At 45.0% G+C, this 102,903-nt stretch overlaps 3 protein-coding genes across 7 annotated transcripts; 2 read left to right on the top strand and 1 right to left on the bottom strand.

Annotated features, from left to right (window-relative positions):
• The first annotated feature begins 20,558 nt into the window (after positions 1-20,558).
• Positions 20,559-49,204, top strand: FAM20B (FAM20B glycosaminoglycan xylosylkinase). Of its 2 annotated transcripts, none has more exons than XM_053985310.1 (8): positions 20,559-20,598; positions 27,009-27,539; positions 30,593-30,679; positions 32,963-33,072; positions 35,246-35,417; positions 39,093-39,284; positions 41,653-41,712; positions 48,705-49,204. In XM_053985310.1, exons 2-8 carry the CDS (start codon positions 27,163-27,165, stop codon positions 48,718-48,720), a joined length of 1,014 nt encoding a protein of 337 aa, XP_053841285.1. In that variant the 5' UTR covers positions 20,559-20,598; positions 27,009-27,162; the 3' UTR covers positions 48,721-49,204. The 2 variants fall into 2 exon arrangements, with proteins under 2 accessions (XP_053841285.1, XP_053841284.1); XM_053985309.1 differs by lacking the exon at positions 48,705-49,204 and adding an exon at positions 43,800-47,285.
• Positions 49,205-49,816: 612 nt separating this feature from the next.
• TOR3A (torsin family 3 member A) lies at positions 49,817-57,226 on the top strand. 2 transcript variants are annotated; one of them, XM_053984648.1, is made up of 6 exons: positions 49,817-50,547; positions 50,908-51,021; positions 51,660-51,925; positions 52,493-52,668; positions 54,578-54,702; positions 55,823-57,226. In XM_053984648.1, the coding sequence occupies exons 1-6, from the start codon at positions 50,238-50,240 to the stop codon at positions 55,849-55,851; spliced, it is 1,020 nt and encodes a 339-aa protein (XP_053840623.1). In that variant the 5' UTR covers positions 49,817-50,237; the 3' UTR covers positions 55,852-57,226. The 2 variants fall into 2 exon arrangements, with proteins under 2 accessions (XP_053840623.1, XP_053840622.1); XM_053984647.1 differs by having other exon boundaries at positions 49,822-50,547; positions 55,138-57,226.
• Positions 57,227-57,349: 123 nt separating this feature from the next.
• ABL2 (ABL proto-oncogene 2, non-receptor tyrosine kinase) lies at positions 57,350-99,672 on the bottom strand. 3 transcript variants are annotated; one of them, XM_053984644.1, is made up of 12 exons: positions 99,332-99,672; positions 72,148-72,318; positions 71,163-71,458; positions 70,326-70,598; positions 69,508-69,592; positions 67,713-67,890; positions 66,951-67,135; positions 66,508-66,660; positions 65,605-65,694; positions 64,225-64,398; positions 63,796-63,912; positions 57,350-63,703 (listed from the first exon to the last, which is right to left on the bottom strand). In XM_053984644.1, exons 1-12 carry the CDS (start codon positions 99,507-99,509, stop codon positions 62,013-62,015), a joined length of 3,591 nt encoding a protein of 1,196 aa, XP_053840619.1. In that variant the 5' UTR covers positions 99,510-99,672; the 3' UTR covers positions 57,350-62,012. The 3 variants fall into 3 exon arrangements, with proteins under 3 accessions (XP_053840619.1, XP_053840621.1, XP_053840620.1); XM_053984646.1 differs by lacking the exon at positions 63,796-63,912 and having other exon boundaries at positions 57,350-63,154; positions 63,470-63,703; XM_053984645.1 differs by lacking the exon at positions 63,796-63,912.
• Positions 99,673-102,903: the final 3,231 nt, after the last annotated feature.

Here is a 102,903-nt window from a genome sequence, read left to right as displayed (position 1 = left end):
GCCTGTCACTTCTAGTTAGATAATGACTTTGAATGCTCTGATAATATCAACCCAGCATTTGTTCCTTCAATGTCAAGGATATGCAATGAAAATGTAATAGGCAGTAAGCTTAAAGTAAAAATATGCTGCTGGCAAGGAAATAACAAATTGGATTAAGTCAATGCTGTTTCAAATGTTGGTAATTAGATGAATTTTAATTTCTCATGGTTCTTTAAAAGAGCAATTTAGGCAAACACTTCATATTTTAAGGTTATGTTAGTGTTTTAAATCTACTTCCTAATTCACTTTAGTAATTAAAAAATGTATTATTCCCACATTGTGAAACTCAAAGCTGCTCTTTACGCATATCCTGGAATGCAAGAAATGGAAAAGAAACATCTAAAATGAGAGAATACTGTCACATGAGCAAATCTGGCTGTAGGTAAAAGATAGGTTTCACACCAGCAAGGAGGGCAAGTTTCTGTTACAGCTCCTCAAAGGAATAGTGGAGAGCAAACCCATAAGTGTGGGGGGTTTTGTGGAGCTTAATCAGGTCATGAGAGAAATGCCACTCTTAGTTAAGTGTCTGGAGTGCCATAAGGCACAGCTTGGCAATGTGAGAAGGCTTGTCTGGGCTCTGGTCTCTTATGAACAGACTCAGACTGTTAAATATCAAAGCAAAACCAATCTTCTAAAGGTTCTTTTTAAAATAATGTATTAGTACAAAATACTGAGTCCAATTCTGCAGGGCGAAATGGTGCAACTTTGAAACCTGCCACTTACTGGGAGTAGCCCAGAATTTCCTTTAGTCACAACTTCTATCAAAATCTGAGTTTGCAAGATGAGAATTCACATTATGATATCTGAACACCAAAGAATCGGAGGTTTGGAATACCTCTGAGCCTTTGTTTATCCTAATTTAAACCATGGTGATCTCAGCTGTGCTGAAAACAAACTTTAACTCATACAGTTTCTCCAAAGCTGGACTATGGTTCCTTTGTTGGTATTAAGATTAATCAGAACAGATTATTAAAGATTATATTAAAGATTAATGGAAAACAGATATTTTGTTTATATTAAAACAATAAATTAGGCCAAACTATTAACTTTGTATAATAAGTTACAAGCTACAGAAAAATGCTCTTTTAATTTTCCCTAAAAGATCAGGCTGAAGATTTGAAGTCGTAACACATTTCTTGTGGTAACTCAAATTGAAGTCATGTGAATCGAGAACTGTAAGGGTTCCACTAGCACACATGGAAAGTGGGATTGGATCTGTAAAAGTATTGACAGTATGTCCTGTTCCTGTATTATTTTTTAAAATAAAAATTAAACAAAGCTTTCAAGTGGTTTACAGTTAGTTGACAGTGCCAACACACTTTAATTTCCATTAAACTGGAGCTGCTATGCTCTTAATTTTAAATGGAAATAGTATTCTGCTAGTGTGACTAGTGAGCTTTTTTTCCCTTCTGCCACTAAAATATGTTTGTATTAGAGTGATTTTTGAAAGGAAATCCCAGTGAATATGTTTGTCCTGGTAATTTGCTGCTGCTTTAGATGAAAATTGCTGTAGCAGTCAACTTGTGGGAAGATAAAACTTCTTTATTTCTGTCAACTTAAATCCAATGTATGCTGCTAGATATTGGAATAAATGTGGTTAGTTTCTGCTTGGAAGCCTGGTTTAGGAAGAGGTGTCTCATCCCAATGCACAAAGGCTATTTCTCATTTTATTGTGTTTTTTTAAAGCAATGTCTATCTTTTCTGCTGAAATGTGTCCAATAATAGATGTGCATAAGCAAGTTTGGGAAATCTTCACTAGTACCTCAGACTTGTGTTTCTCTCTTTCCTTCCCCAGCCCTCAAGGAAGTGAGGGCTTCCTTCAGGGCTGCTTTTGGGCATCCTTCTTGTCGTTGTCTTCCAACCTGCTTCAAAACCTGCCCCTTCCATCTGCTCCATAGCAGCTTTTTAGGCAGAACCTGTCCAGGTACCCAGGGAACAGAATAAAGTCTATTTTTCTGTTGCCACAAGAGTTAACAGCTTCATCAGCCTGCAGCAGTCCTCAGCAGGACCATTGATATCTGTGTTTTCCAACATTGTAAGAAATGTTAGTGATCCTAAATGGAAAAAAAAAAATCAAGTTTAGCACTTAGTTGGTCTTAACGCTCTCACCTCCTGAGATCCTGATACTTGAGTACATAATGATTTTTTTTTTCCCTTGATACAGCTTTCATCCAAGAGATTGCCAAATGCTTTCTGGATCATACAGAAAAAGAGAAATTGTTTCTGGCACCTACTGGATCAGTCAACAAAAAGCAACCTGTTTACCCAACTCATAAAATGTAGAACCTTATTTTCTTAGGACAACATTAAACAAAAAAACCCTATCCAGTTCAACCTGCTGCTTACCAAGTTTGCTTCTCTTCTTACAAAAATGGCCAGTGGGTTTTTAGTTCTTTCAGTGGGCATGACTTAATCATTTGTGTTTCTAATGGAAGGTGGTGGTGGCTTTGTGCATGTATTTCCACACTGACTCTGTGTCAGTGATTTAGGAGGCACCTCACTAGCAAAGTGTTTGGAGAAGCAGGACATCTGTGAGAAAATCTTCCCTCACCCTGGAAAGGCTGGAAAGAACAAACTCCAGAAATGTATTTTCATAAAAGCCACTTGGAGTGTGTGTCTGAATTGGTGTAGGATTAAAACTCACACACGCTTTTTCTAGAGCTGTGCTTCTGTGGCAGATGGGAAAATTACCTCCTTTCTTTTTAATTTGAACCTAGGAAAAAGCAGTGACATACTTCCAAGTGGGGCCGGTGCCAGTGAGGCACAGCTTCTCTGGGAACTGCTAGCTCTTCTCCAGGGAAGGTTTTTTCTTTGCCTTCTGTTTGAGCACCATTTCTGTCCCACTGGGAGTTCCTGGTGGCCGAGCACAGTTTGCCACGTTTGGGGGGTGCAGCTGGGGCAGGGCAGTTGCACTGTGATAGTGAAGACTCTGAAAGTCCAAGCCAAACACACTTCTGTTTTGTTATCTTTTCCTAGCTTTCTTCCTGCTCTTTTCCTTCTTGTCTTTTTTTCTTTTTTTTTGAGGTGGTTTAATGTTGCAATCATTTCAGATTGACACAATTAAGCAAAATTCCACTTCAGATTGCTGGTGATCCCCCCTCTGTTTTATATTAACACCGAGAATTTGTCTGGTTGAGAGATTTTTTTTTTTCCCCTTCCCCTGCCTGAGATTGTTCAAGAAATGCTGAACAGAGTGCTTAATGATTTCCAGGGCTTTCTCTTGACGTTTTAGTTTTGGAGAATGAGCGATGCCTCCACTGGGGACTTCCCTGGCAGATCCATGTCTGAACAGCCAGGGCTGGCTTCCAAGAACATTAAATTCCAGCTGTTTTTCCATCCAAGGCAAGGTTAGTTTAGTATCCCCCTTCCTCCTGTGTCTTTACAGCAGGAGATATTCTAGCCAACGTATTCGTCATGTTTCTGAGCCTCCCTGCTGTTTGATTTATGCAGAGAGGGCTGGGGAGAGAGATTTCAGAGCTGTGGGCTGAGTGTGGAGTCCCTGCAGGTGTGTGGTGGGGTGGGATGGCCGGCTGGGCTGCTCCATCCCACACAGACACAGAGCTGGGCTTCTGCCCTGCACACTCAGATACACCAAACACAGCCCTGACAGTGCCATCCCACTTTGGAGCGAATGTTGTGGAATGCTGGAAGCCTCGCTGGTGGCAGCAGCCTGGAGAGGCTGAGGTGGGGTGAGAGATGCTGAGACAGGGTTGGGTCTCCCATCTGAGGTCACTCTCCTCATTTATGAACAGCAGTATAGGCAGATACTGAGTTACAGGTAGAAAACAGGATGTAAAGCTTCAAGACAATCCACATTTTTAGTTCTATAATGGATTGCTTAAGTCTCTCTTGTCAACTGGGAGTTTGAGTATGTGGCACGTTTGGAATTTCAGCCCATGCTGACCTAACAACTGACAAAGCTGAAATCCAGACTGATCAGTTGCTGTTTACACCTGAGATTTGTGCTTGCCTGTGTCTCACCTGAGCAGGGTAAGGTGTACCTCGTGTGATCTCTCAGAGCTGATTTTACACATGCGGCTGCCCAATAAAAGGCACCGCAGTGGTTCTGGAAACCCCAAATGCAGCCAGTCTCCAGCTGGTAAAATTGTCATCATCCACAGCCTAATTGAGCTGGAAATTTACCCAAGTGGAGGATCAGGTCCAGTGTACACAGCTGGGAACCAAGCTGAGCTCAATAACTATCTGTGCTCAGTCCTCAGCCCAAGCCAGCTGGGCTGCACACAGATACTTCTCCTAGGCAGCAGCACATAGATCAATGTCCTCCTGTTTGCTTGTATCCTTGTTGTCCTCTGTTCTCCTTACCCTTCTAACTCAGCAATCCTCACACCAAAAGGAAAAGGCATTGTAGGTGAAAGCTGATCACCTTTTCCTGATGATTCAGAGGAAAACTGCCATTACACATTAACTTCTACAACAGTGGTCATCATTTGCTGCAGACCTTTTCACAGAATCCCAGAACGGTTTGTGTTGGAGTGGACCTTAGACCTCATCTCTTTCCAACCCCCTGCTATGGGCAGACACCTTCCACTATCCCAGATTGCTCCAAGCCCCATCCAACACTTCCAGGGATGGGGAATCCACAGCTTCTCTGGGCAGCCTGCGCCAGGGCCTCCCTACCCTCACAGGGAAGAATTTCTTCCCAATATCCTATCTGTCCTTGCCCTCTGTCAGTGTGAAGCCATTCCCCTTGTCCTGTCACTCCATGCTTTTGTAAACAGTCCCTCTTTTCCTTGTTTCAGAAAGAAGTATGAGTTAAGCTTGATGTGAGCTGGGGACAGAACAACAACAGTAGATATTTATGGGTGGTTATTCCTCATTGCTTCATAGACAGCACCATTACAGGCCAGAAAACTTAGAGAAGGTTTTGCTTAGCTCTATTTTTTCTCTGTGACTCTGTGGTCGTAATTTTTCCCCACACTTCTCCGCAGATCTGTACTAGGACCCAGACCACTAAAATGCTTTCATTTTGGTCCTTTTCTGCCCCTGTGTATTCAGCTAGTATGGTAAAATGTTTTGTTTTTCTTTTTTTTTTTTTTCACAGAGTCTATGAGATCATTCAGGTATGGAGACTTGGCAGCTTCTCCATATGTACAAAGACGGCTTTTTGAATGTCTGAGTGTCTTTCTGGCTAAGGATAAATTATTTGATGTGTTAAATTAGGATTTGTTTCTTTATCTGGCATGAATAAGGTTCGTTTATTATCAGTGTTCCATCATGATTTACGCTGGACTGCACCTTCGGAGTTTTGCTTTTTCACATTTTATTACATAAAAACATAGGTATTTCTTTTAAACAATTTGCTCATAGAAAGGACTGCAGGAGCAAGTTAATGTGGTTGTAAGGCCAAGAAAAGGCATTGCAAGACAGCAAATAAACAAGAGTAAATGCAAAAGTAATGGTGGGGTTGGAAAAACAAGGTGGATGTTTACCCAGGCTTAACTGGTCATTTATATAGTGGTCTGTGTAGAATTTAATGGTCACTATAAACAGTGTAATCCATAGAAAAGATGTATAGGCAGTTTCATAAACATAAAGAATTCTTGGTGAAGGTACAATTTACAAAGAGAAGAAAAAAAGAAGAAAAATTGTTACTACTTTAAAGATTCCATTCTGGTTCCCAAAATGCCTTGTAACTCTCTGTTGAGAGAAAAAAAAAATGTATTTGGTTCTAAAAAGATGTACCTTAGTGGTCCAGTATTTGTGGCTGTTGCCAGCTTAGAAATTGGGTGCATTTTACATCCACCAGTGACTCTTGGTCTGGAAGTCTCAGTCTTGGCTGCAGGAGCCATTTGCAGAGAATCACTGCTGGAACTGTGTTCCCTTGCCAGAGTCAAGTATGCCATGTGCAGTCCTTGCTCAGGGTGGGTGCTCTGCCCTGCTGAACTCCTTGGAATGCTGAAGGGATGGAATAAATGCTTTTTTTGAAAATATATTTAGTGAGCATTACAGCATTTACACCATCTGGGTTTAACTTGAAATAGTGTTACAAAAAGTAAAACATCTGTATGTACAAGCTAGAAAAGATTAATAGAGCTTTATTTGCTTCTAAATCCTCCAGTATAGATTAGTAGCATAGATCACCTCTCTCTCCCCATTTTTGTTTAAGTTAAACAGGCAGCCAGTACATCTCTACTGATGCTGTAGCACATAACTGCCCTGGCCTGGGCCTCTTTATTTTCATACAAGGCAAACAAGTGTCAGTCAATATTCACTTACATTTTTTAATCTTTTGTCTCCCACAGTGATTGTACAAGTGTCAATCACAGGCAAGTCTGAACTTCTGTTCTGGGCAGTATTTGAAAACTGCTAAAAGCAGAAGGATATGGTAAATATACACAGTTTCCAACACTGTTTGGTCTTCGTGTCAGAAGAATCAAGAAACCCAGACATTACTGTTAATCACAAGGTGGGGCATGTCATTAAAGCCCTGTGCTTACCAAAGGAAAATCATCCATGTTCATCCTTTGGCCATGTTTCAAACCAGAAAATAGGAACGTCAAAATCTGTGCAAAAAAGCTTTCTGCCTTTACTGGTGACTCATTTAAAAGAACTCAAGAACTCAATTTCTGTTTGCACAACCAGTGTTGTGATAAAGTGCTGGAGTAGCATCCTGGACTCTGTGTGTGTGTAATTTATCCTGGCCTCTGTATGTGTCGGGTACTTGACCTGCTACCTTTTTTCTTTTCTATTTTTCCTTTTTAGCAGCTGAACTTCTTTAGTGTTTGTGCAGATTAATTTCCAACATGAAATTGAGCTAATATTGGTAACTGGAAGATGAAAGATAAGCGAGTGGGAGTGGGAAAGAAAAATAGAGCAATAGCCTAGAGGGTTGCCAATAAGAGCTGAAGGAGTAACACCAAACAGTTGGCAAAGTAGCCTGTGGCTTCTTTGATAGTCCCTCATCACAAGTAGTAAAACACCTTTGGAGTTGTTCTTTACCTACTGGTTGTAAATCCTAGTGTAAAGCTGCCTGTGTTTCCCGGAGTCCTGGGGACCTCACAAAAGCTTCTGCTCTCCCGCAGTCCAGCCTGCCCTGTATATGGGAAAACAGAAATATCAAGGTGGTAATCACTGAATTTCTCACTCTCTCCTTCAGGTTTTGGTGTTGTAGAGATCTCTCTGAATGTGAAGCCCATATTTTAAAACAAAACACTAGCACATTCAACCTTCCTTACTTTTGCTGCGAGTCACTGCAGCTGTGGTATGTATGAAGCTCGTACTGTCGTATCCTTTTTAATGTGTTTTAAAATGTGCCTGGAGGCTTGGGGAATTTCTCATTTCTTTTATTTGTATTTTTTTAATTCCGGCTGAAATGCTGCGCTGTTTATGTTTAAGCAAAACCTCCAGCAGGAATGAATAAAATCAAAGAGAATCATGATGTTGAAAGGCAGGTCAGAGGCTGACAGGTCTGGCTGAAGGGGCCTTTTCACGAGGGATGGGGCAGGCAGTGGCTTGGGAACAAGGCAGCCCCTTTCCCCTCCTATCTCTCTCCGTGCTCTTTTTCCCTGTCATCTCTCCTGCCCCACATCTATCTCCTCTGCCTGAAGCTCATGTCAAAGCCAGGGTTTCAGCAACAGTAGCAAGTTTCAGCAGCATCCAGAGAAGCGAGTCTTGTTCAGCCGGGCGGGCCTGCTCATCCCCTTGGCTCTCTTGCTGCCTCTGGCGCTCTAAGAGCAGCAGCGCTGCCTCGTGCCTGGAGAAGCTGCTCCTTCAGTTTTCCAGTGGAACATCTGATGAGATTTCAGTTTCCACACCACAATGCCCTTTGCAGTTTTTAGCAGCCTGTTTTCAGCCAAGAGCACGAGTAAACTCTGAGGGCTTTTTCCCTTTGTTAAGTTCCCTGTGTCAAGTGACCTGGTGTCATATCCTTGGCTAGGGGAACCTTCTGGCCACAAACAGTGGGGTTTGCTAGGAACTCCTGCCTTTATCCAGGAAAGAATCCAACAAAGCAAGGCTCACTTTTCACTATGCCTTCTCTGTGCCACTCTCTTCCAAAAAAATGCAAAGCCAAGCTGAGCAGCAGTGCTGCAGCAGGCCAGTCTCACAACACATCTGTGATGAAAGCATGACGGGAAGTTTCTTTGTAAGGAAAAGCAGCTGGCAAAGGGGAAATAATTATTTTGTGTTTCGTTTTGCTTTCCATGTTGTGCATCAAATACCCATGAGAATTCTGCGGAGAGTAGAATAAAGGAAAATATAAGGACTTTTTTATGGTGTAAGATGCCAGGCTTCCTTGCCTTTTTAATCCTGGAAAACTAGACCCTTAGCTATCCAAAGGAATTTTGGAAAACCTTCCAGCCAATGTTACACCAGGTTAGGGGTGGTACCAGCAGCAGCAGGGAGTCAGTGCTTAGATGGGACCATCAGTTTCTGGCATGTATTTACCATCTTGACAAGTAGTTTTAACTGATTGTAAAAAAACCTCCTGGGAGCTGCTGGGGCCTTGTTTAAGGTCATCTGCTGGTGCTGTCCACCAAGTGATTTTTTCAATAGGTATTTTTTCAAATTAGGTCTGGTAAATGAGGGTGATTTAATAACCTAATATATAATTCAGGGACTGGAAAGATGCCCCTTCACTTTTTCAATCTGCAAAGAAAAAAGAAAAAAGAAAAAAAAAAAAAAAAAAAAAAAAAAAAAAAAAAAAAAAAAAAAAAGAGAGCCTTGCAAGGGCAGTGGAGGAAAGAAGGTGCCATGGGTTTGGATAGGGAGATGGGAAAATAGAACATGAGAAAAGGTTAACACTCACCCACCATACACACTGTTTCTACCATCAGCCTGCCTGTGGTCTCTGCTCCTGTCCCTGGTCAAGCTAAAAGTTATCCATCTAAAATCCTTCCTGGTGGAGATTTTCATACATGCCTCTTTTGGCCCAGGATCAAGCTGTTTCCCAAAAGCCTCTGTTCCAGGCATGGGTTAGTGCTGGCTTTCAGTCAGGTGTACAGACAGCAGACACTGCTGATTTATACCATCATTGTGGCATGCCCACAAAACAGTATTTAGTTGCATTTTGAACATCTTTTGCTGCCAGGAGATGAACCACATTTGGAGTTGGTGTTTTGGGTCTTCTCTGTGGTCTTTAGATCTGGTAATTTCAACTGATGTAGTGCTACTTATAAACTGCTGAGGATCTGTACAGAAATACTTCCCACCTGCAGAGCTGCCTCCAGCCCTGGGGTCCCAGCACAGGAAGGATAAGGACCTGTTGGAGTATCCAGAGGAGGCACCAGGGTGGTCAGGGGGATGGGGCAGCTCTGCTATGAGGAAAGGCTGAGGGAATTGGGATTGTTCAGCCTGGAGAAGAGAAGGCTTTGGGGTGACCTCATGGTGGCCTTTCAGTACCTGAAGGGAAGCTGCAGGAAAGATGGGGAGAGACTATTTAAAAAGGTGTGGAGTGACAGGATAAGGGGGAATGGTTTCAAACTAACAGAGACTAGATTTAAACTGGATATTAGGAAGAAATTCTTCCCTGTGAGGGTGCTGAGGCCCTGGCACAGGTTGCCCAGAGAAGCTGTGGATGACCCATCCCTGGAAGTGTCCAAGGCCAGGCTGGACAAGGCTTGGAGCAACCTGGGATAGTGGAAGGTGTCCACTAGGATTGGGATGGCTTAGATTAGATCTTTAGGGTCCTCTCCAACCCAAATCATTCCACGATTCTATGTCAGAATGCCTTTTCTCTCAGTGCTCTTTGCTCTCCATATTTCTGGCCATTAGATTAAGCAAGATGTGTCTGTTATACTTCTAGCATTTTCATTGATTTTGAAGGTTAAGTATTTATATGAACAGCTGGTTTTATTGGCCTGGAGTTCTAAGCCACTGAGGAGCTTTTCTACTGATTTTAACTCTTGCAAGCATTAGTTATTTATGGTTGGGCTTCTGTGCTTGGCTTCTTTCAGATAAGGAAAAAAAAAAAAAAAAAAAGGAAAAAACCTCCAAAACTGTGGACCTGCCACATTCCTTCTTGCTCAAGCAGCAGAACGAAGTGGGAATGTCTGGGTTATTTCTGAACTCCACTGATGTGGCCCTCCTTCATGAAAGCAGCGGGATGATGTCACATTCAGCAGTTCAGGAGAGGATCAGTGCATGCTGCATCCAGCTCAGCACACCCCAGAGGTAACACTGCAGGCTGATGCCCCAGAATAAGGCAGAGAACTACCTGATGTTTGCTTTTTTTTTTGTATTTAAAAATGTATGTATGCATTTGAAGAACTGCTTTTACAGGCTCTGAGAAGAAGAGAATTTTTGAAAGTTTTGGTTCCTTGGGAAGTCCTTTTTTAATCTTTAATGAATTTTTCCTTCATGTTTGCTGCAGAAGGTGAGGCTTTGGCCACAGGCTTGTTCGGAAGCTTCATACTTTGCTTTACTTGGTATTTCTACTGTTTACTAATATTTGACCTTTAAAATCTGGTAATGTCTTTTTTTGTTGTTGTTTTTCCTTCCCTCTTACCCTTTTCATGGTGAAGAAATAGTGTAAAATGTTCAACATTTGTTTCCAGGTGATCTGTTCTTTTTCATCCTTCTCCTTCTCTCCCTGGAGATGGAGGCCCCTGCCATCCTTTGAGATGTCAGGAGTTTTAGGAGATGATTTATGCAGCAGCATAAAATGGCATTGGACCATGTAGTGAGGGTCAGACATATGGTAGCAATGATCATATACAATATATACATGCCCAATAAAACAGCTTCCCTGCCTGTATTTGAACACGTTATGATATCTTTTCCTGGGCAGCAATATGCTTAAAATTTCATTGTGCATTCTGATCTTATTCAGGTTCGTACCAAGCAAAACAGGAACGGGAACAAACAAATAACTATTTTATTTGACCAAAATAAATTATGTACATTTTGGTGTGGAAATGAGATTACAGACCTCATTTTCTTTTTGACTTGACTGAAGTTGTTAAAAATTGCAGCCCCTCAGGTCTCTGGTAATGTAGTCTTCAGCTCAAATAGGGATTTAAAAATATTTAAGCATGTCTCTCATGAGGCTTCTTGTTTCCTATTTGTTTTGTGTTGCTAAGCAATGCATTTAAACTCCCAAAGTTAAAATTTACAACTCTCAAATTGTCCCTCAGCCTTATTCTCCAAACCTCACATCTGTAATGGGTTTTCCATCTGACAATTTTCCCAGGTTGCCCCATCCATCCTCAAGTCTGCAGAGGAAAAATCCTTGTGGTTGAGAGATGGGGGAGGGGGGGTTCCCCTTTTTTTTAGCCTCCATCTGTAATTAATTTCTTGCAAATCCACATCTGTCCATTTGGGGTAGGGGAAGGGGAGGTAAAGAGTGAAGTCACTCTCTCCCAGTAAAATGCAGGATTTGGCATGTGTGGTTGTAGTTCCTCGGGGCATTTTAGCCTCTCCCTTCCACCCTGCAGCCCTGCCACCCCAGCTCCAGTGCATGCCTTGCAGAGGGCAAAGTGCTGGAAGTTCTCCTGCTTGTGTGGAGCTTGTGGGTTTGGTTGTGCTGCTGCCCACATCTGACACCACAGTGTTTCGACTGCTGGGGTTCCTGCAAAAGCTGGCATCCTTTGGAAAACTTCCTTCTGTCAATATTTGAATTTTCAAAAGCCATACTAAATAGCTGCCATAATGTTTCATTTTTAAAGACTTAAGAAATAGCCGCAGCGGTCCCAGTCAATATTCCTTCTCTGCCATCATCCAGTGCAGCTGTTCCAAAATATTTTTATGTTCTTCAGACCACCAGGTAGCTTTGAGCAGGAGCTGGGCTTGCTGTGAGGCTGGTCCCCTGCCTGGTGCCCTGCTCTCTGTGGTGGGGGAAAGCAGAAAGAACCAGCTGTCTTAGAGTCATGGAATTGCTAAGGTTGGAAAAGACCTCTAAGATCATCAAGTCCAACTGTTCCCCCAACACCCCACAGTGTTCACCTCTGGACTGTGTCCTCAAGTGCCACATACACGGTTTTTGAACAGTTTCAGGGATGATGGTTCTACCACTCTCCTGGGCAGTGTGGTCCATGGCTTGACAACCCTTTCCATGAAGAAATGTTTCCTAATACCCGATGGAAACCTCCCTTGGTGCAACTTGAGGCCATTTCCTCTTGTCCCATCACTTATTAACCTGGGAGAAGAGCCTGACCCCCACGTGGTTATAACTGCCTGTCAGGTGGTTGTAGAGAGTAATAGGGTGTCCCCTGAAGCTCCTTTTCTCCAGACTTAACAGCCCCAGCTCCCTCCTCCTCCTGGAGGTCCTGGAGTGCTCCAGCTCCTTCCCCAGCTCTGTTTTCCTCCTCTGGACATGTTCCTGTTTGTTGCCCTTCTTTGCTTATGTAGGACATAAACACAAAAAATGTTAGAACAAGAAAATCCTGAAATCTGGGAAGAAATTCTCCCCTATAAGGGTGGGGAGGCACTAGCACAGGTTGCCCAGACAAGCTGTGGCTGCCCCATCCCTGAAAGTGTTCAAGGCCAGGCTGGATGGGGCTTGGAGCAACATGGGATAATGGAAGGTATCTCTGCCCATATCAGGAGGATGGAATGAGAGGATCTTTAAGGTCACTTCCAACCCAAACCATTCTGTGGTGTATGGAAAGTTGAATTTTTAGGCATTTTTGGAGATCTGGGGTTTCATCTCTTTGTTACTTTAAGGCAAGTCAGAGTCCAGGAGTATAAATTGAACTGCACTGATTTAAATGTCCAGCGCCTCCTTCCCACCTGGTGCTCCTCCCACACTTGGTCCGGGTGGCACAACTACTGGGCAGCTGGGGAATTGGATGGAAACATTAATCTGAGTTAAATATATACTGATTTTGGTGCCAGATTATTTTTCATTTAGGTCAGTTCTGCAACTCAACTTATTGCCCAGCCTCACAGGCTATGGTATTGGCACATCTGAAAGGCTGGTAGAGGGGTGGGAGGATAAATTGCAGAGTATGGCAGGGGCAGCTTAAATGGATGGTCCTGTTGAAAAACACCCCTGTTTGTCAAACTGCTGCCTGATATCTGAGGCAGAACATGTTCTGTGCAGAGCTAACACAATGTGCTGCCTGTTTGCTGCCTGTTACAGGCATGTTTCTGAGCGTTGCTTTCAGGAGAAGTTCTTTGGGATGATGTCCCTAACACTGATAAGAAATGGCAAATTTTAGAATAATATGATAAAGAACTGAAATGCTGAATACTAGGTAGTTGTAAAAGCTTCCTGACTCAGGATTCATCCCTGTTGGACATCCAACAGTGCTTCCAGTAACTCTCATAATTCCAGGTTAGAAGGGGAGCTGTTATAGGAGTGTTGTAGAAGGCTGGACCACTGGAAGATGAAGAAAGCTGCTGGGAAGAGAAGTATTGGATCAGAAACAAGGATCAACGAGATGCCAGGACATCCCAGCAGAGCCCTGCAGAGGCACTAGAGCTGCCTCGTGCGGTCACTCAGGGCACTGACGTGTCGGTGGGGATATTGTGTGTCACAGACACATCTGCCACAGCTGCCAGAGCACAGTGGGACCTTGTTCCAGCACAGCCATGGTAGTAACGTGTCTGGAAAATAATTTTTGGCAAGGGTCAACTTAAACAGCTTTGTTCTGCCTCAGAGTCAGCTCTCGAACAGCTCTCAATTGCTGAATGGGTCGTGGCAGACTCTTGAAGTGCCAGGGATGCTTGTGAGGGTCGTGTCAGGGAAAGGACATGGAGCCCTGGGCTGGTGCCTGTGGAATGGCTCTGGATCACCTGCTGGAAGATCATTGCCCAGCAGCAACTGGGAATCCCACCAGCAAACTGGGAGCAGATTTACAGTGGTGATCCCATTGCAGATCCTTCTGAAATATCCCGTTGTCTCCAGACCACGGTGAATATGTGTTTCCATCTCCTCATTTTAAGATGTTTTGTTTTAATTAAATGAATTTAATTTAAATAGAATGAAAAATATGGGCAAAATTCTGTGGTGGCAGCTGCTCTCTGAGGAACAGACTCATAAAAATAATGTGGTGAGAAATTAGTCTTTTTCCAGCATAAAATGACCCAAATTTGAAATAACACTGACACCCTGTGGAGATGTTTGGAGGGACCTTCTCCAGGTCTTGCTGATCCTTGTTTCTGATACTATAGGCCAGTGATTAGATCAGTTCATGCCATCTTTTAGAGAAACTTTTTCTTTTTCCAATGAAGGTGTTGTTGTCTTCAAAGTCAGATTAAAAAGTAAAAATCCTTTGTATCTTTTCTATTATAAATATTTCCTTAATCCTTTGGCTAAACCACAAAAGCTCATTTACCAAAAAGAGGATGATGAGGCAAGATCTGAAGAATGCACCTGCAGTGGGTTGAGTTTCCTGAAGGACTTTCTTCTGCACAGCTGGAAGCATTGGAGGGAGCTGCTTCATGGCAAGGTGAAGACAGGATGGTAATAATTTCCTTTCCAGTCTGGACTCTTATTTAAAGATGTAAGAGCTGCAAAGTTTAATGGTAAATGTACACTGTGAATATGCAGAGCAGCAGCTTTGTGTTTGTTCATGCTGCAGGTCACTCAGAGGATGGTCTGGCTCTTAGGAACATGTCCTGGATGTCTTCCTGTGCTTGTGTTCTGGACTGACTCTGGGCAGAGAGCATCCTAGTTAATAAGGGATCAGTTTCCCTTCTCACTCCAGGCTGAGCACAGGATCCCCTTCCCGTGCAGGATTAAAGATCAAAAAGAGGAGGGGGGTGTTTGAGGAGGCTCCTGGTGATGTGCGTGCAGGGGAAGGCATGGCAGCCTGAGAGCTGTCCCATTCCTCATGTGCTGGCTGGAACACCTGAGTGCTGCAAGTGCACTCTTCACCTTGAGAGTTGCCTGGTCTAATTGATTTCCTCCAAGGGTGATAGGATGTTTAATCCCCAGATGTTTACATTGTCTGCAGAAGGGGAAACTGAGATAAACTGGGCTGAGCAGACCCAGAATGTGCAGTAGAAATGAGCTGCCATATACTCAGTTTGCTAGAGCTGGAGTTGTTGATCTTTGTGGGTGAGCAAGGTTGGATATCATTAGTCTAACACTTCAGGAACCATTTTCCCACTGAAGGAATGGTGCTGGTTGATCAGCCTCAGTTCTAGACCCTCACTCCACCCTAGAGGAAGTTTGAGCTCCAGTATATCAGTGACTATAAAGATACCATCTCCCATCTCAAAATCACAGCAATTTCAGACTGTGGTATGGTTTTCCTTCACCTTCAGCTAAGTCACCCCTCCCTGAGCTCTGTGCTTTCATCCTGCTGAGATCAGTGAGCAGAGCTGCAGCCCTGGGAGCAGTGATCTGGTCAAGCAGTCCCCTCATTTTCAGGAGAGATTCCATCCCAGTGAACAAGGAAGGGATTTCTGCACAGACCCAGTATGTCCATTCAGAAAAACCTTTGAGATTAAAAGTATTTATAGACACTGAAAAAATTCTTACAGATAGATCCAGCTTCCAAGACAGGAGGTGTTCATGGAAATAGAATTAGACTTGACATGTGAATAGCTTAGCTCCAGAAAGACTGGGCTTGCTCCCTCCTTATCTATACCCCACTGAAAGCTGTCCTGATTGTGCTCCAGATGCAATATCCACAGCAATATCCACAGCTTTGCATGGGGGTCACATGGGCTGCCCCTCTGCCAAACCACCTTTGGTCCTGAGGGTTGCTGTTCACAAAGGGGCATTTCCTTTCAGTTGTCTCTGGAATTTGCTGCCACTCAACAACACCACAACTGTCTGAGCAAAAGGGGAATTCACCCTGCATTCTGCAGCAGTTGCCTACAGCCCTGAAGGGAAACCATCAAGGTGGTTATCTGTAAGGAAGTGTCAGCTAGTAGCCATGGAGGACTCTCAGCATCAATTACTCCTTTAGTAAGGTTGGGTAAATTTCAGTGATGTCTTGAATCACCAGGAGAGGAATTAGAAGCCTTTTTCATGAAAGCAGTTCTCGTTCTGTAGCTGTTGTATTAGCAGCCAAGTTGGGGTCAAGGTTAAATGACTTAGAAGTTCTCCAGGTCAGTTCTTAATGCTGTGTTCAGGATCCTTGCTGTGACCCCTCTCTTTCACAAGGCTCACATGAAGAAGGAAGGACTTTCATACCAGGAATCTGATAAAGGTCACACATTAAAAATAAATCTCCATGTTCTGGTCACAGCCTGAGAAAGTGACAGGAAGAACCATAAGAGTCTCTGCACAGCTTACTTGGCTTGCTCTGAAGTCAGCTAGTTGTGATTTAAATATCTTGAGTTATTTTGGACTAATACCCAGGTACAAGATAAGATGCACAACAGCCTGGGTAGCATGTTGTCACAGCACAGTGACTTCAGCTGAACAGAGCTTGATTTGTTGTGAGAAGCTTGAGAATTGCTTTAATCAAGTATCTCAAATACTTCTATTGTTTCTAGAGTGAAAGAAAGGTAAAATCTTGGTACTATGGTTACTGCCTCTTTTCTTTCGCACCATCTGTCTCTGTGGAGTTTGCTTTCCAAGGAAGGCAGTCTCTCTTCTCCCTTTCTTTTTCCCAGCATGTGCTGAACCCTAATATTTTACAGAAGGCTCAGAACAATGCCCACTGCTTTTATTCATAGAATCACAGAATGGTTTCAGTTGGAACAGGACCTAAAGGATCCTCTAGTTCCAGCCCCTTGCCATGGGCATGGATTCTACTTTCCAAAAGTTGATTTTGGGCACTGATGCTTCATGAAATTGCCAAACTAGTCTTGCACTTTAACTTAAAATTACTCTGAATTTTAAAAAGATATTTTTAAAATTTATTTATTATTTTATCCAGTTTCAGTGAATTTGAAATGGCCACTCCAGTGCCCTTGTCAGGTTTCCAGTACATGCAGCTCTGATGAGATGTTAAGGATCCCCAAGTTCTCTGTCTTCTCCTGGCAGTCTCTGGTGAAAGGATGCAGAGGGGAGTTAGTTGTCCTCCATGGGACCCCAATAAACATCTGGGCTTTGTTTAACTGCTCTTGGTGTCCTTCTCCCAAGGGACCAGGACTCTTCCCCCTCTCCACAAGGAGACTTTGTCTGTAGTGAGCTGGTGCTGCTCCTCCAGCAGATGAAGTTGGAATGATCAGCTCTCATGCAGGAGAACAGGCAGGAGCAGGCACAGGGCCACCAAAGGTACACAGAGGTGCTGATGAGGAGGCAGGGAGAATAAAATCAGCTTTGTGCAATGCAAATGTGCATTGCTGTTCCCTTAAAGCCTTTGTGATCAGGTGGAGAGGTGAAGTCTTCTGGTGCTGCCAATTAGACAGAGAATAAACGCTGTTTAATTTGTGGTGACATTCAAAAGCAATTAAGGAAGTTTAAATGTTAAATATGTGTTTTTGTCTTTCCAGTTAAACAGTTTTGGAGGAAAAAAAATATCCCAAATATTTAATTACATGCTTACAACTGTATAAATAAGCCTGACAGTTTAAAAAAAGATTTTTAATGCCTCGCGTAACTGCTTTAACTTCATGTTCAGGGTGTGGTGCTCTGTTAAAATAATGACACATGTAGTTTCTTATTGTAACTCCTGTATCCAGCATCGTCTGGGTGCAACTGGGGTGTGCATTTCCTAATCTGCTCCAGGCAAAATCACCCAGGTGTCTCAAAGCACCTATACAAACTAACCCTGTTGATTTTTCCCTGAAACAGATTAAGGAGTCACAAGGCAGAAGTTCTCATCAGCAGACATTTGGGCCTAGTGACTTCATATGCTATCTGATGAAGTGATGGAGCTCCAGCAGCTGGAGGCTGCAGTACCTTGGGCTGGATCTGCAGAGGGAAGTCTCTTGCTGTCCATGTCTCTGGACAGGTCCAGGAGAGAGGAGCCAGCCTGACCTGGCCTGTCTTCTCCTCAGGCACGGGCAAAGCTGCTGTCAGCTGATTATGAGGTCACCTGGACTGAGTCAGCACAGCCGTGCTTGGGGGTTTATTCTTGGGGGACTCCTGAGGGTTTACACATAGTCCAAACCTGGGTTCCATCCATCCAATCCCAGTACTAAGGATCTGGACTTTTTGACAATGTGCTGAGGGACCCCTTTGCCATTCTGTAGTCCCAGTGAAAGCTTTCTTGTGGCACCTTTCCACTGAGCAGTGGCCCTTCCTTTTCCCCACAGGTCACACTGCAGGCAAGGCAGGGGAAAGTGGGCACTGAGTTGGGTTCTGAGTTGAGTGAACTTCTCACACTGGTGTGAGAAGTCTTGCTGCACATTAAGTGTTCCTCAGCTCACCTTCCCTGTCCTTCCCTGATGTCTGTCTCATGTCTCTTATGTTCTTTCACTCTTGCCACTTCACAGGATCCAAGAACTCCTCCTCCTGGGTAAGTCAAAGCAATGACCCCTGTTTGTCTCTCCACTGCCTGGCAGGGAGGAAGAGAGTTAGGGGTGGCACCTTTTCAGCTGAAGAGTTTCCATCCAAGAGTCAGTGTTTGATATCTGACCTCAGGGGCACCCTGCCTCAAGTTATTTCTGTGCCTTCAGCTTATTGACACATGGCTTTATTTTATACAGGTATCTTCTGCAAAGCCATGCTTAACATGCTTTGTGAGGTCTAAGTGCCATCCTTGACTCAGGAATCTCTTCTGTATTGTATAAATCTGATTTCAGCCTGCTGCCAGGATCACACAGCTCTTTGAATAGGAAGATCTGTGCAGTATCTGGTGAGAGTGTATGTTGATTTAAAGCTTTCTCCTTTTGAACATGGAGAGGTTTTCCTGGAGCAGATAGAATTATTTCACAGCTTCTATGGCTTCCTTCCCACAGCTTTTGAGATGGCCCTTTGACTGCTGTTCTTCCCCAGCCAGACCTTGTTTTGCAGCCTGAGACAGTCCTTATCCCAGCTCTTTCTCTTCATCTTCCTGGGCTCTGCTCTTGGCAAGGGATAACAAAGCTCTTCTGCCTGTCAGCTTTGGAAGATGATGGCCCTTCATGACCACCCTGTGTCCTGCTGGTCCCCTGGCCATCCAACACCCCCAGCCCCATGCCTTGTCTGTAACCTGATGCACTTGGCCACTGCTTAGCTCTTAATATTTCTATAGCTGTAGATGATTGCTCAGCACTTAAATATTAACATGCTAATTAATAATGAAAGCTGAGATTGTAGTTAGGTTTAAAACTTTAATTGGGTGAGGAGCTGGCAGAGGAGCAGTCCATAACAATGAAACTATATATCTATATATCCATGTGTTTAAGTATCTTTCCCTCTAGCAATAGCATTGCACAAGACAAGTAGCCTGAGTGTGGATGTCTGCAAAGATGTTTGCTTGAGGCACTTGGAACCTTGCAGCAGGAAGTCATAAAGCACTAGGTATGGTTTGTTTGTTTTTGGTTTTTTTTTGTTGTTGTTTTTTTTTTTTAAGGGGTTTTTAAAAGACCCATTAAAAGTTTTCATTCCGAGTCCTAAAAATGGAGGAGGGAAAGGGAAAATTCCTGGAAAGAAATACATTTATTTTCCACTTCAGGCCAGTCTGCAAGTGCAGTATTTGTTGCAGTGTTAAAGTAGCCCAAGATACTGCAGTCAACTACGTTGGACACAATGATCTGAGAGGTCTTTTCCAAAATGATTCTGTGAAAACGGACCAAAAAATGATGAGGAACAGCAAGTGGAGCAGAAACAATGGAGAAAACGTTCTGGACAGTGAGGGGCTGTGGAGGAAGGGGATGCACGGGCTGTAGCTGTGGTGGGTGTGTGCAGGACTGGAATATCCGTGAGCCCCGCTCGGCTCTGCCGTGGTGTTTCTGCGAGCACATTTCGGTGCTGTTGGGTGGAGGCTCCTGCTGAGACAGGCTGGCATTGCACCAGCTGCGCATTCCCTGCCAAACTTCCAGCGCTGCCTGCCAGATTGAATTGACACTGGAGCGTTATTTTATACTGGGAGTGTGTGAGCGTAGAGGGGAAATTTAAATTATTATGTTATTTGTAGTTGAACGGGGGGAAAATTTTAAATTAATATGTTGTTTGTAGTTGAACGGGGAGAGATAAAATTCTATTGATGTTATGGCTGAATAGCATCCAGTTTATTGGTGCTAGATTATAAAAGGAGGTGTATTGCCCAGGATTGCATATAGTCATAATGTGTGGTATAATATGGCTATATAGTATAATAATACTGTTTAAGAGGGCTGTAATTCTAAATTATAATTCCGTAATTCCGAAGTCCGAGGAGCCAAGTGCCTGTGACGGCGGCGCGCGTTGTTACAGGACCCGTTGCCAAAGCATCCTGCTCCCGCGGAGTGCTGCTGCGCGCAGCCACAGTATTTTCCATATGCATTTGAAAAACGTGACAAATGTGTCTTCGCTTGCTTCCACCCTAAAGCCAGGGGTCTTCCCCGCAGCCTTGCAGCGGCACCGGCGGCGGGCGGGTCGGGGTTAACCCCACCGCCGCTGCCGCCGCCCCATTGGCGGGTGCCCCCCCGCCGTTCCCATTGGAGGCGCCCGGCCGCGTCTCCCCGGCCAGGGCAATGCTGGCGGCTGATTGGCGGGCGGGCGGCGCGCGGCGGGCGGGGCGGGCACCCATTGGCTGGAGGGCGGGAGCGGGGCTCTGGGCGGCACCATGTTGTGCGGCTGGCGGGGGCCGGCGGTGGCCGGGCCATGGCGGGCGGGCGGCGGGCGCGGTGAGTGTGGCGGGGCCGGGCCGGCGGCGCCTGAGGGACGGGAGTGGGACGGGACGGGACGGGACGCGGCGCTGCCGTGGCCCGGGGCGGGTACAGCAGGGACTCCCGGGCCTGGCGGCGGAGGGGCGGCTGCGCCCCGCGGAGCGCCGGAGGGGCCCCTGCGGCCGGACCGGCCCCTGCGGCCGGACCGGCGGCGGGAGAATCACAGGATCGGGGAGTCAGTGAGGCTGGAAAAGACCTCCGAGATCGGCGAGTCTAGGTGCTGACCCAAAGCACAGTGTCAACCAGACCATGGCACCAAGTGCCACGTCCAGGTTTTCCTTACCCGCCTCCGGGGACGGTGACTCCGCCGCCTCCCTGGGCAGCCCGTTCCAATGTCTAATCACCCTTACCGTGAAAAAATTCCTCCCTGTGTCCAACCCGAACCTCCACTGGCGCAGGTTGAGGCTCCGTACTCTTGTCCTATGGCTTTTTAGCTGAGAGAAGAGCCCACCCTTACCTGGCCACAACCTCCTGTCAGGGAGTTGTGGAGAGCGAAGAGGTCCCCTCGAGCCTCCTTTTCTCCAGGCTGAGCTCCCCCAGCTCCCTCAGCACCAGATTTGTGCTCCAGACCCTTCCCCAGCTCTGTTCCCTTCTCTGGACTCGCTCCAGCACCTCCACGTCCTTCCTGACAGGTCCGGCCTGAGCCGCGGCTCCGGCCCCGGACACCCCCCGGCTTCGCCCGTGGTCGGCAGGGGCTGCACGGACGCAGCTCTGGCAGATGGGAATTTTTATCTACACTCCTGCGGTTCGTTCCTGTTCTGGATGCTCGCTTTGAGCTGGGGACGGAGCCCCGTACAGCTGTGAAGCCTCTTTGGCCATCTGTTAACCCTTGGGAACAGCTGTCTGCACCGTGGGCTCTCACCGAGTGCCAGTCGCAGCTTGGCAAAGGTCATTGTCCACTGGTGGAAAAATACACTGTGTGTCCATAGAAGTGCTGACTGTGGTTATCAAAGGCATGGGATTAACCCCTTTTAAAGGATATCTCTCTTTGGATCCTTTCTGGATACAGATGTGCATAAGCACTGCAGCTGTTTTGTTGTATCTTATGAGGCCCTACAACATCCATAGTGCTTTAGGGGCTGAGCAAACGGAGTAAACTGCAAAATGTAGATCCTAGGTTTGCAGTGGATTCACTGTGAGCCCATCTAGTATTTATTACAGAACAGGCATTCTTGTGTCTTGTTTTAATTTGAAAATGACTCCATGCACCCGTTGTGTCCTTAAGTCTGACCTACATAGTCACTACAAGATTTGCCTCCATTTGAGGTACAAAGTTTATTTTGCTTTGTGATACAAAGTTGTCAGCTTGGTTCTGACACCAGAATCCCACTGCTTCTCCTCCTCAGGAGTGGGGGAGGCTGATTAGCACCATCCTACAGCACTGCTAAAATCCAGATGCGTACATGGACCCTTATTAAATTTTTAATGTCAGTCTTATGTAGGAGATGAATAAATACGTCAAGTGGAGAAGGGAAACTGCAGAATTTTCTCACTGCCTTGGCTTCATTTCCAAGTGGAACAAGGCTCCCTAAAGCATTTCCAGCTGGCTTTATTGACCTGTAGTGGTCAGGTGGAATGTCAGTAACTGGGATGGGAACAAGGGAGAGTTGTTCTGGTTGTCTTCTGACCAGGTCCCAGCACCCTCTGTATCAGTGCCCTTGGCTCCAGCCCCTGTCCTGTACCATTCCCCATTTCAGTGCTCCCAATCCCTCCCTGCCCATGTAGCATTTCCAGCTCCCTGCCCCTACCAGCTGTGTGCTCCTGGGTTGCCCACATGGCCAAGGCAAGCAGACAACTGTTCAGCCAACACTGCAGCCCTTGCTGCAGCACCCCCAGCTCCCACCTTCCAGTAAACACATAAACCCTGTCTTCAAAACATCTACTGTCCTCTCAGATGTGTTTGGAATTAGCTGGTGGATCTAAGTGAAAAGTGTGATTATATAAACTTTGTTTCCATAGGAAATGGCACTTGGTGGAAAGTCATTCTGCAAGGAGGATTAATGCAGCCTGGTTTCCTGAGGAGTTGTTTGCCACATCCTACCCCAGCAACTCCTGCCTGGCTCCCATGGGCCTCAGTGCATGGTGGCTTCTCCTTCCTCAGGGCTGCACCCAGGAGCTGCTTGTATCCCAATCCCCCCTGTCCTTATTTGTGCAGCCAGCTGAGTCAGGTGTTCCTGTTTGCTGTTCCAGCAGCTGGGAAAGACTCAGGATATTTACCCACTTGTCCTTGGCTTCTCAAGGCTTCTGTCCTCTATCTGGCCTGTGGTTTTTATAAAGCTCATGCAAGTAGTCCTCTGACAAATTTGGCAGAAATGCCGGTGACAGATTCTAAAGTTATAACAGGCCAAGGTGGGCAGACAGATGGACAAAATGATTCTGTTTCTTTCCAAAGCTCTGTGAGAATATTTCAGGCGGTTCCTGATTGTTGCAGATGCAGGCAGAGATATTGCAGTGGTTAAAATGCTTGTGGTCTTTCATATTTATCAGTATTGTAGCTCTCAACCAGGGGTGCAGTTGTATTTGTGGAAAGTTTGAGTGTAGACTGTGACAGATTTTGCCTGTAGATAACGAGGGTTTTAAGAGGAAAGGAGATGGAGAAACAGCAGACAAGTAAATACGTGGGAAGCCTTGAGCGCTAGATGACTAAACTTGTACACAAGGCAGGCAGCACACAGAGAGTGGAAGTGACAGAATGAGTCTGAGAAATCCAAGGAGAGGTCTGTGGGAGCCTGCCTGTGGATACTGGAATAACAAGGCTCACACAGAGAAGGGAAGCATGAGCCACCAAGGAGCTGGCCAGAGAGGGGAGGATAGGAAGATTGATCTGGTGAGACTGAAGGATGTTTTGGGAAGAGGAAAATGTCACTACTGTATACGATGTTTTTTCAAGGCGTTTTCCAGGATTTACTGGAGAACTTCTAAAGGCCTTTTAATAGGTGATCCCAAAAGGTATAGTGTATATAAGAAAAACCCCATGCATTAAACAGGAATTAGACTCTACTTCCACCATATCCATTTCAGATCAGTGTCTGCTTGAGCTATGATTTCTTGTGTACTTGTGCTGCCAAATTAAACCTTTGCCTGCCCCCAGACCTGATTTGTGACTTGGAGCATAATGAAATCCTGGCAAGTTGTACACACAAGTATTTTTGACATAGCAGCTAAAAAGCTTTATGATATAAAAATAAGATTGTAATATGAGGCATGCCATTGATTTTGTGACTCCAATAAAAAATGTCATGTGGGATTTTTCTGGTAATTTTGTAGGCTGCTTATAGTAGCTGTAATTTTTGTAACAGGCAAATTGCATGCTGTTTTTTGAACTGGGAGTGAAGTGGTCTGATGTAGGTATTTAATGCCAGAAGACATGCTTTAATTTGTGTGTTTGTGTGCACAGTGACCCCACCATGATACTGAGGAGATGCTGTTATTTGTATAGTGAGTTGGAAGACTCATACTTGCTGAGAATACAGACCTGGTTGTAATAAGAGAAAGAATTGATCAGGAAATTTCCCAAAGAGGTAGTGAAAAACAAGAAGCATTTCTTATGCAAACCTTGCAGTTGACTACAGCATTAAAAAGCTGCTAGGGCTGTTTATTTCTGGCCGTTTTCTCTTTTTGGCTGGGTTTACTTTTGTCATTGTCCAAGACCCTTTTGCCGTTCATTCCACAGAGTTCTGCTCACACTCACCTTATTTTTTCCTTTTTAAAATTTTGATGGTGTATTGTTATTTCACTTTTCTCATCTCTGACCTCATTCCAGGGCCATTCCTCATTCCAGCTTGACACTTGTGGAGTTCTCATAATCTTCCTTTCCATTCCAAGACTTTGCCAAAGGCTTGTCTTTTTCAAATTACTTTCTTCCAAAATGGGATAAATATTTTCTTACATTGCCTCAACACTGTCACCCTTGCCATCTTCAATTTAAAACAGTAAACTCAAGTTCTTGCTGTCCGTGCTAAACTTGTTCATAAAAGGATTCAGTTCCCTTGGCTTGCAGAGCAGAGAGTGTAATGTTGGCACCAAGGAGCAAAGTGCAGGCTGTGCATGGAGCACTGGGAAATTGATTGCATGGCAACCTCGGGGGTGCTTTGGTGTTTGTTGAAGGAAAGCAGCAGATGACTCATGTCCTCAGATGTTGCTAAAAAGTGAGAGCCAACTCACCAGCAAATAGTTAAATATTGAATTTTATTTATTTTTGTACATTCTGTTTACCTTGTTGGAGGGTTTCAGCCAAAAGTAGTTTCAAAACCCTCACAAAAGATAAACTAAGTAAATTACCTTTAATTTAAGTGACTGTAGTTGTATTCTCCCTGAGCCTCAGGAAGAATATCCCTAGAGAAACTCAGCATTCCTGGAAATCAGTCTAGAAAAGTGAGTGCTCATCTTGAGCTCCAGAGGTGTGGAACATCCTGCCCTGAGCTTTAGTGCTTTAGTCAGCCAGCACTGAGCTGTGAGGCTTTCTTTAAATGTGTGTGTACATACACATATCCCATAGTGAGGAGTAACTGTTCTGAAATGACCTCTGTTCTTCTGCCTAGCTCCTTACAAACTCTAATGGATTTTAAAAATGAATGGAAGCAGTGCTCAAAATGATTCAGAATTAGTAGTTTTAAAGAGGTGAATTATGCAGTTAAAATGAGAGGGTGCAGGTGCAGCCAATCCGCTTTGCTTGTCTGCTTAAGTTTAAGAATAATGTGATTATTATTTAAGGATCTCTTCCTGGGTGAGTCTGTATCTGCAGGAATGAGAGCTTTTGGGTCAGGTGCAACTTCGTTGTCTGTGCTTCACATAGAATGTGAATACATAGAATGTAATGTGGGTAATGTGCAAGGTGGCAGTCCTGTCTGGAGAAGAACAGGCTGCCAAAACAAAACTAGATGAAGAAGAATAATATGCTCTAATTTCCATATAAATATGTGATTTGTTCTCTTTCAGTATGAGCACAAGCACTTATTTTCCAACAGATTAAAATCAGTATTACACAGTTAACAGGAGACCGTGGTTCTAGTTTGAAGCATCCCAGAGGCTTCTACTCTCTGCCCTTGCTGGGGTCTCTGTCCTGCTGTGAGTGCTAACAGGGATGTGGGAGAGCCGTGTGGCTGGGTGGGTCTGCTCTAGACCTCATGGAAATTTGTTCTGGGTGCTGTGGAGTCCTCTGTGGGTTTGCATGTCCTTTTATACCAACACTCTTAGACTGTGCCAGCCTGATTCTGCATTGATGGCTGTGACCTGTGTGTGCCTTGCCAGGCATGGCCTGGCTGTCCTGTGGTTGCTGTTGGTAAATCAGCCTGTGGCAGCTCATTTTTTCCAGTGCCATGATTAATTATGGCTGATTTGTACAGTTATTGTTAAATCGCATGAGAAGGCTTTTCTGTGTCAGTCCTCCCCCAGCTCAGGGTGCTGTTTGGGGTTTGCATGATCAGTGTGGCTGGTGAAGAGAAATTCCTGCTGGCTCCCAGTGCCCCTCAGAGGTGTGCCTCATGTCCCCTTTCTGTTTGGCTTTTGACTGCATTCAGCTAATACTAGGAAGGTAATTCTGTCTTTATAACTGAATACAGTTGATGGTGCGTTCTCTGGTCCTTACATGCAAATATTGCCCTGCCCAAGGCTTCTTGAGGGGCCAGATGTATTTTGCAGCCCAATATAGAAACAGATGTGGTTTTAACTGTTGTAGGTGAGGATGCTGAGAACAGGCAAGGGTTAGTGGTCTGTGATATTTTTTCTAGTTAATTTGGTTGAGATTGCAGAAAACAGTTGTTTTCTGTGGTTATGGGTTTTGCAGTTGAATGCAGAAGGAACTTAACTAACTACAAGGAAGTAAAGATGCCATCCCCCACCCCAGCTCATTTTTTTTTAAGACTGGAAAAAAAACGGAGTCAGTTAGAGTGGCAGCAAATTAAAGGCAATAAACAATTAAGTCTATTCTGTCCTTATGTCTTGTACCTTCAAGTACCTTCTTGTACCTTGTGCAGCTGTTCTCACTGTTGTAAGCTGTCTTAAAATCGACCTGGGAGCTTTTCTGAGGGATAGGTCTTTAGGACACCAGCAATCATGGGATCTCGCACTAGTGGAAAAGTGCATGTGAAATTGGAGCAATCATATTAAACTATAGTTCCCTGCAAAAGTCTTGCCCATTGTGGTTGCAGCTGCTATGATTTCAGCTGTGCAGAGATGCTATCTGGCAATTTCCCCTTCCATGCAAATCACAGAAAGGCTGCAGGAAGGCAGCAAACCCAGTGTGTTTTAAATGTTCAGCCTTTAGGATACAGGTTTCCACGAATGCAGGCTTATGTTCCAACCATAAAATTGATTTTGAGTTTGGTGGGATCTGCAGGATTGTAAGTTTGTGTTTTGTTTATTTTTAGGGGTACCAGGAGATGCTTCAGTGGTGAGACATCTTTTACAGTGCAAGTTAGGCATGAAATTCATCAGCTAACATCCCCTTCCTCACCCTGATCTCCAACAGACTTCCCGTAACGCTTGGAAGAAAGGGTCAGGGGAGAAGGGCTGAAAGGCACCATGAAGCTGAAGCAGCGAGTTGTGCTGTTGGCCATCCTCCTCGTCATCTTCATTTTCACCAAGGTTTTCCTCATCGACAACCTGGACACCTCAGCTGCCAACCGGGAGGACCAGCGCGCGTTCCAGCGGATGCTGGCGGGGCTGCGCGTGGCGCTGGACCCGCGCCTGGAGCACACGCTGCAGTCGCCCTGGGAGATCGCGGCGCAGTGGGTGGTGCCCCGCGAGGTGTACCCCGAGGACACCCCCGAGCTGGGCGCTATCATGCACGCCATGACCACCAAGAAGATCATCAAAGCTGATGTGGGGTACAAAGGGACACAGCTGAAAGCTTTGCTGATACTTGAAGGAGGACAGAAGGTTGTCTTCAAGCCCAAGAGGTAAATACTGCTTTCAGTGGCTGTATTAATAACTGCTTCATTTATATATTTTCATAAAATATTCATTTTTTTCTCCATGATGTCTCATTAATGTTATTCATTTTTTCTCCATGATGTCTCATTAATGTTTAAGTTACAAATTTTTCTGTAAGTGGAAAGACCGTCCTGTTATTTTTGAGACAGAACAGAACCTTGCTGGTGCTCTAGTAACATTAGCTGTCTCTCAGGCTGTACAGCCTTGATGCTCAATACAGCCTGTCTTTAGATTAAAAGAATAATCACTGTGTTCAGTCCTGAGGGGATGTTGGTTACACCTGGTGTTTCTGGGCCATATCTTCCTGTGTGGAAGTGCAGCTTCTGGCAGTTTGGAGACAAGCTTTGCCTCCTTGTTGTGTCAGACTGTCAGGAGGGGGTGCAGTTCAGGAGCAGGGAAGGAAGGAAACTTGGCAGTGGCCTCAAAAGTACATCTCTGTGTTTGGTATAGTTGAATGTAGGCTGTAAAATGGTTTGGGTAGGTCAGAGTGAGAGCCCCTGAGCCTCCAGTCTGCCAGCAGTGAGTACTGGAGAATGGAGGGTAGTGTTCCTTCCTTGGTATCGCCTCAGTTTGCAGTGATCCTCAGAAAAAACTGACATGATTGAATGTTTCTGAAGAGTCTTGGCTGTAAAGCTTTTTGAACTGTTTGTCTTTGGGGAAAAGGAGAAGAAAGATGTTAAAAAGTAAGGCCAGGTGTGTTGTAGGAGATTTCACTGCAAATGAGAAGTGTCATCACAGAAAAAGATTTTGGGTTAAACAGGCATTAAGGTTTCCTGTCCTGTTAATGAGTGAGTGGAGAGGCCGCAAAGATGCTCTGAGGGTTGGAGCACCTCTGCTTGGAGACAGATTGAGACAGCTAGGGCTGGAAAAGAGAAGGCTTCAGGGAGACTTTAGAGCCCCTTCCTGTGCCTAAAGGGGCTCAAGAGAGATGACTTGGGACAAGGGCCTGCAGTGACAAGTCCAAGGGGAATGGTTTCACACTGACAGAGGGCGGGGATTGATAGGATAGTGGGAAGAAATTCTTCCCTGTGAGGGTGGGGACGCCCTGGCACAGGTTGTCCAGAGAAGCTGTGGCTGTCTCATCCCTGGAAATGTTCAAAGGCCAGGTTGGACAGGGCTTGGAACAGCCTGGTCTAGTGGAAGGTGTTCCTGCCCATGGCAGCAGAATTGGAATGAAATGTTCTTCTAGCCCAAAGCAGTCTCTGATTTTATGATCAGAGAATGAGAAAAGAAATCTCTGTACAGCCAATTCCTGCTCTGGCTGGAGCTCCCCTGCAGGCCCAGGCAGCATGAGCTTTGCACACAAAGTCCTGGTGGTACCAGCGGCATCTCCAATGGAGGCACTGTGGGTTCACAGCATTCCTGTAGAGCTCTCTGTGTCATGGACTGCAGTCAAGCGTTTCGCTGAGAGTTAAACTGCGTTCTGTAATGCCCTGTCTGTGCAGGCAAACACAGCCTCTGTGCTCCAGCAAGGACATGTGCAGCTGGGAGTGTTTATAGGAGCACTAGAGAGGGTGGCCTTGGCCATCCTGCTAGTCCCATGTTTTGTTTGTGACTGCTGAATAGCCAGGCTTGTGGGCAGAGTCCTGTTCTGGCACTGCAAGAGAGTCTATTTAACCAGCTTTAGACGTGAAAGCTCTGTCAAAGTTACTGCTTAAAACAGTTCTGGCCAAACTTACCAGAATTCCTCATGACTTTTGCTCTGGAAAGGACTAGATGCCTACTGTGCATGGAAACAAAGAGTTTGGTCAGGATTTACTAATAAATTTCAGCTCTGCAGCTTTCAAAATATGACCATGTTTCCAAAAGCCACCTGTAAGTACGTACCAAAGACCTGCCTTTGAGGATATATTCAGAGGATTAGCTGTCTCGCTTCAGATTTACTTGAAATTCAGCCTAATTTACTAACATATAATACTTGCCATCATCACATCTGGTGGTATATGTGACAGAAGATCCTGCATTGGTGAAAGCTCCCATTTGGCAGGAATCCTGCACTGGTGAATTCTCTTTTGCGCTGCCTTGCAGAGAAGCTGAAGCATTTGCCCAGGTTAGGGAAGTGGAATGTCTTGTCACCCCACATCCTCCCTGAGCAAGGCTAAAAAATTGGGGTCCAGCTCGGTGCCTTCTCTTACATTGTTGTTGCTACTGCTTGAACACAAATTCTGCTGGAAGTAATCCAGTTTGCACAATTTGCTACATAGATGGAAATGAAATAATAGGTAACCTAATTTGGCCTTATTTTATTTGAAAACCTGTTGCATTTCACCCGTTTGCTCGGTATTGATTGTGGTATTTCACACTCAGCTGCAGTGTGGTGCTAAAGCAGTATCTACACTGATCCAAATGTCAGGCAGCTGAGAAATTGGTGTTTGCCTTGATTAAGTACCAAGTACTAAAAGATAAAAAAGGGAGCAAAAAGCCTTGCACTTCACCAAAATACGCCATTGTTGTTGCAATTAGTGCGTAATTTCTATTTTTTGCTGTTCATTATGTCTTTTCTCTGCCGGGATAAAGGCTCTGTTTATACCCAGTGTTGTCCTCAGGTTTACACTTGCTGAATTTCTATCTACTAAAGATTGCATTTGCCATCTCTTCCACAATATAAGATTGTATTTGAGAGCTGTTAATGTACAATTCTTTCTAACCCCAAAATCATCTGTGGAATTGCTGCTTTCCAGTATAAATATCCCCCTGTTCCATAGCAGGGTCTGTGCTCTTTGTTCTAAGATGTGACTTGGCATATGCTTGGATTAAAATTTATTAGTTGGAATGTGAACTGCTTCCCGAGCTCTGGAGACCACTGTACATCACTGACCTTTCCTCCTTTTTTACTACTTCAACAGTCTGGACACTTCAATCTTGTTGATGTTTTTCCATTCTCCCATTGGCAGTCACTTGCAGAGTGACCCAGAGACTCTTAAACTATTATTAAATTATTATTAAATTGTTACTCTGAACAACAAAATTGACAGGGATTCTACATAGACTCACTTTATTTGATTTATTTCAATTCCAGATATGCCAGGGATTATATAGTGGAAGGAGAACCCTACGCTGGCTATGACAGACACAATGCAGAAGTGGCAGCCTTTCACTTGGATAGGTATGGAATTACTGCTTTATCTGGTTTTATTGTCTTTGGAAAATACCAGAAAAAAGGGGTTCTTTGAAGAATGCACCTCAGATGGGAGCTACCTCTAACCTGCCAATATACCACATTGAAGCCAAAAGAACACTGAATTTATTCTGTGAAACTTTGTTTCTAAGATCTGTTCAAGAGTGTAACATTTTAGATACTTGTGAAAAGTTTGGAAACAAGAACCAGCCCTGAAACCACTCTGATATTGCAGGGAGAAAGACCTTAGCCAAATGCCATGGAAGAGTCTGAAATATTAAATGTATATGCTAAGTTCATATCCAGTTCACTAAAAAGTCAAGACTAACGTCTAGACTAACAATTTAGTCTACACTAAATATGAATCAGTGCATCCTAGAGGAAAACCAGCTAGTCATATACTAATTGTGCTTGGGGTACCCACGTGGTTTTGTAGACCTGTGCTGGAGGTGCAATTACAGGAAAAAATGAAAATTATAGGATGTTCAAATAATGGGACAGAAAACACCAAACACTGAATGTCAATAGTTTTGAAATGCTGTTAGGGCTGCAATTTCACATAACTTAAATGAGCACAGTCTCTGTTTCCTCATAGGAAGATTTGGAGGTGAAGACACATAAAATCTTGAGAAAAGGAATAAGGAGGGACAAATGTAACAAAGGATAGAATGGTTGAACTGAAACAGAGGTTTCTCAGTACATAGATAAAAGCCTTATCACTGTGATTAAACTTATAGGTGGTGACAGGGATGTTTGTTAGTCCTGATTCACCTGTGGAACTCAGGCAGTAGAAATCAGTAATTCTAGGAAGAATTAGAAGATCTAGGATGATAACTAGTTGAGTAACACCCATTGCTGCTACAGCCAGCTTGTGCTGGTGGGCCAAAATCAGGGTATATTAAGACAAAAAAAAGATAATGTAGCCAGATGTCAGTCCATTTGTGCTTTCAAGAAGCATACAGACTTCAGATTCCCTGAAAAAATAGTGATTGAACATTCAATCAAAGCCTCTTTCAAGTGTCCAAATCTCACATAACTCTTCTTTGCTGTCCATTTGGTCATGATTTTGTGCTTTTTTTCTCTGGCCTTTCTCTGTGGCTCTGCAGCTCTTTATTCTTCAGGAATATGTTGTCCAAGGATGCCATTGTTTCAAGGAGGATCCTGGATCATTTTGTGTGTTTACCACTGATGGGGAGGCTGTGCCTTCCAGGATGATGTCATCTCAGCTGTGGGTCTGAAAATACAGGGGCAGGTTTTCCACATCGAAGCTGTGGGTTTGTTTTGTTGGAACACCTGCTTTTGCTCAGGCTGTGCATAGCTTAGTATTGGCTCTGAGTTTTGTCCTAATGCACATGACTTGTTCAGACAGACGTTCTGTGTTCCCCTTTCTTGGAGTTATTTTATACTGATGGAAGGGGATTTACTCATTGAATATCTAAAACAAATCCTTTTCACTTTTTGGAGTGACTGTCCCAATACATCTGTGGAATGTCAATTGTCCCTTTTCCAGAAGAGCCTTTTCAGGATCTTTTTCTGAGATACAAAGACTATCCAAAGGGTGTCAAAAGTGCATTAAGAGAGTTGGGGTTGACACTCCTTTGATCTTTGTACTTCTTTAAGCACTTTTAAAATTCCATTACAAACACCGGAGTCATTTGTGGTCACAGAGCAAAGGCTGTGGCAGGCATGGGAGTGGAACCTGGATCTTGAAACTGCAAGTTTTATGGTTGTTCTTCCCACCTCTGTTTTTCCAGGCACTTCTCAGGCATTCACTTTTGTACTACCATTCTCTCTTCCCTTCTCCTTCCTTGTGCCAAACAAAACAACTCTTGGATTGGTTGCTTTAAAGTGTAATTGCATTGGGCTTAAGCATAACATTTTAATAGATAGTGGTTCCCACAAATTAGAAATGATCTTTCCAGGTGACAGCCCACGGGCCATATGGTTTTACTGTTTCAAGCCTGCTTCAGACACATGATGGATATTTCTGGTGTGAGGTCTGAATTCTGAGAGTTGGAGCGTGGTGCATCCTCTGTTGCTCTGCTGCAAATGCTTTAATAAAGGAGTGTCACTGATGGCCTATAAATTAAGTTTAACATCCAGACACATAAGAAAGATGAGTTTCCTTACTTTGCCTTGGAGAAAAGAGGAGGTTGCTGCAGGGCTTCAGCTTTACTCTTTGGACAGAGACTGTGAGGGTTTTTTTGTTTTGATTTTGAACTGCTGCCTCTGTTGCAAATTCTCAGGTCGTATTTTTTCACCCCAAATCAGAATCCTGGGTTTCCGCCGAGCCCCGCTGGTGGTTGGCAGGTTTGTGAATCTGCGCACAGAGATCAAACCAGTGGCCACGGAGCAGCTCCTGGGCACCTTCATGACTGTGGGTAAGTGCATTCCATGGACCGTGCTGCCCATGCTTAAAATGCTTAAAAATGCTTAATGGGAAAAAAGAGCCGTGGGAGCCTGACACAGCTATAGAGCAGTTAACCATGATGCAGGAAGCTCTTTCTGTGCCAGGAGAGATCTTGGATAACCCCATTTGGAGGGGGAGGAGGACTTGGTTTTCTTCAAGTAGTGTTCCCACATGCTGCTGTTACAGATGGGATTTTTATTTTTTGAGTAAGAATTTTCTCTCTGCTGTCAGAGATGATTAGAAAAGTCTGTGATTAGACCTGAAAAGAAAAGAATAAAGTTGTATTTAATGTGAAGGGAGTGGTGATTTGGGATAATTTATAGAGCTGACACACTGGTTGGTGTTAGATGTTGTTTGTGCTGCATCAGAGCCTGCAGAGCATTTACAACCAATGGCAGAACTTCCCTGTGTTGTTTACAGTAATAATGCTGTGAAGGACACATAATAGAAGCTATTAATGTGAACTCCTACCAGGTGGTCATTAAGCACCAAGAAATTACTTATGCTGCAGCCTTAACTCCCTCAGGCTTTCCTAAACCATCCAATTATTACTCTTTTGTTTGTTTATTTCATTTCCTAATCAGAAGGCTGCAGAGATGATTGTTCCTTACCGCTGGTAACGTTCCTGTCAGCAGCACTGCTAGCAGTCTCACCTGCTGCCTGACACTGCCCCTTACAAGGTGCAACTTCCAGATGAAAGTTTCAGCTCAGCTTCTCCAGCCTCTCCTGGCATTCACATGGGGTGCCTGCTTCAGGCAGGCTTTACATTTTCCAATTTCAGCCAAGATAACCAAGCTGTTTGCTAGCAGCAGTGTTGTCTTGAGAAATAAAGCTCCAGAAATTTTCATTGCTCTTCCTTAGATTCCTTGGAACTGCTGTTCTGCAAAGCAGGAACTAAAGAAATGGGTGGATCTGTGGAAGAGGTTTTGCTCTTTTGTCAGGCCAAATTTGACCAAGATCCTGAGGTTTTGAAGAAGAGAGAATTCATTCATACTCAGTGCAGGTTTACAGCTGCAGGAGTTACAGCTGCAGGAGTTACAGCTAGAATCTCAAAGAATTCTGTCTCTTGCTAGACCTGCTGCAGCCTCTGGATGGGAAGAGAGACTTGCAGGCTTTCCATACAAATAAGAGATCTGGTCTGCAAGCTCTGTGTTGGTAATGATCTGTGACATCCTCAGGTTGTCTGACAGGATACTGGGAGCACAGGGTCTGGATGGAGAGCTCCAAAGGAGTGCTGGCTGAGAGGCGGGGATTTGTGAGGATGGAAAGGGAAGAATATGGCATTTGGAGAGCTGAGCCTGCTCTGGGGAGGATATTGGATGTAGAACCAAAGGAAGAAAGGACAGAGAGTAATCACAACTAAGTGAGTCATAGTTAAAGAATATTTTGGAAGAACATCTGTGAGCATGGAACTGGATTTAACTTGCCGAGGATCAAACAAAGGTGGGTTAAGAAGGGGTAAATAGAAAATGTTAAACTAAAACTACTAATGCAGGCTGCTCCAGATTACTTGATGCTACAGGATGCATCAGTGTTAGTGGACTAAAGGCTGCAGCATTTTGTTGCTCCTCTCCTGTCAGAAGACACTGATGAAGCTTTGACAGATCTGCATTCCCAGATCCTGTGAGAATGATACTTGTTTATGTCTCCTCTGCCGAGTCGGCTCAAGTAGCTGAGAAGTGTGGCAAGTCCCAGGGCACCAAATCCCTTCGAGTTCTGATGTGTCTCTTTTCACTTACCTCTTTTTGGTCAGCTTTTTCAAGTAAGTGGGAAATCTGACACATGAAGTATGAAATGTGAACAAGCAGTGTTAACATTAAAAATTCAGGGTCCCTGGGACTAGGAAAGTATCACAAAAACTTGTTGAGAGTGTAATGTTGTATTAATTCTCAGAGTGATAAAGTTATTAGAAAATATAATTGCTCTTTCCTTTTCATATTACTCTTTAATTGCTCTGAATGAATGGATTTCTGTGTAATCTCTTTTGAGCCTCTCCCTTTCAGAGACAGGAGGAACCACAAAGACAAGTGCAGTGAAATCCTGTCATGGGGAAGCCTCTGCTGCAACAACATGCTCCTGAATTTCAATTGGATTCCTTGGATTAATACTTCTTAATTTGATACCTCTTAATTTTTATTATTAAGGCAATAACACTTGTTTCTATGGGAAGTGCTACTATTGTCGGGAAACAGAGCCAGCCTGCGCAGATGGAGACATCATGGAGGGCTCAGTGACCCTGTGGCTGCCAGACGTTTGGCCACTCCAGAAACACCGGCACCCCTGGGGCAGGACTTACCGGGAGGGCAAACTAGCCAGGTATGAGAACATGCAGTGTTATTCTTTATAGATGATAATTTGCACTAAAATGACCCTTGCAAATACAGTGGTTAATTAAACAGCTCTAAATGCTTTCAAAACCTACAGTTGTGTCAACAGCTTTCTTAGCACAACAGTAGAAGCCTAGAAGTCCAGAATAAAATTTAAAATGAGGAAGAAAAAAAAAAAATCTTCGTTCTTTTCTACAATACTAAGCACTGTCCTTTTCCTGTATTTTGGCTGGAACAGAACTCCATAATGCAGTCAATCTAAGCTCTGAAAATCTTGTCTGCAGGCAAACTAAGATTCTTCTCTTGTGCCAGTGGACCTTCTGTTAATGATGTGGCCCCTGAAATGTGGCAGCACTGTGCCATACCTAATTTCATGATCCTTGTGGTTTGTTTTCAGAGTTGTGGAACTGGTTTAACTTAAGCTAGGCCCTGTGTCATGGTTTGACACTGGCCAAACACCAGGCACTCAAGAAAGTTGTTCACTTACCCTCTTCTGTTACAGCTGGGCAGAGAAGAGGGAAGAAAATTAACAAAGGGCTCATGAGTTGAGATAGTAAGTAGGAGGAAAAAAAAAACACTCTAAGGGCAAAACAGGTCCAAATTTAAAGGTATATAGTAAAATTATTATTAACAGAGTCAGAGAAGGATAATGAGAAGTAAAATAAGCCTTTAAAACACATTTTTTTCTCCCCAGCCCCTCCTTCCTTCCCACCAACAGCACAGGATGACAGGATGTGGGAGTTTTGGTCAGTTCATCATTGGAGATCTTTTCCTGTTCACTCAGGGAGAGGAGTGTTCTCTGCTATGCCATGAGTCTCCCCTACGGGCAAACAGTTGTCCTAAAACTGTTGTGGCGTGGGTCACTTGCCCATGGGGTGCAGTCTTTTAAAGATATGCTGCTCCAGTTTGGGAGCAAGGAGAGAGTAAGCAAGCTCTCTCTTTCTCTGGAAGCAGGGGCCCTCTTTCTCTATTCAGGTCTCTCACTAGACCACAGCTTTCTCCGGCATCCACCCACTCTGCCATGAACACTTTTCCCATGGGCTGTGTGTGGATCTCTGCATTCCCCATGGACTTCAGGCATTCCAAGGGGACAGTTTGTTTTATCATAGTCCTCCCCACAGCCTGCAGAGGAATCTTGGCTGTGACGCCTGGAGCACCTCCTCCCCTTCTTTCTTTTCCACTGACCTTGGTGTCTCCATGTTGTTTTCCCTCACATGTCCTCACTTCCTCCTCTTCTCTGACTAGAAGAAAAACTGCTGCTTGTAGGTACCACTGTCAATGGTACTTCCACCAATTCAAAGATTGTTGCAAGATCCCACAGTGCCCAGAGGTAAATCCCATCTATGTTCTGTGTTGGGGAGTCACTTGTCATGCTTCCACTGCTGGCCATCAGAGATTGGCTCTGTCATACATGGTGGAAGCTTCCAGCAGTTTCTCACAGAAGCCACACCTGTGGCCTTCCTCTGTTACCAAAAAATCAGGCTGTGCCACATCAACACACCCTGGAAAGTCCTTTACTTTGAATGCCATCGGTATTTGGTGACCATGCTCAGCATGTAAAGAATGCTAAATCCCACATTTGTTCTTCTTTAAGCAGCATTCTACAATAGATGTAACACATCTGAGTTCCTGAGGTGGGGATGTTTTTGCCATGACCAGAACAAATGGGTTTGAGCTTAGTAAATTTTTCCAAATCTGTCTTGAACTTGAAAGAGATTAGAAGAGATTTTCAGTCCTTTATCTAAAGTATTCATTGATTTCCGATGATGTGATTGTTCTCAGAAAGAATCTCATCCAAAGGCTCTGTTGAATTGTTTTAGGGTATAAAATGCACAGACTGAATTTTGAGCAGCAGATGTTTTTTCTTTCCCAGCAGGTCAAAATCAGCTGTGTTCAGTACATGGTACATTGCAGTGATGAACAAGGTATTCCTCCTATTGAGACGCTCCTTCTCATCACACCCTGCCTGCTTACACAGGGGTTTACCTTGATTCCTGTGCTGATTTGATATTTGGTATATTTAAACTCACACTTGCCTCCTTCAGATGAGGTTACAAGGTTCTGATGTTTTTCACCATGTCATGCTGCACATTTGACTTTGAAAGATCAGAACTGGTTCTTGGTGTCAATGCTCTCCTTTTTTTGTGCCTGGTAATTGTGAAAAAATAACTCTGTAAGAATTTTTTCCTGCTCTAGCTTCTGTTTTGAGTTGACCTTTTGAACATAATTCACACAGGCACATTAGTGTATGTAATTTTTAATGGCGGTGTAATAGACAAAATCCCTGACCTTCCAAGGCCTGTGCTAATAAAATATAAATTATCAGAAATGAGTGTTGGATAAAAGTCTCTCTTGAAAGACTGCATGGAAACTGAGAGAGAGCATATCTGAAAAATTGTGTCAAGGAGATTAAGTACTGTTCTGAAGTAAAATGAGAGAAAAACACTTGAGGGAGAGTGGGATGCAGCATAAGAAATGTATCCAGAACAAGGAGAAGAGGTTCTGAGACTGTTGCTGTGTGGATTGTGCTGCACAATGAGTGTGAGTTGGACCTTGGTGCAAAGATCCCTCTTCTAGGGGGATTTAGGCACAGCATTTGAGGAACATGTGTCACCTGTTATTAGGAACATTGAGAAGATAAATTTTTAAGCTCTCTGATTTGGGTTCCTGGAAGAAAGCGGGATATTGGGATCTCTAGTTCCAGACCATTAAAAGATGAAGTGGGATATGTGGCAGTTGTAGTAATTAAATTCTGATCTTCCTACTTTTATGACTATCTGCAGTTTTGAGCATGTCAGCAAGTCTCTCCAGCTTGTGTTGCTTCCATCTCTGTTTCCAAATCACAGATGGTTTAAGGCATTTCCAATTTAACTGCTATTTTGTGAAGGATTGTTTCAGTCCTTACATGGAAGATGTCCTTGTTATTTAGGTTGACAGATGGAAAGGATATACACCAGAGATTTGGCTGTTTTGGTGGTGGTGTTGAATAGCTTTGAAAGCTGTAAAGAAGAAAACGAGAAAATTTAAAATCCTAGCTTTGGAGAACTGAGACTTGACATCCGTGTTATGAGATTATGTGTAGAAGGAGAAGGAAATAAGAGGGAAGCTTGAAATCATGTCAGTGGAGAAGAAGGTGAGATACTCTGAAAGGAAGTTGGGAGGAAAGAGACAACTGTGAGTGAAGGAGAGTGAACACTGTGAAGCCCTTCTCCTGGGGGCAGAATGGCTCTTCACTAACCAGATGAGGATATTTGCATTAAAAATATAAAAGGAAGAGGATAGCTGGAAACAGCTTAAGGCAATGGAAACAGACACAGTACTGAAGTGTTCCTTGGGAAGTTGGAGGCAAGGCATGGCAGTAATTTTCCCATAACATAGCCTGGCCACTGTGGAGTGATGAGGAAGCAAACACTGACTTTGTTTTCTGTAGGAAGATGATCTTTGTGTGTCTTTGAACTGAAACTACAGCTTGCTCCATAGGCTGGGATGTTAATGCAGGGTTTACTCTTCTCATGAAACACTGTTGTCCCGCTCTTCCTTCTTTGTTTGGCCTGGGCTGCTCCCCTTTCTTGGTGCACACGAAGGTGACTGAGGGCAGCTGTAGCTGCTGTTGCTGTGCAGGGGTGGTTCCCTGAAGGGCTGCTTGGTTCCTCTCTGGCTGCAGGTGGGAGTATGACGAGAGCTACTGCGACGCTGTGAAGAAAACGTCCCCGTACGACTCGGGCCCGCGCCTGCTCGACATCATCGACACGGCCATCTTTGACTACCTGATTGGCAACGCCGACCGGCACCACTACGAGAGTTTCCAGGATGATGAGGGAGCCAGCATGCTCATCCTGCTGGACAATGCCAAAAGGTGAGCCTGGGCACAGTCCTGGTGGCCTGGCAGTGGTGAGTGCAAGGGCACACATTTATTTGCTCTGTCTCTCTCTGTTTTCTCTCTCTCTCTAATTTATTCTTTAATATCTTTTTAAATAGTCTTTCCTTTTTATCAGAAATTACTCACCAAATCTTAGGGTCCTTCAACCCTTCAAAGGCTGTGGTGCTGACAGGACAAGGGGGAATGGATTCAAACTGAAAGAAAGTGGGTTTAGATGAGATAGTAGAAGCAATTCTTCCCTCTGAGGGTGGGGAGGCCCTGACACAGGTTGCTCAGAGAAGCTGTGGCTGCCCCATCCCTGGAAGTGTCCAAGGACAGGTTGGATGGGGCTTGGAGCAACCTGGTCTAGTGGGAGGTGTCCCTGCCTATGGCAGGGTGGTGGAACAAGATGAGCTTTAACCCAGCTCTTCCAACCCAAACCATTCCAGGACTCTTTAAGATTCTACCCTGTGCTCTAGATACTCTTCTGTCTTGGCAAAGTCCTACTCAAGCTACGAAACTCCCCAATTAACACAGTATTTCCAAAAGCAACTTTCAAACGTTTGCTCAAGTCTCTCCTCCTATCCCCAGAAATACCCTTTCCTTTTAGGCTTTTAATTAAGGGAAGATTGAAAACTTTGGCTTTTTTATTTATCGCCAGTCAGTATAAGTGAGTGCTTTAATAAAAACAGATCTTTCTAAAATGTGTTTCTGAATAATTTGGCATTCCCTGCCTTCTGGATATACCTACTCTGGCTTTGAAAGGTTAAAAGGTTAGAATAGAGGTAGAAATGATACCAAACACAAAAATGATGATGTTCTAAATGTGGACATTAATTCTTACCTGAACAAAAATGTTTTAAAAATGTGTTTAGAATATGAGTTCTTCTGTCCTTGCTATAGTTTTTTTGTATGTTGTCCACTATAGTTTAGGTTAAAAATCATATTGAAGACACACCCTTATTTAAATCATAACAATTTGATTAATTTTTCTTAAAACCATAAAGGTCATCTACTTGCCTTTCTCATAATTTAGTCCAGCAATTCTGGATGATATATTTTTCTGGTGGGCACTCCTATGTGCAATGGAAGTGAGTATCCCTTCTGTGAAGAACCAGCAGTTCCTATGGCAGGCTCTGCTCTGGCTTTGCACACCACTTGTACCAAGTGTACACAGCACTTGAGACCTTGGAGATCCTTGGAAGGCTTGGAGTTACCTTTCTTTTCCCACTTATCTTTTGTATAGTGGATTCCTTCCATTTTTTCATCCATCCTTCCTGTCATCAGCCTGTTCAGTAATACTCCAGTATGACAGCAGGATGCATTCCACCTTGGACTGCTTAATTACTGCTGCTTTAGGTGAATTTGGCAAAAATGCTCTTTCTGTTCCTCACTGACAATGTGCTAGGAGGAAGGAAGGTAATGGATTAGTCATTGGAAGTGAATATGGGGTTTGATGGTCAACTCCTTTTGTTATGGTACTTTCCTATGGCATTATGAAAATTTTTTTGGTGGGGCTTTGCAGGCTGACAGTAAATTGTTTTCTTGAAAATTTAAGTAATTTATTTATATTAAAATTTTAAATTACTTTCAGCTCCTTTGAAATAATGGGTAGGGGACAGTTTTTCATAGAACCATGGTAGAACTCAATTTGGAAGGGACCCATAAGGATCATTGACCCCAACTCCTTGTTTCCTACAGGGCTACCTAAAACTAAAGCATGTGAGTAAGAGCAGATACTCCTTGGTGCCATGACCACTTCCCTGGAGCTTATTTAGTTTTAAAGCTACAAATAACAGAATTATTTGGGCAGCATAATGCCAGGCCCCTACAGCAACTTATCTTTATTGAGGGGAAAGTTCTTAGTTGGAAACAGTATTGTGAGGAAGATGAAACTATGAAAAATAAATCCAGCATATGTTTAGATGAAGCTTGAAATACTATGGAAGCCTTCTGGCTTGAAATGTTTGTTGATCACCTTGTTAGTAAACTGTTGCTGCTGTTTGATTCCTTCCCTGCCCAGCTGTGTCAGATAGGCAAAGCTCCCATTCTGCATGCCCAGAATACCAGTTATTCCTTACCCCTGCATCATTTCTAAACTCCTCTGAAATGCCTTTCTAAGGTGTCTTGGTCTGATAAAGACCTGGGTATACTGTGCTGCTTCTGTTTACCTGCTTAGCTGATGCTGATGAAAGTTATATCTGTGACTGGTTATGGCCTGTTTATATTTTAATTTAAAGGATTTGATCTCTTGGAGCATGAAATTGCCTAGTACTGATTTCTCTGAATTCTTTACAAAGCTCTTTATGTTGAGAACAACCTTAGGAGTTCAGCTGGTTCACTTGGTTTTCATTTTGCTTTTCAGCTTTGGAAACCCTGCCCTGGATGAAAGAAGCATCTTAGCTCCTCTCTATCAGTGCTGCATGTAAGTGAAACACAGAGGTGCTGCTCACTTTACTTATGTAATTGCTGTCCTTAGGTTTGCAGTATCATTAACTTGGGAGCCTTCTGGCAACCTGAAAAGGTTTGCTCGGGTCCACAGTGCTGTACTTTTTTGAGATATTGTCTGTTTGACGGTTGGTCACTGCCCAAGAAGCTGAGGAATCCATTTTCATGAAGGCAGAGGTTTAGCTGCAGAAAGTGTTCTCACCTCCAGGTCGCTGGTTCAGCTCTATGCACAGAGTCAGTGTGACAGGCACTTAGCATCTGCAGCTGTCCCCATCCAGCTTCTGACAAATCAATGTTCACATCCCAGCTTGAGTTCTCCCTGACAGCAGTGAAGGATGGCAATTCAATCATTTCAAACATGGTTTCTAAAGAAAACTGCAGCCCTGCTCAGGGGGCTCCTCTCAAGTAAAATTTGTTGTTTCTTTTTAGAGTTTTGTTTCTGCTTTGGCCTTGTGAGCTGTGGTGTTATTTTCAGAGGCTGTGACTTTTTGATTTCTGTTCTGTGTCCACTCTCTTACCAGGCCATTGCTACTTCTCATTAGGAAATAGATGCTCCAAGGGCTGGAATACCTCTCCTCTGGAACAGCCTGAGAGCTGGGGTGTTCAACCTGGAGAAGAGAAGGCCCTGAGGAGACCTCAGAGCCTCTTCCAATGTCTAAAGGGGCTCCAAGAGAGCTGGAGAGGGACTTGGGACAAGGGCCTGCAGTGACAGGACAAGGGGGAATGACTTCACACTGACAGAGGACAGAGTTAGATGGGATATTGGGAAGAAATTCTTCCCTATGAGGAGGCCCTGGCACAGGTTGCCCAGAGAAGCTGTGGCTGCCCCATCTCTGGAAATGTCCAAGGCCAGGTTGGACAGGGCCTGGAACAACTTGATCTAGTGGAAGGTGTCCCTGCCCATGGCAGGGGGGAGTGGAATGAGATTTCTTTAAGGTCCCTTCCAGTCCAAGCCGTTCTGGGATTCTGTGAAAATCTCCATGACAAAAAACACTGAGATATCAATTTCCTGACTCTGATACTTCAATATGAATTCCTTCAAGCCTTCCAGATGGAGCTTGTCTGTGAAGCTTGTCCTTGAAAGGTTCTGTCTTCCAAGTTCTCTGGGACCTTTGAAACCTGGGACCTTTGCAGAAAGCCTGAGCTCTCATCTTGCTTGCACTAAGCACAGCTCCCTGCATGTTGCAGTACACCTGGCCTATATTCTGCAAATCCTTTTAAAAGTCATATGGAGAGCAGTTAAAGAACTTTTAAATTCTTTCGTTTTCCTACATTAATGTTAAACGTATGTTTAATTTTGTGCTTTATTGTGATTCTTCTGGAGTCTTTGTCATCTTGATTCCTCCAAATACAACCAGAGGAGAAGTTTATCTCTGTAAGAGACTTTGCAATTTCCTGCTTTTCAGATTTTCCTTCTTTCTGGTACCAGGCAAATGCCATATAAGAATTAATTAGCATAGTTGTTTTAACTGTAGGTTTGTTACAACACTTGCTTATTTTGCTGGTTTTATTAGAAGCCATCAAACCCAAGAGTTTAGACCAGCGGTGCTAAAGATTTGGCCCTGAAGGATTTAGGGGAGAATCCCAAGAGACTTCACAGAACACGAGAGTTGAGATGGGCTGACATGAACCAGCTCAGTGGCCAGTGAAGAGGAAAGGTCACTGCTGTGTTCTCTTTCTTTGAAGTTTGGTCAACTGCCTTTTGTCCTTTGTGATTCATTATTGGTCAGTGATGCTCTTCCTGAGGTGACCTTTGTTTGAATTTGTTCATTTCCCTTCTTTTTCTTTCCTTCCCAAACTGTGTCTGGGAGGCCTCAGGACTGAAGACCTTCTGTGATCTCAGCTGGAAGTGTTCCTGTGTAACATCAGTTATGTCACACCAGATTGATTCTTCATCACCTTTAACTTTCAAGTTTCATTAGATCCTGTCTGTGATGTAGTTCCACATGGACCCTGCTATCCCAAACCCACTTCTGCAATGAGTCTCCATTCTTGATGAGCTGGTATTCCCAGTGGGATGCAGCAGGACCCTGGTGTGGTGATGTGTGTTTGCTTCTTTTGCAGCATCCGGGTTTCTACCTGGAACAGGCTGAATTACCTGAAGAACGGAGTCCTGAAGTCTGCCTTAAAAACTGCCATGTTGCATGACCCCATCTCACCTGTGCTCTCCACCCCTCACCTGGATGCCCTGGACCAGCGGCTCCTCAGCATCCTGGCTACAGTGAAGCAGTGCACAGACCAATTTGGACCAGATGTTGTGCTGGTGGAAGACAGGATGACTCTGTCTCATTTGTAATCGTAGCAGAACACGAGATGAAACTCCTTTTCTAAAAAATAAACAAACAAAAAAGTGATAGAAAAACAGCACAATCAGTTCAGAAGGGCTGTGGCCAAGATGGACTGACATGAACAGGAAAGCTGCCGAGCCAGAGGAAGGGAAGTGACACTAGCTTTTTCCTTGGGCTGGCATCAGTGAGAGGTGGGAAGGAGGCCTGGGATGGCTCAGCCCCCGTGGTGGCATCGTGGCCACTGTAGCATGTCCATTGCCGGCAGTGGGCGTTGCGCTGGATAAAAATGGCTCTGGGTGCTTGTGCAGCGTGTGGAATACAGAACTCCTTTGTGGACTGGATCTGGAGGGGATGAACAGAGATGAACAGTACAGTCCCCTCCCCTTCTCTTCCCCTTATACTCTGGCGAGTTCATCTGATTCAGGGTTGTACACAATCAGCTCTGAGCTGGTTGGGCATTTTACTGCTTCTTTAGAGAACAATCAGGGGTGAATAAAATAACTATTGGACTGAAGAGTTGTGCCACCCCCGCCAGGGGTGGGATGTTCTTCTGATTGTCTGAGGGGTGGGAGAGGGGATTTCTGCTGCTCACTTGGCTTTTCCTTGATAAAAGGCTGGGAAAGGGGGCTGCCTTCTATGTGATAATGCTTCAGTGTTTTTGCTGAAGTTCTATCAAAGGTTTATCCACAGGGTTGGAGATCTGGGAGAGGACAGGGTGGTTATACAGCACTTGATAATTAAGGGGTTATAGTAAGTTTCCATGTGTCTTGTCATTTTTTTTTTAATTAATCTGGCAAGGTCTGAGTAGAGAAAATATCCTTGCAGTCCTGTGTCCTTTATAACCAAATGTTTATTCTCTTGTAGCTGAGGAGGACAGAATCTGTCCTTGGAAGCAGTTCTGTGTAGCGAGGTCAGGCTTTACTGCTTTACTGTGAGCCCTGAGTGCTGTGGAGCCTCTGGGCATGTGGGACTGGGGGAAGAGGTGTTTGCTGGACTTCCCCAGTCACCAGCAGTAACCTGAGGTGTGCAGACAGCCCTGAGCTGTGGTCTGTCTTTTTCGTCTCACCTGAGAGAGCTTTCTGCTGCTCCCTGTGACCAGCTCAGCACTGCTTTCTGGGAACACCAGTGTTGGGGTCCCATGTTCACCTGGTTTGGCTGTGGCTGAGCTCAGAAGCTGTGACCTCTTCCAGGAGGTTTTCTGCCTTCCCCAGTTGCTTCCTGCAACCTCCACTGCAATGTTCTGTCTGGGATGGTCATCCTGGAGTCCTCATTAATGGTTTTGCCATAGATAGAGAAAGGTTGCTTCTCAGGGCAGGCTTTGCAGCACTCATGCTAGTCCTGTTGTCATTCAGCACTGCAACCTGTGCTGCCAATGAGTTTGTGTCATAGAACTGATCACCTTGGTGCAGGTCTCACTTGTGTCTCCAGAAGAGAAACAGCTTCATCACTATTTCCAAATTGAACAGCTTTGCATCAGTGTTCAGCCAGCATGGTCCTTAACGTAAGGAAGGAGCTCCCTTCCCCAAGTGATTACAGGTTACTGAACTTGAGAGCAAGAGCACCAAAATGTCAGTTTGAGCCCTTTTCCTTGATTTTCCTGTCGGGATTTCTCTGACTGCAGTGTGGCAGGCAGGTAAAGAGCTGTTTTCTGTTCTTGCACCTTGGCCACACCTGATCCAGGAGGTGTCAGGGAGAGAGTTTATCTGAAAAATGCAGGCATTGGTTTATTTTCTTGAAGTCTTTTTCTCATTGCATGAGCAGAGTATCTTGAAAGTAGAATCTGACTGTTTACCTGAGACTGAATTCTGTGTTATTCTTGCTCTCTTCTGGACTTGGCCAGAGTCATAGATGCCATAGAGCAGTGAGATGATGGGATGGGATCTGGAGTGAGTTACTGGAGTTCTTAGTCAGGATGGTGACACACAGCCAGCTTTGAGGACACTGAAGCTCGTGCCTCTATCACCTGATAACAGAACATGATTTAGAAGCTGTGGGTGGTGCCTGTGGGGCAGGAGCAAGTGCTGGTTTAAGATGTTTCCCAGGAAATTTCAGATTACTTACCCAAAGAGGAGATAGTGAAGTACATGATTGGTGGCTTGTAGCATTTCTAAAAGCATATTCTTCTCTTTGAGCTTAAACATGAGTTCTTAATGTTTTGGGAGGGATCTACCAAAATTTAATATTTGATTTCTATATGATCACTCTTGATATTTACATTTGATTTAATGGCTCCAAAAAAGATCTTTCAGTCTTTGAAATTAAATTAGTGTTGAGGACTTACATATTGCTCTAAGCTAAAGCTTTTGCTGTCAGATGGAACCTGGGGATGTGTTTTTTCCCAGTATAAATGTTAAAGATTGAAAGCAGGGTATTGGTTTATTTTGGTTTACTTGTGGACAAAGGGCATGAAGTCCAGCATTATCAATAGAAGGAAGCAAGAAATGGTTGTTTTTTGGGATTGTTTTTTTTATTTGTGATATTGATGTTTCTGGTTGCTGTAAACACTACTGGAGGTTGGTGTTCTGCATCAGGAAAGAAAAATAAATTCCTCTCTTAAACCAAAATCAGGAAGATCTGGTTTTGGCCTTGTGACAATTTCTGCCCTTTTGGCAGTGATGGTCGTTCTGCTTGAACACAGAACCCTGAGAGATTTTAAATTGTAACCATTGCAAAGGAAATGAGCAGCATCCACGTACCAACAGGGTCTGCTTGAATCTGAAGAATAACACTGTTTGCAAGGCAGGTGCTCTGTGGAGGAGGTTTTCCAGACACCTTCTGATTCTTGTTCACTGTGCACGTGTCACCCACTGGCCCCAGATGTTACACACTGGTTGTGTCATGGTTATCAATGACATCAGAGCACTGGAAGCACACAAATCAAGAACTAATTAAAGAGCCTCATCAGCCATCTGCTATTTACCTCCTCCTTCCCAAGTCAGCCATCAGAGGGAGGAGACACTCGAGTCAGCTCTTCTTCCAGCAGCTGATGAACTGGAGTGTGTCTTGCCAAACAAACTTCAACTCAAAAGTACTAATTTATTAAGAAGGTAATTTATTTACTGCAGCAGCTGGAGCAGGATGCTGGAAACAGACCCCCCTCGAGGATGTACCAGAGGAGGCCCCTGGGAGCTACTGCACAAATGGAGTTGCTAATAAGCAAACAGAATGCAATCAGGACTTTCTACTCCTATACCCTGGGGTCAGATCCCACATAAAGCAACATTGTGTGAATAACGATTTTAATAAAGCAACATTGATGGATTGCCTAAGTCTCTCCCTCCCTCCCCTGTCTCTCTCGAGTTCCAACATGTGGTGGGCTGAATGTGTGAAGTGTTTTGCTGCTGCTGTCTCCCAGTTACTCCTCTGCTAATGGTTGTCAATGGCATTTACTCCAGTCATGTATATCTAAAAAATGCAGCTTGTTTGCCAGAACCTTGTAGGTAACGAGAGTGTCCCAAAGGGTTACAGAAATAAAACACTCCTAGATTGAGGTGGTCGTCTGCCCATGTATCCCGTGGCCCTGCATCTGCTGGGCACGTGAGCTGAGCCCTTGGCAGTGTCCCAGGAGCTGGTTCCGTGGAACTGGGTTGTGAGGGGTTGTGAGGGGTGGCTGTAGAGCTGGCAAGTGCTTGTGGCTGCCTTTGCTGAGCTTTTATTGGGATGGGCAGGTCACTGCTCTCCCTGGGAGCTGAGCTTTACTTGGGCTGCAGCAGAGTTTTTCTTAATGCCCCAACAGGGAGTGTTTCAGAGGCAGGAGGTGAAGTACTTCTGAATTCAGGGATCTTTGACCTGCTCTGTAGCATCAACTGGTGGTGTGAAATGTGTTTTTCTTTAAACTAAAGTTTCTCACTTGAAACTTCAGATTTCAGCATTGTTGAATTCTGCAAGAACTGCTTTCTGGGGGTTATTTTGAGGGTTTTGTGGGGGAGGATATTCTGGGGGTTTTTTTGTTTCCTAGCATTGTGTGCTGACAGTAACTTTTCCTTTCCTCCATCTCTATTTTTGAGGTGCCAGTTTGCTCAGGGAGCAGGACAGGATTCTTGCTTGTGTATGAACAGTTCAACAGCTACAGATGCTTTTAAGGTCTGACAGGCAGAAACTGGCAGTTGAGAGCTGTTGTTCCAAGCACTTTGTTGTGCTGCTGCTCTGTATTTTTGGAGTGGTTTGCCATAGTAACAGAGTGAGAATTTGTATAACTGGGAGATTTTAGTGTTTCTGATTATGTAATGAATGTAGTTTTACAAAAGAATTACCACAAACAACTTTGAGCCAATGGAGAACCAAAGGGGGTTGAAAGTAAGCACTTTCCCTGAAGTCCCCAAATCTTTCCCTCTATTTTTTTTTTTATCTAAAAATTAGGAAAATAAGTTCTTAGTTCATATATCCCAAGTGTGGGACTGGTGATTTGTTCTTTGTAGAATCTCAATATTTTTAAAAGACTGGGGATAGATAGGAATTTTGTGGGGGGAAAAGGAAGGAGGGGAAAGGACTCCTCTCATACCCTTTATTCTAGATCTTCCTTTTATTTAAAAACTAAAAGATGGGTGCATGGCATTTCCCTGGAGAGCCTGTAAATTAAATTCTGGATTGTGAGGTTCCCTCTGAGTGTTTGCTTCTCCCGAGCTGCATTGGGGTGTGGAATAAGCCACCACCATGTCTTGTGGTGCTGTTTTCTCTTCAGATGGCACCTGAGCTGAGCTGAGCCGAGGTGGTGGAGCCTTAATCAGGTGCTTGCTGCTCACCAGGACCGACTGCTGGGAATAACCAGCTGTGAGTGACAAGCTGAGCATCCTCCCATCAACTCTAAGGCTGTGCAGGTCCCTGCAGCTGCCTCTGCTGCCAGCCTCACCTCAAGATCAGCAAACTGCAGTTTGGGTTTCAGCAAAGGAAGGAAAAAAACCATGTGCTTCCAAGCCCTTGCCATAAGCAGGGACATCTTCCACGAGACCAGGTTGCTCCAAGGCCCAGCCTGGCCTTGGACACTTCCAGGGCTGGGGCAGACACAGCTTCTCTGGGCATCCTGTGCCTAAAGAACTGTTTTTCCTTCTGGCTTTTACTATGTGCTGCACTTGGGCAAGGCTGACATCCCCAGGAGTTATACCATGATCTGGTGCAGTGTTGGAGAGTCAATTTATCCTTCAAATTTTTGAAACACATAACCATCTATTTTTTTACAGCATTTGTCCCTTTTAATAAACCCTTTTCAACTAGAGCAGTTATCCTTGGTGGGCAAAGTTTGAATGTTTCAGCTATCCATTTTTTTATATATCTGCATAAATGCTTGAGGTGCCTCAACTAGTTTTCAGGAAGGCTGACAGCAGTTTATTTTGCTATGAATACCGCAAGTTTGAGTTTTAATTTATTTCTTTAATGCACGATTTTTAGTTCTATTTAAATTGTAGCCAGTGGTGTTCAGGTTTCAGCCTCACTGTTTTTGTAGCTGAAGGGGCCGGTTTGCTACTCCCGGTATGTGAAATGCTGCTGTGTAATATTTCCAGGCACCTGTAGATGGTGATGCACTCTGCTCCACGCCTGGGCTGCATCCACCCGGACCAGGCTGGATTAATTCTATTTATGATCCTTCTTACTTTTATTTTTTACTTTTTCTGAGCATGTGGGATAACCTTGAAATCCTTTCCATTTCCAAAGCATTTTGGCCTTGGTCTCAGTTAGGATATCAGGATAACAGGCAGCAAACGCAGCTTGAACAGCCATGCTGCTCCCCCGCTGCTCCCTTGTTTTTATTTCTTCGCCTCTTATTTTTGTGTTCCCTTTGAAAAGACACCGACGAACAGCTGCCATTTGCTCTTGCGTCCGTGGCTGCAAAACCTCGGCCGAGCCTGGGCTACTTTAAAAACCAGATTATTCGCGTCCCCAGGCGCTCGTTGTGGTGCCGCAGCTCTGCGGGGGTGTCCGGGAGCCTCCCCGGCGCTCTCCCCAGCTCCTTCCCCTCCCAGCCAGGGCCGGCCGGGCGCGGGGCGGGCTCGGAGCCTCTGCTCGGCCACGGGCTCGGCTTTTGTCACGTCCCCGTGGCTGGGACGGCGACAGGGAAGCCGCGTCTGGCTGGGGCCGGCACCGCCCGCGGCTGCTGCCCAGCGACGCCTCAGGAAGTGAGATCAGCTCGGGCCGGGCCGGGCTGCGGGTCCCAGCGGAGCCGGGCCGGGCCCGCTCCATTCCCGGGGCCCGCTCCATTCCCGGGGCCCGCATCGCTGCCATGGGCCAGGCCAGGCTCCCGGCTCCCCGCGGGCTCAGCTGCTGCGTGCTGGTGCTGCTGCTGCTCCTGGGCGGCTCGGGCAGCCCCGGGACAACGCCACCGCCCCGGGCGCCCTGGGCAGAGGAGCAGGGAGCCGTCCCGGAGGGGGGACCCTGGGGCAGGGTGAGGTACGAAACCGTGAAGAAACATCTGGGAGCTGTGAGTGCTCTCTCCAAGCAGTATTGGCAGTACCTGGCGTGCAAGGTGTGGCAGGAGGGCTGCGAGGAGGAGGAGAAACAGCAAGAAGAGCGAGAGGCCAGTCCCATCCCAGGTAAGCACCTCGCTCTGTTCTCTCCCTCTCCCGTGCCCAGGAAGGAGCAGCAGGTCCGGACACCCTGCTGTGGCCCCGGTTCCTGTGGCGCTGCCCTTCCTTCCCGAGGGTTCCTGCCCCGGGCATCTCCCTCCTTGGCATTCCCCGGGATGAGGGGAGTGCTCTTGCACTTCTTGGGCATTGGAGCCCTCTCGAACCGGCTGCTGCCGGTTCCGAGCTCATTGTCCCTCCGCACAGCCAGGGCTGCCCGCAGGGACATGGCTGAGTGCGTGCACCTGAGAGAAGATTGCTGTAATAGGACTCAGCTAAGCCCAAAACGTAAAAAAGCCTTTCCTGGCACCTTTCTGCTCTCGTTTCCAGGCTGGGGCTTTCCTCTGGTGGGCCAGGATTACCTGGAGATCCTCTCTGCCTGGTATTGCAGTTTTGGCAAGTGCTGTGAGACAGGAGACTGCAGGATAATCAACAACATCACAGGTAGGGCTGTAGTGCTTGTGTGGCTTGTTTTGGGGCTTTTTTCCTGTTAAAGTGTGTTCTACAAAGTGATGTTAGTAAAGGGCTTTTCTGGGTAGGGTGCTGAGCTGTGGGAGGGTGAAGCTGAGCTCAGTCCTGTGTCCCTTCTGAAGTTCTGAGGCCAAAGATAATTTGTTCCTTACTGCACAGCATATCTGCTCCAGCTTGCCACGAGCCCTGCCTGCATCCCAGAGCTTCCAGGCACATATAGTGGGATCCAAACTGGCCCAGAAGCCTGCCCTAGGTCGGGAGGGCACACTTACCTGTGTGTAAGCCATGAGTAGATGTCTTTGTGTTTTGCTGTCCCTGAGATTCCTGGTATGCAAACCCTGTGCTGGGAGCTTGGGAGGGCCTTTGGGCATTGGTGCTCTCTGCAGCTGCCAAGCATCTCTGCCTTTTCCTAAAGAAAAAAAGGAGTTGGTGGAAGATTTGTGTCTTTTTGGGGCCAGAGGCTGATGTAGGCAGGGCACAGGCAGCCTGTGGCTTTAATGTCACTTCACAGTCCTCTTGGCCAGGCAGCCCTGCCACGTTTTCTCCTCTTACTCCCACCTGCAGTAGCTGTCCTGGCAGGTGGAGGCTGAGCTCATGCTCTCTCTGTGCAGGGCTGGAGGCAGACTTCAGTGGGCAGCTCCATGGGCAGCACCTGGCTAAGGATGTGGTGGTGCAGGCGGTGCAGGGGTTCCTGCAGAACCCACGGCCCCGCAAGGCTCTGGTCCTGTCCTTCCATGGCTGGTCTGGCACAGGGAAGAACTTTGTGGCTCGGATGGTGGCCAGTCACCTGTACCGGGACGGGCTGAGGAGTGACTGTGTCAGGGTGTTCGTGTCCCTCCTCCACTTCCCACATCACAACTACATGGACTCCTACAAGGTGAGAGCCAACAACACAAGATGGTCCAGTGAACTGGGCTGGAGTTCATGTCCTTCCCAGCAGCCCATGTGGGGCTGTGCCTTGGGTTTGTGAGTGAAACTACATCCCACAGCACTGGCTGGTTACTGCTGAGCAGTGCTTGTGCAGCCTCAAGGCCTCCACCCCTCTCCCACTCAGCCCCTGAGGTCAGTACAAGAAGTTTGGGACACACCAAAGAGCTGAGTCCTAGTGCCAAAGGGATATTCCATGTCATTTACTGCCATGCTCAGGAGTAAAAGCTGCAAGGAGGGGGGTTTAGGGGCAGGAAGCCATTGCTCAGAGACTGGCTGGGCATCAGTCTGTTTGTGGCAGGATGGGTGGCTGCCTTTGCATCACTTGATGTCTTTCTTTCCTCTTTCCTTCACTTCCTAAACTAATCTACCTCACCTCACTCATCTTCCTGCCTTTGCTTTTCCTGTTCTCTGCCCTGTCCTGCTGGGTGGGAGGAGATGGAGCAGCTGTGATGCCTGGCTGGGTGATCCCAGAGCAGCCCGGGGGCTCCTGACTCTCCTCGCTGCCGCTGTGCAGGCCCAGCTGCAGAGGCAGATCAGCGAGACCCTGCAGCGCTGCAGGCAGGCCCTGCTCATCTTCGACGAGGCTGAGAAGCTGCACTCCAACCTCCTGGATGCCATCAAGCCCTTCATGGCTCAACACGGCAGCAAGGGCCAGGTGGATCAGCAGAGATCCATCTTCGTCTTCCTCAGGTCATTTCTGGTCCCCTGAAGGGATGGGGAGGAACCAATTAATGGTGTTTATCCCCAGAGGTGTGTAATGCAGGGGAGGACACAGATGCTTTGTTCCCTCGTGGTGGTTGCCTCCATGTTCAGTTTTACCTATGGATGCTGGGCATCCTCCCTGGGAACAAGGCATCTGCAGGAGGAGCTGAGGTCCAGCTGAGTTGGGACATCTGAGCCAGAGTCTAGATTTGGAGGCAGGGAAGCACAGTAAGTTAACAAAGTGTCACCCTGCCCAGCTGAGCAGATGTCACCCTCCAGGGAGCTGAGCTGGGGCTGAAGGTCTTGGTTGGAAGTTCCCATGCACTGTTAGGAGCTGGAGAGTTCCCAGTGCCTGGCTGTGGCTGCAGACTGAGGTGCTGTGAGGCTGATCCTGGCATCAGCACAGCCTGGTTTAGTTGGTTCCTTTCCCAGGAGTTAGGCACATGTGCACCCCAGCACTGTCTCTGTGTGGGATGCAGCTGGAGGGAGAAATGGGGCATCTCAAAACCAGGATGTGAGGCAAGCATCTGACTAAAGTGCCCCAAAAGCATCTTGGTCCCACTTCAGTTTAGGAATTGCAACCTTGAGCTTGGCTCTGGCATAAGCTGTTCCCAGTGGTTGGAGGTGAGCAGAGCATTCCTCTTCCACCTCCCACCATCCAGGCAAGTGTTCCAACCTCCAAGCTTGGTGGTTCCCTCAGAGAGGTTTCCCTGCCTGTGGAGGACCTGTCTGTGTGCCCAGTCAGTGCCCATGGAACTCGCCACACTCTGGTCCCTCCTGCGTGTAAGGAGCCGTGGTGGAAGGGGCAGGTCCTGCCCTGTTGCTCAGCACGGGGTGGACGTGCTGCCAGCTGCATGGGGCTGACCTGGTGTCCTGCTTGGCAAGCCATGAAGGTCAGGAATGGACACTGTGTCAGCAAGCAGAGGGGAGCAGGGTGCCTTGAACAGTGTGTAATCCCAGGGCTTCCATCATTCCTGGTGGCAGTGTGTGACACTGACCTGCTTTAGGAGGGATGGCTCTGCCTCAGGGCTCCTGTGACACTGGCACGGTCCTACAGATGGGGTAGGACTGGCTGCCTGTCCAGCCAAAAGGGGCTGTTTGGGTTGGGAGCAGGATCAGTACAAGCTGTTTTCTCCCTGACAAGGGGTGGGGCATGGTGGGAAACAGTGGCGGCTTTCTAATTTTCCCTGCCTTCCATTTGGGGTCCAGAGCCTCTGACATGAGGATGGGATGCAAGATCTGTGCCTCCCCCTGCCTCTCTGCCTCCCACCCACACAAGCTCTGCCTCCACTGGTTCCCAGTTTCCCAAGGCATTCAAGGCTGGGGGCAAGCCCCTCACCAGTGCCTGGGGAGGGGGGACACTTTTCCTGGACCTGCTTTCCAAGGTGTAGGGCTGTCCTGGGACCCTCAACAGCTGCTAGAATCTTGCAAACCCCACCACAGAGCTGCTCCCATAGGTGTTCAGAAGAGCCCTTAGGTGGGAGCTTTGCCAAGTCCTCAGCTGCCACTTGAATCCCTGCCCTGGACCTTTACTTCCAGTGGGATTCCTGCCATGTGCTCTGCCCTTTAACCTGGACTTTGTGGTGGTTTGTTCAACGTTTGGTGTAGAGCCAAGTGTCACCTGCGAGGTTGATGGCTTCCCAAGCCAGGACAGGGGACTGAGGGAGATGGAGGACTCTGCTGCCCCTGGGTCTGAGCTGGCAGGATGGCAGACAGCTGCATGGATACCTATGGAAAGGGCTCTTTGGGAAGAAGGCTGGCTGTCCATGTGCTGATCCTAGACAGCAAATCCTTTGTTGCCAACAGAACTGCTGGGGCCTGTCTGCAGGGAAGGTGCTGGCAGCTCTCAGCAGTTCACCTCTGGGGGAAATCTTGAGTGACTTCCTTGTGTCCACAGCAATCTTGGTGGCAACACCATCAATGAGGTGGCCCTGGACTTCTGGCGAGCCGGCCGGGCACGGGAGGAGATCTCCTTGGAGCTCCTGGAGCAGCGGCTGCGGCTGGAGCTACAGGAGGCTGCAGGTAAGAGCTGGGCTTGCTCGGGGGGGCTGTGGGCAGGCTGCCTGCAAGGCTGCCCCTCTGCAGTGTCCCATGCACCATGTGCCACACAGGGCTGTGCCTGGGGGAACAAGCCCTCGCTCCACCCCAGCCCACGGTTGTTGATAATAAGAGCCCCATCCTTGGTCTCTGAGACAAGAGGCCTTCAGGCCCCCTTCAGCCCTAAAAATGGCTGGGGGCAAGAGGTAGCTCAACCTCACAGGGCACTGCTGAGGCTTCTCTGGGGCTCCAGGCATCTCTTGGTGTGACTCTTAGAGATGCTCTGTGCTCAGAGTGCTGAGCAGCTCTGTACAAGTGGGTCCCACTGGATGAGCCCCTTGGAGCCAAGCCTGGCCTCACAGAGGGATCGTGCTCTCAGGTGAAGCTTCTGAGTTTGCCTTGTCTTGTGCTCTGCTCCAGAGAACAGTTATGCCCACAGCCAGCTCCTCAGAGAGAACCTGATTGATTTCGTGGTGCCGTTCCTGCCTCTGGAGTATCACCACGTGAAGCTCTGTGCACGGGATGCCTTCCTGGCCCGTGGGCTTCCCTACACCGAGGCAACGCTCGACCAGGTGGCCCAGATGATGGTGTTTGTCCCCAAAGAGGAGAAGCTTTTCTCTGCACAGGGCTGCAAATCCGTGCCCCAGCGCATAAATTATTTCCTTCCTTGAACACCAGGGGGACCAGACCTGTGCTGAAGTTGGTTCTGCACTCTTGGAGAACTCTAGGAGCTGCTCTCTTGACACAGGGTCAGAGGCAGATGACCCAGCCAGGCACTTGCACAGGGACTTACCAGAGACTTAAACTCCCCATTACTCCCAGAGCTGTTGCAGCGAAGGAGGTGCATCCCTTACTCCTGGAATATGGGGACAGCCTGTGCTTGGCTGCTTTTGGAGCCTGTCTGATGTTCTAAGTCCCTTATTTTAGCTGGAGGGGTGATGTGGTTCTGCTGACAGATGCTGTTCCATGTGAGTGGGGACTGGGAATGTCCAAGTTCTTGGTTTGTTGCTGTGTGGAGAAGGGAGGGCTTGGACAGGCTGGTTCTGTTGGGACAGTGTGGCCGAAGCCACATCCCCATCCCCATTTTTCTCTGTCATTTTACTAGATCACCCAGAACTCTTTTGCTGGAGTTGAGTTTTTTCCCTCTGTTGCTCTCATGCCTGTCTACGGTGTCTGCTGCTCAGGGACCCACGGGCCAGGATCGTAGTCTGTGCAGGGAGAAAAAGACTGAATAATTTCCTCTGGAGATGCCAAATCCATAGCTCTCACCTTGGAGTGTCCACTTCTTCTGTTGTATGGAAGCAGCTGCGGGGATGAGGGGAACTTCTGCTGCAGTTATTTTACTAAGCAGGTTGGTGAAGAGCCCGTTTCCTTCACTGCGAAACCAAAAAACGGAAGAGAACTCTTCTGCCCAAAGGTGAAGGGCAGGCGAGGAGGATGGTAGCTGAAGCATCAGGCTGCAGCTGAACGTGAGTTTTCATGGATGCAGTAAAAGCTTGTTTTTTTTCCTTTTTTTGTTTTTCTCTTCAGTACATTTCATGCTGTGGCTTTTTGGCTGGTATCAGCATTATTATTATTATTATTATTATTATTATTATTATTATTATTATTAGTATTATCACAAGGGGCTGTTTGCTGTCGGGTACTCGCCAGGTGATAAGTGTGTTGCAGCAGCTCCAAAAAATTTCATCAGTGTTACAGGAATCACTCTGTGACCTCTGGGTCAAAACTCCCTTCCAACGGGGCTGTGCTGGCAAGGAGTGAAACATCCCCTGTCAAGGACAGGGCTGGGCTTCCCAGCCACCCCCACGAAGGGACCTTTGATCTATTTTAAGCTCTGACCAATTTTGCGGTGCCAGTGCTGAGCAGTGTGACCTCTGGGAAAGATTGACCAGGCAGACACGTCCGAGCCCTGCAGACTTTGAGTCCCTGCTTCCCTCCAGTCATGCTGGCTCTGTTATCTCAGGAGGCTTCACAGTCCAAGGCGGAGATGAGCCAGCTGCTCTCCCACTGCTCAGCTAGTGCAGGTGGCTTAGCCCTGCTGTGTGGAATGGACCTTTGGGCTGTGCCAGGATCAGGCATTTCTGAGACTTGGTTTATGGTTAATCTCAGGTGTCAGAAACCTGGGAACCATCGGGGCGTCGCCGCCAGCTGGGGCAGGGAGGCTGCTGCCTCACAGGACACAACTGGGTGTGTGTTTGGGCACCTGGGCAGAAAGTTCAGCAAGCTGTGTGCTGAAGGTTAGTAGCCAAAAGGTTGTGTGTGCAAGCCAGGATAACCCGGGATTTTTTCTAAATGTCAAGAAGTGTTCAGCTGAGGGAGGTGGTGGAGACATTGAGGAGGGCAAGGCAAGAGCTGCACTCCGCTGGATCACGAGCATGTGTGTCACATTTGGGTCAGCTCTGACCAGGCCCACAACAGCAAGAGCTGCTCTCTTACCGTGCCAGGGCAACAGTTTGGTTCTAAATAGATACTGCATAAATAAAGATACTGATTTTCTTGCAACCTGGTGGAATTAAATTGTTTCTCTTTTTAACAATTTTTTCTACCCAAATTCAAGAGCTTCTGGTTAGGACTGAACAGCTTCAAATATTCATTAAGGGAAAAAAAAACCACCCAGCATCTACTCAAGTGGTTTTTGCCAATAAAATATTGCAACCTTTATTTAAAACAAAATGCTAATTGGCAAAACTTTGTGGAACGACAGGCAAAGAGGCCCTTCCAAGGGCCTTATTTACATCACGTTTAACACTGTTCGCAGTTCACAGTCAGACGATAGTGAGAGAATTAAATTAGAAAAACAACCAAAATATATTACAGTAACAATTAAAAAACAAAAACAGTTGACAACACTGCTAAGAGTGATGGTGATTAACGTGATTCATTTCAATCCATTCCTGCCCTCAGCGAGTTCACTACTAACACAAACAGTGCCATGTGAGCCAAGCAGGCTCCGCCTCCCGTGCACAACAGACACATGGGGAAGAACGACCTCCTTTGGTACAGACATTGCTTAGCCTGGAGCTGTGAGAAACGAGTCAGTGTCCCAGAACCTCCTGTGGCCTGCTACCAGAGAATGGGCTGAGGGCTTTGTTCCACACTCCAGGGATGTGCAGCACCACCCCAGCAACCACCGTGCTGGACAGTGCCCTGGGAGGTTTCCACATGTGCTGCAGTTACCTTTAAGTCTCCCTGCCAGCTCCTGGTGAGCAGCAGGGCTGAGCTGTGTCACAGAGAAGGCAGCAGCCTGATGGCTTTCTAACCACCATTCTGTGGAGTCACTGGTGCCTGTCAGTGCTGTGGATGCCCTGGAGGAAAAGCCTGCCTCAGGTAAGTGTAGGACATGAGGGTTGGGACTGCTCTGTGGCTGCAGTGTAACCCACCCCACACCTCTGCCTGGTGGGGAGGGGCTGCCCTGTCTCCACTGTGGGGTTTGGTTCCCTGTGCCCCACAACTCCTGCAAAAACACACTGACAGATGTCAGCCTTCGTGTTTGGCCATGGTTCACAGACACAGGGCCAGTGGCACCCAGGAGAAAATCCTGAGGAGGACAAGCAAAACCTTCCTCTCTCCCTCCCTGCTTGTTCTGCATCAGCAACGCTGCTCCCTTCAATTCCCCTTTCCCACTGCTGAAGCTGATGCAGTCCCAAGACCCCGACTCCTAGCTCAGCTTCACCCCTGCCCACACTAATGAAGAACATGACTAAATCAAGTGCACCACTTGGGTTAAGGGTGTACAGTGCAGGAAGAAGAGAGAATTGCACCTGTGAGTCAGCTAATTCCCACAATGGTAGGAAGAGAATGTGGCCCCCTGAGCTCACTCTGTGCTTTGTGCTTGGCGGTACCAGGCCCGTGGGTGCCATTCCCATGGCAAAGACAACTGCTTTAAATTCTGGCCCACAGCAGTGCAAGAGAGAGAGCCCAGCTCCAGCTGTGCCCCCACATCTGTCTGACAGTGCTGAGGGGAAGAAATAACAGGACTTCTGCCTTGTCCCCTCCCCAAACCATGGAGCATGAAGTGCTCTTCACTGAGACAAATAATGGGGTGTCAGCACCCACACATTCCTTTGCACGTCTGGTGCCAGGCTGAAAACAGAGAACTGGCCACAGTGGAGACCTTTAAGGCTGAAGAGAAAGGCAGACCTAGCTAAAGGGAGAGGGAATGGTAAAAGTTTCAGAAGCAGCAGTGGAAGGAAGGACAACTGGATGGTAATTTACAGCAGAACCAGCTTTCCCAGATTCCTCTTGCTATCCTGCCAGAGGGCAGGGGAACATTGCAGTTTGGGAATCTGCTCCAGGGCAGCAGAAGTCCCAGCAATTCTGCAGCCTCCACTTTAGGGGGAAAAGAAACCCTGTCAAGTCAGCACTGCCTCTGCCACAATGTGCCTACCTGATGTTAGATGATAGGTAAGGGCAGGGAAAACCCTTCCCATGACAACAGGCAAATCCCCAAATTCCACCGGCCTTTGATTTTGCACCACAGGAGGGGTCAGCACTAAAGGGGCTCCTGTATTGGGCACAGGGGTTGTAGAGTCTCTGTGCTTGGAGATGCCCAAAAGCTGCCTGGACATGGTCCTCACAGGTGACTCTTGGTGGCCCTGCTTGGGAGGAGTGTTTGGACCAGGTGACCTCCAAAGTACCCTCCAACCTCAGCCATTCTGTGACTCTGGAAAAGCAGTTGGATGCTGCCCTGTCCCACTGCCCATCTCCTGCTGCGGTGGCAAGGAGAAAATGGGGCACCTGAAAGGAAGTGGGGACGGCCCACAGTGTTCATTGGGACACAGGTGCTTTCTTCAGAAAGGGCTGCAAGAGGGGAGTTCTAGTAGTTCTAGTAGTTAGAAATTCCATGTTGCTATTCTACCACTTTTGCTGCAGCTTTTCTGGAAGACTGGCATTTAGGGGAAAAAAAAAAAGTTTCTTTCAAAATACTCATCAGAATTGGGCAAAACTTTAAAATGTTCTGGTTAAGATTCCTTTCCCCTGGAATCCCTTCAGTTCCAGCCCCTTTGTCCCAGGCTGAGCAGCAGTACAATCATGGAACCATGTGATGGCCTGCCAGGGTAAGCAAGACCTATCCTTCTGCCCTGAAGAAAAGAGAGCCCCCCCACCTTCTAAATCCTTCTGATTGTTTGACAGGCCATGTGAAGCAATGCCACAAGCCACCTTCCCTTTGCAGGTCACCTTTCCAAAGGCAGTCAGTTTGGATGCACACCTTCCATGAAGATGACTGAAAGAGATAAGGTAAACCACAAAAGCCCTCAGTAAAGTCTAGGAGATTAGGGGTTGGTGCTCTGCCTGTGGAAGAGCCTTGGGACAGCCCTGAGGGCTGCAGGGGATCAGGACTTGCCAGCACCAGGGGTTGCTTGGTTCTTTTTCCCCCTCACCACTTCACTTACTGGGCTACAGAAGCTCATTGGTCCATTGTACCTCATGTGCTGCTCCTCTGCTGTGCCGCCACACACCCTGAAACAACTTTGCTTAGCTCAGACCAGTAATGAAATGAGGATTCTCAGCCCATTTCTAAAGATTTTTCCAGGCCTGTCTCACTATGCTCTGTGGAAAAAACAGGGACACTTGCTGAGACACCCAGCCTGCTTCCAAGCACCAACATGTGCTTCTAGACAGAAACAAAGTGCCCACCTTCTAAAGTCACACCTGTGCCACAGCTCCACTCGAAATGCTCAGACTAAAGGCAGCACAGCCACACTTGAAAAACAAGTTTAGAAAGCATTTCAGCCAAAAAAAAAAAAGACTTAAGGTGCAAAGCAAGTGAGATCCTCTATCAGCAGCAGTGTGAAGTGAGCAGCAGCATGCAGGTAAGCTGTATTTGGAGCCAGGTTTCAGGCCTGTTTCCTTTCCTTTCACAAACCAGCAACTGAGCTCTTCCTACATTTACACCTTGGGGAGTTGTGCATAGACACAGACCAGCTTTTTGAGGCCACAACAGTCTGCAAACAGCACAAGAACCAAGAATGACAATGCAAACCACTCAGCTGCTCTCATTCTGGGGTTGTTAGAAGGCATTAGAGACCCAGTGGGAACCCTTCAAGGCAGAGCCACAGCTTTTTGTTGCCACACCTCAGGCACAGAAGTGCACAAGTTATGGGCACATTCCCTACACCACAGCACAGGATTCTGGTCTAGCCTTTAAAATACAGGAATAAATAAATGGAGATACCTCTGGTGTTTCCTGTGTGCTGCCATACTTTATCACCTTGGGATGTAGAGAAGCTGGAAGCCTGTGAGACAGGTAAACACCAGAACAAATCCCAGGAATCTGGTAGTGTGAAGGGTTAGGGACAGGTCCAGGGAATCCTGCAGCAGTAAGGACATATGGTGGGCAGGCTGGGCTGTACTTTCTGGTTCTCCAGCTGGCCCTGCAGTGCTGTGACTGCTAAAGGAATGTGGAGAACAGCCAGGGGGGCAGAGCAGAGGCTCTGCCTTACCTACCATGGGTCCTCACAGTGATCAAACTGAACTGGGCAGTCAACCTGGTAACAAGTTTAAAACAATCTAGAACTTAAAAAAAAGGAAGAACCCACCCACCCCACCAACAACACTGGCAGGTTCTGCAAGAGCCCCAAACTACTCAAAAATGACCATCAAGCAGCACCTGTGCTAGACCACTAGAAATAGGTATCAGCTGAGTGAAGGCTGTGTGGTGGGAAGGGGGAATTCCAGTGGTAAGTATGCCCAGTATCCCTGACACTTCCAATACAATGACAATGAGAACATGGTGGATGAGGTGGACAGGAGGGAAAGGGGACAGTTTCATATATTAACTAATCTTGCAGTTCTCATTACAGCAGCAACAGTGCTGTGGAAGTTAAGCCATCCAGACCAGTGCATCCACCTCCAGCAGCTCTGAATACTGTCAGTGCATTAGACCTTTTCCCCAGCTGTACATGACCCCCCTCCCAAGCTGCTCCGGCTGCTCTGCCAGACAGCTGCAGCCACCCCAGGATTCTGGCTGTCACCACCATCCTGCCCAGAGGGAGAACCTGCCATGGGTTCTCCTGCCTCTGTAGGGGAGGAGAAGGAACTTTCTTTCCCTTGCCATACCAAGCAGATCAGCCTGACTAGGTGGGGACAGATCTTTGATATTCTGCCCCTTACAGCTTTAATCTATCCTCTCCATCCCCAATTTTTTGAGATGAACCTGTAAACGTGAGGAGAACTCAGTGATCTGAGGTACTTCACATACTCAAGTATCAGTCTTTCCTTTTGAAAGCATCAGTACAGAAAAACAGTCCCTCCCTCCCCGTGTGTGTTTCTCTTACCCAGATTGACAGTAGCTACCTCTGCACCACATCACTGATTTCTTGGACACATGACAATAAGTTATTAAGGACGGGGCTCGCCCCATGGATGCCAGCAGCTGTCGAGGACACCTGCAGCTCCTGCAGGCTGAGTTCCAGTTTGCTCACGGCTTCCCGGAAGGCAAATTTGTTGCGCGTGTGCGGGATGCAGTCCACGTAGCCTGAGCAGTAATCCAGCAGCTGGTGCCCCGTGTCCACCAGCTGGCTGTTGGGCGTGGGCTCGGCGATGGCGCTTGAGAGGAGACCCGCGCACTCCAGCAGTGCCTCCTTGCTGATCTTGTCTGCGGGGATTTTCTCAGCCGCCTGTTTGGTCTTTCTCAGCGCTACCTTGGTGCCGGCCGTGCCATTGGCCATTTTCACTGGGGAGGTGGAAGACGATGACAGAGGCACTTGGGGCGGAGGCATCACGGGCCTCCCAGATTTTCCACCAACAGGTGCTGCTGCTGCCTTCTTACTCCCTTCATTGGATTCCAGTCCGTGCTGCGCTCCCGCCACGCCGCTCAGCTCTTCTGCTGCATCCGAGCAGGCAGCTGGCTGCTGGAGGAGCCGCATCACCGGTGGTGGAGGTGGAGCACACTTTGGTTTTACCCGTCTGGGCCGGTCCCTGTCGCCAGAAGAAGTGACCTGATGCTCAGATAAGAGCTTAAATTTATTACCCTGAGAGTCTGTGCCAATGAGCTGCACGTCTGCTGGAGTGTGTTTTAGAGTGGGTGAGATTAGGACTGGCACTTTGTGGTTATGAGTGGTTGGAAGTATTGCTGCAGCCTTTACTGGAGATGACCACCCCGGCCTCTCGCCATCCTCAAGGGCTCCTTGTCGTGGGCCACTGTTTTTTTCCTTGCCCTTAGGAGCTGCCACTAGCCCTGGACCCTCCTTTTCTTCTGACATGGAGGGAGTTCGAAAAGGGAGTGCTGTGGCACCCCTTGGCAAGAGTTTTGCTTTTGGTCTCTCTCTGGTCAAAGCAGGGCCTTCTTCAAACCTTTTGGGAATCAGGTCACTGGCCCTCTCTGTGCTCTCATCGGGCTGGGAGGAGGTGGATACAGTCCGTTCCAGCTGAATTTTTGACCTCTGGGAATTTCTGGGAAGGGTCATTGCCATCCTATCCTGTTCTGGAAGCCCTGAGGACATGGAAGATGTAGAGTTTGACCTTGGAAAAGGCTTTGAAGCTTCTTCATTGCCAGTGGGTTTTCCTGCTCGTAAACCCAGCGTCTTTTTAATCAGGCGTGGCGTGAAGAAGCCAGTGATGCCCGACCACCCTCCACCAGTGCTCACAGCCCCAGCATTGCTGGGCCCAGTGCCCTCCTCGCTGTAGAAGGTCCTCTGTACAAAGCCCCCTCCGTAGCACTTGGGGGGAGTCAGGCTCGTGTCCTGCTGTGCGGGAGCAAAGGAGAACCCGTCCACGTGCTGCAAGGAAGCAACAGAGGAAAAGTTACCCGTCAGCTCATATTTCTTATGAGGCTGGTTCTCCATCTCCCGGAAGGAGCTGCTGCGCTTGGGAGGCGTGGGAGCATTCCTCTTCTTCATGAAGGAGCTGAAGAAGCCCCCTTTCCTGTCCCTGGTGAACATGGTCTCTTTGGCATCCTCCAGGAGGCTGCTGGGGGACTTGTCCCTCTGCTTGCGGGGCAGCGCGGGGGACCCGCCTGTTGGCTGTGTGCTTCTGAAGAAACCTGGGCAGGAGAAACAGGTGTCAATCTGGACAATCTAATTCCATTTTCACCTCCCTGACCTGCACTGGGTTTTATAGGCCTGGTGTATTTACCTGCCCAGGTGCTGCAGAGATATAATGAGGGAAGAAGCGAGCACTTGCATTTTATTTTTTCTTTACTTTCTTTCATTTCTGTATGTGACTTGTCTGTTGTCTGTACTGAGGAGGCCACTTTGGAGAGAGATCAGAAAAGAGTTGCTCTTTTCTTTCACTTTTAGCTCTTTTCCTGTAATTTTCTGCTCCTTTCCAAATACCCTATGTATAGGAGGAAATCTATTGCTGTATTTCGTTTTGAAGCTGTCCCTTAAAAAAGAGTAGCAAAACTGAATTTGAAAGAAAAAATACAATGGGATTTACTAAAAGAACACTGAAAAAACTACAGTATTTTCTATTTGCTAGTAAATAATTATCACAGCAGCACAAAGCATGCCCATGGTCACATTGCTCTTTGTTTCTCTGAGAATTTACACCCTGTGCCCACACCTGGTGCTGAGCTGGATGCTGAGTGCTCCACAGTGTCCTGTGTTCCTTCAATGTTCTCCTTGTTCTCTGCCTGTTTCTTCAGTGTTCTTGTTTTGGAGGGAAGCATGGGTAAGCGGGGCAGGTAAGGAATGATGGATGAGGACAAGGCTGTTCTTCCAAGCTCCTCTGCTACCTCTGTAAGGAAAAATATGGAATAATCAAAACAGAGACTAGCAAAGGAAGAGGAAAATAAAAAAACCCGAGTCTTTGCTGGAAACACAGACTGGCAGGAAGAGATCCATGACTGAGAAATACATAATTTATGGATTTAATCTTTGTTCAGATCTAGAGCTATTCAGGGTCAGACATTTTTCCTAACCATTTCAAACTCATTTACATTTTTATCAATTCAACCAAAAAAAAAAAAAAAAAGCAGTGGTAGGATCTGTACAAGGGGTCTATTAAAGGCTGCTCAAGAGCTAAAGGCAGCACTGCATGCATTTGCCTGTTTTCAGTCAAGGTGCGTCCTACTGATGCACCCCCAAAGTTTTGCCCTCCCTGGAATTTGGGTCTAAGTTGCTTTGCTTGAGGCAAAGCACTGCATCTCTCTAGATGAAGAAATGAAAATTACATGTCAACAATAGGTTAACAAAAAGAAAAAGAAAACAAATACAGAAAAAAACCCCACAACCTCCTGGCCACACCCAGCTTGGCATTTGTGTGGCCACTGGATGTGTCTATTATAGATCCTCACTGGTAAAATTCCATTTGGTGTGTTTTCTCTGTAGTAGGGAAGTTGATGGATCAGCTGCATATTTAATTTAAAAATTGAGCAAAATGCTCTGACATTTCTTCTTGTCTGATGAATAGTATCACATTTCTCACCAGTATTTACCTCCTGGTAGATTATATTTCAGACTTGAGCTGCACAGATTTGCTCCTAGAAGTAGCTAAGCAGAAAATCCAGAGATTAAAGCACACTTTTTTAAAAGTGGAGGCTGGTAGAATAATATTTCATGACCTAATTGCTGCAGTCAGCAAGGGACTGTGATAGGCACGCATCTTTCTCTCCATCACTTACTATTCCTCACTCTTCAGCCTGGAAAACAAGAGATTTCCTCTGATAGAGGAGACAATATTCTTTAAATCAGCTCTTTGGCATTTACTGCTCAAATGAAATGACACTGTTCCTTGCACTGGAACATGTCTGAAGTTGATTCAGTATTTGTGAAACAAGTAAGAAAATGTATTTATCCCAATTATGGCTAAAAGAATAAGGAATGAAGCTCCCATTTCAACCCCACTGCCAGCAGATGAGCCTTAAGGGCCCATCCATGAAACACAGCACTCTAGGGATAACCTCCAGTGCTGTTTCAGGAAGAAAACAACAGCAGCTCTCACCCTCTGAGATGCTCGAGTCATGGAACATGGTTTCAAAAGCCTGGTGGGTCTCAGCAAAGGAAGGTCGGTCTGGTGGGTTCCACTTCCAGCCTGCAATGCCAGAAAGCAGAGTAAGTCTCAGTGCCTGAAACACGGAGATGAATTTTTCTTCTGTCCAAGCAGACAGAAAGTAGTCAGACTCTGACCTACTGCTAAACAGGCTTTAGAGTCATTCACAGGTACTGATTCATGGCAGCAGTTAGTACCCTACTGTATCCTCAGAAAAAAATCATGAGAAGAAGGAACCAATTCTAAAAATCCTAGCTCTTTTCTGATCTCCCCTATCCCCCCTTTCTGAATTGTTTGGGCAAAGGACAATTCTGTATTTGCTACCCTGGCTGCTTGGACTGAACACATCTAGCCCAGTCACAGATAACTGAGTGTGTAAAGCTTCAGGCAGCATCCTGCTCCCATGCTCTTAATACTGAATTTCAGGCAGACCCTTCCAAAAGAAGGATGTGTGGACCTTCTGGGGGAAAGAGGAGGGGAGTGCCTTGATCCTAGATGGAGCTTGGGAAGTTACAGAAGAGTATCATGATGAAAAGTGTAATTTCTGTAGCTAGAAATCTGCACTAGAAGAATGTACTTTGGAAGCACTGTCTGCTGGTATCACCATAGGGTCTGGAAAGTGACTGGCATTCTGCTTGTTTTGCATTATGATCATATAAATTCCCAGCTTTTGAGCTTTTGTCAGCTTCCTTAAGGTTTTTTAAGCAGTAATATCCTTCATCATTCCCCACCTTCTTTGTTTCATAACTGAAGCCCACCCTAACTTTGGCATGCTGAGGATCAGGTATTGCTGTTAATTACAGATTCCTCCCACCTTCCCACGCTTTGTCCCCAAAAGTGGAAGAAGATACTCACATGCCCTCATCAGTTCATACACCTTGGGAGGGCACCCCTCTGGTTGCTCCATCCGATAGCCCTTTTCCAGCAGATCATACACCTGAGAGAGGTCAATGCCTGGATATGGTGACATCCCATAGGTAGCAATTTCCCATAACAGCACCCCAAAGGCTGCAAAAGGAAGAAAACAGAATTCCAGGTCATAAGTCTGCCCTTTTGTTGCTCATTAATATGTGGCCTTCAGTGCAGCTTGAAGCAGCATTGTTTCCTTGCAGGTATTTCAGGCTGGTCTACGTGGAGACATCACATGCTAAAAATGTTATTGATTCATGAAGTTCTGGCCTGGCATGTGACTATCTTCACAAGGGTTTCTGCCCAGGCCAGAAAGTAAGTTGTTGTCTGGACTGGCAGAAGAAAACCAAAATTAACAAGAAAAGGATGCTGAAGGTGAGTTTTCTTACCCCACACATCTGATTTGATTGAAAAGGTGTTGTAGGCCAGGCTCTCAGGAGCTGTCCATTTGATTGGGAACTTGGCCCCAGCATGGGCTGTGTAGGTATCACCAGTCATGAGTCGACTTAAGCCAAAGTCAGCCACCTTCACCACGTGGTTTTCTCCAACTAAGCAGTTCCGTGCTGCCAGGTCCCTGCACAAAGGAACAAAGGACACCACTACAGCAGCAGCAGGGCTTTTGAATGCAGTTTTGGGGCCCTGCTCCCCTCAATCAGGAAGTGCTCTCTGTATACAGTAGGTAGCAAGGTGAGCTTTGCCCTGAACAGTGTCAAAAACTGAGTTGACTTATTCTTAGGAGCAATGACGTAAATCTGGATTAGGATTAACTTTTTAAATTCTATTAATTTTTCAGTAATGGTGGCTGTTACGGTGCCAAGTTTATGTTTCCTGAGGATAGGATGGGATCAGCAGCTCATCACACTGTGGTAACAGGCTTATGGCACAGCGTTTTCTGCATTTAAACAGGGCTTTGGATGGGCACTGTCTGCACACAGGTGATACCAGGCAGTTGGGCACAAGATTGCTATGAAAGTCCTGGGGAGAAGCTATTGCAAGACAGTACTGAAGCCAACACAGCCAATGGATAAGCCAGTGCGAATCCCAACCGTGGAAGAAACCTCCTCAAAAGCTGGAATTCCCAGCCCATCATTCTGGTGGCCTGTTTATCATTGCAATCTGAATCTGTACCAGCTCAACATGACTTCACCCACCTGTGGATGAAGTTCTTCTTCTCCAGGTACTCCATGGCAGAGGAGATCTGGGTGGCCATGTAGAGCAGCACAACAGCGCTGACCTCCTCGCGGTTACACTCGCGCAGGTAGTCCAGCAGGTTCCCGTAGGGCATGTACTCTGTCACGATGTAAAAGGGGGGCTCCAGGGTGCACACACCTGCCAGGGAGGAGCAGGCAGCATGTGAATAAAGCTTCCTTTTCTCACCACTGTTCCTGATTTAACAGCCATTTATTTGTGTACCATTGCATTTTGTACCACTGAGTGTTTTTCTGGGAAAGTGAAGACTTCCATGAACAAGACCAGGTCAGTGCAGCCCAAACTCAGAGTTTCTGTCTGTTTTTCTCTCCATGCACTTTATGAATAGAGAGAAACATGTCTATAAAAGCACCACTATTCCTATCTAATATTCATGAAACAGTAGTTCTGTTCTTTGAAAGGTTACAGAAAGAAAAAGGAGAATTATGAACATGCAGTTTGCTTTTCTTCCCCCCTCTGCCTTCATAAAGCTGAAGACTGGCCAACTGGAAGCAGGTACCTGTCAGCTGGCAAGATTTCCAGACTGAAATGTCACTACAGAGTAATGTGAAGCACTCCCATGTGCTGGGTAAGGAATCAGCACGGTGGGACCTGCTCCTAGAGCAGCATTCTCACACATTCCTGGGATGACTCCTTGCTACAGTCACTGTACAAAGCATGTCAAGGCGGAGAAGGAGAGCAACAGGATACTCTTGTCACAGCTCTGGGACACCCGCTGCAGCTCTTTACACATTCAGGAGTAAAGCACTGTGCATCAGAAAGAGTAAAAATGCAGCTCTCTGATGACAAAACTCTGAGCCCTGCTCCTGGAACCAGACAGGACTGGCACACACTTCATCTGTGCCCTTTTTAAAAAATGGGTACAGAACAGTTGCCATTAGTAAAAGCCTTCACATTCTGCACATTTCTTCTCTCATCCTAGGCTTGGCTTGACAGCTCTGCTTCTGAAAGTGTCAGAAATCCAGAGGCAATTAAACACTAGTAAAGGTTTAGGGTGTCTTCTTAAGAATCTTTGTGCATGTAGATTTAACAGCTATGAAAAGTATTTAATAATGGTCATCATATCATGCATCTGCCAGTGAGACAACAGGGCAGAGTCACGATGTAAAGCCTGCGGATTTTTTCCAGTCCTGAGTTATTTGATCTCATGTACTTATTTGGTGATACACAGAGTTCCTCACAGCAACAGCAATCTGGTGTCTTCTGCCTAATTATGGACTAATTTGTTCTTTTCAATGCAGCCTTTTCTGTAAATGTCTCTGATTTGAGAAGTATGGAGAATGGTATTTGTTGTGCTTCCAACAGAATTTTTCATTTCACTTTAAATTTTCTTACAATTTTTTCCTGTTCTTTCAGAAAAATAAGCCACAGAAAATGATTTGTAAATCTGATTTAACAGAGCAGAGAAGGAATCTGAACCTGATCACTGAACCCTGGAGCATGTTTAAGGCCAAGGACATAAACCAGCAGGAGGATGATATTGCAAACTTTTATGTAACAGTTGTGCCTCAACAGCAAAGGTCTACTAATGTAAGTGACTGTATTTGATGTTTTATTTAAAATTAAGTGTCTCTTAGCTCCAGTATTACATAAAGCTGTCAAACATACCACCCCATAACCTGACCTGATTCATAAAGTTATATAAATACAGAAAAGCTGCCACTGCATTTAAACCAGGCAAGTTTCTGTCAAAATGAAGACTAAGTAAGAACACAAAGAGCAAAGCATTTCACGCACCTAACAACTGCACTAGATTTGGATGCTTGATCTCCTTCATCACAGCAGCTTCTTTCAAGAACTCTTCCACCTCCATGGTATCTTCCTAGACAGACAGAGAAGCAAAAGAAGGGAACATTTACCTTCATGACCAAGGTCTGGTTAACACCACACATCCTGTTGAATATAAATGATGGCATCTTTGTCTCCATTCTGCTGTTTTGGCTTTTACCAAAGCAAACAGTAACAGACCTAAACAGGTGCCTGGCTGTCCTGCAGACCCATCTGCAGTACTCCGGCAGGGCCAGGCTTGCTCATTTGGTAGCTGTTATGGCTGGTGAGAGGAAGACTCTCAAGATCAATGACTTAGCTCCCCTATATAGCTATAAAAATTAACTTATTCAGGGGCCACTTAGAATTGCAGTTGTTAATGTTGAAACAAACAAGGTTTTGAAAAGCAAGAGAAATGGAGAAGCTGATTTTTTTCAGGAGTGGAGGACAGCTTATAGAAGGTATTTTCTACATCTTTAATTTCTTAAAGCCTCCACATCTCCTCTAGAGGAAGGGAAGTTGGGTTTGTAACCATTTCTATTGGTCTGACTTGGACATGCAACTCCTGCTGGGCCAAAATTCCAGTTTGTTTCTAAGCCACGTGCACTGGTGTAAGTTTGATAGTGTCACTTTGATCTGCAAAGCTATTCCCAAGCACGGATTTTATGCAGATCAGCACACTCCATTCTGATGTTTGTATCACGAGGTGAAGTTGAGAACATTATAATTTCCTTACTCGTGTCATAAACAGTGACCAAATGAAAAATGCCCGGAATCTGAAAACTCACCTTTAACGTTTTCACAGCCACTGTGAGATTGTATTTCTTCCAGACCCCCACGTAGACTTCTCCATACTGCCCTCCCCCGAGCTTGTGCTTCATGGTGATGTCGGTACGCTCCATCTCCCACTTGTCATGGATGGGGGACACTCCATACACGGTGGGCTTATTGCACTTGGGTGCTGGGTAATGCAGAGTTGTCACCAGGCCATCTGCCACTGTTGAGTGATGGTGCACCAGCTCTGCCAGGGTGCTGAAACGGCTTTCTGCTGTCACATAGACCTGTTAAGCAACAAACAGGAATCTGCTTAAATGAAGGCAGCTGGAAGTTTTCAGTAACGTTGGAAAACAGGTACAAACATTCTAATTTTTTTAAAAAATCTGAAAACCAGGACTTTAAAATATTTGCTCTCTTCCTTTTGGGCAAATAACTATTAATCTGTGGGATTTTTACCTGCAGAAGGCAACTACATATAAGCCATCACTTAAGAGCTGTGCTGTCTCCCGCCTTGTGCTTTACAGGACTAGAAACTGGAATTTTTATGTCTCTCAACACAACATGCCACTACTTCATCTTGGTTAAAAATGCTGACTTATCAAAGCTCTGCTGCTTCTAAGGGGATCAGTGGAAGGCTACCCCCACCTCCAACCACAGCTGCCTTGCTACCCAGCTACTTTCAACCCAGACAAGAACTGTCTGCACTTCTTCCAAAGTGCTGTTTGGGGAGTCACCACCAAACCCTTGGTGCACATGTTCTTTTATATTAATACTGGATCTGCAACTTGAGATTCTGCAAGGTGATATCTTCATCTCCTCTCCCCACTGCATTGTCCAGGGGTCCTTACCTTGCCATCCGAGGTTGTGTTGATCCTGTAGTGGTAAACACGTCCTTCATACCTGAGCGAGATGGACAACTGCCCTGGGCTGCTCTCACTTTCCCGGACCAGGAAGCTGCCATTGATAAGGCTGCTGAGCAGATACTCTGCTGCACTGCGGGACACCGGCCCGTGGTACCACGAGTGCTTCTCCAGGCTGTTCACTGGAGTGATGTAGTTGCTTGGTACCCAGCCCTGCCCGTTCTTCGAACGTACCTCACTCCATTCACCATTCTGGTTGTAACCCAGGACTCGCAACTTCTCACCTGTGACCAGAAAGAAAAACACAAAATAAGCACAGTGCAAGCTGTTGTGTCTTCTTGAGGGAGAAACTCAGAATCAGTTGAGCCTGGGTTTGTAGCTTAACACAAAAAATCATCTTATAATTGAACTGCTACATATAAAGTGCTCATGAAGCAAAGGCTCAGACAGAATACCAGGGATACTGTTCACTGATTTAGTGCAATGAGATGAACTCAAAAAGCTTCTTGTACTCCAGCTTATTAGACTAGGAAGACTTTATTTTCTTGGAGGAATGAGGTTTGTTTTCTTGAAGTTTTAAATGACATATGATTTAACACATGTACTGACCAGAATCAGAAAGTGTCTGTGCAAGCCTGAGTCTTGATTCTGCCCCCAGTTGAAATTGCCAAGTTCTGTTACCATCTGTGATGTACCCATTTCCCTCTGCCCTTCCTACAGTAGATATCTCACAGGGCCAGTGATGTGGGGAGCCTGGCACAGCAGTGGGCTGGACTGTGCCTGTCCCAGCAGAACTGCCCAGCAGGTGTCCCTCCACCACCACGAGGGACGGGCTGTCTGCTTCCCACCATTGCTGCAGGGAATCACCTTCTCTAAGTGCACTATTCCCATTCCTATCCAGGCAGGGATTCCATTTCCTGATTTCTGTTGCTAAGTTTTCAAGCCCACAGCTGCTCTACACTCCCAGTCTTACCTTTGGTGATGCTGAGTGTGTTGTCACCACTTGCTACAAAATCGTAAAGTGCAACAAAGAGATTGGGATCGCTCTCAGTGGCTCCAAGCAGGTTCTCCTTGGAGCTCCATCTGATGGCTTCATTCAGTGCCTGGGGCTCAACGTCGCAGCCGTAGGGGCGGTGCAGGGCCTCTGAGGAAAGGATAGGACAGGCAATCACTTCGTGTACAGTTCTAATCATGGAAGCAGGGAATAGCCTGAGTTGGAAGGGACCCACAAGGATCATCAAGGCCAACTCCTGGAGAAGGTGATTTAGCTGCTATAAGCCAAGTAGCAAGCTATTTAATACAAAAATTATATTTAATATCTGTTATATTATATATACTTTTATTTATCTACATCTCTATTCAAAATTGTTTATGCCTTCATAGATTAAAAATAGGTGCACAATTAAAAACACTTTTTAAAATTACATGAAGTAGTGAAGGAAACCTTTCAATCACAAAATGTTATGTTTTGTCCTTATTGATTCTGTGGCGAACACAGCCTGGATCTGAAACCAACATTACAAATACAGGTAAGACTGAATTATGACACAAATGACATGCATAAGTTGGCATAGTAACTGATTCAGTATTAACATGAATGACAGAGATTTGTAATACATTTCAAGACTCTGTAAACAGAGGTGGAAGACTGACAGGAGCAGGGACAGAAGGCAGTACAGGTGATGCTGGGTATTTAGCAGCAGCACTTCTGTTTTGCTGTTTCAGTGGACAACTGATGAAAACTTGTCACTCCAAGGGAGTGGGGGCAGGAATCAGACATCTTTTAGCAATAAAAGAAAAAACTCCCTACAGTTCTTGTGATGATTAAAACTAATCTAAATCCACAGGGTTTTAGGAAGAACTGTAGTAAGAAGCAAAACTGTGAACACTTCATGCTAGTGCTATGTCAAGACCATCACTGGCTTTCTAACTCATGGAGAGGTTTTCCAGGAATATGTAATAGAGTAGATTTTAATATTAAGATAAGAAAAACAGTGATGGTGTGGTTTAATACATGGGGGCTGCTCAAGGGAACAAAAACATGGAGTTGTAAAGTTATGTACTTATTAAAGTTATATACTTTTTCTCTGTCAGCACAGATCTAAGCCCCTGTCCCAATATCTATTTCTGAATTCTCTAGTTGAACTTAGAGAAATGTATACTGCAAAGAGATTTCATTAAATGCACTAAACATAAAAAGTTCCCTCTAAAAAAATCTGAGGCTTTCTTTGCTTTACAGTCATTGGTTTGGCCCATTTCTGATGGGCTGAGTAGTCAGGCTTGAGATGTTTTTAAGAAGACACTGTCAGAGAATGTGTGTGTGGCTACACCCACCCCCTTCCCCACAGGCCCCTGAGACTCACACTCATGAGCAAGAGCTGGTCTATAAGGCACTTGAAAAAGGAACAAAGAGCTCAAATGCAGCACAGGACAGTAAAATTGGGAAGCCAGTGAGACACAAAACAGGAAGAAGCCTGTGCCATGTAACAGGCACAGCAAAATGCAAAATCTGTGTCACAGGACAGAGCTCAAGCCTGGAAAATGAGGACTATGGGAGATTTCCAGCCTATAAAGTAATTTTTAAACTGTATTGTAGGTATATTAGAAAGTAAGTGGTTGAGGTTTGTTCTGCTTCCATTTTAAACATAGCTAAGTGGCTTTTGACTGCATTTCTGGTAATTATTCAGAGTTCTATTGCTTGTATAACCTGTTCGTCTTGCAATTACTTAATAACCTAAAAGTAGCCTTCTGTCAGGGTTCTCCTAGCACAAAAAGAAGAGACTAGAGACTAAGGCACCAAAATGTCAGTTCCTTGATTACACTGCCTGCAGATGCAATATTTACATATATTTCTTATTCCTAACTCCGAACTGCAATTAGTTTTACAAGATATTAACCCATCAGACTGGAAGCTATCATGGAAAATAAGAAATCTCAATGCTCAGCCACCTACATTACAGCATGGCTGCCAACATCCCACTGTATTTTCTTGGGGCTGGTTGTGTGCATACTAAGTTCCATGAAAGAACACCAGTTCCTAAATCCAGCTCTCTTTATGGAGTAAAAAAAGGTATTTAATTACATAATACATTCTTTATACTCCTACAGTGACTTGTGTTATGAGTGTTTCAATGCTTTAAACAAAGTCAAATGTGCTGTATGAGAACCCTGACTTACACATCTCTGCTAGAGAGCAAACACAAAAGTAGGTAGTTTCCAAAAAATACCCAACTTTTCAGCTCCAAAATCCCTTAAGAGTGTTAATTACCTTCTTACTTTCAATTATGTATCTGCCAACCAGTGAAACGCTTTAAACAAAAATATAACATTTATTCTAAGTCAAAGCACCCTTTAGGTTTCTTTCTCCAGCCAGAAAAGCTCACACACTGAGCAGCCAAGCCCTGCTCCACAGACAGCACAAAGTTAACTGTTTATCCATGCAGCCACAGATAGCCTGAAGCAGCCCAGGGCCAGCCCAGCTCTAGAGCTGCTGCAGGCAAGGTGAAGCCAGCAGAAATGACAAGTTCTGTTCAGCACCAAGAGTTCTGCCCACATGGAAACGTGTGGGGCTGTGCTGGACTGGCAGTGGTGAGTCAAAGCAGATGTGGGAATCCTACCACTTTCTTGGGAATGCCTGGGAGGCTGGCACAGGTTCTTAACACCCACTTGATGTACAAAAAAGCCAGCAGGAGTTAATATTTGATGAGAAGCTTCAATCACTTAGTTACAGTGCTTACCTAAAAATCACATTACCTAAAAATCAAATGCTTTTAAGAGTTCAGGTCTCACTAACTTCCTTTACTTTCATGTTAAAGTGACCTGAATGCTTAAGTAACTGTAAAGGTTACCCAACACCTAAAGGGGTTTTTACCAGGATACAAAAGTACTTCTTGCAGGTTATAATTCCATAACAGCCCACGCTGTTCCATACGGTGTGGGATCTACACCACCCATCACAGAAGTGAAATATGATCATCACAGAGATAATCAAAGCATGTCACCAATGGTGCCCCTCCAGCTGAACAGTTTGTGAGCTCAGTCCACACCAAAAGTCAAGAAATGAGCTAGGAAAATCCGTTTTATATCAGCTCCTTTTCAAGGCTAATCATAAATCTTATATTATCACTTTAATTTCCTATGCAGTGGAAAACTTACATCACCACTTAGTGAACAAGTAATACACAGTCACACAAGGAGGTTATGCTTCATCCATCTCCTTCCTTTTCTTTATTCCCACAATACAACTTGCTTCTCTCCGGATATGAAAGCTTTCCTATCCAGCCACCATGTAAGGGGTGTTTTGTCCTCCATCCTTGCTGCCAACACTCCAATTACCAATCTCTTTGGTCTCGGAGCAGGAGGTAGAATATGCTAATTTTTAAATTTCAGAGTCAAATTAGGTACTGAAGTGGTCTCTATTTCTGAAATACTGTGTAACCGCTCGTAGAAAATAAGCATTTCACTAATCTGAAAATCCCAATAAAAGCTGGCAATCTTACACCTGCCTTTGGCTGCTCTTGTACTACAAGACAAAGACAGACTTGAAAGGACCTCATCCTCCTTGAAGCACTTGGAAAAACACAGGAAAGGGACAGGACAGCATTACACCCCCGAGCATCCTACCTGTGAAGCGCATGCCGCCCTCACCGAGGCAGCAGAGCAGTCTGCCCTCCTTCCCATAGCTGCTGGACTGGAAGAGGACTGTCCCCACACTCATTCTGTGCTTCCCAGATAGCAAAGAGGCTGCTTGGCACCACAAGTCCTGGGCTGAGCACAAGGGCTCCACACACAGCAGTCACTGCTCACAAGGCTGGGGGCCAAGGAGAAAGGAAGCGCTGCCGGGCGGGCAAAGCAGAGACTGGGAAAATCAGGCCCCGGGCTAACTGGTTATTAACTGGATGGGAGGGTGGAGCTTTCCAGGGACTGCTGAACACACAGAGGATGTGGGGACTGCACTGCAAGTTGAAACAACTTTGAGATGAGCTGGAGAGACAGAGTTTTGTTCCACTACGAGTTAGGTAACAAAGTGTTTGGGAAGAAAGCAAACAGTTTCCTTGGAGAAATTCCTTTGCACAAATTACAAAACAGATCACCCATTAAGGGGACCGCCCAGATTGATTCACTTTTCCAGTCCACATACCACTTCTGGAGCACTACTTATGGGAATCAACAGGAAAGGATGTTGGTGAAAATCCACATCTTGGAGAGGTACAAACACTGAGCACATGAATGCTCTTGGATGTGTCAGGGACTCAGATACAGAAAGCAAGGCCAGCACAGTGCACCCTGTCTGAGCTGCACATTTGCTGATTTAATAACACTTGGGACAGTTTCCACAAGGGCCCAAACAAATTACCTCTCAAAACCCCCAGATTTGCTGATGAATTCTTTAAAAGCCCTGGTTTTCTAGTAGAGCTGCCTTGTGGCAGGACAGGCTCCTCCTGCCAGATGGCCATGGAAGGGTTAACAAACCAGCACTCCCCATGGCAGTCTCACACCTAAGAGGGTGGTGGGCCTGCAGAGGGGTATTAAAAGGGAGCAGGGAAAGGGAAGTCTGTGGTTTAGGCTTTTGTAGGGGGAGAGGAATTGCTGCAGTCCAGTGAGGCAAGACAGCAGCACTTCCATGATCTGTGACCTTCCCCATTCTGTGAGAGGGGCAGCTGCACCGTGTGATGATGATTCAAACCAGACTAAAGGTAAGCAAGCAGGCTTGTTCTAAATGTCTGTGTTTTGTAAGGCTGTGAATGTAGAAAAAGAGTACACAGAACTGTGGAGACGCTGTGATGATGAGGAGTTGCCTTTCCCATATTGCTTCTGACAAGAGTAATTTCCCCTGCAACCAACACCTGACATTTGTGGAAAACTAACTAGGCAAAGAATTAACTTAGGACACCTGAATACTGTTGCTCCTAAAGTTCTGTCAAGGGGATAACCTCTTTTCTTCCTCTTCCAAAATCAAGCTCAGTGAATCCTGCAGCATGCTACCCAGTGGTCAGAGGTTGAGGCACCTTTACTTGAGAGCTCCTAGGCTTTTTTCTCTCTTTTCCTCTTTGTTTTGCTTCTTGCAGTTTACTGTTTTCTCAGCTTGCATTTGCTCCAAGTACTCTGAATTACACTGGCATTTGTACTAAGCTTAGCATATCTGTTAAGATGCAAAGAATAATCAGAATTTGTGGAGAAAGCCAGCACAACTTCAGAAAAACATGGATGAGCTTTGTGACACCACCCTTACCTAAAATGGTACCAGGAAAGGGCAAGCTATGTATGGATTTGTGGCTAGATTTGTCTCAGCTGTGACAGTTTAGCTAAAATAACATATTTACTTCTTAATTAAAGTACAAGGGATGAGTAATTGGTATTTTGAACAAAGAAGGATTAGCAGGAAGTTAAGTTGGATTAATAATGTATTTTGCACATATCCCTACTTACCCCATCAATTTTAGCCTCTGTCAGAAGAGTCTGTAGCCAAAGCCTAATAGCTGGCTGGTGTGTTAAAAGCTCCCAATGGGAATCATGTAGTTGCCAGCACAGATATTATTGGTGAGAAATATTTTGACTGTAAATCTCCTGCAGCAGAGTAATTTTGTGCCTACACTCTTTCCAGGCACCCTCCTGAAGGTGCTCTCTAGTAGAAAGGACACAGAGTACACAGCAGTTCATAAGGTCCTGTCAAGTGCACCCAGCCAGAATAAAATCAAGCATCTTTCTGGCTTCTAGATGGGCATTCTCTCTCTTAAAACTGATTTTCCTAGATAGATATTTTACACAATAGGCCATCACTTTGACACCTGCATCCACCACATTTGCATCCTGATCCTGTGCTCTTCACAGTAAGTGCATGACATAAAAACTTAATTCTGGTACACTCAGCTTCCTCATTGTAAGAATCCACCTTTCAGGCACAGCCGTTCTTCCCAGCTCTTCACCCTATTCCCTGTGGCGCCCTTCAAAGCTGTTTCCTGAGAGTGGTTACCCTTCCTGTACAACTTAAGTCATCCATTTAGAAGCATTTTTCTAGTTCTCCCAGCAGTGGGGAAAAGTTGAATTAAAGGAAATCTTGCTGACTATGCTACTTTGTAATGTATAGTTCAGGGAGCTTCTAAAAAACTTGCTACACTCTGAATTTCAATGTCTCTTAATCAAAGAAAAGAATGTGTTAATGAAAATACAGCCCTGAAATTGATTTGGTGTTGTTTGCCATAGGTCAAAGTGACTGGTTTGTCACTGGAAAGAGAAAGACAAAGAGCTTTATAGGGTAAATACTGGTTATTGCATATAGTTTTAATCTGATACATTATACAACAAAACCCACAGGGTGTAGACTTGTGTGCATTTTTTCACATAGGGACAACTCAAACACAAAGCCACCAAGATCCCTGCATATGCCACATATCTCATTTTATTTTCACTCTTGAGTCCTTAAACTAAACACCAATAAATTACCTATGATGCTGTTTTACAGACAGACTCATTTTATTTGCTTGCTTTTAAGACTATCAAACAACAGGCACTGTTCTCATGGAAAGTAGACCATCAGGTAACTAATGAGTGCTGGTATAATTGGTATTTTCCACTGCACCTTCAAAACATACATCACATTACACCACTGGACCTTCCGATCTTTAACTGGCTTCTTAGTGGGAGGATTTCTGCCTTAATGAATACAAGGAAACAAACCAGATAACGCAGCAGCAAGTGGGTTTCCTATTTTGCTGACATGATTGGAACAGTATCAAGTTCTACAGCAGCTTTGTTTCTGAAGCCAAGTCTCAGTGCTTCCTGCTAACCAAAAATACTCAAGACAAGCTACACACTGAAAAGCAACCAGTGCTGACCAGGCCAAGTTTCTGCTGTCTAATAATGTGGTAGTATTGAAGCAGACCTACGAACTTCCTTTACCCTGTAACAGACTGCAGCCTTTACCTAAATGGACCACCTAGTCCTTCTGCAGACATCCTTGTGGCTGCGCAAAACACCAGTTTGAAGGGGTCAGACAGCTCACACATGGCCTTGGTAAAATGCAGGCACTAACTAAATGCCATTCCTAGGTGTTCCTCTCCTGCAAGCAACCAGACTCTTAATAATGTGATTTGCTAGAGTCAAGCACAGATCCATAGTTAGTCCTTGGGCCTCCCACAGAGTGGGGCAAGGTTTAAGTACTGTAAACAACCCACTGAGGAAAGCCAAGAAATACAGCTTCAAGCCAAGAACTTGGGATGGGCAAGGAGTAGGTTTCTATTTATGGTACCAGGCTGGGAGAGACAGAAAGGGAGATTTCAGAGTCAGTGACAAAACTGCATCATGAACAGCTCACATCATATAAAAGGAAATATTTCAAGCTGGCAGCACTGTCATGCCTCAATTATCAAAATATATCTGACATAGATAAAAGTGATCTTTAGTTTCAGGTGAGAAATACATGGAAAAAGAATCCTCTATATGCTTCATCCCTTGCAAACAGATTAATTTTGCAACATGATGAAGTGCTGATATGAAACAGGGGTTAAAGTGGTGTGTCTTTGCCTAGAAGAGGGGCTTCCTGGCTAGCTTAATACAAAAATTCAAGGGAAGACAAGGTTTTGGGATTTGGTGTTACTGAACCTAATTGGTAAAAGGAGAGAGAGATATTGATCTCAACTGATTTAGTTCCACCAATGCATGAAGAATTCAAGACATTGTCTGTCTACCCAAACACTACAAGGGGTTAGCTGTGTTAAGATTTTAGATAAACTGCCTGTCTTCTGTTTCCCTGGTACCAGTTATCCCCTCTCTTTGTTATTAATGCAATTACACAGAGGTGTCCCTCAGCCCATTTCTTTGCTTAGATGTCACTGACCCATTTCTCCCATTATCAACAAAATGCAGTGCTTTCCTATTTCTTCCTCAACTAATTTCTGGTGAAGTAGGTTTTTGTTGCAGAATCCAGTATGAAATAAATCAAGCTTAAACTCCCAAGCCTTCACTCAAAAATCTTTGTTCCTTGACACAGTTCAAGCCTGACTTCTTTAAATGGGCCTCTGGGTGAGGAACCAAAACTCAACAGCACAGCAGATAAGGAAAAAACCTTTTCCTTTCCTGAAGAGAGATTTTAATGCAATTAAAATTAAATACAAAGAGGTTCTTAGACCAAAAAACTACAAATGTTACCCTTCTGCAAAATTGCGAATACTGCATGCAAGTGTTTGTTCCCTTAATTTCCAAGGATTTGCTCAGCTCCTATAGAGCCAGTCAGCTTTGCAACTGCAAGAGTTTAGAAACAAGCAGAGACCAGAAAGTGTAAATGCTCTGTATCACATACCTCCTTCCATTGAGTACTGAAGCTCCAGTCTATCTTCCTCTGAATGCTGCCCACAGCAGACAGCAAATACTCCCACAATGTCAGCTTTAGGGGAAGGAATGCTATGAAGGGACACAGATTTCAAAGGTAACTGGGGAACTGTAGATCAAAAGTGTGTTTGACATTCTTCTTCTGTCCTGGCAAGTTCCAGTAAACCTCTCCAGTGTGAAGGGTGAGGAGGATTAGGTCACCCAGTCCTGCTCCAGGAAAGGTGGGATGGCCAAATACACGACAGTTTACAGCAAGTCATTTAGCACTTTTTTAAATCAGTACCTTGTGAGAGAAGTTGCTTAATGGGGATTGCACTTCACTGCAATAGAATTCCTGGGGAGTTGCTAGTACTGGCCACATCAAAGCCAGATATTATCTGCTTCTAAGCAAATCAAATGGGTACTTATTTATTCACAGTGTAACACAAACACTTGAAGTAAGAGCTCTTCTGCAAAAAGGCTACTTGAGAAATCACGGCTCAGCCGATTCCTGAAGAAACCAGAAATACCCACACTCACAAAGTCTAGCTGCAGAGAGGTTTATTTTGCTGCTGTAAAGCACTAACTGATCAGACCTTTGAGCTAACATGATATAAATGTTCAAGCTGCTTTCCCAGTGACATAATTATATCTTATTAGAAACCTTACAGTATTAGGTACTCTCCTTAGACTCAGCACTTGGCTCAATGACCACATTAAACTGTTTCTCAGCTGCCTCTTTGAAATTTATTTTTAGCCTTTTTAGTTAGAGGGAAAACTTGGAAGGAGAGGGTAGAGATTAACTCACTGACTTTTAATCTCAGGAGAGAAAGAAAATGTCAATCTAAAAGCCGAAATTTGAGTTCATGTCACATCTTGAGGCCCAAGTATTTTTGCAAGTGCCTTGGACAGGCAGCACTGCTTACCTTGTGGAGGATATTTGGAGGGCAGAGCTCCCCAGGTGAGCTGGTACAGCTTCAGTTTCCAGTACATGAGTTTAATTTTTTAATGGAATCCCAAAATGCTTGTTAGCACAGACGTGATTTCTCAGTTCCATCCACCCACACCGAATATGCAGCAACTGCCAAGGCTACACAGTACTTCTGTTTTAAAAAAAAAAATCTCCAGCTAAAAATAAATCACAAAACTCTCAACCTCATTTGTCAGCAACCAATATGCTGTTCAAACCATCGTCCACAGCCCTTTTCTTCTCTTGAACAAAGAAGGGGGTTCCTTTTTAGAATATTTAGTTCATTTGACTAAAATACCCTTGTGATCTTGCCTTCTTTGAAATACATTTGTCTTAGAAAACAAACAAGCGCTTCCTTTCCTCCAAGAAAAGCCGAGCTTTAGTGTGAATACTTGCCCCAGAATTGCATGCCGTGTTGTGAACTTCAGAACCAGGGAAACTCCTAAGGTGGAAAGCCCCTGACATCCAGCTGAGCCCTGGCTGAGGGAGGTTTAGCTGACCTGCTCCTTCCCAGCCCTCTGGGTTGATTTCCTTTGTGGGGGGGCAGCAGGAATGTCAAGTCAGAGAAACAAATCCATGGCACTAAACTTAGCTCCGGCTGCGAAACCGCTTCCCGTTGGTGAAAGCCAGACACTTGTCATTGGCTCCACCGAGCAGACAAGGGGCTCCATTCACCAGCACTGGCCCAGCAGCTGCTCACGGACTAGGGTAACACGAGCCCCAGCCTCTCCAGAGGGAGAATATCAAGCCCAGCCTCTCCAGAGGGAGAATTCCAAGCTCTGCACTGCCACAGCTTTGTAGTTTCAGGCTGTGTCACCACATTTGCTTTTCCAAATCTAACTGCAGTGTTTGGCCCTCATACATCAGAATTCAGTAGTAAATCAAAAATGTACTCACTGAAATAATGTCTTTCGAAAATCCTTCCTGGGTTATGGCAGAATTAATACAGCTTTGAAGGATTGTAATGGGCTGCAAGACAATACTAATTAAATGAAATCATATTTTATTGATTTGGCACCACAACATTTGCTATTCACCTGGAATAAGAAGAGGCAGACAGTGTAAGGTATATTAACAGTAAGGCTTTTCACAAATGGATTATGAACTGTAATTTAACCACATGCAAAGATTAACAATGATGGGGAAGGGACCAATGCTGCCTTACCCCCTCAAAATGCAGGTACCCCAAACCCAAAACCTAGATAAAGTAGTCAGTGATGAGGTTCAAGAGAACGCTACTCCCCTGATTTCAGCCAAATCTATTCCTCTTCTGCTCTGGTTTTCATCCACTGTTTGAAGGTTTTTGAATAGAAATGCAAAATGACAAGGAAAGTATCTGCTGTGTGCTAAAACAGATCCAGCAAAATAGAAAAAGCAAAAAAATATTATTTCATTTCTGTCACTTGCTTGCCACACAATTACTTGACTAATTTTTCCTGTTCAAAGAATAAGACAACAACTTCATGTTGACACACTGAGGGAATAGGAGCCACTGGTGGTTATTTAAGGAGCTTTCCTCCCACTCAATACCAGCATAGCTGTCTGAGACATCTCCCCTGCTGCCAGGACGGGTGGTATGACGGGGATGCTCACAGGATTGGTCATGGTATTGTCAGCTTTTAACTGGGGCCACTCAGCCTCTGCTACAGCTCCTGCCTTTGGGTGCCACCTCCCTCAGTGCTTAATTTAGTGTATTTACTATGTATATTCAGAGGGAGGAAGGAAGAGGGAAAGGGCTGGAAATTCCCAGTGGGAGGTGTAACATTGTGGCTCACTCAGCAGTTCATTTTCTCTTGCTCTGGAAAGCACTGGTTAGTTCCTAAACTGCATCCATGCACAACATCAGTTTGGATGGATTTTACTGGCCACATGTGGATGCTTTTCCACAGAGCCAAAAAAAGGCTCTGACAAAAAGACACTGCTACATTTGGTTTCATGGCAAGACTTTTGCCATTTTTGCCATACAGCTGGCTCCAGGGAGCTACGTAAGACTGCTTCATTTGGGAGTGTTGTTCTATGAAATGTCCATTTTGAACTGAAGTTGAGACTAAAGTCTGACTGTGCCAACATGCAGCATCCTCACATTTTCTGGTTTAAAAGGCCAAGAAAGGTCCCTTTCTCTTGTTCAATTAAGATATTTTCTTTTTTCTAATTTGACACAGTTCCACCTCATTCCTTCTTCCTCCCACTCCACAGAAAAACATTCCCAGTTGTTGCTGGCCTGTATTGGCTGTCAGACAGCTGACTGCTTGGATTAAACAGGGCTGTATTGTATCCCTGCAGGAACCAGTCACACAAAGTGCTTCCTTTGGGATCAGGGCTCTCTACTGGGCTCTACCAGCACACCAGGTGCTGTCTTGAAGTTGGAAATCCCAAGACAACAGGCAGTCCTCCATATGCTCCTCTCAAAACATTCTCTCGAGCCTCTCAAAGTACAAACCTACTCCAAGCTACTCAAGCAACCAAAACTCATGGTGAACTTATACTCACTCTGACTCAGCCTCTTACAGCAAAGGGATCCTGTCTTCTGTCTTTTGTTCCAGGTACTGGAAATTAAAGCCACTCCAAAGCTTTTGGCAGCTTGGGAGATCTTTCAGTTTCATTTCTACTATTAACAGCAGTTACTTATGGCAATCCTGTATTTTGAAGATATTTAAATGACCATGGCTCTCCTCAGTACAGTAGTTAGAAAGCAGAACATTTACCATCCCATGCAGATCCTGTTTCCAGCCAAGGGCTTCTCTATCCCATCCTTATGGACATCCCTTATTTACTACAAGACAGTCAGTCACTGCCAGCTTCTGGAGGTGCCACTAAACCTGCCTTTCAGGGCATTTCTCTTTTGGAATTCCAACCTGCTGTGATGTGTTACTTAACTTGCAAATTTCTTTGGAAAAAGTACCCTTGAGGCCAACTCCAAGACATGCCTCAGCCCAGGAGCTGCTCCTTGGCAAGCCATGGAGCATCCAGAGGCAGATTCGGTTAACTCTTGACTGAAAGCTGCTGTGCTTCAGGTTTAAAATGGGTTTTCAGCTTAGTGGGACTTTACTGAATCAGGAGCTAATTAATATTTGAAAGTTATTTGAAGGGTCTTTAGAATTAATGACATGTTTCCTGTTCATCTACATCACTGCCAGAAACCGTCTTCTATTTTCAAGCTACTTTAAGCACTTAATATAACAGTGCTGCTGCTGCTGCTGCTTAGAAGTAACCTGGACAGGTTACAGAGCTGAGCAAGTGCCAAACTGTCAAAAACAGTGAGGCAAGGAAATATGGACTTATTATTGCTTTGAGAGCTAAGTCTCTAAGTCTAAAATAAACTACACATGCATAACCATGTTAATTTTTTTTAAAGCCTGTATGATCAGTCCCTGAAAAACTGACCCAAGAGCTGAAAATTGGAAGCACCCAGCACACTAAGTTCCTCCAGAAAGGATGCTGAAGTTCCAGCACAATGTATCAGCAGAGGCTGCGGGACCAACACCCCTTAAGGTCATGCTTTCATCATTAATAGTGCCCCAAAAAGGGAAAGCCTCTGAACAGCACCCAAATCAATGACTGATACACAAAAAATGAGAGCCTGGAGAACATCCATCAGGGACCTGCATAAAGCAAGATTTAAATTTTTTTTTCCCCTCTAAAAAGATCAGTGACTTAAACATACAGGGTCACACCTTGTGTTCTGACGCCAGAGACTGAGTAATGGCAAACATCAAATAGTTGTGAGCAAATACAGCAAGTGGAATCAGCCCTCAGAAGGACTGACTAATCTGGGATGGTGTGTCCTCTTCCCAGCAATGTCAAACGTGGCTCTTCAGGAAAACTTCCACATCTGAATTGAAACTTCCACATCTAATGAAAATGCAGTGAAAGACTACCAGGGTAAGAACTTCATTCCTAATTACTACAAAACTAGACTAACAGATTCATTGGCAGAACTAGACTCTTTGAGCACAAATATTGGTCTCTTTTGACAAGTTTCCACCCATTCAGCCTTATCACATTGCCATTCAGATGACCAGGATACAAGTAGGCTATATCCTGTAAAACTCTACTTCAAGATCAGGTATTTCCTGGATCAACTTACAACTTCTCCCTATCATAGGGGAAAAAAACCCAAACAAACAAAACAAACAAACAAAAAACCCAAACAAAAACAACCAAAAAACCAAACTACTCCTCTTATTTTGAAAATTCCTGCCCAATCTTTTAGAAATTATGTATTGTGAATATTGCAGGCAGATTATTTATAACAGACTTCATACAAGAGATATCTGCTGCAGAAGCAGGATTGAAACTAAGTTACTCAAAATATATGGAGTCTAATGATTCTGTTTCTAAAGCAAGGGTAAGGGCATCCTACATAATGACAGGTAAAATAGAGTAACAGGGAAACTGACAGTCTTGGCTTTGTTTTTACTGCATGAAGGTGGCTGCTGTAATCTAAGACAAATACATAAAATACAGTTTTTTCCTTTAAACTGGTGAGGAAAAATAACCAGGTCTGGGTGTGGAGGACTCAACCCAGTTTTTGTAGGAGCTTTGCCAATGTCATAAGAGCTGCAAGGGTGGTACCCTCCTCTCAAAGAAAAAACACAACTGGAAAAATCAACCTGTGCAAAAACATGTGTAACTTGGGCAGGGGAAAAGAGGAAGGAGAACTAAGAGCATCCCAGTAGTGCACAGAAAAACACTATGGTCCATAAAAGCATTATTTATTTTTAGAGGGATGTGGCACTCACACAGGCTCAGATCACCAGAACTTCTCCCTTATAAAGACGTTAGCATTACCCTGACAACCTGAACTGGGATATGTAGCCCTTACAACCATCACTGGAAAATTATGAAAATAAACACCTCCACCAACTCCTAACCCAAATTAAGATTCATAAACTGAACCTTCTGCAGCTGTTGGGATTCATCTCCTGGTTTTATCTGGAGCTTTGGGGTGGGGATCATTGTGCAGACACATGTGCTAACTGTGCAGCTGTCTCTGGAAGCACGCTCCAAGGACCAGGCATTCCTCCTCGGAATGAGGTGTGCAGGCACATTTTATTTCAGATTTAAAGTTGCATAAGGGCTACCATACAAAGTTGAGAGGGCTCACCTGCCATCCACTGCTTTTCTTTTAGTCAAAGAGGCAGTCAGGAAACAGCAGCATGAGTATTTCACCCCAAACTGTGATGTTTTTCTAAATCTGGACCATTGGTTTCTAGATTTGTGACAAGAGGCAATGATGTTTTTCCATTGAGGATATGAATTCTAGTAAGATTTATTTCTAAACCCTCTAGTAGGTAACCATCTCCCCTGCTCAGGTAACTAAACAGTAAACTTTTTTTGCTGAAATACTTTATTAGCAATTAAAGGATGGAAGAGCAAGAGGATGTATTAAATCCCAGACTTCTGCTGGGGCTGTACCTGCTTTGTGGGTGATCCCTCTCACTGCTACTAACCATACTCTACCCAGCAGTAAATGCCTATTCTCAGACACATTAAATTCACAGCCTACACAACATTCTCAGTCAGGGCATGCTAATATTATGGCTTGATACTACACAGGATATTTTTGTAGCACTTGATATATCTTGCAGTTTCGGTATTTTATTCTTTTGACAGCCCTACAGAGTAGTAGGATAAATTTGTGCTATGAAGAAGGTCTAAAGCAAAGCAAAAGTAATTTCCTAAATATCTGGAAGCTATGGCAGAGCAGGACTCAAGTTGGTGTTGATCAGTAATCCTTCCTAAAGTGCAGTACCCAGAGCTTTCATTACAAAATCTTCACATTATCTAACAAATAAATAACACTTTCAGTCAAAGTCATAAAATACTCTGAAAACAGCTACTGTCCTAACTACTGATGTTGTTTAAACAAAAACACCTACTTACTCAACTAATGAAGTAGGATTAAAATAAATACCTTTGAGTTCAAGCATCAAAAAAGGTAAGAAAAACCTGCCATAGGGCAAAGCATAATAGGAAAAAAGAACATAGGCCTGTGGAAAGGGTGTTGCATCCATAGTCCTGCTAGAGATGTGCTGCATAAACCTCACTCATCTGTGTGACAAAACAATTTTCCTTTTACAAACTGACTATTCTGCCAGTGCAGAAAAAAAAATTAAATAGCTAAATACTATGGAAAATAGTTTTCCTAACTGCAGGGATTTTTACTCATACCAGTATCTTTATATACATAGAGAGGGAGAGAGAGAGATGGGAGAAACTATTTTCTCCAGCTCCTGCATGTCTGTATTCCTGGTTCTAGAGCTGACATCCTTTGTCAGCAAAGGTAAAGAATTTGGGAACAGACTAGGAGAACACAGTTAAGAGAGAAAGACACTGCATCACTTGTCTCATTTTCAGAATAGATATGGCTCCAAATAAGACACCAGCTGAGTAAGAATGCTAAATACTCTGAGGAAAGGGAATTGTTCTTCCTACTTAGTAACAGCATCAACTCCTGTACAGTCAATTCTGTTTCCCCTTAAACCTCAAACACCCTCATTTCACACAGTATTGTCCATGGAACTTGTTCCCAACACAGGGCCACTAATTTCTAAAAGAACAAGAGCAATCCTTGGAGTTGCAACCTTCACTGTGGTGTATGAGAACAGTTAATTCTATGTACTAAAGCCTACTTCTCTACTAACTGTAAATAGAGATGTTGTTTGCCTAATAGCTTTTATTAGGTTTCAAAAATGACAAGCACACCTCGCTGTAGCTCAGGGGGTAACCATGTGATGAAGAATATTTTTCTGTGAGAGGAAGAATAGATGGGAGGAAGCAACAAACCAGATGCCAAGGCCTGAAATGCACCTGAGATCTCAACTTTGTAACAAATTAGGAGAGTCTGTGAGAGAATAAAAGGGCATCTACAGCATACCAGAAGTCATGCCTTTGCTTTTGCACGACAGTATGCAAGACAGGAAGTCTGCCTTGGTTGCATTTTAAACAGGTTTTCATATCTCCTTTGTAGGAGTCTGTTTTAGGACTGACAACACTGCCTTTCACTGGCTTGTATTACAGAGAACGATATGTAACTTTCAGGAAAACACAAATGCATCCCAATTTAGTGTAGTAACTCAGCAGTCAATGGCTAACACCACTGTGGTGTCAGGTGATCTTATTTTTTGGTAATTACATACCCTTAACATCAGGTTTGGGATCTCCTTGCAGAGATCCTGTTTCCCAGCCACCAGCACCAGTGCATGAATGCTTGCTGCAATTCCCTTTGCATTGCTCTACTGCTAGGCAGCCAAACACATTACTCTACAGTTCTCTCTCTGTTTTAATTCACTGTAGCTTCAGTCTCTTTATGGATATTTGAGAGATAACACTGAGCAAAGTGCAGTGCTTTGAGATTCCTTTTCAAGTCCAACAATTAACATAAATGTTACCCTTCCCTTGGGCCTATTACCACGCCACAAATGTTTTGAAATGCAGGCTAGAGCCACAACAAACACAATTCTCCAAAGCCTACAGGATGAGACAAGAGTGTATGACTGAACATTTAATTTAGCCTGCAGACAGCTTTGTTTGTGCCAAAATTAAGTCTAAATAGCTCCATAAACCAAGCGTTATTGTAATTTTACAGATGAGAAGTGCACAGAAGCAATGAGAAGTGATTATTAATTTGAGTGCTCAGATTACCTAGCAAAAGTATCAGATTTAATGTCCTTCCATGCACGAAAGATGTCTGCATACTTGCACATAAACAAGTTGGGAAACTTCCCTTGCTGGCAGATGAAGTTAATTTAGGATAAAGTCCAACAGAAACAAAACAACTAAAAGGGAAGCAGCCCAGCTCTTAATGGCAAAAGCAAAATAAACATGTATTGTTACATCTTAATACAGCCAAATCTGCCTTTTGCTCTGTGGATCCTGCCTGCTTTCATAACCCAACACTTACCTAAAACACTGCACATTATTTAACACAGTAATGTCAAATAACACACCCCACTTTTCTTAGTGGAAAAAACCTTTTAGCAATGGATAATTGAAGGCATTGGAGCACCCTCTCGTGGCAGGCTGGAAATAGCGTTCGGCAAGAGCAGCTGCAATCAATCCTTTTACCTTGTTAGTTGAGACATTGAAAGTTTACACTGAGTCCCCACCTGGGGCAGAGCAGGCACTGGGAGCCCAGCTGAGCATTATTCCAGAGTCAGGCTGCACCTAGGAGCAGTTCCAGGCTTTGACACCGAGCAGGAAATGAGAAACAAGGTGTTTTATTTAGCAGAAATGCTGCCATGGCACACAGAACAAGTCCCTGTGCTTCTGCAAGATTGTGTGTGCATGGAAAGAAAGACACGTGCCAAGTGTCTCGTCCAAATTTAGCTCAACCCTTTGACAACAAAGTGGATGATGGAAGAATTTGAATTTCTGCACAAGACTACAGCCAACCTCAGCTTTGACAAACATAAGCCCTGTGGTCTATTTCAACTTTCTAAAGCACATCTGTATTTCTAACTAAGTGCAAGAATTACCACATAAAGAATGAGTCTGATTTAGAAGACAGTGCCTTCTTCATAAACATTTTACCCCTAAAGAATTCAAATATTTATTTATGATGACCTAAAAGTGAAAACATTTTCTAACAAAGCAGATGTAACAAGGGTTCAACCTGCTGGACTTCTATCTCTCAGGATAGCTATGGCAGGCCAAGTCACTCCAATCAGCATTTGAGCAGCTACTGAGTTTGCAAATGAATCCTAAGGCACCTAATGCACCTCTGGAAGAAAAAAATTATGAAAAATGGTCTTGTTCTTCTGTAGTTCATATCAATGAACTAAATTTATTAGACTCAAATTTATTAGATTAGTAAAAAAAATTAAAATTCTAGTTTCTTCTAACATGAAAAATCAGCTCCTTCCCCACATCTATGTTGCAAACTTTATATCCCCAGGGTTAAGAGCCTGAATTTTAAAAAAAGACTAAATATAACTTGAAACATAGCACTACAAAGCACTACCATTTTCCTATTTATTCTAAGGATCTTCTGTATATAAAGCCTTTTTAATCTCATAAAGTACCTCTGCTTTCTCCATTTATTCCAACATAAAATTATGTAAACCCAACAAACGTAACCCCCAACAATGAGCATACAATTGATGACTAGTGAAAAAGTATTTTGCTGTGCTTCCGTGAGTATTTAGGCCAGAGCACAGGTTTCACAGTGGTACTGATCACACAAGCTCTCCTCATCCCTCCCCAAGCTCAGACATCTCCCTGCCTCAGAAAGAGATGCCAAAACCTCCCCAAACCCTACTCATCTGAGGCAGGAGAGGAGAGTACAGGAATCCTGCAGAGAGGTGGCTCTCACTATTTTATTTTTTATTTATATTTGACTGCCATAAACGATAAAACTCATCAGGCTCACTCGATTCCATCCAAGTCAGTGAAAAGCAGGTTTGAAAACAAACCAGAATTGAGTGATATCATCACAAAATGATCAAAGAAACCACTTTCAGAGCACCTGTTCAAGGTCCCACCTCCACCCCAGCCTTTATGCCTTGTTAAAGCTGCCACTGTGAGCGCAACTTTACCAACACTCTGCTTATTAAAAACAACAATATTCCAAAGAGCACACAAAGGACACTCAGCAATTTGTTAAAACTTGCTATTTTAACTTTAGTATCTAGGAACTGAGCCTGAGAGCTGCCACTTATTAGACTGAAAATTTTATTTGTCAGTTTATAGATGCAAAACCTTAATTTACAAGAGAAAATGAACAACAAATCAGCTCTCAGACAATGGATGCTGTTTCTTTTTCACTTGTACTGGAGGGAATGGTGAACATAGAAAAAGTCTTATAATTCAAACTTGTCTTTTAAGAAAAAATTGCATTAAACACTAGCATTAAGTCTATGTTTATGCAAACCAGCTCAGGTCTGTATAACCTTGAGTTCTGCTGCACCCAGTGACCTAATGGAAGAAGGAAGCTAGGTCACTATTCAAAACATCTTCAAGGTTATTCACATTTCTTAGAGCGTATTTCCTTCTTCCTAGATGACCCAATTTGTACCAATTTTAAAAAGATTGGTATAAAAGGCTTTTTTACTGCTAAACAGCCACTACACTTTCATTAATTGGCCAGTTTTGACAGATTGCTGGGTGAGAAGTAACAGTTTAAAATTTCTTTTTTTAAAAACCCTTCAAGGCTAATCTAAACAATCTTTCCAGTTTCCTTCTATTATTAAACAATTTTCAGAAATACCATTACAGCTGTACCTTTGCTCTACTTCTGCTCTTGGCCTTCCTAAGCAGCAACCCAAAATTGATATTCTCATCAGTCGTGCAGCCTCCCACGGGTTTTTGAATAGCAGCAGTAAAACTGAACAGTCTTGTTAATTCTGTGACACTGCTGGTTAGCAAATCCAACCCTGAGCAGCAAAAGCTTGGAAATAATTTTGAGAAACTGAGCTGACCTTGCAGGCTAAGGAAGGCCTCATTATATTACTTTACACTCCAGCTTGGATTTGTAGGGTTATCTTCACAATCCAGGGGCTATGAAATTAGAATGTACAAATATTTTGGGGTTTCATCTAGAAAACAGATCTGTGTAAACACCTTTTATATATCTGATATTAAGGGTCAATATAGGAGGCAATACCAATCTACTTGGATATGACAATATTTAAACAAGCCCCTGCCCCAGGCCATGTTAGAGTGTACACAGATTTGTGATGGGGAAATGTCTCTTCACTTTGCAATTCCTGTAGGTTTTGGTGTGTTTACTGAGGAACATCACTCTCTGCAGCTAACTTTTTGAAAAAAAATAAGTCTAACTGAAAACACAATCTGAAAAACAGGAGCACTTCATGATCTATGCTATCATGCTCCAAAATGTATAATATTCCTATAATTTAGCCAATATTCACATAATTTCTTTCAACCAGAAGCAAGCCTGAAACCTTTTTCAAAATCAGCTATGGTGCTGATCTTAGCTGAGATGACAACAAATAGGAATAGCCAAGACATACTTGATGCTTTGTTGTTGGGATTATCATTAGAGAAACAAAGGAAAAATAGACATGGAGGGTCACAAATTCAGAATGTTCTCATGCTCTTATCCTATAATTCAATTGCAAATTTGACCCAAAAGCAGCAGATGGTTCCTATGCCTTTTCCATATATAGCGTAAAACAACAAAAAGCTACTTCCATTTCTCCTCAATAGTAAATAATAAAACAAAGAAAACACAAGCAAACCAGGAAAGAGACCAAGATCCAACCCAGTAGCATTATAAATTAAAGGATGAGGCATGCTGTCCTATAGAAAAATAAATGTTCCTTCATTTAAGAGCTACTTTTCTTACATAATTGTAGTCCCAATTCTTGAATCTTATTGTCACAGAAAACTTTCAAATTAATGTAAGTGAAGCTCTATGTTTATTAATATATGTAGTTATTTTTATTTGAAGTATCTTAGTAAGATTAATATTCTAAGGTTAATGTTTGGCTTTAGAAGAAGAGGAGGGGAATTTCTTGAAAAAGAAGTAAAGAAGTATGTTTAACAGACCTCTGAAGAGCACCAGAAGATTGAAATAAAACTAATTTAATTTTTAGTGAAGTATTTCTGTAAATCTTTGCCTCCTCCTCAAAAAAGACAAAGTTATTTTAGGGCTTTTTTTTTTTTTTAATTCTTCTGCTGAATTAGCTGGTACTGAAAGCCACCTATTAAAAAGTTAATTTATACCCAGCTGCAGACAAGCAATCATAGCAGGAGATGCACATGTCTCTATAGAGAGCCCACAAAGCACAGACAACTTCCTAAGCAGATATGGGTAATATAACTAAGCTTTGTTGCTGTGGTTCGCAGCATTACCAACAGGAAGCCTCAATGATTTTGTAAATGTCACTTATTCCAGAGAGAATAATCTCTATGGGTAATGCCAAGATCATCCTTTAAAATAAAGTATTTCATAACCACAAAGCCAGAGAAATGTGAAGGATGATGCAGTAACGGTGAGAAAACCGTGACCTCAGACCCAGCAAGTCAATGCTGCTGCACCTCAGCACAAGGTTTTCTTTCCTGCTGTGTGGAGGGAAAGAGGCTGTTAGTGGCCCAAACAACTATGAGAAGTATTTCTTTACCAGTAAATACTGTGCTGAAGGCTGTTAAAAAGGAAATTCTACCTATGTTGCAGATTCACCTGCAAAGCCAGTCCTGGGGCCATTTGCACTGCAAGCCTTGTGTCACCCGTAATTACAGGCTGCTGGAAGCACTGCTAGCGGTTTGGGGATTTGGGAGATCAGCTTGGAAACAGGATGCACGTGAGGCTTTGGTCTGTGATCATCCATCCATCCCTGGCTTTCTGAAATACAACCAGGTGAAAACGAGCTCTGCAAGTTACCACACAAAACCCAGCTGTATTACTTTTAACAACTTTCCCAGGCATCCCTACTGGAGTAAGTACAAAGTGCTGGTTCTTGGTTTGTATTAGTTGGATTTTGATAGTTTCTTATGACTGTAAATTAGTCAGCTGTCAGCAGTACTTAGAAGGCAGTTTATGGATAGTAAGTATCCTGGAAACATTAAGTTGTGACAGCTAAGAGAAAAGAGCTAGAATAAATCATGCTAACAATCGTCCGGCTTTAGCTATAAAGCAAAGATCTACAAAGTACAGTTTGACTTCAGTACAGTCCTTCAGCAAGGACTGGCCTGCTTTAGGAACAAACAAACATGATATATGCTGAAGTGGGTCACAGAGCAGGTCATTCCTCCTGAACAGGCTTACTGTCCCAGAATCTGTAATAACTACCAGCCATTAAATATTCCTGAAGCCAAGCCTGCTAGAGCATCTCCAGGAGATAGCCCAACTCTCCTCAATCTAATTATGTGAGCTGGTGATCCTACTTAGACTAAATAACGATGGTTTAAGACACTTGTAACAATTTGCTTGTGTGCCCTGTTCATTTCCCACCAATTCGTTCACTTGGCCATGTCCTTAATCCCCAAAAAAATCCCACAATCTTTTTTTGCAAAACATTGCACTTGCAAGCAATAGCAAGTTTGTGAAATATTGCTAGAACAACTTGTACCACACCATCTGCTAGATGGGGAGAACTGAGAAATTGGAGATATGTATGGGCATTGAAATATGATTTTTAAGTTGGCTGTGAGTAAAACCTTTTGAAGTAACTTCATTTCAGTCTTGCCTTCTTCAGACTGTCTTCCCTGTCTATGCGAAAAGAATTAGATCAGTAGTCAGTATTATATTGTCCCTTCCATCAAGCTGGTAGTCTCCTCTCTTTTTCAAAATTCATTATGCAAAAATCGCTTAAAACAAGGTATAAAAATCAATATTTAATGCAATAGATCTGCAGGAATAATTTAGATATCATGGAGAAGGATGCAATAGAGAATACGCCTACCGATTCATGTTCTGCAAGGGATGTTCCTCTAGACACTTAGCTGAACTGTCCTTTATGCCCCAAATAATTAGTTAAGAGTTATTTGTATATTGTGGTCCCACAAGATTTCTGATTTACAGTACAAAAAACCAGGCACTGAATACAGTGATTATATTCCATCTGCACAGGGCATTTACTGACAGAAAAGTCTGTGGGCAAGTAGCTCTGGCCTGAGCTTGCTGCATTTCACTGGGATGAAAAATAAAGAACATTTTAGGCAGCCCACAAAGTGCAGTTGTTAAACTGACCCTATTTTCTCTCCTTCTTTCCATTTTCCTGCACCCAGCCCTTCAGTTTCAGAATTTCAAAGGGACAGTGTTATTTATGCTTCTTCCTATTTTAGACTGTTTTTATCATGTGTCATAGCACTCTGACTGCCTTAGGGGAACTTTAATGATAATTTTATTTTTAAAAGTATAGGCTTATCTAGCCTGACCTTGATGCACATAATAAAAGGTTGCTAAACTTCTCCTCTAGAAAACAAAACAGGGAACAAATGTCCTGCGCCTGCTGGATCAAAAGCTCAAGTGTGGCAGAGTCTTCCACTACCCCAAAATACATCACCAAGGCAACTGTAGCAGTCTTGCAAACAGGTATTGCAAAGGCTTCCCAGACAGGATTTAAATAGTCTGATTTTCCTGTAGTATGTGCTCTAGAACACTCAGCAAGTCTTTTTGGAGATGAAAAGCATGCTAACACCATTCCAAAGAGTATCTTGGTACAGTAGGCTGTAATCAGTGCTCTTCTGAAAGAAAATTACAAGTGTCACTGTTCAAAGGTCAAACGAGCCAAGTAGAGTCCGTACAGCTTGGAAGTTGTTGGTTGTTGTTGCTTGTTCTTCTTTCCTCAAACAAATTTCTGAAAGGGTAAGGAGATAACTGACTTCCCTCTTCTGTCTCCTGTTCCTTCTCTGGAACGGAAAGCTCATCCTCTAACGGCACCAAGGACTTCTTGTCTGTTCTGGTTGCACTGATCTGTAAGAATTTGGTTGTACCTACTGTTCACTGCAGCTCTTCCCTCCTGAGCTGTCCCTATGGTAGTCATGAATTCCAGTGGAGCACACGTGGGAACACCAGTGTTTGAACCATCCTTGTGTTCACACTCGTCCTTTCTACTACACCAATAGCAACCAACATGCTTACAATCCATAGCCTGCTTTTAAAGTCACTGATAACATGCCAGGAATACTCACAAAGGGGAGTTTTGAAGGGCAAATTGCAGAAGACTGCAAATTCCATTATTATCTTCTTGCATCCTGGAGAACTCTGCTCCATAACTAATGGAATCACACAAGTGTGTCAGCTTGCTTAGGACTTTTCTGCTCGATGTCACACCCAAAACTCAATACTACAGTGAGCTGAAAGCCCCAGCAGTCTAGGTGTCTGTTCTCATGACGGAATAGTGGGGTGCCACAATACAGATCCTTTGCTCTTTCCATAAAACAGAAAACATCTTCAAATTCTTTGTTCCAAAAGTACATCCTGAAGTAGGTAGTGCCTGTAGTGCCTCTCCTATAGAGCTTCTGCCACACAAACTGTAAACAGGCAAATAATCATGGGACAAACTGGCTCTACTCAATCTCTTGATTTTCAAGGACATCAAGTTAGCTGGGTGAAAATGTTTGTCTCAGATTTCCGATAGCTTAGTGAAAAGGGTTTTACACTTCATCCATTTGACTCAAACTGCTCTCCAAAATTCTGTAGCAAAACGGGTCTGAGGCTGAAAACACTGTTTATTTCCACCCTTTCCATAAACAATCCAGAAGAAGCAACCCCTCAAAATGAACCTTATCAGGAGTACTCAGCAAGGTTTGCTGCTGGCACAACGTGGTAGGAAAGCTGCCAACACAAGGTAGGGATTTATAAACAGGTTGTCTTCTTCACATCCATGATTGCATCAAGGAAAGCCAAGGAAGGGAGACAATCCAGCCCCATCCTGTGACTGGCTGGTTTAGCCACTAGTCCAAGAGTGCTAACCCACAATCCTGCGTTTTTGCCATCGCTTTCCATACACTGTGAATACATGTCCCAGAAACAGGATGGAAGGTGGAGTTCAGAAAGAAATTACTAGGAAAGCGGCGTCTGGATCAAGTAATACCACCAGCAACCAGAGCATCAGCAGCAGCAGAAGCATATGACTCACTTAAAGAAAACCTGGCTTGCTGCTAAGTAAAACAGGAGAGCAAGGTCATTAAATGAAAAATAAGAGTACAAGTTGATGATATAAAATTCCCTTGGACAAGGAGAGTCAGGATCACAGGAAACAGTTTCTCTGACAAAGGAAGTGAATGCCAGATTTAGGAACACTACATGCATTTTAGTTTTTGCACAAGACAAGTATTTAAAAAGGTACCCAACTTTACTAGCATTTGCTACAGATCATTAATACTGACTTGTTAACACATTCCTAGCAAAATGTGAATGGAATCAGAGAACAATTTAATACAGCCGAGGCATTCACCAAGATGGAAGAGGAGCTTGAAGCCCAGTCTGAAACTCTCAAAACCTGGGGTGCCAAAAAGTCCCACCCGTTCCACATAATCTAACAGAATAAAAAGCTGTATCTTGTTTTTAAGACACACCTTCCTTTACAGTCTGCAAGGAAAATAACAGAAACAATGCTAAGTAAAGACCCTAAGTAAAGCTACATCCATTATCTTACCACTGAAGCAGATAACCTAAGCAATATAAATAGTAGTGAAATTATTTTGAAAGATACCATTGCTCTTATCCCAGAGCAATGTTCTTTTTACGTGGCACTGAACCGTTTTATTCAGTGTGTTGGCCTTCCAGGCTCATTCTTGTTTCTCATCTATGGAAGACAGAGCAGAAGGGCTGGCAGGCACATAATTTGTCTTCTTGGTGTGCATGCATGCTTCAGAAAGCTTTTCCTCTCCATTTCCCTGCCACTACATGTAAATAATTCTCCCTACTGTCTATCTTTGAAATTTAGTAGGGTGTGAGAAGGAGCTAGAAGGAATTGTTCAGGATGCTGAATTAAATTACTACCAAAACATGCAAGCAATAACGAAAAGAAGTGCTTGAGTCAGTGTCAACTGTGTTATTGGGAAGTCACTACACATCCCCAAATGCTGTAATGCACTTCGCACAAATGTCCTTTCTGTCCATGCCTTGTAAGCGCAGGAACCAAAGAGTCATCTTGGTACCAAAGCATGAGAAGACAGTTTTGACATTAGCAGGAGTGTACACAGCATTCTTGCTCTGCTACTGAAGACTTAGACACACCCCACTGAAAGAAGTGTGTCTAATTTCTGAGATGTCCTTAATACTGCAAGTGTGCAGTCTGTGATAGGAATGTTTTAGCCAAAGTGCCTTTTAACATATAAAAATACAAAGAGTAAAACGTGAAGTTGCAATAAAATAACAATTCTTAGTTTAACTGTGGGTCAAGCACTCAGCAAGCATGTTCTGTTTTGGTTTTAAAGCTGATACTGCTCCCTGAACTCAAAAGCTGTGATAACACTGAGATTTTTAAGAACTGATTTTGTGCTGTGCTCTTGTTTTGATAGATACTTACATGTCAGCAGTCACAGAAGATACTCACTTTTAGACTGCTGGTTGTACTTCCTTAATCTTTCTGCCTGAGTGTATTGAGCAAAAGAAAATGTGTATTGTCAGAAGCAGCCTTGCTTTATAAACACTGGCAACTCTCCCTCCACTTAAAGCCAAGCTCTCCAGAGCTGATTCAGGTCTTTAGGATTTGAGATGCATCTGCACATCTACCCTCAACATGCTTGTCAAGGCAGACAGGTTTCAGTTTGTCTTACATTCCAAAACTTGGCAACATCTTAATGCACAAATAAGTGTGTGTATATATATATGTATATATATATATATATATATAAAAGAAACATGGTTACAAAGGAGATTTGAAGATGTGTGGGTCCTTCTAAGAGAGGTTACAGAAACGTGTACATGAAACATTGTTGCATCCCATTTCCGGTCTCAGTTTACAGCAATAAGAACAGAACTGGACAGGCAAAAACGTCAACCGAGAATCAGATGGCAGCTATAATACCCCAGTCAAAACGAAATTGTTTACTCTGTCAGGACAGAGACAGTCTGACAGATCTACAACGGCAAGTCACAAACGCCTCGGCAAACAGTCGGACAAGGCACATGTTACCTTTACCTTTGTAAACAAAACCAGAGCTCGGAATCGCCACAGTGACAGCGACCGAACCCCGCGGGTCCCGATCCCCAGCGGTGCCACCTCGCTCCCGCTGTGGCTGGCGGGCAGTCCCGATCCCCAACTCCAGCGGGTGGCGGGGGAGAAGCTCCTCCGAAGGCGAGCATCCCCCGGGACGTGGCGGCCGGGGCAAGCATCCTCCGGGACGCGGCTGCCCCGCTCCCCCCGTGTGCCTCTCCCCTCCCCCAATAAACCCACCACAACAAAAGAGGGAGGAGAGGAAGGCCGATCGCGCCCCTTTCCCCCTCGCCCCGGCCGCTCACCGTGCTGGGTGAAGACATTGAATCCTCCCTCTGCGGAGCGGCCGGCCGCCTCCCGCCGGCGGCCCGCCGGCCTGGCCGCGCTGCTCCCCCGCAGACCCCGCGGCTGCTGCTGCTGCTGCGGTGGCTGGTGCTGGAACCCCACGCCCGGCTCCCCGACGCGGCCCACCTGCTGCCCCATGGCGGGCCGCGCTCACATCCCGCCGCTCCCGGCCCGGCAGGCGCGTCCCGGTCCTCCCGCGGCCGGTCCCGGCGGCTCCCGCGGAGCTCCGGGCTGGGGCTCACGAGCTCTTCCCCGCAGCCCCCGCCGCCATCTTAAACCACAGAGCGCCGGCGGAGCGGGGACGGAGCGGCTCCCGCAGCCGCCTCCGGTCCGCCCAGGGAGGGGAGGGAGCGAGGGAGGAAAGGGGGGAGGGAGGAAGGGAAGCTGGGATAGAAGGAGGGCGGCTGCCCCCCCCCCCCCCCCCCCCCAAGCCCAGACCGCCCTGCTGCGGCACGCAGAATCCCAGGATTGTTTGGGTTGGAAGGGACCTCTGTGGATCGCTCAGGCCCAAGGCAGGGTCATCTGGAGCAGGTGACAGGAACGCGGGTTTTTAATTTCTCCAGAGAGGGAGACTCCACGCCCTCCCTGGATATCCTGTTCCAGTGCTCTGCCACCCTCAGCATAAAGGAGTTCTTACTCATGCTGAGGTGAAATTCCTTGTGCTTTAGTTTATGGCCATTGCTCCTTCTCCTGTCTCTGGGCACCACTGAAGAGTCTGGCACCATCTTCTTGGCACTGCCACAGGCAAGGCACATCAGTGGGGACGAGCACACGAGGGAATGCACATGGACATGGGCTGAGGGGCAAGAGGCCAACACGGGTGACTCACCAGATCGCACCCCAGGAGAGGCCTCCCATCTTGGCCGTGAGCAGCAGCCCAGGAGAATCACACAATCTCTTGAGCTGGGAGGGATCCATCAAGTCCATCTCTCGGCCCTGCACAGGACAGCCCCAAGAGCCAAACCCGAGACTGTCGTCCAAATACTTCTTGAACTTTGTCAAGCGATGGCTGTGGCCTCAAGGCTGGCCCAGCCCGAGCAACACTGTTCCTGTAGGCTAAAGCCAGGCTGGTTTGCCTACAAAGCTGAGCAGGCATGAGGGTAAAGCCAGGGCCATGTGCCCAGCTGCAGAAGGGAGCGGCAGTGGGCTTGTCCTAAACTGTGCACAAAGAGGTTGTTGTAGCCAGGTGAGGGTCAGCCTCTTCTCTCCAGCATCCAGGGACAGGGCAAGAAGACACAGTCTTAAAGCTGTGCCAGGGGAAGGTCAGGTTGGACATTAGGATGAATTTTTTCACAGAAGGGATGATTAGATATTAGAATGGACTGCTCAGGGAGGTGGTGGAGTCACTGTCTGGAGGTGTTTATGGAAAGACTGGATGTGGTACTCACCACTCACTGGTTGATATGGTGGTGTCAAGTCACAGGTTGAACTTGATGAGCTCAGGGTTCTTTTTCCACCTAATTGATTCTGTGGTCTCCATGGGTTACCAGGCTTCAGGTTGATTCCTTGGGCTCCCGCCAGGACCTGTTGTACTGGCCAAGGGCACGGAGAAGGAGGAAATCACTGCTGTGTGAATAACACCAGGAGTGGTTGGCAGCAGCATCTTCTTGTTGGGTGGTTGAACATACACTCAATTCTGTAACTAATTAGTAGACCAACTTCCTTCACCTTCTGTAATACTAGCATAAGGCACTCTAATCAAAGCAGAAGGCAGGAGGTTTTGTCCTGAAAGATAATGGTCTCGTCACAGTTTAGAGGACCTGGGCAGTTGGAAGTATTTCTCTCTCCATGCTAACAACTATTTCAGCAGTCTTGGTAATGTTGCTTCATCCTGGATGAGCCACAGTGCCACTCCCCTCAGATGCCTTTATTACTGAGAACTGATGTGACAGTGACAAATTGGCTTGGTAACACTCAGAGCCAACCAGCTTCCAACCTCTGTCGCTGTCCTATGTGGGAAGGTGAGGAGACATTCCTCTCAGAGCTTTGTGAAAGCCAGCTTTCAGTGAAAGGAATTCTAAGCTCATGTTCTACTTTCCCAGGGAGTTCATACTGGTGCATGTACTCAAACTGAGCCCTGCTGCAATAATTCTGCCTAAAATAGGGGTGGCTCATCCCACTGGACTGATGTGTACTCTGACACAGGATGGATGGAGTAAATGGGAATGAGGAGCACGTGGAGTCAGAAATGCCTTAACTTGCTAAATTAATGGACTAAGAATATTTGGGAGATTGGGAATTACAAACAGACCTCCTAATAACACACAACAAAGCAGTTCTTAAAATAGTGCTGGGAACATCCAGGGTGCAGCATGGAGTATATGGTGCCAAGTCCCGGACCTTGTACGGACATGGTTATGTGGATATGAGCAGAGGGTGTTCCTACAGAATGGGCAGTCTTGGGCAGAACCAGCCCGTGGTAAACTCTGCAGTGGAGCTATTTCCTGGTCTCATTCCAGCTAGAATTTGCAGGATTTGGCATTTATAAATGGTTTGCCTTGTAAACAAAATATATGTTCTCTGGAGACTGTAGAGACAACAAACACAGTGCCATTTGCAGTTGCCACATAGTATAGAGCCACTCTTTAAAAATCAACAGAAATACTGTTTTTCTTTCCTAATGCTTTTTACTTGCTGATCATGAAGAACTATCCAGAGGAAGGCTATTAGTATTTTAAAAGAAGACACAAGTGTCAAGAGACTGTTATGTGCAAGTGCACCAAGGAGAGTTGGATTTAAGCACTGTTCTTATTCCTCAGATCTCATGAAATCTCTCATTTTCTCTCCCAGCACCTTCTGCACATAGAACAGCTTGCTGTGGGTTACATTAATGTCCAGCTGCAGGAAACTTGTGTGACACAAAAAAACATCTTTCCTATGGATGGGGTGTGGCAGGGGCTTTCTAAGAAGGCCTGTTGCAAGGAGAAGAGGGCAGCAGCATGGGGTTTTTGCTGTTGTATAATAGTTTTTAAAGATCATGCTGTACTCTGTAACAAAAGCAAACCCAGAACCCCAACCATTGCTTGATGTGTGCTAAACAAGCCAGACCATCACACTGTGCCCCACTTGGTCCCCTCAGCAACATCATTTTTATGGTGTCATGCAAACGGGATGCCTTGGCTGGTGACAGCTCTTCTGGTCCCTGCTAGAAGAGAAATGGGGATGTAAACAAGAAACTCCCCAAACTGAGAGGAAGTCTGTGCTGCTGAGTTACTGATGACACTGAGCCACACCGTTCCTTGTTGTTAAAATGGAGGTTAATAAGTATTTACTTCTCAGAGTGTCATGGTTATTAAACATGCAAAGCCAAGAGGTAAAACCTGCACCAATGCTATCTACTTTTATGAGCTGTGCTATTATCAGCCTCATGAAGCATCAGGAACAGGCTGTCTTTCAAGGGTAATTTCTTGTGAAGAGGTCTGGCACCATGCATTAGTGAGGCATCAGTATCAGTTACTGTCCTGGTGATTTTGGGTTTCCAGTCAATCTGCCATTCATGTAAGGGGTAAAAAGGACCAAGGCAGCACTGAGG

Source organism: Vidua macroura, chromosome 9 (assembly GCF_024509145.1).
Source record: "Vidua macroura isolate BioBank_ID:100142 chromosome 9, ASM2450914v1, whole genome shotgun sequence".
NCBI classification, from domain to species: domain Eukaryota; kingdom Metazoa; phylum Chordata; class Aves; order Passeriformes; family Viduidae; genus Vidua; species Vidua macroura.
The sequence above is the reverse complement of the archived record's forward strand: the minus strand, read 5'-3'. Positions and strand labels throughout refer to the sequence as shown.

What these genes read in the sequence shown, in the direction of transcription:
- ABL2 (XM_053984644.1), bottom strand. Translation starts at nt 99,509, where the DNA reads ATGGGGCAGCAGGTGGGCCGCGTCGGGGAGCCGGGCGTGGGGTTCCAG. An exon ending in AATCAAATCAGATGTGTGGG is followed by an intron (nt 66,661 to 66,950) that starts GTAAGAAAACTC and finishes TTCCTTTTGCAG; the next exon opens with CCTTTGGGGTGCTGTTATGG. An exon ending in GTATGAACTGATGAGGGCAT is followed by an intron (nt 65,695 to 66,507) that starts GTGAGTATCTTC and finishes CTGGCATTGCAG; the next exon opens with GCTGGAAGTGGAACCCACCA.
- FAM20B (XM_053985309.1), top strand. Translation starts at nt 27,163, where the DNA reads ATGAAGCTGAAGCAGCGAGTTGTGCTGTTGGCCATCCTCCTCGTCATC. An exon ending in CTGCTGGACAATGCCAAAAG is followed by an intron (nt 39,285 to 41,652) that starts GTGAGCCTGGGC and finishes TTTGCTTTTCAG; the next exon opens with CTTTGGAAACCCTGCCCTGG. An exon ending in CCTCTCTATCAGTGCTGCAT is followed by an intron (nt 41,713 to 43,799) that starts GTAAGTGAAACA and finishes CTTCTTTTGCAG; the next exon opens with CATCCGGGTTTCTACCTGGA.
- TOR3A (XM_053984647.1), top strand. Translation starts at nt 50,238, where the DNA reads ATGGGCCAGGCCAGGCTCCCGGCTCCCCGCGGGCTCAGCTGCTGCGTG. An exon ending in AGAGGCCAGTCCCATCCCAG is followed by an intron (nt 50,548 to 50,907) that starts GTAAGCACCTCG and finishes TCTCGTTTCCAG; the next exon opens with GCTGGGGCTTTCCTCTGGTG. An exon ending in ACTACATGGACTCCTACAAG is followed by an intron (nt 51,926 to 52,492) that starts GTGAGAGCCAAC and finishes GCCGCTGTGCAG; the next exon opens with GCCCAGCTGCAGAGGCAGAT.